Source organism: Colossoma macropomum, unplaced genomic scaffold (genome assembly GCF_904425465.1).
Source record: "Colossoma macropomum unplaced genomic scaffold, Colossoma_macropomum, whole genome shotgun sequence".
NCBI classification, from domain to species: Eukaryota; Metazoa; Chordata; class Actinopteri; order Characiformes; family Serrasalmidae; genus Colossoma; species Colossoma macropomum.
In genome coordinates this window covers 23,311,415-23,433,310 of record NW_023494789.1, presented here as the reverse complement: position 1 = coordinate 23,433,310, position 121,896 = coordinate 23,311,415, and the positions used below count along the sequence as shown (strand labels likewise).

At 39.5% G+C, this 121,896-nt stretch overlaps 5 protein-coding genes across 9 annotated transcripts in view; 3 read left to right on the top strand and 2 right to left on the bottom strand.

Annotated features, from left to right (window-relative positions):
* Positions 1-696: 696 nt before the first annotated feature.
* On the top strand, positions 697-12,631 carry LOC118808141 (TBC1 domain family member 24-like). 4 transcript variants are annotated; one of them, XM_036570603.1, is made up of 8 exons: positions 697-726; positions 1,246-1,652; positions 3,912-4,938; positions 7,663-7,815; positions 8,501-8,564; positions 9,516-9,611; positions 10,190-10,394; positions 11,961-12,631. In XM_036570603.1, exons 2-8 carry the CDS (start codon positions 1,280-1,282, stop codon positions 11,996-11,998), a joined length of 1,956 nt encoding a protein of 651 aa, XP_036426496.1. In that variant the 5' UTR covers positions 697-726; positions 1,246-1,279; the 3' UTR covers positions 11,999-12,631. The 4 variants fall into 4 exon arrangements, with proteins under 4 accessions (XP_036426496.1, XP_036426494.1, XP_036426497.1 ...); XM_036570601.1 differs by having other exon boundaries at positions 710-776; XM_036570602.1 differs by lacking the exon at positions 697-726 and adding an exon at positions 728-776 and having other exon boundaries at positions 1,251-1,652.
* A 1,112-nt stretch (positions 12,632-13,743) lies between these two features.
* Positions 13,744-27,255, top strand: cfap52 (cilia and flagella associated protein 52). Its single transcript, XM_036569563.1, has 14 exons — positions 13,744-13,923; positions 15,283-15,482; positions 16,542-16,678; positions 18,029-18,157; positions 18,592-18,691; positions 20,022-20,138; positions 20,226-20,326; positions 20,449-20,619; positions 20,776-20,924; positions 21,814-21,959; positions 23,097-23,248; positions 23,483-23,585; positions 25,375-25,486; positions 26,747-27,255. The coding sequence occupies exons 1-14, from the start codon at positions 13,863-13,865 to the stop codon at positions 26,920-26,922; spliced, it is 1,854 nt and encodes a 617-aa protein (XP_036425456.1). The 5' UTR covers positions 13,744-13,862; the 3' UTR covers positions 26,923-27,255.
* Positions 27,256-27,990: 735 nt separating this feature from the next.
* Positions 27,991-88,720, top strand: usp43a (ubiquitin specific peptidase 43a). 2 transcript variants are annotated; one of them, XM_036570599.1, is made up of 16 exons: positions 31,138-31,323; positions 31,479-31,684; positions 31,826-32,032; positions 45,587-45,675; positions 48,892-48,984; positions 50,765-50,900; positions 53,328-53,472; positions 57,678-57,840; positions 58,880-58,991; positions 61,504-61,607; positions 67,060-67,137; positions 67,626-67,755; positions 78,161-78,488; positions 83,201-83,359; positions 85,670-85,828; positions 87,314-88,720. In XM_036570599.1, the coding sequence occupies exons 2-16, from the start codon at positions 31,556-31,558 to the stop codon at positions 88,468-88,470; spliced, it is 3,189 nt and encodes a 1,062-aa protein (XP_036426492.1). In that variant the 5' UTR covers positions 31,138-31,323; positions 31,479-31,555; the 3' UTR covers positions 88,471-88,720. The 2 variants fall into 2 exon arrangements, with proteins under 2 accessions (XP_036426491.1, XP_036426492.1); XM_036570598.1 differs by lacking the exons at positions 31,138-31,323; positions 31,479-31,684 and adding an exon at positions 27,991-29,062.
* On the bottom strand, positions 69,916-77,396 carry LOC118808140. The gene is made up of 5 exons (XM_036570600.1): positions 77,181-77,396; positions 75,434-75,509; positions 72,465-72,791; positions 71,130-71,453; positions 69,916-70,652 (listed from the first exon to the last, which is right to left on the bottom strand). Exons 2-5 carry the CDS (start codon positions 75,501-75,503, stop codon positions 70,249-70,251), a joined length of 1,125 nt encoding a protein of 374 aa, XP_036426493.1. The 5' UTR covers positions 75,504-75,509; positions 77,181-77,396; the 3' UTR covers positions 69,916-70,248.
* Positions 88,721-117,611: 28,891 nt separating the features above from the next.
* Positions 117,612-121,896, bottom strand: part of mchr1a (melanin-concentrating hormone receptor 1a) — a 7,220-nt gene continuing 2,935 nt past the window's right edge. Inside the window, exon 2 of the mRNA XM_036569471.1 lies at positions 117,612-118,609. Within this exon, the coding sequence (XP_036425364.1) occupies positions 117,612-118,609 (998 nt within the window). The remainder of the gene's footprint in view (positions 118,610-121,896) is intronic.

The following is a 121,896-nucleotide window of genomic DNA, read 5'->3' as shown; positions in this document are numbered from 1 at the left end:
TGGTTCTTCAGATTGATGGAGAATGTGTTGGTTCTATGTAGCTCCAAAAATGGTTTCTTATTGGTAATGATGTCAAGCTTGTAACAATAGAAGGATCCTTTTGGTTCTATATAGAACCCTTTTCGAATAAGTTCTATATAGAACCATATACTACACATTCTCCATCAATCTAAATAATCATTTCACCAAGCAAAGAACCATTTAAGCATGCACATGGTTCTTTGAGTGTTTATGGTTCTATATAGAACCACTGTCTTTACTATAGAACCCCTAAAGAACCATTGTTTTTAAGAGTGCAGTGTTCAGGGTTTAAATTTTGTGCATGATCATGAAAAGTACAACTTACAAGTAACTTTATATGCCAAAGTATGTTTTGGTTAATGTTTGTTTCAGTGTATAATGAAACAGTTGGTAGGATTGTATTGAATTAATACTGTAGATATGAAAGTATCTTTCATATTCATATTTTCAAACATACTGTCTGCTAAAATGCACTGTATAATCTCTCAGGTGGGGATTTTCCCTGCACAAGTGCAGTAGGCAAGTCACTCTTTGTGTTTCTTCTATAAACATAGGTAACGATCTTTGGTGTTTAATAGGAAAGATTGGAATTTTCCAGGAGGCACTACAACCTGTTACGCAGGTCATCTGCATAAATCATCTGACCGCTGTAGTCTCATATAGGCGGCGTTAAACTCTGGTTCAAACCAGATGCTACCAGCCCAGGTGATACTTTCTAACGCTTTCAGAGCTCTTCTGAACTCTTCCTCGCTCTTGTAAGCTTTTTAAAACATTTTAAAGTCTTCTAAATTCTTCTGAACTCTTTATAACTCTTCTAAAGTTTTCTAAACCTTCTGAATTTTTTTAACATCTTTTAAACACTTCAGAACTCTTCTAAATTCTGCAGGTCTCTTCTGAAGTTTTCTACTGTTTTCTGAACTCTTCTAAATTCTTCTGCACTCTTCTCTACTCTTTCTAACTCTTCCAAAGTCTTCTGAAGTCTTCTAAACTCTTGATAACTCCTATAATGTCTTCTAAACTCATATGAACTTTGTAAAAGTTTGCTAAACTCTTCTAAGCTACTCAAAATTCTTCTAAACTTTTCTGAATTCTACACTCTTCAGTACTCTTCTAAAGTCTTCTGAACCTTTTTCAAGTCTTCTAAACTTTTCAGAATTCTTCTAAATTCTTGATAAATTTTCTTCTAAAGCTTAATCTCTTCTAAAGTCTTCTGATATTTTCTAGATTAGTTTAAACTCTAAGTGGGCGAACCACAGCCATGCTTCAGGTTTCTCAAAGTGCTGAGTTCACCTGTTTTGGTCCAATGGAGTTGGAGAGAGTGAGCACTGCAGATGCAGAAGCCCCTTCGCTGGCCAGCTGTGGAAGGCTTCGCTCCTGTTCACTTTACGCTCCCGAGGGTTCAGGAGTGATCAACACAGACAGAAACTTTAGAAGACCACGGTCCAGATCCTTCTACACGTTAGAGCCTGAAGACAGCAGTAAGGACAAGGCCAGCAGGTCCAGTGCCGATAGGCAGGGCTTGTTTCAAATGGACACTGGGAAGAAAGATGGTGGTGAAATCGTCCACACCAAACTGCCACCGAAAAAATCAACAGCAACCAAACATAAGCATCTCAAAAAAGACCATGCAGGTGAGAATCAATGCTTTTTCTGCTTCCCTTTCGAAGCCTGTATGACTGATATTTAGTGATTACGCAATGCAAAGCAACGAACAACGCTATTGTTATTCGGCGGTATATTATTCTTCTTATGGGTACATAACATTTTGTTCGCTAACTTGAGACTGTTCTAACTCCAGAATGTTTGGTCTGAGCAGGAAAGATGTGCTTGTCTACAGAATTTTGGTCCAACGTATAAATTTCGTACAATCATCATTAAATAACAAATTATTTCCCTATATGAATGAATAGGGTGCAAAAGTTTGTGCACCCAACTTATGTCATGTTGACTAGTCCATTAACGACATCCTATTAACCATGTGGGGACCCATAGCAACCACCTGGGATATCATAGCAACCTAACAACATCCTAGCAACAACCTAGGGTATTACAACAACCACTTATCAGCAGATTTGCAAACACCTAAAATGCCATAGTGATACTTTAACAACACTCGAGCAACCTCCTAAAATACCATAGCAACCAATTTGCAGCCCCCTAAAATATCATAATAACTGTTTGGCAACACCCTAGCAACCTCCTGAGATGCCATAGCAGCCACTTATCAACACCTTTGTAACCACCTAAAATACCATAGTAACCGTTCGGCAACACCATAACAACCACCTAGCAACACTCTAGCAACTACCTAGGATACCATAGCAACCACTTATCACCACCTTTGCAACCACTGAAAATACCATAGTAACCCTTTATCAACACCATAGCAACCACCTAGCAACACCCCAGCAACTACCTAGGATACCATAACAACCACTTATCAACACCTTTGCAGGCACCTAAAATGCCATAGTAACCGGTCGGCAACACTATAGCAACCACCTAGCAACGCATTCTAGCAGCCACTTAACAACACCTTTGCAACCACCTAAAATACCATAGTAACGGGTCGGCAACACCATAGCAACCATCTAGCAACAACCTTGCAACCACCTAAGATACCATAGCAACCACTTATCAACATCTTTGCAAACACCTAAAATACCATAGTAATCGTTTGGCAGCACCCTAGCAACTGAAGAACATGCAGAGTGATTGAGCAGCTTAACCAATTCCCAGGTGGTTGCTAGGGTGTTGCCAAATAGTGTGCGGTTGCTAGAGTGTTTTTGAACAGTACTGTGGTATTTTAGGTGGTTGCAAAAGTGTTGATTAGTGGTTGTTATGGTATCCAAGTTAGCTGATGAGGTGTTGCTAGGGCATTGCTAGATGGTTGCTATAGTATTCCAGGTGGTTGCTAGGGTGTTGCTAGGTGGTTGCTATAGTATCCCAGGTGGTTGCTAGGGTGCTGTGTAGGTGGTGCTACAGTTCCCAACATGATAAATAGAGTGTTACTAATGGACTTCTGTCTTTGTAATATACGCTGATTGCTGATGTATTGCTTTGCAATGCACAAACACTAAAAATGGCAACCTGAAGTAATTTCATTTACAGTATATGGCACACACTCTTCTCCACAGAGACAGTTCAATCATGTTTCAGAGGAAGGCAAATGTAAATTTAGGATTCTTACCACAGCAGGTCATCAAGCTAACAACCTACCACTTTCAAGGCAGTGGTGTTATTCACTGCTGGATAAAAAGTGAAAAATTATAATTAGTTATAATTAGATGATCTCTTTAAGAGCTCCTCCATGTAGCACCATCTGTGTTTTCACAATGATGAAAAACTTGTGTTTAAGTGCTGTGTGTTTATTGTGTTTGATACAAAGAAAGCTGCAGTTCTCTGTTTTATCTCGGCACAGCTGTCTTTGTGAGGAGGCATGAACTGTTTTTTTTACAGCAGGAGGTTTTCACCCCTCCCCTTTCACCCTCATTTCTCACTAGCAGCTCGACAATATTTCACACAAAGAGAGACAACAGATTCCTAGTTCATAAGATAACAGAATTAGAGAGAAACAATCATTTAATTGGTTGTAATAGTAAAAATATCTGAGTTGATTTCCATTCTGCCCATGGGATGGCCACTAGGGGGCTTTGCAGAAAGAGTTAAACAGTTAAAAAATGTAGGAACCTTTGGTATATGTGGCAGATTCTATTGAGACTATGTGGCTGTGTATTTGTACTATATTGTATTTATTTGTATTTTAATGGCATTCTGTATTCTCCATCTACATAAGCACAAATTTCACCAAGACACATTATGGCAATGTTCAAAGCTGTAACTACATTATTAGTAGTACAGTTCATTTATCAGGGTTGTTCCTGTCTTAGGGAGCAAAGGCAGCTTGAAAAGTATTCCAATGCTGACCATCTCGGAGCCGGACAGCTGGGAGATCAGCTCTTCCTCTGGGATGAAGTATGGCCAGTATGTGGACTGGGAGAAGATTGACCCCGAGTCCGCCATCCGTTACCAGAAAATCATCTCCAGTGACCATGCCAAGCTGAAAGAGATGGGTCGCTCTGGATTCTGGACCATGCCGCATACACTTCGGGCCAAAGCATACCGCCACATCATCAACTGCATCGAACATCGGGCCAGCACGGTGGACACGGATACCTACCGGGATCTTTCTGGACAGCTGTTTGAAGAACAGAGGACGAGCACGCATCCTTTCCCAAAGTTCATGGAAGACGGGGAGATTCCACGCTACTGTCTGAACAAAGCAGGCCTGAACTCGGTGAAGAAGATCCTGCTGTGCGTCAGCCAGAACTTCCCTGAGATTACATTTTGCCCAATCTTGCCGGCTCTGGTGTCCCTCTTGCTTCACTACAGCGAAGATGAGGCCCAGTGCTTCCATAGCATCTGCTCTCTGGTGTCCTACATGGACCCGGAAAAGCGCTACATCGACCAGACCTTCATCACCACCCATGCTTCCTGCATGACGTTTGGGGACTTGGCCAACAAATACTGCAGAGGCATCCGCAAGCTAATCGCCAGCTCCCACCAGAGCCTCTTTGAGTTCTACTCCGACTGGATCATGTGGATCTTCGCCGATCTGCCCTTCAGCTACGCCATCAGAGTGCTGGACGTCTACTTGATTGAGGGATACAAAGTCCTGTACCGGGTTGCGCTGGCGCTCCTCTGCCTCTACAAGGTCTCTGTGAGCTCCCGGGTGGCCCATGTGGACGACTTCAGGCAGGACATGAAAAGGTTTGTGCAAAACGTATCCCGGCACAGCAGCATGGAGGCCCTTCTTCAGAGAGCCTTCAGCATCCAGCTGCCCACTCGCAGAGAGCTCAACTACCTCTACAATGCCAACAAGCAGGCACTGATTCAAAGGGGGATCCAGAACCAGAGGTGAGGAACCTTATCCAATTGGTTTGAAGTCACTGTAAAGTTTATCACTGTGCTTCCAAAATTGGTGGATCAAATTAGGGTTAGATACACTCTTAAAAAAGATGGTTCTTCAAGGGTTCTTTAGTAAAGACAATGGTTCTATATACAACCATGAACAATCAAAGAACCATTTTCATGGTTAAATGTTCTTCAGATTGACGAAGAATGTGTTGTATGTGATTCTGTATAGCACCTTTTTGAAAATGGTTGTATGTAGCACCTAAAAGGGTTCTTCTACTGTTAAAATGTTAAGCTTATATACAATACACTCTTAAACAGGATGGTTTTCTAAGAGGTTCTTTAGTAAAGAAAAAAAGACTCTTTATAGAACCATGAACACACAAAGAACTCTTTGTCAGATTAGAGTTTTTTTGTATGGTGAAATGATCCCAGAAAGGGTTCTGCTATAGTTATGATGTCAAGCTAACAATAGAATAACCCTTTTTGGTGCTATATAGAAGCATATACAAGACATTCTTCATCAATCTGAAGAACCGTTTCACTTCAATCATGCAAAGTGCTCTTTGAGTGTTCATTTTCTTGAAGATCTAAGTGTGTAGAGGAACCTTTTTGGTGTTTTATAGACCCTTTTCAAAAAGGTTCCAAATAGAAACATTGTCTTTACTACAGAACCCTTGAAGAACCATCTGTTTTTAGAGTGTACCTCACTGAAGGGCACAACAACACCATCATCAGTCATTATGAAACAGTGTTGAACATTATTCAGACTCATTGGCACAGTAAAGTTCTCTGGTAGCTCTTTCTACAGCAGATGTTGTAGCCACATTACTGAGCATTGGAAGACAGTAGCCAGGTTTCCTCTCAGCTGTCTAGTTAAATTGAAATGAATAACTAAAGGGTTGCAAAACAAAAAAATATGCTAAATAATGCTGAATTTCCACCAGCTCTCTACAAGAGAATAAAACCCTCTACGTCATACTCGTAAAACCCTTCTGAGAAATCTGGAACGTGTTTAAAGTCTTGAATGTCCTCACTGTTTTGTTTCATTTTATGGCTGTTTTCACATCGTAAGAGCACAGAGACAGAGCGTACTGCCAAGTATAATGACCCGAAATCTGCAGCAGGCACCTTTTGTCTGCTTACCGCCTAATATTGCCATTGTTTTTTTCTTTGATGAGATAAAGGTACATTTTAACTGGCCCATATTTTTCATTAGACTTGTATTTTTCCACTTACTTGTGGTTTTATGTGCCAAAAACAGTCACAGTTAATTTGTACATGACCAATTCCCAGCCTCTCTTTACCCCTTTACAATTAAACAGGCTGCTTTTGTCACTATCTTTAAGACTCATACATGTAAATAAGCTCTGAGTTCTGATTGGCTGTGTATTGCGTCTCAGTCAAAAAATTTAACTCCACTGTGTACTTCTACATAGATGGAATGACAATAAAAGCCTCTTGACTTGCTGTAGTGAATCAGAGGATGTGTCGTCACTGTCATAACAAAACCCAATATCTCCATTTTTGACATTTTTCATTTTTTTGACAACATATGAAAATACCAGTTTCCCTTTACGTTATGTGAAAATGTCATAATAAACAGGCCAACAGAAATGGAATAAAATATCTTTGCATTGACTTCCATTAAAAGTTAAGGTGGGTTTACAAGAGGTCTCCTGTAAAGTGAACATTTTCGAGATGTGAGGTTTCAGTCTGACAGTGACAAAGTGTAAATCTAATACTGTTTATGACATCACAAAAACAATTTATTCAAATCAGGCTGTTTTTGCAACTTTGGATGCATATATGGACTCTATGTTCTGGGGAGTGAATGGGATATTTTTAAACTTTAACAATATTAACATACCATGTCAAACTCTTAATTTTTTTTAAAAAAGTGGAAAATTTGGTTTTCCATGATGTGGAAATTTCTGTATTTGTAAACTGCCTTCTGTCATGTTTTGTGGCTACAACATTTACAGTATTTATTCAGCAAATGAGTTTCCCGCATACTTTATCACATCAGCAAACTCTTATGCAACATTTGCAGTTCGATATTTGCCACTTTCATCAAGTCTTTTTTATTCAAAGTGAAAATGCACATAAAAATATATTCATAAAAATTAGACATATTGAATAAATAAAAATATGTATAATATGTGTATTCAATATGTCAAAATGTGCATAAAAATATATTGATAAATATAAATTTGATATGTTGAAAAAATAAAAATATTTATGAAATATTTATTCAATGTGTCAAAATGTGCGTAAAGTGTATGTGCAAAAAATAAAATAAATAAATAAATAAAAATATGTATAAAATTGTTATTCATTACGTAAACATATACATAAAAATATCCATGCCAACATACATTCATAAAAAAAGACATATTAGATGTAATATTTATTCAGTATGTCGAAATGTGCATAGAATATATGTGCAAAAAATCATAAATAAAAATTTGACACATTGAATAAATAAAATATTAATAAAAATATGTATTTCATACATCAAAATGTGCATTAAAAACATGTGTGGAAAAATATATTCATCAAATAAAAATCTGACATATTGAATGAATAAAACTATTTTTCAAACATGTATTAAATATGTCAAAATATGCATAAAAATACATGGATGAAAACCTGTCAGGTAAAGAAGCTGGTGGGGAAGAAGTTCAGTCTGATTGTTCTTGCATTTTTTCATTTGTTTTTTTGCAGCTCGTACCAGAGTGTGGAGCTGGGGGGATTCTGCTCCAGCGTTGTGTCTGAGACAGAGATGCGGGTGGTTTGGGCCTGGATCCCAGAACGCTTTGCTCTCTTCAGCCCCGTACGGCTCTTCAGCACCACTGACCATGGCAGGAGTCTGACCTCGTACGACCTCATACTCCAACATTCACACTTATCCCGTTTACCCAGAGCAGCTCACAGTCAGCAGATATAAAATAGAAAGAGAAACTCCTCCATAACTCAGTGTGTGAGATGTAAACAGAGTGATTCAGAGTGGTTTGGTGTGAAATGGTTCAGATTTCTTTACAGTGGTGCTGATAGAACCAGGGGTCGCCCTGACTACAACACAAATACAGCCATTTTATCTACTATCCAAAACCACCAGTGAACCTACACCTGTCTTTTGAGTTTTATATGGAATGTTCATCAAGGTGAAATAGTGGAAAATCTGAAATAATAAGTTTTGTTTGGGGACTATTTTGCCTCAGCATTTATCCCTTCACCATGAATGGATTTTAAGGCCAAAATCTTCTCAAAACTATAATAAAAGAATGTCTCAGACATCAAGCAGTGTATTCATAACCATTTCATGTAAAAACCTTCTGTAAGGGAGCTTTTAGAGGTGGATGTCTGGTTCCTATCACAACCACTGTGAACAATTCTGATTCGGTAAGTTTCTCTAGAACAGAGCGTTTCAGACCAAACCACTCTGAACGACTCTGTTCACATCTTAACTATTTAATAATGCAGGAATTTTGAAAAATTGGTGGGGTTCCCCTGTAAGGATGCTGAAGAAGTCTGCCTCACTCAGTGCGTGTTTTGTCTATAGGTTTTATTCCCGGGTGGAGGGCCATGAGCCGACAGTGCTGCTGCTAAAAACAGTGGATGAAGAGGCAAGTATCACTTTAGCTTTGTACTGATTACAAATCAGAGGTTCTGTGACTCAAGGAAGGCCAGCTATTCAACATTTTGTCTCTGCTCCAGCTTCTAGCTCACCTAAGCCAGGTACGGCCCTTGATTGTTTGACTCTGGAATGTTGGAAGCTGAAATAGAACAGATAACTTGCCGTTCCCCAAGATCTGCATTAGGAACCGTTGTTATTAAAGGGCCTATATCCTACATTTTTCTTGCATTTTATTTTTTCCCCCTGAGGTCCACTTATAGTATTTGTGTAGTTTTATATCCCAAAAACAAGCAGAATCCATTTCATTTTCCAACCTTTCTTTATCTCTTATAATAAACTTTTTTGGTTACTTTAAGGCTGATATATATAAATGAGCTCTGTTCTGATTGGCTGTGCCTCATTCAAAAAGCAGTCTAGACTGAAACACTCTTTATAAGCTCTGTGTGAGTGAGCAGTGCAAAACTGCTGATAGCTGAGTAGGCAGATATAAGTGTTTTGGTTGTGACATCACAAAACAATACATTCCATTCCATATATGGACTGAAGGAACAAGAGTAATAAGTATGTTTTGAAACATTAGCACTGTTTATATTCTACACCCTTAAAAATGGTTCTTCAATGGTTCTTTAGTAAAGAAAATGGTTCTACATAGAGCCATGAACACTCAAAGAACCATTTGCATGCTTAAATGGTTCTCTGGATGGTAAAATGGTTCTTCAGATTGATAGAAAATGTTGTAGTTGGTTCTATAGAGCACCAAAAAGAGTTCTGCTTTTGTTACAAGCTTGACATCATCACAACAGCAGAACCCTTTTTGGTGCTACATAGAACCAACACATTCTCCATTAGTGTGAAGAACCATTTCACCATGCAGAGAACCAAGCCTGGAGTCTAAGATGAGACTTTGAAGGTGAAATCTGTGATTGTGTTCTCTGTTTAGGTCTGTGGAGCTTTCTTATCTTCAGACTGGACTCTGAGGAACCATGATGGAGAGAAGCTCCAGTTCTTCGGCACTGAGGAGTGCTTTGTTTTCACTGTACGTAATAAAACCTCCAGCCTGAAACTGACTGCATAATGAAGAAGAGCAGAACATTCCTGTACAATTACTTTACCATACATCTACACTAGCGCTCAAAAGATTGGGGTCAGCGATTTCAATCTTTCTAAACTATTGTTTTTAAAGAAGTGTGTATAAAATGATTCTATGATGAAACTACTTTCTTACAAGGTTCAGTCAGTTTGTATGAAGCTGCATAAATGAGGATGTTTTGCAAGATAAATGAGCTGTAAGTGATTTCATCATAATTGATAAATCTATACAGCATTGAGAATGAACTGATAAACAAACTGACACCCACAGTGACTCATATTTGAAAACCCATAACCAAATCTCACTAATTACACAGATATTCAGAGTGTATTTGACAGCAAATTCCAATAAACAGAAAAATATACATGAATACATTATATATAAAATTTGAGATTTCATGCAGATTTCATGGTTTTATTGAATCATTAAAGAATCGTAATCAAACAGAAATTCATAGCTAGATATTTTGGCCTATTGAGTAGAGAAGCAAACTTTAGGTCATATTTATTTATATAATATTTCAGCTGAGGCCGGGGATGGAGCGCTATCAGAGAACCGTGCTTCACATCTCTGGGATGACAGGAACCTCATCTTCCTCCTCCTGCAGCTCCGCCCACCCTGCCGGGACCAATCAGGATCCAAAGTACCTGTCCGTACCATTCTGCTCACCTGAGCCTCACCTGCCCAAAGCCAGGTTCATGGCTGGAGGTGATGAGATGCTTTTTATCGGTGAGCTGGTTCATTCAGATGTTTCTAACTCAAATACAGTTTTAAGTGAAATAGTGATGATTGAACAAAACATCTAAAATATCTTTTAGTGTCTAGTTTATTGAATAAAATAACAACAATTGGCCCTTTTCACAAGAAATGGAAAGGTGTAAACGCTGGGTAAAACTAGTTCCGCTACTTTCTTGCGGACAGTTTCTAACCTCAGAAATACAGGCATTCGTATCGCTTCAGCTCACGCAGAAAGGTGTGTCACTTTATCTTTGTCATAGTCGCCAAGACTGACATTCGAGGATGTGTCCAGAACTGTTGGAGAACGAAACACACAACAATGTGGGAGTCCAGGCTAAATAAATGATATAAATGCTTTGTGGAAAAATTCATTCACAGCTATTAGAGTAGAATAACGTCAGCTAATGTCTACAGAGTGATAAATCGATGAATATATTTAAATATATTTTAGATTATCCACGTTAGATTATCTAACATATATGTTAGATTATCCACGTTAGCTAGAGATGTTGAAACAGCTTGCTAACAATAAACTAGTTGACAAAAAGCTAAACACACATACACTCCAGCAGGAATCTACTCCATGTTGAGCACGCTGAGAAAATGAAAACTGTTCCACTGAAAGCAGCTGCAGCAGCAACTTTAAAGGACAAACTGCACATGAACGTTAGTCAGCAGCGCTGAAATGCTGACACAGAGGTTCTGTTACTCCGTATGACAAAGTTTATTCCTTTGTTAACTGCACAAAATCATTTTCCTGTGCTTATCGTCAGCTGACAAACCACTGAAACTGAGATAAGGCTGTTTTTGCTGGATTGAGCTGTACACACTCTACTCATCATCATTGTTATTGTCGGTGCTCTAGTGGAAGCAGTGTTACCCTGTAACAACGACTTCCAGCAGAAAAAATGCGGAAATGTGAAAAGAGGCAATTCTTATTTCACTTTTCAATGATATTCTATCATAAATATCCCAATTTTTATTGCATAATTCACCTTTATATTATGAAGTATGTGATGTTATGATACACGGTCAGTCAAAAGGAGTTGCTCACATGCTCGTGTGTTGTTTAGTGATGTTAATCACCTGTATGTGATGCATTTGTCCTGTGTGTTAAAGGAGCAAAACCAACAAATGAATCTCTTTTTCTTTCCCTCTCCTCTCTCTACTTCTTCCTTTTTCTCTTTTCTCTCTCTCTCTCCCTCTTCTCTCCTCTATTCTCTCTCTCCTTCTCTTTCTCCCTTTCTGTTACTCTCCTCTCTCTCCCTTTTCCTTTTGCTGTTTTCTCACTCTGTCCCCCTCTTTTGTCTCTTTCTCTCTCCTCTCTTTCCTTCTTCCTCTCTCTTTCTCTTCCCCCTCTTTGCTCTCTTTCTTTTTTTCTCTCCCTCTTCCTTTCTCTTTTTTCTCTCTCTGTCTCCCTCCTCTCTTTCTGTCTGTCCTTCTCTCTCTGTCTCCCTCATCTCTTTTTCTCTGCCCTCTTTCTTTCTGTCTTACTTTCTCTCCTGTCCCTCTCTCTCCCTCTCTCTCTCTCTCTCTCTCTCTCTCTCTCTCTCTCAGGTGGAGATGGGGAGTCATGCTCTCTCTCTGTTTGCTGACCTCTCTGTTGGTCAGTCTGAACGCTGTGATACGTTTGAGAGTCCAGTGTTGTGTCGGGGCAAATTCAGGATCCAGAGTCTGGAAGTTTGGGGCATCCAGCACACGCTGGCCCTACCTCACTCCCCGCCACATGCCCCACCCCACACCCCCCACATGCCCCACCCCACACCCCGCCACAGGCCTAGAGCCAAAACCCACAGAGGTGAACAAGGCCGAACGCACAGCTGACGTCACTTTATAGCCCTTTATTGTGACTTATAATTTATTCTGAACACGGTTTATGACGTCTGAAGGTGAATGTGTAACTACATAAACAGTCTGATTAGTATTTCCGTCACTTATTACTGCACAGAGGAATGAAAATAGTTCACCTTTTTTGTTCCAGTTATTTCTGTTCCAGGTGCTTCTGTTTCTTTATCACAAAAAATAGACTGAAAAAGCATTTTCCTTCACTCATTCAGCCCCTCATTTCACATGAAATGCTTTAGTTTTCATTTTTACCAGCCAAACTACAACCAGCAGTCAAAAAGGATATCAAATAACACAACTAGCTTAAAATAAATGTTGCTGTTGTTTGTTTGTGTGCTTTCCGAAGGTGTCCAGTGTCATTTTGAGTACGTTTTTTTATACACTTTGTATTTCATAAACAATAAATGAAGAAAAAATAACACTCGTTTGTTGTTCTTCTTTTCATTATCAGTATCTACGCTAGCAGTGAAAAGTTTGGATTTGCTGTTCAAAAGTGTGGAATCAAAGTTTTCAACAATGTAAAAACAAGTATGGTTGCTTATAAATGTATAAAATGATTTGTCACAGGTTTCAGACAGTCTAAAGCTGAAAATAAACATGAGTAAATAATAAATGCATCCAGTGATAAACAGAGCTGTCGATGTTTCTAAAATGACTGAGAAAGCTGTAGAACAGAATTAAAATATATTAAAATTAATATGCAGACTTCAGCACATTTTAAGAGCGTATATCTCAAGGCAGATAAATTGACAAAAAATTCTGTATACATAGACAGTTTTATTTAGCTGTCTTTTGTAGAATTCTTCATGTTCAAATTGACCTGATGTGTATATAACCATCTGAAAAGTTAAACCATATATTTTTCTCCATAAATGTTATCTTTAGATCAATTAATATCAGTTTAATCAATATTTAGTGTAATCAAGTTGTCCACCCCTTACAGATCATTGTTTATTAAAATAATTCACTCATTTTTTCAACATTTTTGACATTTTTTTCTGTCATGTTGATTATTACCAGCAAAACATCTCTTCTGTTGCGGCTAAAAATGGACCCTTTCAATTCAAATCACACTAAATGAGCCATAAAAAAAAATTATGCTCCAAAAATTCTTAAAAAATATTTTCCGGTATTTTTAAACTTTTAAACTGGTCAGTTTGACCCGGGACATAACAAGAAGGTTAAACGCCTAGAAAAAATTGGTGAATATTTTTCAATATTTAAGTCTTCATTGTATAAATTATTATTTTATATAAAAACAACGTTATTAATATGGCAGTTGATCCAAACTTTTGAACGATTGTGTAATTATAGTTATTTTGTTGTTTTTGCGGGTTATATATCTGTTTTATTTACTTTTATTTATAAACAAGTAAAGAAAAGTTCTCGCTCGTTCTCGCTTTCCACCAATCAGAGCGCAGAATCAGAGGGCGTCACCGAGGCGTGTGTGCTGTGGTCTCCTAGCAACGGCCCCAAACAGAGCGGCGCGGTTGCTTGGTTACGTAGAGCCGCAGAGCGCTCCGCTCAGAGACGGTATTATTGTTAGCTAGAACTGTTTATTATTGTTTTTTTGAGATATTTATTCGCCGCAGTTTGTACAGTACTGTGAGTGAGATGGCTGGAGACTCGCAAGAGGTGCCAAAGCTGCAGCTGGAAGCTGTTATTGGCTTTAATGGTAAGACGATGGAGCTCAAACTCCTTTAAAACTATTACAAACTGAATTTATGCTAACGGCGCTTCGCCAGCTGACTTACTTTAATCAGAAAATTCACTCATGCGTGTAAACAGATTTCATTAATTGAAATGTACTTTCATTATTCATTCATTTTTGTCCATTTTACGTAAACTAGTTACCTAAAGACAACACAATTCATTTATTTAATGTTAACATACAGCCACGATCCTTCCAGAGGTGGATAGTAACCAGTTAACCTGACTAAGCTGCTTTTTAAACTGTTGGATTTTTTTTTACCTCTTTAAGTAATTTTAAGTGATAATTCTTTTGCTTCTACTAAAGTAATCAGTGATTACAACACTACCTTTTCATCAGTTCCATTTCAGTCATTAACATTTAGTTCCTAATTCTCTTTTTGGGGGGTTTAATTTAAATCTGTTGGTTCATCTCCTGTTCTGCTTTATTGTTGACTACACACTTAAACTATGGTTCTTCAAGGGTTCTTTAGTAAATAAAATAGTTCTAAATAGAACCTTTTTAAAAAAGTGTCTTTATATAGCACCAAAAAGGCTTCTGCTACACTCTTAAAAATGATTCTTCAAGGGTTGTTTAGAAAAGAAAATGATTCTATATAGAACAATGAACAGTCAAACAACCCTTTGCATGATTAAAAGGTTCTTTGCATCATGAAATGGTTCTTTAGATCGTTCGTTTTTTTACAACCTTTTTGAAAAAGGTTCTATATAGCATCAAAAAGTGTTCTTCTATTGCTACAGTGTCAAGCTTGTAATAATAGAAGAACCCTTTTTGGTGCTATATAGAACCATCTTCAGCATGTTCTCCATCAATGTGAACAGCATTTATCAGCAGAGGAACTGAAGATCATTATTCTCTATTATTTCTTTCTGGATGTGTTTGGTGTAAAATGAAGCATTAAAATAAAAGGAGTGAACTCTAAAATAGATGGTTCTTCAAGGGTTCTTTGGTAGGAAAATGCTACTATATAGAACCATAAACACTCAAAGTACCCTTTGCATGCCTAAATGACTCTGCATGGTGAAATGCTTCTTCAGATTAATGGAGAATGTGGTGGTTCTATATATCACCAAAAAGGGTTCTTCTGTTGTTGATGCTAAGCTTGTATCAATAGAAGTCATAGTTCTAAACAGAACCTTCACTAAAGAACCCTTGAAAAACCATCTTTTTTAAGAGTGTACTCCCTTAAGTTACAACAGTTCCAGGACAATGTGCTTGTATTGCTCAGTGTTTTGGGAATAGTTCTTGATAACAGGTCATTATTAGAACCTCAGCTGTGAGTAGATCCAATATGTTCCAATATGTTTCTTCTTCTGCGCTCAGGTCACGTGTTATCAGGCCTCCAAGCTCATCCCGACAGAGAACACCTGATTTATCCTCTGGGCTGCACGCTGATCATCAAGAACCTGAAAAGTGGGAAGCAGGGGTTCCTTCACGGCCACACCAACAACATCTCCTGCCTGACCGTGTCCAAGAGTGGACGCTACATCGCATCCGGACAGGTCACCTTTATGGGCTTCAAGGTGAGAGCTCTGATGCTGAACTGACATCACATACTGTGACCATATTACTGCACTGAAAAACACATGCTTTTTATTTACATCCAAATGTGTCAGTCAGTTACACATCAATAATATTTATCACACAGTTTTTTAAAGTGGATAAACTGTTAGAGAGTAATTTAATTATTAAGAATAATTTGTCTTTATGTAACATATTTTATTCAGGTCCAACCAGTTTACATTTTAAATCAAGTAAATCAAAGCATCATTGTTTTTGGTGTAGGGGTGCAAATCCCTGACAACAATTAGATTCCGTCAGTTCTTTGTGAAATCTTAAAATTCTCCAGGATTCAGTTTCATTTGATTAATTTTGGTAAAATTACAAGTACACAAATCTGATTGGAGGAATTATTTACACAGTATTGGAATATAGACAATAAAAACCATACAGTAATGTTTAATTTTGGGTTTTCCATTTAAAAATAGTCCAAGAATTTTTCTATTTAGAGGTCATATTCTGTTGAGTATTATTATCGATTTGAACATTACAAAATTGCTCCAACTGAATCACCACCTTCAAACTGATGCATAAACATGCATTTTTACACCCTGTAAAGTTTAATAAATGTCTTTGAAAAGGTCTGAAAATAAAGAGAATAAGTACAGAGAATATACACAGTAGCATAGTAGTAGCTACAAGCAACATAAAGCAAAATAGATTATATAATAAACAGAATATTAGAATTAGAATATAAGAATGTATTTAATTTGCATATTCATTTCATTGTGGTTGCAGAATTATTCAAAATAGCTATTGAATAATAAACCTTCATTAAACAGTTCAGTTAATAATGCTAATGTTTTTAATATGAATGCAAGCAAGTAGCCTCTAGTTAGAATTATAAATATGATATCATTGTAATTGTTATCTACTAGTTAACGTTCACTGTCAGCAACATTAACATGTTTAGTCTATTCCTCTAAGATTAATAACTGAATAATAAGTTTAAAGGTTAAGATGATTGCTTTAGTGTTTAGACGCTGTGAATGTTTTTAAAGATGGCATTTTCTGCTCCCCAGGCTGATGTGATAATCTGGGATTATGCCAAAAGGGAAATCTACGCCCGGCTCACGCTCCATAAGGCCAAAGTGGAGGCGCTGGCCTTCTCCCCAAATGAAAAGTACCTGGTGACTCTGGGTGGACAGGACGATGGCAGGTACAGTTTCACTGGATGTTTATTTCATCTTCAAACCACAATCTGAATTATAGACCAACAGCACTGGCACAATCTTGGTTATGGTTATGTTATGCCTGTGAAATGTCTGTTATGTGCATTATGTGTTATGTCTACTATGCAAATACTGTATTATGTCTGTGTTATGTTTATGTTGTCTAATGCTGGTGCTGTGTTATGCCTATGCTATGCTATGTCTACGCTGTGTTATGTCTGTATTATATCTATGATGTATTATGCCATTTCTATCTGTGTTATGTCTAAGTTATGCCAGTGCTGTGGCATAGCTTAAACATAACTCAGATATAACTTGGGCATAACACAGACATAGCACAGCATTTTCCAGTGCTGTGTTACATCTGTGTCACACTATGTCTATGCTGTGTTATGTCTATGCTGGGTAATGTCTGTGCTGTGTTATTTCCATGCTATTCTATGTCTATGCTGTCATGTCTGCCCTGTGTTATATCTGTTTAATGTCTGTGTTATGTGTGTGCTGTGCTATGTCTATGTTGTGTTATATCTGTGCTGTGGTATATCTGTGTTAGTTCTATGCTGTGTTATATCTGTGCTGTGTTATATCTGTGCTATGTCTATGCTGTGTTACATCTGTGCTGTGTTACATCTGTGCTATGTCTGTACTGTGTTATATCTATATTAGGTCTGTGCTGTGTTATGTCTGTGCTGTGTTATATATGTATTAGGTCTATGTTGCGTTATGTCTCTGCTGTATCATCTGTATTAGGTGTATGCTGTGTCATGTCTGTCCTGCGTAATATCTGTGCTGTGCAATGTCTTTGCTGTGTAATGTCTGTGCTGTGCAATGTCTTTGCTGTGTAATGTCTGTGCTGTGTTATATCTGTGTAATGTCTGTGCTGTGTAATGTCAGTGCTGCATAATGTCTGTGCTGTGTAATGTCTGTGCTGTGTAATGTCAGTGCTGCGTAATGTCTGTGCTGTGTTATATCTGTGTAATGTCTGTGCTGTGTAATGTCAGTGCCTCATAATGTCTGTGCTGCGTAATGTCTGTGCTGTGTAATGTCAGTGCTGCGTAATGTCTGTGCTGTGTAATGTCAGTGCTGTGTAATGTCTGTGCTGTGTAATGTCAGTGCTGTGTAATGTCTGTTCTGTGTAATGTCAGTGCTGTGTAATGTCTGTGCTGTGTAATGTCTGTGTTGTGTAATGTCCGTGCTATGTAATGTCAGTGCTGTGTAATGTCTGTTCTGTGTAATGTCAGTGCTGTGTAATGTCTGTGCTGTGTAATGTCTGTGCTGTGTTATATCTGTGTAATGTCTGGCCGTTGCCCTTTGAATCACTGCTGGTGTGTTTTCAGTATCGTACTGTGGAATGTGGAGAAGAAGGAAGCTATCTGTGGAAGCCCTGCATCTGCCCACAGCGCTGGACACTGCCTGACCGTGGGTTACTCCAGCCACAACGACGACATCTTCATATCAGCTGGAAAGTAAGGCTTGGATTAATGACTACTTAGTTGTATTAACCCTTAAACTGCAGGTTCATTATGTTTTGTATTAATCTAAAGGCTTTTTAGAAAGAAACTATTATGAATTATTTAGTAATTAAACTATGAAACTATTGTGTGAGTTTTGTTGCTGTGAGAGTGAAGAATTGAAATGTGGACACACGTACAGACTTTGGAGTCCGTTAATGCGCATTAGTGATATTCAGGGTTGGGTTGTGAATTAAAGTCACAGTTAGGAATCAGAAATCAGAAAAAACACTGATCAGTTTTTGGTATTGTGTGATAATTTGGGCTGTTTCTAAGTAGATCTGAGGGAAATACTTTCAGTCAAAGCTAAAGCATTGTGAAGAGTGAGAAAGCTGTAGTGTAAGTGTTGTAAATGAGGTGTAATTTTGTTCTCCTGTTGTTCCCTGCAGTAGGACACTCCGAGTGTGGGAGCTGGACCTTCCCAACAGGAAAATCCGCCCCACCGAGTGTCAGACTGGACAGCTAAAGCGTATCATTAAGTGCATCGAGGTAAGAGTTATATTCACACGTCATTCAGCAAATACTTATCCTAATAAAATATGTCCTCTTTTATTTACCCACTCAAATATGGTATAGACCAAGGCCCAATCCCATTTCTTATTTTTACCCCTACCCCTGTTTTCAAGAGTCACCTTGCCTCTTGGAACTGAGTTTCAAGCGATGATAGTTGAAATCTGTCCTATGAAATGGGACAACCCTCAAATAAAAAAGAGCATTACTTGAATGTATTACTATAGAATGTAACTGCTGCACCATTTAAGGTAGAATGGGAAATTTAGCTAGCTAGCTACCGAGACATCACATACTACTAATGACTTTTTATGCTTGTTATGAAGAAAAGGACCACAATACACTGAAACGACGAAGATAATACAATGATTACTGTAAATTTTTGAACAGAGAAAATACTAACATTTGTGGGTTTCTTTGGTCTCTTGCGCATTCTGAAAAATCTCAGTTTGGAGGCCATGTAGCCCTAACACTTCACCCTACCCCTCTATCTCAACAAGAATCAGGACACCCTACCCCTAGACGTGAACTCCTAAATGGAGGGGTAGGGCTGAGTGGTAGGGGCGAGAGGTGAAATGGGATTGGGCCAAAAGTTTTGAATCTACACTTTCCACACAATTTCCCAACTTGGTTCAATGAACTACATGTCAAAAATAATTACTATGGAATTATTGCATGCTTTTATTACCAGAGATGATGAATGATACTTTCTTGATAGGGCTGTAATCAAGATCCCTTTTGTCTAGTCCAAGACAAGTCCAAGTGCAAAACCATGACTAGCTGGGACCAAGCCAAGACCAAGTCCAAATGAGAGAAAACCCAAATAACCTCTTTAAGACCAATTCAAAACACAAACGATTATTCGAACATCACTAAGTAAATAGTTAATAATTCAAAAGGCACACTCTTAAAAAAGATGATTCTTCAAGAGTTCTTTGGTGTTCTTAACTAACTAGGCAGAGCAGTGCTGCAGAGCAGTGCTGCAGCAGATCTGTAAACCTGAAAACTCAACCAGTTTCCCAAGAGTTTGGTGTAAAGAGTGACTGTTCTTCATTTCTCACACTGAAGACAGAAGAGGAGATGAGTAAGATCTCAGTTAATGTGAGGAAGAGCGCATCACCAAACTAGAACAGAGACTTTACAGAAGAACAACAATCGATAAACCAAACATTTTGCTGCCATTGAAGCATCAGCATCGCAATGGTGAGTGAGTTAGCGGCCAACATGGGACACCCCAACTGCCTGGGGGTATTCCGCACACTGGTTACAGTGCATACAGTGCAGTAAGGCGGTGCATTTGTTGTTGTAGATTCCAGAGGATGACAGTTTCTTCTACTGCGGCACCACCAGTGGAGATATAATGAAAGTGAACCTAAAGAGCCGACTGCTGAGCAGCTGTGGGCCGGTCAAGCAGAAATTCAGTAAGGTGGGTCTGTGCGGCCAGTGGCTTTCACTCTGAACCCTGACAGCTGCTGAGAGTGTGTGTAACGTCTGTGCGTGTGTGTGTGTGCAGGGTGTGAATGCTCTGAAGATGCTGAAGACGGGGGATCTGTTGGTGGGCTCTGGAGATGGAGCTTTCAGTCTGTGCTCCTCAAATAACTTCAAAATCATCAAGTAAGTCAGAGAGATTTGATCTTATTGCTTAAAACAGAGTTTAGCGTAAATGCATTGTCAGTAGTTTAGAAATGTAATTTGGTTCAGAATGAGTGTATAAATGCTGATGTGTTGTGTTTGAGACGAGTGGAGCTGGAGGGCGGCGTGTCGTCCGTGGCTCTGCGAGGTGAAGGTCAGCAGGTGTTTGTGGGCACCGACGCTGCTCAAATCTACTGCTTTGGATACACCGATTTCAAACCTGAACTGATCTCCACCAACCACAGCAGTGCAGTCTGGGATACAGCCTTTCCTCAGTAAGACAGACAGACAGACGAGAGAAACGACTAACAAAATCCTGGAGCTGTAAAAATCTTGAGATTTCATCAACACCACTAGAGGGAGACATAAGCAGTCTAAGTTTGTTTCTCTCTCTCTTTCTCTCTGTATATGTCTCTTTCTCTCTGTCTCAGTGGTAGTTCGGAGCTTTTTGCCACCTGCTCCCAGGATGATATCCGGGTTTGGCACACCGATTCCTGTAAGGAGCTCCTGCGGATTAAAGTGCCCAACATGACCTGTAACGCTCTGGGCCTCACTCGGGACGGCCACAGCATCTACAGTGGTGCGCATTACAGGATTAAAACATTGAATAGAAGTAAAGTTAACATGAAAGAAAATGTTAGATACAGACCATATATGCAGACCAACTACAAAAACAGCCTGTTTGAATGGTTTGAAACTCTTTTTGTGTTGTCATAAAGACCAACTCATTTAAAAGTGCACTGTGTAAGATTAAGTGGCATCTAGTGGTGAGTTTGCAGATTGCAACCAGCTGTGTCCCTCTCCCTCACCCCTCCCTTTCCAAGTGAATAGTAGAACCTACGGTGGCCGTCAGGTTTTCTGCCGTTGCCTGTCCCGATTTTGTTTTGCTTCTTCATGTTTTTGGTGAAGATTCATCCTCCCTCACTTTTTCTTGTGCTAAATACTAAGTCTGATCCGCCATTTGTGGAAATTTGGGTTCTCAAACTGCTCACATCACAAAATGGTCAGCCAGCACCGGCAGCAACCACTGATTCTTCTTCTTTCTACATCTTCCAACAGGAGCTACAGTGCCACCTTGAACATGACGGCCTTTGTGGGAAGAGGAACCTATTTAGATATGAAGCGCTCATTCTAAGCTAATGAAAACACAACGCTTTTCACTAATGAAAACATGGTTTTATTACTAAATTCCATTTCTGCTAATAGATCCCCCTAAATCTTACACACTGCACCTTTAAATATATATACCTAACAGAGTTTATCCTCTGTTCATCTGTATAATTTAGTGATGTTTAATGCTACATGTATATTGGCCTTCGATCCAATGACAGCTGGGATAGGCTCCAGCACCCTCCGTGACCCAGAAGGATAAGCGGTTTAGAAGATGTGTGTGTGTGTGTGTGTGTGTGTGTGTGTGTGTGTGTGTGTGTGTGTGTATTCATAATAAAATGTATGTTTTTGTGCCGTAGCGTGGAATGATGGGAAAATCCGTGTGTTTACTCCTGAGAGCGGCCGCCTGAAGCTGATCATCCACAATGCCCACAGCATGGGAGTGACCGCTATTGTGAGCAGTGGAGACAGTAAACGGCTCATCAGTGGAGGAGGAGAGGGACAGGTCAGTCACAGCAGTCAGGGTGCTGCTCAGGGAATCAGCTATTTTCTAAGGTGTCTCAGTGTAAGAATAGGCCCAGTGCACTGTAACTTTGGCTGTATTTGAAATAGCATGCTGTGTACTGTATACAGACCACTGCACTAGTATATAGTGAATACTGCATGCTCCTGTTCATCATTATAATAAAATTTATAATAAAATAAATAACGAGAATAATAAATGTAAAACAACAACTAAAACATCCTGTAGTGAATTCCAGCCCACTGGTTCACCACAGCTGAAAGTGAATTTTCCCAGTTTAGTAAATGCTCTCGGCGCCTGAAGGCTGATCCAGTCACTGAAAAATACACATAACATCCTCACAATAAATATGATTAGTGAAAAGTGGCTCAAACACTGACACATTTATTTTAGACCACAAAGTAGCTCAGCAAACAACAGTACAATAAGCTGAATATATACATTTTATTGTCATCTCCAGTATGTTTTAGATTAGATCTGTGAATAAAATAAAAACTATACAAATAATAAAATAAGTGAATAAAAGTTTGGATAGATGAACTGCTGTGAATGTATGGGGGGATATAGAGTTTTCTCATTGTTTATTTTGAGGGTCTTAGTTCACACACAGTTAAGCAATGATTACATTATTCCATCAGTCAACCTTTATTTTCACTTGGAAATACATTGAGGGGCATTTACAGCACAAAGGGGCTGAAAAAGAATTAAAGTGTGATTTAATCAGTTTAAACTAAAATCAACAAAACTACACGAACAAATTACCAGTAAAATCAAAGAAGATAAATGGGAAACGCAAGAGTTAATGAAGAAGAGGAACGATAAAATAAAAAAAAACATATAGAAGTTAAAAGCAATTAATACATTTAATACATAATAATACATTAAAATAAAAAATAAGAAATAAGGAAAACAGTAATACAACTGAGATCAGAGAAGAAAATTAAGATTTTATTCAGTCAAATAAAATGAAATGATTGGAAAAAATAATAAAATCAAATAAAAAGAAGAAAGGGAAAAAATAAACTCAACAACAAACTTATTGCAGTATTGTATATGATACTGTGTGTGTGTGTGTGCGTGCGTGCGTGCGTGCGTGCGTGTGTGTGTGTGTGTGTGCAGGTGCGTGTGTGGGAGATCCTGCAGGACTCTTACAAGCTGGTGGCCACTATGAAGGAGCACAAAGCTTCAGTGAACGCTATTAAGATCAAAAGTAATGATCAGGAGTGCGTGACGGCCAGCTCAGATGGGGCCTGCATCATCTGGGACCTGCTGTGAGTTTTTAGAGCAATTTATTTCTTTTTTAATACTGTTGTTAGGAGCACATAACATTCTCTTGTGGCGCACTGCTGGAAATATGTCACATTAACAGCCACAAGAGGGCACCATCATCCAGTTTACAGTGCCTGTTAAGGCTTAATGTCTGTATCTGCCTCACTTTGTTTTCTTCTTTGCTCACTGTGTCTGCTCCTCTCTTTCTTTCTCTCCTTCTTTCTCTCTCTCTATAGTCGGTTTGTGAGGAATCAGATGGTTCTAGCTAACACACTGTTCCGGAGAGTCTGCTATCATCCTGAAGAATATCAGATCATCACCAGCGGAACGGACAGGAAGGTACTGACCGCGTGACTGTGACCGTGTGTAACAGTGATCTTTCCCGCCGTCCTGCTGTTCTTCACCACAGAGCCCATCTGTTACTGCTATAGCACTTCTCTCTCTCTATTCTATCTCTCTCACACTCTTATTCTGCTCTCTCTCTCTATCTATCTCACTTGCTCTCTGTCCCCTTGTTGCGACATCACTCATCAGCACTCAAACCTTTCAGGTTTTTAAACCACATTTGGACCAAAGGAGCTTCAATATAAGCTTTTAACAACAGTTTGGAAAAGAAAACTGTCAAATCACTATTTAACACCTGCTCTTCATACCGAGGAAGGTACTCTGATGAAGATGAGGCTGAGTGTTAAAGATAAAAATAAACAGAGCATTTTTACTGACTTCACTGAAAAGTAACAGTAATACAGTGGAACAGTTTTGCAGTAAGAAGCTGAGGTGTGGACTCGAGTCACGAATTTGATGACTTGAGACTCGACTCGACAAAAGTGAGAAAGACTTACAATTCGATTTTGACTCAAACACCAGTAACTTGGAATCTGACTCGGACTTGAGCCTTGAGCAGCATCAATAAGCCCTCAGAGCTTAAACTCTTATTGGAGAAACTCATTAGGCGAACTGACCATTTTTCTCATAGTAGCAAAACAAAAGAAACACAGCTCTCCCTGTTTATCTATCTATAATACAAGCTTCTGCAGTTAAAACAAGCGCAACATTCAACACAACACTGAGGTTGACTTTTTCTTCGCCAGCTTTATATTCAAATTTCCTGTTCCACCTTAAATAGTGCAGAGTTAGGCACCAGAATGTAACCGCTACGCCATTTAAGGTGGAACGGAAACATTTAAATAAGAAGAACAACATAATATACAGCCACACGCTACTTACGTTCTGTTAATAAAAGACTGTATTACTGTTACCATCATTTTTGGTGTTCAGTGTGGAAATGGCCTTAAATCAGCTGAAGAATGCAGACTGACTTGACTCGACTTAAGACTCACCTGTACTGACTCGGGACTTGAATCAAGCCTTGACTGTCTTGACCTGGGACTCAAGCATCAAGAATTGAGACTTACTTGTTACTTGCGGCTTAGTGATTTGTTCCCACCTCTGGTCAATGGCATTGTGGGAAATGTATCCCTGTAGTGGCACTGGTTGATACTTAAGGACCTTTGGCCCTGTTTACATACAGTATTGTGCAAAAGTCACAGGTAGGTGATAGGAACCAGGCGTCGCCATGACTACAACACAAATATAGACATTTTATTTACTGTACAAAACCACCAGTGAACCTACATGTGTTTTCTGAGTTTTATATGGAATGTTGATGATGGGAAAATCTGAAATAATAAGTTTTCTTTGGGGACTGTTTTGCCTCACAGCTCCCTGCATATTATGTATCCCTCCACCATGAATGGATTTTAAGTTCTGAAAACTATCGTAAAACAGTGTCTCAGACAACTGTGCAAAAGTCCCAGCCAAGAAAGCTACTATCTGCGCTGTGTTTTTTTTTTGTCAGTAGAATAGAGGAACACAAAGTCACCTGATTTAATTTAATGAAGTATTTATCAGATATGCTAGGTATTGGATGGTAACTGGACGTCCTCCAGGAGAAACAAGTGGGAAATGGTTACACTAACACACATACAGAACAATCACATTGTATTGTTTGTTTGCTTGTATTTATTATAATGTTTTTTTAAGAAATGCTTAATGTGCAGATAAACAGCTTTATATATCATTGTCCCAGACGTAGAGTTCTGTATTTGAACTTTGAATTTCTGCCCAGATTGGTTACTGGGAGGTGTATGATGGTTCGGCCATCAGAGAGCTGGAGGGCTCGCTGACTGGAGCCATCAATGGCATGGACATCAGCCAGGAGGGTGGTCACTTTGTCACCGGTGAGTGAAAAAAAGGAGATTTCATGTTAAGAAGCCTGTAAGAGCCGAGCCTGAACGTGTGTATTTATATCAGTAAATAGTGACTGTATTTCATCTGATTCAGCACAGACTTTTCAGTTCAGCTGGAAAACAGTGTTTGTGAAGGGCTAGTTATCTGATATCAAACCTGATAAAGTCACTAAATCATGTTAAAAGTTTTATTCCATTAAATCTATATAAGTAAAATGTGAAATGAACTTGTGTTTGATGTTTATCAGTGCTGTTCTGCTACTTTTTTCTTGAGTCATTTTTGGGTAGGCTTGTGAAAACAGTCACATTTTCCAAATGTGCTTCGTCCCACAGTATCATAACATCAAGTTACAGCCTAGTGTTGACCAAAGTCCAGTCGTCATTACACCAAAACCAACGCTTCTGCCTTATAGTGAAAGAAAACAATAGCTAGACTGTGTAGACTAGAGGTCTGCAGTCTCCAGGGACCCACTACGATATCTTATGGCGTGGGACTAATTTTCAGTGTTGTGCATGGAAGTGGGCAGGAAACCACCCCACTGCAGGGGGGGAGCGGGACGAAGCATGCATTAAGAGAAGTTGTGCAAATTAATGGCTAGCCTAAATATAATAGAACATTCACTAACACACACACACATCTATATATATATATATATATATATATATATATATACACGATTTAAAATAATAACAGTAAAACAGTTCAAATGAATGAAGTCTTTCTAAAGAGCTGTGAAGCAGCCAATCATGTGAACAACACGCAGATTCTTATAGCTCACAGAGACGGAGCCTTCAGTCCAACAGCCATAGCTGCCCAGCAAAACACCAAAAATAACTGCTCTATGGTTTAATTCCTGCTTTGTGTTTACTGGGAATGAACAGTGCTTGGTGATGTTACTCACAGTGAGCCTGATGACCATGACTGCTGTGTCATTTCAGCAGAGGATAATGTGTTTGTAAATAGACTGTCAGATATTGGATGTCAGTTCTCCTTGATGGAGCTGTGCGGGCGGGAGTGGGACAAAACATTTTTATAATTTTGTCTTTACTTTGAAAACTTCATGCAGGGAAGTAGGGCTGGACGATATGGCAAAAATATCACTATATCACATCACAATTCACGATACATGTCACGATATTTTGACACACAGACACAGTGGAGCCGTATTTAATGAAAATTATTTTTGTTCAACATTTCAACTGTATTTGCGGGTTTCCAATGTTTCTTACGTTCCTTTTTCTCTTTCTCAGGTGGAGATGAGAAGCTGATTAAGGTGTGGCATTATTTTGATGGTGATGTCACTCACGTGGGCGTCGGCCACAGCGGCAGTATCAGCAGCGTTCGGATCTGTCCCAATAACAGATTCATCATCAGCACCAGTACCGACGGAGCCATCCTGAGATGGAGATACCCTCACTCCTCATAACTCACTCCAGACCACTCACGCTGCTGCTGCAGCACCCCACTGAGGCAGGACACTCCCACTAACACGCTCGGCCCTGCATTAAAGTGTCTTTCTGAACACAGAATTATTCTTATAGTTATTGTTATTATTTTGGAATAAAATCTTTACTTATCCAGCTAACTTTAAGCTCGATCTAACCCTGTCCCAAGACTGGATCACTTTTGGACAACTATGGCAACTTACTGCATGCCTAACCTGTTTCATGGCCAGTTAAAAGGCAGTTCCACCAATTCAAAATTCCTGCATAACTTAGTGTGTGAGATGTAAACAGCACCCTGCATATTATGTATCCCTCCACCATGAATAGATTTTAAGGCCAAAATCTCCTTAAAACTATGGTAAAACAATGCTTCAGTCATCAGGCAGTGTATTCATAACAATTTCACGTAATAACTTTCTGTGAGGGAGCTTTTAGAGGTGGACATCTGGTTCCTATCACCACCACTGAGAACAATTCTGAGTCGGTATGTTACTCTATAACGGAGCATTTCACACCAAACCACTATGAATGAGTCTGTTTACATCTTTACCATTTAAGTATGTAGAAATTTTGACAATCTGGTGGCATTCCCCTTTATCAGCAGCTACACGAAACCAAACCGTCCACTCTGCTCATCTTCATTGTAAAAAAGTCTTTAGACAGATGAGTCTCCTGTGCTGTTCAATAACAAATAAAGTGGAATTATCAGATGTTTCTATTAACGTTGTTGTGTCTTTTATTATAAGTACTATATATTATTATAACTGTGTTCACAGTTTTTGATAGTATTTTTAAAATGTAGGCTCTTTTTTCTCTTATCAGATGTCTGAAAAAATAAATGCTGTGACGTATTGTGTACTGTGAAAATGTATTTAAGTATCGCGTTATTATATTGTCGCCATATCGCCCACCTCTCTGTACAGCGGGAGTTCAGTTGTGCGCTCTGGCCTCGTGCGTCAGCTGTTGTTTGTGTTGGAGATCAGGTGAGAGATGTAAACTCACCTGAGCAGGTAAATATCGCCTGTTCTCCAGCAGGGGGCGCCTGGGTAACACTGACCAGCAGCCAACAGAACCGAAAGTGGTCTGAGAGAAAACAGGCCAGTCCAGTGTGCGGAGGGAGTTCAGAGGAGTAGCAGGTGTTCTCACACAGTTCCACCACAAACTGGGACATTTAGGGAGTTAGAGGGGGTTTAAGAGAGCGTGAGGTCACGAGAGAGGGACAGCAGCGCGCGCGAGACCGAGAGAAGAAGGAAAAACGGAGAGAGAGAGAGAGAGAGAGAGAGCTGTAATGCTAAATTCGTTCACACAGGATCACAGACGGCTCGGATGAGGAAGACAGCGCTGCGGTGAACTTCACCTGCGCGGCGCGTTGTTGTGTGAGTCACGTGGATGTTTGATTGGCACCTGGCCGCCCCTGGCAGTGCCCGCTGCGGCGGTGAAGGTGAGAGGTCAAGGTGAGTCCGAACTCTTTTGAAAATGGTGAACATGGAGGCGAATGAGAGTCCAGGAGCTGGGAAGAGCTCCAAACGCGCCAAGCGCAAAACCAAGCGCAACAAGGAGAACAAGCGCAGAGCGCGCAGACTCTTCAGGGGCAAGTCTTTCAAATCCGTCAGCAGGTTCATGAGCAGAGTGTTCAGAAGTCTGGGGGGCTTCGGGACGCAGTTCGGAGACGGGCAGAAAAAGCAGGAGGAGGGAGGAGAAGAAGAAGAGGAGGAGGAGGAGGATGAGGACGATGGAGGGTTTGGAGAAAGCGCAAGGCGCGCACTGGGACGCGCAAATGAAAACGCGCTGAAACGGAGCAGCACGCGGTCCTGCCCCCCCGCGCTGAGCTGGGGGGGTGGCGAGAAGCCCCCCGGGGTGCAGGGGCTGAGGAATCATGGGAATACGTGCTTCATGAACGCTGTGGTGCAGTGCCTCAGCAACACGGACCTGCTGGCAGAACACCTGGGCCTGGGTCAGTACAAGAGCGAGCTGAGGGAGTGGCCAGGCAGCGGGGTCGCGAGGAGGGACGCGGGACAGCGGGGTCCGCGGGGTCAGGGGGAGGTCACGGAACAGCTGGCCCTGCTGGTCAGAGCGCTGTGGACTCACCAATACACACCGCAACTATCAGTGGACTTCAAGGTGAGTAAAGACTACAGCACATATATCACTCCATAAATCCTCTATGAATTATCCAGTGAATTATTCAGTATCTACTATGAATTATTTAGTGTCCACTATGAATTATTCAATATCGAATATGTATTATTTAGTATCTACTACAAGTTATTCAGTACCTACTATGAATTATGCGATATCTACTATGAATTATTCAGTCTCTACTATGAATTATTCAGTCTCTACTATCAATGAATTAGTATCTACTATAAGTTACTCAGTAACTACTAAGGATCATTCAGTATCTGCTATGAATTATTCAGTACTGAATATGAGTTCTGTTATGAAATATGGTGCTGTAAGTAAACTGTGGGCTGGAACCTATGCAGCAGTTTCTCGTAAAGCTCATAAACACACCTTTGACCAGGTGGCATTTCCGTGTTTGGTGTGAGTGTGCAGGTGGGCGGAGCCTGAGCCACAGGTGAGCAGAGCTGCTTCAGGAGGCGTGCTGAGGCTCTGAAAACAATTTCACTTATTCACACTTAGAGAATCAACAACAACATGGAATTTGAGCTCAGAGAGAGTTTATATTTACAACATAATGACTGTAGAAGGACTGCAGAGGAAGCGTCGACAACACAGGACCCTTACATTAGAAACTCAGAGAGATAGAGAGAGAGAGAGAGTGAGAGGACAAAAGAAAGGGAGACAGAGAAAAAAGAGAGGAGGAGAGAGGGAGAAGTGAGAGAGAGAGAAAGAGAGACACGGAGAGAAAAAAGAGGGAGAGAGAAAAAGCGGTAGAGAGAGAAAGAAGTGAGAGAGGAGGGAGGAAGGGAGAGGGAAAAAAGAGAGAAGAGAGAGGGGAAGAGAAAGAGGGGTGAGATAATGAAAAAAGAGAGGTAGAGAGAGAGAAAGAAAAAGAAAAGAGAGCAAGGGAAAAAGAGGAGGGGAGAGAAGAAGAGAGAGTGGAGAAAGAGAGAAGTAAGAGAGACATTGAGAGAGAGAGAGAGAGAGAGAGAGGGGTGTAGTATTGTTATCTGTGTGTCTGTCGTTTGCTCTCGTAACAGTGTTTTTGTTTTGCTGTAATAAATAAATCTAAGTGTCTGAGTTTCAGTGTCTGTAGTTTTTATCGGTTGTTTATCAGACGTGCCGCCTCAGCGCTCCTGTAAACATGTCTGAGATTTACACCGTATTGTGGAGCTGAAAGGAAGCTCAGTGTGTGTGTGTGTGTGTGTGTGTGTTAGTTTGGCTGACACACACTCCACCTTGAACACACACTGAGCTCTGCTCTCTCACTGAGCTTTAGATTAATCAGTAGCTCATTAAAGCGATAGTTCAGATAGTTACCCAAATGTAATCAAGCTAAAGAGAAATGAAAACTTGTACCCCACCAATTACCATCACGCTAACTGCATACCTGGAGAGAAAGGAGGAGTGCAGACACAGGGAGAGCTGCTTTATCAGTGAGAGAGAGAGAGAGAGAGAGAGAGAGAGAGAGAGAGAGAGAGATGATGTGTGTTCTTCCCACCAGCATCATCTGGTCCACCGCTGGAAACGGGACAAGAGAGACAGCAGACAAATGAACCTGCTCTCTCTCCCAAACTCCCTCTCTCTCTCTGTCATCTGTCTGTCTTTATTTCTCGTTTCAGTCTTTCTCTCTTTCTCTTCACTTTTTCTCTCTCTCGTCTCCCTCTTTCTCTCTTTCCACGCTTTCTTTCCTTCACTCTGTCGCTTTTCACTTTCTCTCTTTTCAGTCTCTCTCACTAACCATCTCCATTCTTTCTCTCTTTCTCCATCTTTCCGTCACTCTCTCTGTCTGTCTGTCTGTCTTTATTTCTCTTTTCAATCTTTCTCTCTTGCTCTCTCTCTCTTCACTCTCTTCACTCTTTCTCTCTTTTTTATCTCTTTTTTTCACTCTCTTCACTCTTTCTCTCTTTTTTATATCTTTTTTTCACTCTCTTTGTTTCTCTGTCTCTACCCCTCTCTTTCTTCATTCTTTCTCTCTCCTCCTTTTTTCTCTCTTTTCACTCTTTCCCCCTTCACTCTGTCTCTCTTCTCTCTCTCTCTCTCTCTCTCTCTCTCTCTCTCTCTCTCGCTCTCTCTCTCGCTGCCTCTCCAGGGTAAAAACACGAAAGGCGCCCTCTAGAGCCAGTGTTTGGTTTGTTCGTTCTAGGGTACTATAGAAACATGGCGGCAGCAGCTCTCTGTTGAAGAGGAGCTGCTACCTATGTAGATATGAAGGACTCAGTCTAAGCTAACGGAAACGCAATGATTCGTAGTTACAGGTAATTAAACACTACTAAACACATTGTTTTGTTTACTTTATTCCATTTCTGATAATAGATCAGCGTAAATCTTACACACTGCACCTTGAATAACCACCAAAACTCCTCTTCTGTGTGGAACACCGATTTGTTTCATGTGTTTCTGATTCAGACAGATTGGCCTGAGTAGCGTTAGCGTGTTACAGTGGGTTGCTGGGTGGTTCTTCAGTGTAGGTGTGGATCTTCAGTGTGGATGTGGATCTTCAGTGTAAGTGTGGATCTTCAGTGTGAATGTGGATCTTCAGTGTGGATGTGGATCTTCAGTGTAGATGTGGATCTTCAGTGTAGGTGTGGATCTTCAGTGTGGATGTGGATCTTCAGTGTAAGTGTGGATCTTCAGTGTGGATGTGGATCTTCGGTGTAAGTGCGGATCTTCAGTGTAGCTGTTGATCTTCAGTGTAGATGCGGATCTTCAGTGTAGGTATGGATCTGTTAGTGATGCTCTGTCTGGTCTCATCTGTAGGGCATTGTGTCCAAGCACAGCTCCCAGTTCAGAGGGAACTCCCAGCATGATGCTCTGGAGTTCCTCCTGTGGCTGCTGGACCGAGTTCATGAGGACACCAACCCAGACACCTCCAACACCTCCAACAACACCAACAACATCAACAACACCAATAACTCCATCGCGAACGGCTCCAGCAACAGCAGCAAGGCAAAAGAAACCAGCAAGGTAAAACATCACTGTCAATCATCTTTATATCTTTTAAGGCTGATGCAAAAAAGTGGCTATTTTTTCTGTTTAATCAAGTGAATTCTCTGTTATTGCATGTATTTGATATGTAAAGAGCGTAATCAGACAAAGCTTTAAACTCACTGATTTTAGTTTAGTTCGTAACAAATTACATTTTCAAACAACACATGAATAGGAATGTAATTCAGACATCAGCTGTGCTTTTCTATCATCTAATCAAACAAATCAATAACAAGCACTGACCAATCCAAAATCACAGCGCATCCAGTAATAGAGGAAGCCTTGTGCATCTTTTATACAGTGATAGGGAAAACTCTGGTTCTACACTGTGACTTGTTTTATTCTGGCCAATGTGAATGCAGGCCCCATAACTCCTCTAGCAGCAGAGTTTTGGGAACCATCGTCAAGTTCTCAGAATGGATCACGAGCAACACTTTGTTCTTGGTGTTTTGCACTGATGGTTTTGCTACCTCAATGGGTCCTCATGCTCCTTCACAGGCTGAAGGACCTTGGTCAATAAAAAAATATAAATAAAATCATTTATTGTTGACTTTGCAAAAGGCTTGAATGTTTAAACCCCAAAACCACAACTTTTATTACAAAAATGATCACAGCAGAACTCAGAACAGAACAGTGTGTGTGTCCTTCTGAAAAGACAAAAGTGCTTTTGTTTGTGTCCTCATTCTATTCACAGAATCTCTCCTGGAGCGAGAGAGAAATAGAGAGTCTTTTTGTCTCATATGGTCTCTCATACTAAAGCAGTTTTTAGAAACTTTAAAAGGTTTAACAATTAATGTAAGTCAGTGGATATATATATATATATATATATATATATATATATATTATATATATATATATATATATTGTGATGGCCAGTGACATCATAGGGGTGGGGGTGTGAGGGGTCATTCACAATAGAGCCCATTCACAGCCCTTCCTCCCCAACTCACCTGGTCTTTCCTTACTTTTCCTCTGTCTTTCCTCCCTAACCACCTTATATATATATATATATATATATATATATATATATATATATGACATAATTTGAAAATGCCTGTTGACCATTACATTGTGTGTAAACTTCATAATGAAGAAACGTCTGCAATGACTTCGAAAAAAGTCTGGTTCCATTGAATTACATTAAAAGTAAAGTATGTAGTTACTGTCTGAACAAAAATTTGTATCTCCAAACTGGTAACTTCACAGAAGAAGGAAAAGAAGGAAAGTTAATGGAAAAATGATTTATTTCAGGGCATTTTGGAGGACTTCTGTTGGTTCATTCATTCAGCTGCTGATTTCAAATTAGGTCAAAAAATAAAAAAGTCACACATGGAGAGTTTTGTATCCAGTTTGGATTTATATATGGAATTATATATCAAAAGTCACAATGTTGATTTTGTGAAACTGTAATTACGGTATAAATAGTTCTTCCACTTACGTTGCTATATTCAATGCATTTTTAAACATAATTCTGATGAAAATACCTAAATTATCTAGTCAAATTGAATTGTGCTGAAATTTGTTTCTAAAGAACTGTAATCAAGTAGTTGTAAGGTCACAGATTATCACTCCTAAAATGAGTAACTAGTCTAAAATAGATGCAATTCCGGGTGGATCCATCACTGTGCAGGTTTACGGCTCTGTTAGACCAGTTATCGTCAGAGCTGTGAGTGGAAGTGAGAGTGCAGGTCACGCTGGAATTAAAGTGCAGGATGTTTGTGAAGTCGTCACTGGTCTGGAGGAGACACATAGTAACACTTACATTGCTAAGAAACCTGTTTTTCTGGAAAACTGCATTCACACACATTCATACACTCAGTTGCTGAACTGCACAGATGGGTTTTGTGTAGTAATGATGTAACATGAAGCCTTACCCAGATAAAGAAGGCAACACTGCGTTTCAGCTTCATCACACTGATACTGCTGATAGCACTGCTAATGCTGGGGTTGGGCGACATCTACCTGACCGGCATAGGATGATGTCTACTGGGAAATATCGGATGGATGATGACATTGTGGGGGGGGGTCATTCACAATAGAGCCCATTCATAGCCCATCCTCCCCTACATACCTGGTCTTTCCACTGTGTGTCACTTATGGCTGTGTTCAGTTATGGCTAAAATATCTGTTTGGGGAACAGAAGTGTCCTTTGTTATCATTTTTAGCAAAGTCAAAGGAAGTGTGCTTATTTTTAAGTTGTTGTTTTGTCTAATTAAACGTTTCTGAGGTGTACTTGGACAGTGTGCCATTTACAGCTGTCTGTACAGCCAAATAAAATTGAAATTACAGCATGAACAGCGATGTTACGAGCAGAAATTATGCAGAGATTCAGCAGACATGAGACTGTGGCTTCATAATGACTCAGTGAAAAAGCCCAGTTGTTACTATTGAAATGTGTGTATGTGTATATTCAATGCAACCAGATGATAAACTGCCAGTTGAACATCACTATTTGCTCGTAACAGACTAACTTTTTTACACATTGTATACTCTAGAAAACTCGATATATTCTGCCCTCACTAGCAGGCTGGACTTGTAGCAGAAAGCTAGCCGGCTAACAGGCCAGTGCTACAACAATTGAACAAATAAAATATCAAATAAATAAATGCTTTAAATACAACATTATTTAAAATCTGAGACGTACAAAGTAAAGATTGTTACATGACTGTGAGATAAAAATATGTGTATTTAAACTAGATCTGAGATTAAATTCCAATATAGCACTGAGCTAACCCCGCTAGCTTGATGCTAACATAGCATAGGGTGAACATACAAGGAGCATTTTCATAGTTTAAAAACAAATTTCTACATTAGACTGTCTAAAGACAACAGTTTAAATGAAATGACTTTAGTAGTGTGAGTATTCGGTGTAACTTTAGGCTGTAAACAGGATCCTCTGATACTCTGGATGAGCAGAGAGGGGTGGTGGGGGCGTGGTGGAGGCGTGGCTCAACATTGTGATGCCCGTCGGCCATCAACGATGGACAATGGCATCGTCTGTCAGCCGAACCATAGGTAATGCAGACAGACTGAATTACTGCCAAACCAATGGGAGAACTCTTGTCAACATTATGTTATGAAGAAATCCTATGGTGACTTTCCAAGCTTTGTTTTTATTTTTTTCTACTTTTTTTCTGTTTGATTTGTCCTTAAATCTCTGTATGTTAAAGTATGGTTGTAGGGTATGTTTAAGTATGGCCATTTTCTGCAGTTACACACAATATGGGACTGCAAACAAATGTGCATTCCTGAGATCCTGCTGGTGTGGGTATCCTCCCTTTCTATGATGCCCACAAAAATGATTTGAGTGCTAAGAGCTCCCCCTTGTGAGGAACAATCAGGTCTAGGTACATTATTTCTTAAAACAAATACCCTTTACATTTTTATCGAAGCATATACATACCACCGCACCTATACCACTTGACAGCAGGTGAGCCGGTGTGAAACCTAATTGTTCTGTATAGAACAATAGCCTTTTCTAAATAACCTTTAAAGAAAGTGATACCACCTTATAACACCCAAGCAATCATTTTCAGTACCACAACAGCCACATAGCATCCACCAGACATACCATAGCAACCACATATGCCATCAATATAACAGGAAGGTTTCACATTCTTGGTACCATTACCATTTTTTGTAAAATCTTAGATTATTACACTTAGAACATTTGGTGACGACATCATTGGCACGCAGAAGTGGGTAAGACGAATACTGTCTGTCTGAACTTCCATACAGGTCCCTGATGCAGGGATCACTCCAAAGCTGCTTTATTCCCATCACTGTGGTTTAGCGTCGGCCTTTCTGCCCTCTGTGCAGACGATCAGAGGGGAGGATCAGTCCAGACTGCTTATCCGGGGTAATTTGGCTCGTGTGTGAAGGTGCCCGGTGGATCAGTATTAATGCTGAAGGAGTTTGTATGTGAAGCTCTGCTGGCTGCTGACTCCTCAGGATGTTCTCTCGCTCTCTGTGTGAAAGACTTTGCAGCTTTTCATTCACAGCAGGTTTTCTTCTATTATGGGATTTTCTCAGCGATGCTGCAGATGGCCATAACAGCGCTAGCTCAGTCACGGATACACCACCATCAAAAGTTTGGGGACACCTAGATTTTCAAGCTGTTTTTAATCCAAACGATCATTTCTTTAACTGTTTAAGATGTAAACAGAGTTGTTTAGAGTGGTTTGGTGTGAAATGCTCCAATCTAGAGAAACTAACAGAGTCAGAATTGTTCACAGTGGTGGTGATAGGAACCAGACGTCCGCCTCTAAAAGCTCCCTCACAGAAAGTTATTACATGAAATGATTATGAATACAATGTCTGATGTCTGAGACACTGTTTTATGATAGTTTTGGGAAAATTTTTGCCTTTAAAATCCATTCATGGTGGAGGGATACATAACATGCAGGGTGTTATGAGGCAAAATAGTCCCCAAAGAAAACGTATTATTTCAGATTTTCCCATCATCAACATTCCATATAAAACTCAAAAGACATGGCGACCCCTGGTTCCTATCACCACCACTGTAAAGACATCTGAACCATTTCACACCAAACCACTCTGAATCACTCTGTTTATATCTCACACAGTGAGTTATGAAGGAATTTTGAAAAACCGGTGGAGTTTCCCTCATTATTTTCACTGTGAACTCAGTGAACTCTGAGGACGTTTTTGGACTGTAGGATTTTTGTGCAGGTTCCTCTTGAATGGCGCTGACCAGCACAGCGCACAATCCGATTAGCGCACTGATGACATTTCTGAAATGTTTTACATTCCACAGAACCAGAGAGAGAGAGACAGACAGAAAGAGAAAGAGAGAGAGACGGTGGGTGTAGAAGACAGACAGAATGAACAGGTCTTTTCTGACCTTTCTGTACGACACTGCCAGGAAATCACTGTGCTGGAAATGTGTGCTCCAGCAGCGCTGCTCTCAGACAGATTGCTTTTCTGCCGTAAATGTTCGTCATGTTTGGTTTACCGTCTGATTGAGAGATCCATCTTCTTCCAGCCGAGCTGGATTTGTGCAGAAAATAAGAGACGTTAAACCTCTGCTTTTTGAAATATTTCTTGACACATGTCTCCTGTCTGTTATTCACCTAACTGTGTTTATATCCAGGCCGCTGTGGACAGATCCTGTGTTTAATGGTGGTTTTGCTATCAGTGTTTGCACAGTTCACCTTTTGCTCAGTGTAAGAGGAGCACCTGTATAAGGTATTTAGATTAGACGTACAGTTTTTGCATAGAAATTGATCAAAGTCTGATTTTTCCTGGAAGAATTAATGGCATAAAGGCATTCACTTTGTACACCTATTGATACAAGAGCATTAGCAATACCCTAGCAACCACCTGGAACACCTTAGCAACCACCTAGCAACCTTGAGAAATACCATAGTAACAGCCTAACAATACCCTACACTCTTAAAAGCAATCTTCAAGGGTTCTTTAGTAAAGACAGTGGTTCTTTATAGGACCATGAACATTCAAAGAATCATTTGCATGCTTAAATGGTTCTTTGCATGGTGAAATGATTCTTCAGATTGATGGAGAATGTGTTGGTTTTAAGAATGGTTCTATATAGCAGCACTGTTACAATGTCAAGCTTTGAATAGTTGAAGATCCCTTTTTGGTGCTATGTAGAACCATTTTCAAAAAGGTTCTATATGGAACCATATACAACACATTCTCCATCAATCTGACAAACCTTTTCGCCATGCAAAGAATCCTGTCTCTCTCAGAAAGGTCAGAAAAGACCTGTTCATTCTGTCTGTCTTCTACACCTGCCCGTCTCTCTCTCTCTCTCTCTCTCTCTCTCTCTCTCTCTCTCATACTCTCTCTCTCTCTGCTAGTTTTCCTGGTCTCCATAGAAACCAAAACAAATCAAATTGCTCTACTTATGAATTATCAGTGGTGGAGTTTCTTTAGCTAGTTCATTAACAGTGTCAGGGACTAAGCTGGTGAAATGCAGGGAAAAATACAACAAAGAGTGGGAAAAAGAGAGAGGATTAAAACTGTATATATACATATATATAGCCAAGTCACTTCTTTTGTGCTTGTTTCCGTAGACTTGGTTGCTTGTATCTCCCAAGATCTGGCAACACTGATAGACAGTGGTTGTTGTTTTTGTTGATGCTGTTGCTACTGTAAATGTGTAGTTGCATTTATTAGAATAATTGTTTCCAGGGACAGTGGTCTTCGTAGTGTAACAAGTGGCTAGAAGCGTCTACCCTCCTCATATGTCATGTCCTCCCACTTTACCCCCTCCCTGTGTTTCATGTTGGGTTAGCGCTGGGATGGACATTTCACTGGACTTGAATGGACTTGATCTTTTAGTCTTGTGTTTTGTATGACTTGTATTGTTAATTGTTACCGCACTATTTTTGTTATGTATGCTATGTCCACTGGACCCCAGGAAGAATAGTGGCTCTCACAATAGCAGCTAATGGGGATCCTAAAAATAAACAAATAAACAAATAAACAAATATTTCACTGTTGTCAGAACAAAACCCCTTCATCTCCAAAATGATTACTTTACAGGAGAACGAAAAAACATACTTTACTTTTAATGCAATGTCAATGAAACCAGACTTTTTTCTAGGTGATTCTGGGTCATTTCTTTTGGTTCATTCATCATGAAATTTACACACTATGTAAACAGCAACAAAAATGAACATATAAGGTTTTGTTCAGCCAGTAGCGATATACATATATGCATACATACAGATATATTTATTTGTATACAGCTAGTTTGCTAGCTGATCATTTGAAACAATAGCCTAAGGCAACTTGCATGCTAAAATACATGTTCTCAATCTTCTTAAAACAGTAGAACCGGACATTTCTTGAATTGACTGTGTGCATTTCCATTTACAGGGACATTCTGTCCATGTCTAAGTATCCAGTGCTCTGTCTCACTCTCTACTGCTTACTGAAGCACTCTGGTTATCCGGTGTGATGACCTTCTCGCCTCCTGCGCAGTAACATTACCCAGCGAATAATGTCAGACTGCAGCATCATGAAGATCTAGCGCTATTTAGCAAAGCTAAAAAGATAGTTAGCTAGATCATCATATGAAACAGCAGCCTGAGGCGACAGAGCCAGCTACTTTAGTGATCTTCAGATTCTCTCAGTGTACTGAAAACTGGACGTTTGAAGAATGCGTGTGGTCAGGCTGCTTTGTGTTTTTCTGCTGGCTAACTCGGTAAAGGTTCCATTACAATAGGGCACCTGCACGTCTCTTACTTCACTGAACGGCTCATTATTCTCCAAATCTCCCCCAAACAAAGAGCTGAAGTCTCACATTCCAGCAGTATCTGTCAGACTCGTTCAGCAGGGCAGAGGGACATTCAGTCCCATAGAGAAGAGCTCTCTCTCTTTCTCTCTCTCTCTCTCCAAACAGTGCCACAGGCCAGAGCTTTCTAAGCACAGTGCTGAGATTCAGACGAGATGAATAATTAAACACCCAACACTACCCATGATAGAGAGAGAGAGAGAGAGAGAGAGAGAGAGAATAAACACAGTGAACAGACAAACACAGAAACTGAAAGAGAGTCTGATGAAAAGTGAGAGAGTGTAAGAGACAGAGAGAGAGAGACGTCCAGTGACAGAGAGGTGTAGTGAAAGAGAGAGACAAAGAGAAAGAGAAACAAAGAAAGCGAGAAACAGAGACAGTGAGAGAGAGACTTATAGTGAAAGAGAGAGAGAGACTTATAGTGAAAGAAAGAGAGACTTATAGTGAAAGAAAGAGAGAGAATTACAGTGAGAAAGACTTAGTGAAAGAGAGAGAGACATACTGAAAGGGAGAGAAAGAATTACAGTGAGAGACTTTTAGTGAAAGAGAGAGAGAGAATTACAGTGAGAGAGACTTTTAGTGAAAGAGAGAGAGAGAATTACAGTGAGAGAGACTTTTAGTGAAAGAGAGAGGGGCTTATAGTGAAAGTGAGAGAGACTTATAGTGAAAGAGAGAGAGAGACAGTGAAAGAGAGAGAGACTTATAGTGAAAGTGAGAGGCTTTTAGTGAGAGAGAGAGACAGTGAAAGAGAGAGAGACTAAGAAAGAGAAAGGGAGACTTACAGTGAGAGAGAGAGACAGCAAGAAAGAGACTTATAGTAAGAGAGATACAGTGAAAGGAAGAGAGAATTATAGTGAAAGAGAGAGAAAGACTTATAGTGAAAGAGAGAGAGACTTATGGTGAGAGAGAGATACAGTGAAAGAGAGAGAGAATTATAGTGAAAGAAAGAGAAAGGAAGACTTACAATGACAGAGAGAGAGAGAGAGAGAGAGAGAGAGAGAGAGAGAGAGTGTTTTCCCCCTGACCTGGCCGTGCCCCGGTGGTTTCAGAGAGTAAGCTGGTGTTGAATGGGCTGAATTACTGGCCGCTGTGAGGCTGAAAGAATCGCAGTGAGTCAGCAGTGCTTTACTGCAGGGCTAGCATTTCATCCCTCCGCTCCAGTCCTCCGTTTACATCCCTCCACCCCCCCTCCTCCCTCTCTGTGTCTCAGTCCTGCTGACCTGCAGTCTCTCCCTCTGGCTGTAGGGGGCACTATATGACCCGGTCTGAGAGAGAGAGGACTGGAACGATCGCTCTCGTCCAGCCGACTGTCTGTTTGCTCTGTGGTGGATTTTGTGTTTATTTGTATTTATGTGTGTGTTTGTGTCCAAAGGACACCGAAGAGCTTTGAATGCAGCGCTGTTACTTTAGCAGAACTTACTCTCTGATGCTGCTGTCAGGTGTTCAGCAGGAGGAGCTCGTTCACCTGGTGGGGCTCATCTGCTTCATGTTGGATGTAAACACCTCTGTTCTGAGCTGCGGCTCTGAGTGCCTTTTGACCTGGTTCTCCAGAAGGTGATTTTTACAGTGTGCAGAAAGCTCAACTCTGTTCCAACACAGATTTAGAGATCTATTTATTTTCTCTCTCTCTGTCTCTAGCGCTTTCCTGTCTCTCTCTCTTTCTCCCTCGCACTGTTTTTTCTGTCTCACTGTCAACATCTCTCCCCCTTTCTCTTTCTCTTCTCTCCCTCTTTGCAATTCAGTTCACCAAATTACATGACAGTTTTGCCAAAACGTGTAACATACATCAGTCTATTGAATAGTTGCACACAAACACACACACACACAATTCACTAAGATAAGCAGTATCCCACTTCTGAAACCAGTGTAGCATGTGCATAAGATGAAGAAGCACAAGGGGCAACCATGCTTCTGCTGCAAGAAGTGTGTATTGAACACACGAGCAGAAAGGGGCACATAGAGAACCCCAAACTTGCGGGGGAAGTCACCTCTAGCTACACACCATTGGTGACCCCCCTCCACACACAAAGCCCACAGCCCCTGACACTAAATAACACACATACTTTGTATACACAACAACTTAAACAAAATAAGTAGTCCCCTTTTAGGAGGACACGTGCATACCATGAGTCTTTGCATGTGGCGTTTTAATAATCTGATTTAATTGTAGAAAATCAGCTTGTGTCAGTAACTGGTTCAGCATATTTACACTTAATAATCTGATAACTGCAGAAAATCAGATTGTGTCAGTAACTAGTTCAGTGTGTTTTTATGCTCTTGAGTAATCAGATAATGAGGAAATTGCGAGTCAGGCAGTATTCGGATTTCTGCTTTACAACCATCCGATAAACTCACAGAATAAGACGTGACGTAAACGTAATGTAAAACAAACTTCATGAGGTGGCTTTTGCTAAAAAAATATGAACATACTTCATCTAGAAAATGAAGAATACTTAAATCCATCATTTCATGAAGCATGCGGTCAGTTTCAGCATCGATTCAAAAGTGTTGTGTAGTGTCTCATGTGGATGCAGTGTTAAGCGCTGCTTGCGTGTTTCCGGAGACGCGCTCTGTTTTTGCACATGCGCACACTGAGAAATCAGAAAGAAATCAGAGTTTACATACACTGAGAAATCTGATTACTGAGCTAAAATCCAGCTCCCTTTATCAGATTTCTGAATAGGATTTCTAGACCTTACTCTGCTCTAAGAAATCAGAGTGTGCTGTTTACACGACCATTTGAATAATCAGGTAACTGCAGAAATCCTATTATGATTGGATTATTGAGTGCATATAAACACACTTACTGTTGGGTACTGCACCTTATATTTTGTTGTATTCCTGTTCAATGACAACTAAAGCATTCTATTCTATTCTATTCTATTCTATTCTATTCTTTTAAAAAAAAAAAACATTGACCAAATCTCACTGATCATATAGGTTATTTACATTACAAGAATTACTAGAAATACATAATTATAGTTTGTTATTTAAAAACATTTCCTTTTTTTACCATGTCACAACTTTTCATTGGGCCTCATTTACCAACCGTTCTTAAGAAGAAATTTCTTCTTAAAACCTACTTACACAGTTTTCGTGAAGATTCTGACATTCACCAGTGTTTTCTTATTTAGGATTTGTTTTTAGGTAAGAACAGAATCTACACACACTCAAGAGCACAAAGGTGAGAACAGTTCTGTGCTTTAAGAACACATCATGAATCTGACGTAGACCTTTTCTTAGGACCTTTCTCAAAATACTTTAAATTGTGAATAAACCATCAGTTTACATTTGAATGTAGATGGACACACGAATCCACCAGCTCCACATGGTGAGAGAGAAATAACGTGTATCTCAGCTCTTCTTCACTGCCTCATAACTCCAAATGTGAGTCACATACAATCTCGAGATAAGATGAAATGGAAAGTGTGACTCTACAGATTCAAGAAATGTTTGAACTGTATTTCTGCTCTGTTTCTATGTCTGTTTCTGTATCACGAAGATACAGACTCCAGAGGGTTTATGTGTAGTTTTTATTTCATTTGTTTCATTTAATTTCAATCTAATTAAATGATATATATAAACATATATAAATGTATATATATATGTATAAATGTATATATATATATGATATATATATATATATATATATATATATATATATATATATATATATATATCTTCCTCCCCAGTGTGTCGAGTAAATGTACAAAAGTGCTTAATTGAATTTACACTACTTACATATATGCATAATTTCCATGTTAATAAATATATCACATGAACACAGTAATCTGAAATATTGATGTGGGAATGATGGACACATTAGAACAGCACTTTTTAAATGTGCATGATCTCCAAAAGTAACAAATTCATGTTTTTAGAACAGAACCGAGCGGGAATCTCCAGACACGGCAGAGCGCCCCGGAGTACAAACTTTAAAAGTTTAAACTAAGAAAACAAGGCCAATATAGACAAACTGCCAAACTCTAAACCACGAACTAAAACTCTAAACCCCAAGCAGGGCTGCAGAGCTGCTGGCGCTGGTGAATATTTTATGACTCGGCTGTTTTTGTGTCAGACTCTTTGCTCTGCAAGGTTTTTTTTTTTATGAATGGAGGACTGAAACCTTTTTAGGGAATAGTAGCTGTCTATATTTGGCTCTGTTGGAAACGGATAGTAGTTGTTGTCTTAAATGCACCTTCTGGAAGAACTTTTGTTCGTTATTGTCACGCAAGGCCGTGACTTCACCTCTTCTTCTTCATCAGCCCTTTTCTCTTACTTCTCCTGATCTTCAAGATAAAAAAACAGCTTCAGTTTTAAAAACTTTCATGTTATTTTGCTCCACAGATTCAGTCAGGCATTAACTCAGGGCCCATATTTTAATCTTTCCCTGAAATCCACATGTATGAAACTGATATATGTAAATGTAAAATGTAAAGATTGGATGTCCTGTCTTGTAAGTATTTCAGACTACAGTGCTCCTTATAAGTTCAGTGTCAATGGGAGGGGCTGAACCCCTGTAGGCTGGGTGGATGAATTTATGTCATTGCAGCGTTTTTTGTGATATCAGAACATCAGGTCATGCAAAGTGGGCTGTTTTTGCAGCTTAGTTTCTATATTTGGACTGTATGGAGTGAGGAGTGAATGATACGATGTGACTTTTGTTTTTAAAAATGAAATGACGTTATAGTGTTCCAGTTTTCCTTGATATGGGCTCTTTGATGACTGTTCTAAAAACATTTATTACAGTTCCACATTTGGCACTCTGGGACTGTTTACAGTGCTATTCATATTAGGATCATGTATAATTATGCTGCTTTCTGTAAGAGTCTTTCACTTGCATTTTTCTGCATTGCTACAGTCACTAGCATATGGATTGTTAACGTACTCAGGACTCAACTGGTTTACACTACAAATACTCCTAAAGACTTGAGGAGAACAGAATGAAATATTTAAAAATACTTTTGTATGATACTAAAACTGAGTGTCATATTCAACATTTATCAGTGTTTGAATGAAAAACAAGATAGAAAACTACTATACAGACTGGCTGTAAACTGTCTGGGTGTGACCTAATATTCTAATGAGGATCCATGATTGACAGCCCTTAGTCCAGCACTTCCAACCTGCTACACACTGTTAGAAATAAAGGTTCTGTGCAGGTATATTTTTGTTTATCAAGGTACAAACAGTGTAAATGTTCCCTCAAGGGTACAACAGTGGTTTTAAGGTTCAACAGTGCACCTTAAATATTTTTTCAAGGTGAAAAGTACATATTTGTACCTTTTAATAATCTAAAAATTTAGAACAGAACAATAATATAAAAAGCCTGGAGACGAGACGGGGTGTGTGGAGTCAGTGCAGCTTAGGAAATATCATTTCAATGGATTATGGTACAATTATGTTTTCTGACTAAAGGTACTGAGATGTACCCTTGAGGGTTCCACCCTAGTGACCTTTATTTCTAAGAGTGCAGCACTGAAGCAGAGCTAAACACAATGGCTGGAAATTAGTGAATTGAGTGAAACAGGCTCTACATACACACTCACTGTGTCCACTCCCTAAAAACATCGTCCAGCTTTTATATGGAGAACCTTAAAAAAGGTTCTTATATACTTTACTGCTGGATCTGCATCCAGGGAATACTGGAGTGGCCAGTTGGCTGAATAGATGAACAGACTAACTAACAAACAAATACGGCAGAGACAGAGACAGACAGGTGAGCTCAGCTATGCTTCCTATGTGAGCTTTTACTTGGTGGTCAGCTTTCTCTTAGTAAGTTTCTCTGTCTCAAACACAGAGAGAACAAACACAGTTTAGTGGGCAGGGAAAATAAGATCAGCGCTGTGATTGGTGTGGATGTTACCCAAGTTTAGGGCTGCCCAGTTTACGCCAAAGGGGAGAAATTTGGTGAAACTGTCTGCCATTTATTGGACACTGGAGCGTTTTGTACTTTACGTTTATGTTTTGTACATACATATTATGGCCCATATAAGCAAGATTAGCCTACTTAGACAGAAAAGACAGTTTTTAAAACGTTACGCCTTCTCTCTTATACTGACTGTTTATTGTTTTGTATTAATTGTTGATCTTAAGTGTTGTAGTATATTGTACTTGTATCTTAAGTGTTTAGTATATTGTACCGTCTTGTTTTATTGCACTGTATGTAGTCTGTCTTGGTCTCTTTAAATGCAGACCCTGAGCTGTATTAGTGTATGTGTCTAATCTGACCTGTGTGTGTCTTGCAGGGTCCCGTAGAGTCTACGTCCGGTCCAGACCTGCAGCAGGCCAGAACCAGACACAGTTTCGTCCAGGAACACTTCCAGGCCCAGTACAGGTCAGAGGCTTTCACACACAACACCCTCCGCCTGTAACACATTAGTTCACAGTGAGGAGAAGTGGTGTTGAGACACTATTGTTTATGTTATTTAATAGACTTTCAGTGAATATAACCAATTATATATTTATCAAATTTGGCCTAACTTAAGGTGCAGCACTAAAACACATGCAATTTGAAACATGAAACTCCACAGTCAATAATAAAAATGACTTTTCATTGTTATTTCTTTTTGTCCACCATATATTTTACAGAGGAGTGAATAGTAAATGAAATGTGTAACTGAAAATACATTATACATAAAGGAATGTTTGGCAAAAAAAATCTAATTTACCCATTTTTCCATTTGCCCTAAAAAAGTCTATCGGACATGTTTGGTGCTTTTTTAGTTTTGCTCTGGAGCTAGTCTATTGTTGCTAACATACACTAGATTTTTCAATTTTGGCACAGTATCAACAATTGCGTCATGGGCCTGATCTGGCCCGCAGGCCTTGTGTTTGACACATGGACTTCATAGGATGCAGTACATAGTGAAGATAGCTCTGGCTGCGCACTGGAATATTTGACTGCAGTTCATGTTGCTCACATACTGCATACAACTTAGTACTCTTGAGCAAAATCAGTACATACAGCAGTATGCAGCAGGCTGTTTGAACACAGCCTGGAATCATGTTAGCTAGCCAGCTAATTGCTGTTGTCTGAACTGTGCCTTGAAATGGTCCCGCAGCTAACGTTTCATATCACACTAACACAAGCTACCTAGCTTTAGCGACAGTATCTCCCTGGGTGACGCTCACTGTAAGGTTGAAGTCACATTTCTGAACCAGCTGCTTTGGGACAGTGACTGTTGTACATGTAAAACTGAACTGAAGTGAATTACAGTAGGTTTGCTTTAGCTGCATGTTCTTCTCTGTTTGTGGTTTGAGTAATTCCTCCTGGATCGCTCGGTTCAGGCCACTAAAGCTCCTTCCACTGCACTCACTGAGACATGAACCATGCAGAACAGCATTCAGTTTTATAACAGCTGCATTTATCTGTCCTTAAAAGCCTCGGCGGACAGCCGCACAGCCGGGCCATTCTCATGACCAAGGCCTGTTGCGCAACATCTTGTTTATCTCTTGAAGATCTAAATTGATTGCTGTTTGTTGCTGTTTTTCTGTTACCGTAATGCAGCGCTGGGCTTTAGCATTAGAAAGCAAAGGATTTGCTGATAAGAGTCTGGTACACCGTGTTGTTGGAGCTGATTTTACTCTGAATAACTGGAGCTAGATGGGTGACAGATTAAAGAAAAAAGCCTAATAAGTGAATGGAGGAACATAAAGGAGTGCTGATGCTTTCAGACAGTTGTAGAGCAGATTTTTAATTAAGCGATTAAAATCATACTATGATAATTTGATGTTTCCGATTTTTACATTTTTACATAAATTGAAAATGCCAGTTACTGTTTCCATCATTTCGATTACAGTAAAATATCTCCTCTTCTTGTAATAAACACTAATGTGGTGCAGACTGAAAGTTTAGAATCTGAACTGTCCACAGTGTCTCCGCTTGTTTCGGTGAGCTGTGAGTCACAAATAATTATACTGATGGATTTATAACAGAAGCTGAAACTGAGAAAATCACTCCTGATTCATTCCTCACTCTTTGGTTCTCTCCACCTTTTCTTTCTTCCATCTCTATCTTTCCTCGTTTGTTCCTTTTTTATCACTTTTTCTTTTCTTGTTCTTTTCATTCCTCAACTAAAATATTTAAACAAAAAAGGCTTTATTACTCTCCGCCTGTGTAAATATTAAAGCGTTCACATCAGCACCTCCAATCTCCCTCTCTCTCTCTCTCTCTCTCTCACCTGGGTTGCAGGTGTGTCAGTGGTTTTGAACTAAATGCATTTTCACTGTTCTACTGTTCAATAATGAAGAACAGCTTCAGAGAGAGAGAGTGAGAGACAGAGACAGAGAGAGAGAGAGAGAGAGAGAGAGAGAGAGAGAGAGAGAGAGAGAGAGAAGAAATAGAGAAAGAGAAAGAAAAGAGAGAGGGGCAAGATAAAGAAAAGAAAAAAACAGAAAAAAGATAAAGAGACAGAAGAAGAGAGGAAATAAATAAAGATGGAGAGAGACAGAGAAAGAAATGTAGAGAGAGAAACAGACAGAGAGAGAAAGAGAGAGAGAGAGGTGGGAAGATAAGGAAAAGAAAGAAAAAGATAGGAGAGAGACATAGAAGGAGAGAGGAAATAGAGAGAGATGAGAGGGAGAGAGGGAGAGACAGAGAAAAGGAGAGAGGAAAGAGAATAGAAAATGAGCTGTAATGAGTGAGGAAATAGACAAAGAAAAAGAAAGTGCAAGAGGGGGAGATAAAGAAAAGAAAGAAACAGAAGAAAGAAAAAGAGGAGAGAAAATCAAGAGAGGAAATCGAGAGAAAAACAGAGACAGAAACAGAGAGAGAGGAGAGAGACAGAGAAAGAGAGAGAGAGATAGAGGAGATAGAGAGAGAAGGATAAAGACAGAGAGAGAGAGAGAGAGAGAGAGAGAGAGAGAGAGAGCGAGAGAGCGAGCTGGTTAAGGTAGAGTGGTTTCTACATGGCTGGCTGGTCATATTTTTATGGAAGAACCAGAATATAAAATCACATTTACATAATCTCACAATTTATTCAGAATGATACAAATACACCACAGCTTCTAATGCAGCAGCGCAGAGTCAGTTTTTAGATATCTAAGGTAAAAACACTGTTACTGACCATCGCTGAGAACTGATGGAGGTGGAGAACTTTAGTGATTCAGTGCTAGAAAAACATGTTTATAAGTGTTTAAGTATGTTTATATATTTAAATTGCAATTTTAATGAGATACATTTATTTAGATTACTACCGGTTTGGAAAAATACATGGTACAGATTATATTGATATTAAGATTCAGAATCTACTATCAGTTATTCAGTATCTACTATGAATTATTTAGTATCTACTATGAATTAATCAGTATCTGCTTTGTATTATTCAATATCTACTGTGAATTATTCAGTGTTGTCTATGAATTGTTCAGTTTTTTCTATGAATTATTCAGTAATTTCTATGAATTATTCAGTATCTACTAGAAATTATTCAGTATCCACTATTTTTCTCTGAATTACTCCTTATTTGAATATGTTAATGAGATTGGTGTGTAACGTGTTGTGATTGTCAGTTTTAGTGTGTAATCTTGTTGTTGTTGTTGTTGTTTTTAGATCGTCACTGACCTGTCCTCACTGCCTTAAACAGAGCAACACCTTCGACCCCTTTCTCTGTATTTCCCTTCCCATACCGCTCCGACAGACACGGTAAGTATGAGTGTGTGTGTGTGTGTGTGTGTGTGTGTGTGTGGGTGGTGTGTGTGTGTGTGTGTGTGTGTGCGTGTGTGTGCATGGGTGTGTGTGTTGAACAGCTATGGACACAGTTCAGGCTTTAAATCAGCTTGGCTACGACTGTTGTTTTCACCACAGTAATGTGTAAAAATCAGAGAACACCCTTCATTTATTTAGCTTCCAGTCAGAATAGCCATCAAGCACAAGTTATTGATTTTTCAGGAGATATTCGTGAGGATATTAGATATTAGATAATCCACTTGCATAAAAATGGAGAAAGATCAATGTGAAAATGCAAGACTTACCAAAACTGGAGTTCAATAACTGATTTAAAACTATGGAAAAATGGGACTCCTAACAACCACCTGGAAGACCAGGTAGACACCAACACTGCCCCCATCAGATAAACAGCGCTTAAAGTTTTCATCTTTGAGAGAGAGGAGAAAATCAAGCTGCTTCAGATCTGGAAACATCCACAGGTGTTTCCGTCCATCCTTCCACTGTGAGAAGACAACTCAGCGCTATGGGTCTGAAAGGATGTGTAGCTGTCAAGAAGCCTCACTGAGAAAATCACAGAGTGTGTTTGGGATTACTGATCGTGAGATGCAGAAAACGCAAAACCAACTTCAGAAGAGGACCTATTATGCTTTTCTGGTTTTCTCTTTTCTTTTGTGTGTTGTATCTTTTTGTGCATGTAAACATTCTGCAAAGTCACAAAGCTCAAAGTTCCCTCAAGAGGGAGAAACTCTCTCCCACAGAAACCACTTTTCTCAGCTGACTGAAACACCTCATTGGAATTCCAGCCCTTTTCCTTTGTTACAAGATGATGCAATCTCGTAACACAGTCCTTACTGCCTGCCTAAAGGCGACCTCAGCACGCCTCACACAGTGCATAGCAGCTACTGGAGGAGGAAGAGTGTGTTCAGTGTTGTAGCCGTTTGGAGAAGACACTGACCGGACTTTCAGAATCAACTCTGGATCAAACTGATATGGCAGAACCGACGCTCCTGGAGAAACAGCCACAGCAGAGTTAACAGCTGCTCAGGAGAGAAGGGTTTCTCTGCAGACTGCAGGACAGGGGCGGAACATGGGGGGGGCGGAACCGCTTTGGAGGCTGACTGATCAGAACAGAGTGAGCGAGCTGACCAATCAGAGCACACTGGGCTTAAAGACGCAGGAGCTCTAACAGAGCGTTTCAGACAGAGCGGAATAAAGATGTACGGTATGAGAAAAAGAACGTGTTTCTGGAACACTGAAGCTGAAAATCTATTCTAGACCCCAAAATAAAACTATGAACATTGAAAATGAGCATAATTAAGACTGAACTTTGGAGGTGTGTCTGCAGATTTCTTTGAGAAACTGAAAGTGAGAATGGAAGCTGTAATAAAGGTAAAGAGTGACAGCTGATGTTAGATTTAGTTGTTGAGGCTTCTGGGTAAATGTATAACTGTTTTGACTGTGAATAAAAACAATTTTGTCCATTATCAGTAGATAACAGTGTGTCAGAAACCACATAAGTCTATTACTTAACACAATCTGAAGCACTTACACATGCAGTTAGCACCATGCTAACTGGTCGGGTATATGCTTCCATTACTTGTTTGCTACATTAGCCTCGTAGCTCTAGTGCTAAAACTAAAGAAGGAAACTTCAGACTCCAAACATGTCTCGGCTGATTGTCTGTGTTTGGTGTAAACTGGAGGGATTTGATGTATTATCACATTAATTGTACTGAAGTGTCATGTTCTGTGTTCAGGGCAGTGAATGTAACCCTGGTGTTCAACAGTAAGTCCCAGCGGTTTGTTCGGGTAGGTCTGGCCGTTCCTCTGCTTGGATCAGTACGCGCGCTCCGAGCACTGCTTGCTCAGGAAGGAAACATCAACACGGAGCAGGTAACTGTAGCTCCTTCTCACCACAAACGTGTGAAGAGTAAGGTTTACACTATGTTTATTTTGCTTATGTTGCAAATGAGACGATTGTTGCTGCTGTGAATAATTGATCAGAAAATGGTTTGAGGGAATAAAATCCTGAGATTTCAAGCTTTCGATCAGTGTATTGCATCACCGCATTGCTGGATGATTTGATGCATAAAAATTCTGTTTTAAAACGGAAGTGATGGTACAGTGATCTAGAAAAGGTTAACCCAGAACCGCAGACACACAAAGTAAATACAGACCATACAAACAGATTATTTTTGGGTGAAATGATGTAGCATGTTATGGCCGGAAACATACTCAACCCAAGTACGGGAACATAAATGACAGCTCTCAGCCAACACAGTGCAAACGCTTGGTCCTTCTGTACAAACCCACCGCGCACTCTCACATTACTGTGGCGGTTAAAACACCCAGTACTGAAGGGGGCGCTAGAGGACAAATCAGAGAGGGATCTACTGTTATTCCAGCCTTGACAGCTAAATGTGCACAGTAGAGGAGAGTGAGCTGCTTTACCTCTTCTGCTGGAATGAAAAGGCCATAAGGGATCATATTTTTTGATCATGTAAGATGTCTTTGTGTGAGATTCAGCTGCTCGTCTGTTAAGGCAGGTGAAAAACCGCACTGGCGGTATGACACCACTTGGACAGGCTTGGCTGTCGTTATAGCACCCCCTGCTGCAACACTCAGAATACAGCTCGTGCATGTATTGTGTTATAAAATGCATCGTGACACATTTTTAAACACAACTACACGCAAAACCTGTGTGCATAGCTCGAAGCATCTGCATTCACAGCCTTGGGTGAAGTATGTTTTGGGCCTATCACAACTGACATTGTAGTTTAGTGTATAAACATGACAACCTTTTTTCGTGACATTAGTTTTTTGTTTTTTACTTTCCCTGCACACACTCTCTCTTCAGCCAGAATTTAATGTCAGAAAAAAATCACCTGACACAGATGTTATGTCAGCTCAACATCCAAACATGGGTAGTAACTAGTTACCTTTAGTCAAGTACATGTACTGCAGTAAAATTCTGATGGATTTGTACTCCTGATGAAAGGGGTCAGGCCAGGAGAGCTGCTAGGCACGGCTCCAAAAACTCTTATTCCCAGAAGCCCTAGCGCTAACGCTGCATAAAAACTTGCACAAACTGCAGCTCAGCATTATACCTTTGTAGAGGGGTAACCAGTTTGGTACTTTAGCTCAGAAGACAGAAATAAGAAGAAAGTATAAAGAAAAAGCACTGAAGCAACAGAAAAGAAAAAAAGAAACGAAGAAGAATTTAAAGGGGAAAAGGTTGAATAGAGATCCAAAAGAAACGATAACATCAAGGGAGTTTGGTGAGCTGGACTGTGGAAAGTTCAGGTCTCACACTTGGTTCTGTATTAGAGTCTTATAAGAACGAGCTGTGCACTTTTCACATTCTAAACTTGTTTTTATAAGACTGATGTAGAACCAAGTTTGAGAGCTGCTGGACGCAGCCCTCCTGGCATTGTGGCCTGACCCCTTACACCTGAGTATTTTCAAATCACAATACTTTTACTTCTACTCAACTTTATTAGTGAGTAAAATGTACTTAGTCACGTTAGCCAATCATATTTACTTACTAATTACTTTTTTGTGTTTGATTTCATTCTGTTTTGCTGGTGACACCATATGTCCTACTGATTGGTCACATCTCTGACTTTAGAGCTTTAGAATTTTATTCTAGACCAGAACAGAGTGGAACAGTCTTCAGTTAATGTGCTGAGAGACTGCAGTTCTATGAGTAACTCAGTACACTCTTGAAAAGATGGTTCTTCAATGGTTCTTTATTAAAGAAATGGTTCTATAAAGAACAATGGACACTCAAAGAACCCTATGAATCATGAAAGGGTTCTTCAGAATGTGCTGTAGATGGTTCTATATAGAATCTTTTTGAAAAGGGTTCTATTTAGCAGCCAAAAGGGCCCTGTTATTGTTACACTCGTAACAGTGACAAATGGCGCCTACTAGAATAAGCTTTTATAAATTATTGTATAAGTTTATGTAAACTGACATGTTGAGCTTATATAGTCTGATTAACACTGACCTACAGCAACGTGTTACTGTAAAGTGTGCTGCCCCCTAGCATTACCACCATGGCCCACGCCAGTCAGCAGTTATTTTTTATTTCATTGAGTTATTTATTTTTTAATGGCAACTTATCATTAAAATATGTAGACAGCAAAAGCAATATTATTGTTGTGATGACTGCCAGCAACCCCCTAGAAGTTGAACAGAGGTCAGACCAAGAGATGGGACGGAGGAACCGGGTGGAGAAGGGGTGTGAAAACTTTGTCACGTGAAGCAAAAGGTTCAAATTGCATTTTACAGGTAATCTGTAATTTATCTCTCTTTTAGGTGATTTTGGTGGAACTGTACTCTGACGGCTTCCAGCGTTCGTTCTCTGATGATGACGACTTGACCAGCATCTCTGACAGTGATGTCATCTACGCCTTTCAGGCCCCTCCCCCATTCTCCAAAGGCAGCTCTTCACGATACTCAGGTAACCAGGACTGTTCCTACATCACCATGATAACACCAGAGTGGGGCAAAATGATCACATTGAATTATCAGTCTACTCAGGCTTTAGCAGAGCTCAGTAACACTGAGATTAACAACTAATCACATTGATTTATCAGTCTACTCAGAGCTCAGCACCATCTACAGCACATTCTTCATCAATCGGAAGAACCTTTTCATCATGCAAAGAACCCTTTAGTCATGCAAAGGGTTTTTTTTATAGTTTTCATGGTTCTAAATGTTACCATTTATTATACTAAAGAATCCTCGAGGAACCACTTTTTGTTGGTAACACCTCATCAAAAAACTTCAGTCCTGCTCTGAATTCAATAAAAGAATATTTAAAATGCACAAATATCATCACTGCGGGAGAAGACACAGTGCAGAATGAGCCATGACGCATTCGCAGTTTCTAAATCAGACTGCAGTTACGCACCTTTAGAATATTTCTTGTGGGAGAGAACTTAATTAATTAACGCCGTCACCTCTTCATCACCAAACTTTTATGTTCTCTTTTGTTTGATCTTGTTTAAAAGTCAGCAAGCGCGTCTGAGTGCAGTTTGCGGTCGTCTGTGCAGCCTGAGTAAATCAAACGTGAATTTCAGACGCTGTGAGCGCATATTGCGGTCGTGTCCAGACACATTTTGTACTGCGTCTGCACTCGTACGAACGTCTGGCTCACAAAGTGAAGTTAGTAATGTAGTTCGTTCAAGGTAACCAGACGGCACAATGTTTTCAATATGATTTTATTTTTACATTTTACACTGTAAACAAATGCAGCTGGACTTCCACAACAGGCAAACAGGCCATCTCTCTCTCTATCTCTCTCTCTCTCTCTGTAGCTCTGTCTGTCTCTCTGTATCTCTCCATCTCTCTTTCTGACTACAGAAGGTGAGTTAATTATGCATAAAGTGCTCAGAGCGGTTATGAAATATTAAAGCAGTTGATGGATCCTGATCTATGACAGTGAAAGATCTTTATTATGGCACTTAAGCTTTTCACAGTAAAAATACTGACCCGACATTAAGTGGCTGGACATGCTGGTTTTAGTCAGGTGGCTCAAGAGTTTTGAGAACACTTTTTAAAAATACTTTTATTAAGCATATAAGTGCAGTCATTATAAATGTGCTTTTACACCAGCTGTACTGAACTGAGCACTTGGTAAACGTCCAGCGTTTCCTCTGAAATGAAGGGTGTTAATAGTGAGTTTGTGCTGCAGTAAGCACCTCTACTCTTCTGGAAAGGCTTCTAGATGTTCGAACATTGCTGTGAGGATTTGATTGAGCATTAGTGAGGTCAGGTAGAGATGTTGGATGGTCAGTTCTGGATCATGCCAACTCATCCCAAAGATACTGGATGGTCTACAGCCCAGTCCTTGGGGGCTTTATACCCCTCTAGCCCTCAAACACTCAAAGAACCCTTTGCATGAATAAGGTGTTCGTTGCATCGTAAGATGGTTCTTCAGGTTGATGGAGAATGTGCAGGAGATGGTTCTAAATGGAACCTTTTTGAAAAGGATCCTGAATAGCACTAAAAAGGGTTCTTCTGTTATTTTGATGTCAAGCTTGTAACAATTGAAGAACCCTTTTTGGTACCGTACAGAACCATTTTCAAAAAGGTTCTATATAAAACCATCTACGGCAAATTCTAGATCAATCTGAAGAATGCTTTCACGATGCAAAGAACCTTCTATTCGTGCAAAGGGTTCTTTGAGTGTTCATAGTTCTATATAGAATTTCATTTTCTTTGGTCTTTCAGATCGATGGAGGATGTGTTGATTCTAAATAGCACCAAAAAGGGTTCTGCTATTGTTTTGACGTCAAGCTTGCAACAGTCAAAGAACCCTTTTTGGTGATATATTGAATCATTTTCAAAAAAGGTTCTATATAGGACCATATGCAACACATTCTTCATCAATCTGAAGAACGATTTCACCATGCAGAGAGCCATTTAAACATAGAATAGATCTACACAGAACTCATGGTTCTAATTAGAACTATTGCCTCTACTAAAGAACACTTCAAGAGAACCTTCTTTGTGTAGTGTATACATTAACCTCTGACTTCAGACACAGACTCTGTTGTCTCTGTTGATCGACTGTGTTTGGGTTAAAGATGGGCAGAACTCTGTAACTTTGGGTTTTGGGTGAACTGTCTCTTTAATGCGACTCTGGGTGTCGTAGTCGTTCTGGGCAGCAGTTGTGGCTCCCTGTGTGACAGGTGACCTCTGTCTGAAACCTGCAGCCTCCACCCATCTGCGGCCCAGTAGCATGCCTGACTTGTGGGGATCATTGTGTGTGTGTGTGTGTGTGTGTGAGAGAGAGAGAGAGAGAGAGAGAGAGAGAGAGAGAGAGAGAGTAAGAGAGTAGAATGGAAAGTTTCCAGATTTTATGTGCTTGTTTTCCTGTACTCCTGGGGACTGTTAGCCCAGTCCACAGTTCTGTGGAATTGTGGGGGTTATTGTTTCTGAGTGTTTTTCTGTGTGTGTGTGTATGTTGTGAGAGAGAAAGAGAGAAAGTCGAGAGAGAGAGGGAGAGAGAGAGAGAGAGAGAGAGAGAGAGAGAGAGAGGACAGACTACAGAAATAGAACTGCAGGTATGTGAGTGGAATCGGAAGTTTCAAGTTACCTGCATTGTGTGTTTTGTTTTACTACACTCCTGGGGCACAGGCAACAAAGGGTGACCTTAGGACTTGTGGGAGTAAGTGTGTGTGTGTGTGTGTGTGTGTGTGTGTGTGTGTGGGTGTGGGTGTGTGTGTGTGTGGAAGAAAGAGATAAAGAGAAAAAGAAAGAGGGGAATGTCTAGAGAGAGTAAAATAGGAATAGTTTCCAGTGACCTGTATTATTTATGTTTGTTTTACTACACTCCTGGGGACTTCCGTCTGTAGCACATTGCTTTGGACAGGAGCAAACACACACACACACATGCACTTAAAACCCACACTCTGGTCCACAGGTCCCTGGTTGTTGACTGCGCTAACAGACTGTCCACAGGAGTGTAGTTAAACGAACACAATCTCACACACACACCTTGACTCTGATACCTAGATCATATCACCACAGTGTCCAGAGTGTCAGTGAGAGGAAGACGTTCCCGCCATGTGTTGTCTTTGACGCAGGGGTGTGTGTGTGTGTGTGTGTGTGTGTGTGTGTGTCTGTTGCTGTGTCGGTTATTAATGTCTCAGCAGGACCAAACGGCCACCTTCAACTGGATTCTGAGATGATCACTCAGTAACGGTTGCCAAGGAAACACACTGCCCCTGTCTGTCCTGCGTGCACACACACACACACACACACACACACACACACACACACACACACACACAGAGTCTGGAGTTTTAGAGCATTGTTCTTTTGTTTTAATTGTGTTTTTGTGTGTGTATTTGCAGGACCTGCCTTGTGTTTCCCACAGGCCTGGAGGGATTATTTTTTTAATAATATTTAATATTTGTTATTGTATATTCAGACTAATTATGACATTGGTTATATATTCAGTTGTTCTAATAAGGCATCAAATAAATGAACGCTGTTAAAGGGAAATTCCACTGATTTCTCAAAATTCCTTTGTAATTAAACGGTTAAGATGTAAACAGAGTCGTTGAGAGTGGTTTGGTGTAAAATGCTCTGTTAAAGTTAAAGTTAAAATTCATTCATGGTGGAGGGATACATAATACACAGGGTGCTGTGAAGCAAAATAGTCCCCCAAGAAACATGAGTAGGTTCACTGGTGGTTTTGGATAGTAAATAAAATGTCTATATTTGTGTTGTAGTCATGGTGACCCCTGGTTCCTATCACCACCACTGTAAAGAAATCTGAACCATTTCACACCAAACCACTCTGAATCACTCTGTTTACATCTCATGCACTGAGTTAAGCAGGAATTTTGAAAAATCAGTGGAATTCTCCTTTAAAAGTATATACAGGGTTTTCAAACAGTCATGTTAATCAGAAAATACTTTTTAAAAAAGGCCTTTTAAATGATGTTTATTGTAATCAGTTGTTTGTTTATAAAGCACTGAAGGAACTGTTGGGTTTCTCTTGTACAGTCAGTACAGATTTTAGAGATTAATGTAGGAGTAATAAGTAATGACAGTAACTCCGTCACAGTTTCAGAGTAAGTAATTAGTCATTTGCAATGAATTACTTTTTTGAGTAACTAGTTTTTTTCCTATGCCCTTCTTCTCTTCCAGGGTTCCATCACTCTCTCCCCTCCTCCCCGTACATCACCGGGCCCGAAGGTCAAAGGTCACTGGCTTCTTGCACTTCATCGTCTGAGTTTCTGAACCAAAGTGGATCCTCCAAAATCATCCTGCTCATCTGTAACACAGCGGGAAGCGGACAGCAGGCAGCCAGGTCAGTATTTACCGTTTTATTACCTGTATGTTCAGTTTCATTAGTAACAACACAGAGAATCTGATCTGAGGCGACACTCAGGATGCAGAATACAGGGGACACCTAACTAACCTTGAACCCCCTGAAAATAAAAAAAAAAATCAAAACTATGGCATGTCCCTGAAAATATGCTATAATTATATACAGTTTATGCAAAATATTAACTTATTATGACATCATGTTGTCTGTAGAGAAAAATAGACAGACTCAGTGAAGCTCATTGTTTATCTGCTTCACCCACAATCAGCTTCTGTCTTTGGTGTTCTTAACTAACTAGTTGGTCCTTCATAGCCTAGAAACTGTAACCATTTACAAAGGGATACTGCTACTGAGTGCTGATTGGTTAGCATTGCTGCTACTGAGTGGTTAGCATCAATGCTACTGAGTGCTGATTGGCTAGCATTGCTGCTACTGAGTGCTGATTGGTTAGCATTGCTTCTACTGGGTGCTGATTGTTAGCATCAATGCTACTGAGTGCTGATTGGCTAGCATTGCTGCTACTGAGTGCTTATTGGCTAGCATGGCTGCTGCTGAGTGCTGATTGGTTAGCATCAATGCTACTGAGTGCTGATTGGCTAGAATTGCTGCTACTGAGTGCTGATTGGCTAGCATTGCTGCTACTGAGTGCTGATTGGTTAGCATTACTGCTCCATAACTTTTTACAAAAGCTTAATAGGAACCAATTAATTTTGGGCTTGCTCAGGACCGCCTTCTATCACCTGTAGAAGAGATTACTGAGTGGCACTAGAATGTGCTTGTGTCCTTATTTTTGTAGCGTGGAAGGGATCACATGACAGCTTTCTTATAAAACACCTGAAAACATTCACATAAACACAGGAAGACTGTACAGATTGATCAGATTATAGATGTTTATATTTGGGATTAAAGTAGGATTACTGTTTTAAGAGGGAGTGAATTGAACATAAAACATGAATTGGATTTGATACTATGCTTTAAAATCTCTCTCTCTCTCTCTCTCTCCCTCTCTCCTCTCTCTCAGGTTTGGGCCTCCGTTCCTTGTGGTTGAGGAGCGGAGCGTGTCGTGGGCGGAGCTTCGGCAGACCATTCTTAGCAAACTTTATAACCTGATGCTTAACAGCACACAAGCGCAGGTAATGCACACCCGCACACAGTCACGCACGTCTCTTCAAGGCTTTTCAGCTATTAAATTAGTTTCTTGTTTACATTATACATTCGTAAAGCAGCACTATGTAATATTTTGTGTTAAAACTGAAAGAAGCAGCTTTACTGAGCATTGATAAAAGAACACACTAAAATATGGCGAGTATGTGCTGCTGCAAGCCCCCCTGTAAAGCCTGAAATAATCATTTAAAAGTCAGAGGCGTCGGGTTGGGAGTTTTTCACACTACATTGTACGTCTTTACGTATTAACATCACACACAGCCTCAAAAAGAAGATCCGGCTCAATGTTTAGATTCCAAATGATCTCAAAATCAACAGTATACTGATGAAGATGTGATGACAACAGTAGATAATTCACTCACATCCTGAGACTGAGTTCTCTTTGAATTCTCTCTCGACTCACTCACAAAAGTCAGATTCATCTGCTTGTGGGGGTCCGAAGCACAACCCGTGATACGAAGTGTTCTTCTGCACATTGCGTGCAATTACTTATTTCCACCAGTGAGGTCTCCAAATCCCCAAATCCTACATAGTGTTGCTTTAATTTAAAGAACTGTAAGCTATTGGACACCAGAGGGTAATACAGAGTTATTAGCCTACACAGAAAATGCTGCAAGGTATTGCAAGCATAGCTAATAAACATTAACTAATTAAACATCTTCATATTCAGTTATCACTGCTACATGTTATTGTAAGTAGCCTTTTAGGCCAATTTTTAACAGCTACCTTTAAACGATAAATACATGTAAAAATGTCCCATTTGTACCAGAAGTGGTCTTTGTTTATTTTTTGCTGTGCATGTTTGTGTGTGAAAATATTTTTTGAAGAAATCCTTTAAAATTCAAATAACATTTTTTGCCTGAACTGCCAACCCCTTTTCCTGGCCAGCCTGGGTGCAGCGCCCCTGCTGTTCCAGACCTGGCATGGCTGTAAAGCCCATTTCTTTGAGCTGAATCTTTAAAAACGCAGAATAAATGAATCATTAGTGCAGAATAGAGCACCGCTGCTGGAGAAAGCGGAGCCGATCTTTCACTGTAAGCCTCCAGAACGCGGCTGACTCCTCAAACAAAAGGTTGTCGTTCTCATCTGCTGGTTAAATTTTTATATTAGCTGTTTAATTTATTTCTCTTTATGCTCCACTGCCATTCCATTTTCTCTAGCGACATCTTAAATTGTTCCTTCAGCTGCCTGATTCTGCACAATGAGCTGAACTTCCAGTCTCCAGCAGAAAAAGGGATTCTTGTGTGAATGTGCTGCCTTTAGAGAACCGTCTGCATTTGAGATAAAAACAATGAGCCTCAGAACAGAGGCAGCACTTAATGAAGCTCAATCCAGCATCTGATGGCTTGATAAATGCTCTCTTTTATATTACACAACAACTAAACTGTGTATATATAGCTACACTCTTAAAAAAGAAGGTCCTTTAGTAAAGACAGTGGTTCTGTTTAGAACCACAGGTTATATATAGAAGCATTTGCATGACTAAATGGTTCTCTGTATGGGGAAATCGTTCTTCAGATTGATGGAGAATGTGTTGTTTTTGAAAATGGTTCTATATAGCACCAAAAAAAGGGTTCTGCTTTTGTGACAATGTCAAGGTTGTAACATAAGAAGAACTCTTTTTGGTGCTATATAGAACCATTTTCGAAAAGGTTCTATATAAAACTATATACAACACATTCTCCATCAATCTGAAGAACGATTTCACCATGTAAAGAACCATTTAAGCATGCAAATGGTTCTTTGAGTGTTCATAATTCTAAACAGAACCACTGTCTTTAGTGAAGAACCTTTGAAGAACCATCTTTTTTAAGGGAGCAGGAGTGATTCCTTTTGCTGGGTAAATGCAAAAAATTCCAGTCTTACACACTTTATAAAGATGGTTCTTCAGGGGTTATTTACTAAATAATGGTTCTAAATAGAACCATGAGCCCTCAAAGAGCCCTTTGTATGATTAAAGCGTTCTTTGCATCATTAAATAGTTCTTCTGATTGATGAGAAGTATGTTAATACGGTTCTATATATAATCTTTCTGTTTCTATTCAGGTTCTATATAGCACCAAAAAGGGATCTTCTATTGTTACAGGCTTGACATCATTACAATAGAAGAACCCTTTTTGTGCTATATAGAACCCTCCTCAAAAAAATGCTATATTTAATTGTCTAAGACACATTCTACATCACTCTGAAGAACCAGTTAATGATGGAAAGAACTCTTTAATCATTCAAAGGGTTCTATGAGTGTTCATGGTTCTATATAGAACCATTTTCTTTACTAAAGAACACTTTAAAAGGTCTTTTTTTAAGTGTGTATATTGATGTTAACGTTGTGTAAAACCTACATGGTGTTATCACATGATGTAACAGGCTCTTCCAAGAGTTATTACTCACAAAATACAATAAAAGATGTGTAATATTCTCATCTCTCTTATCTTGATTTATTGTGTGTGTGTGTGTGTGTGTGTGTGTGTGCTCTTTCAGAATGCGGGTGTGTTATTCCGGATCCGTGTGGTGGGCGGATCCGCGTCCTGCAGTTATCTCTCTCCTCAGGACAGCCGGCCTTTATTACATCCAGCAGTGGACAGGTGAGTGGAGCTCATCGCCTTAAACTGCAGGCCTATTATTTAGTTGCAATTATTCTGTGTAGGTTAATGTGACGAAAACAATTATCATAATTTAAGTAAAACACCTATTTCCCAAGCTGCCTTTGTCTTTTACAGTGGACCCAAAGTTTTATTACACACTTCTATAACCTAAGACAGGGGTCAGGAACATGTGGCTCCAGAACTGCTTGCAGCTCTTTCGCTGCCCTGTTGTGGCTCCACTGCAGAATTATATTAAAAATAATTCTCCTTTGCAGTAAAATAAAGCTCTGCTGATCGCTCTAACACAGTTTTAACAGTAAATGGTCTTAAACGCTGGAGTGCAGAACTGCTAATTCAGTATTTAACCCTGAAGATCAGTGCAGACTGTTGGTCACCATAGCAACGCAGACAACAATCTTACCTAGCTAATAGCTAAAGAAAGAGATTTTGAAACGACTTGTTAGCATTTATAATCAGTCCAGCTGGTTTCCTAAATGTTTAATCTGCAACGAGAAACTGTCAAACGCTAAAAAGTTGCGAAGCTGAAGTCAGTTTCTCATTCGGTAGCTGCTTCTTCGAATTTTCCCGTTCCACCTTAAATGGTGCAGCAGTTTCATTCTGGCGCCTCATGCACCATTTAAGGTGGAACGGGACAATTCGAACAAGAAGCTGGAGAACGAGAAGCTGATTCATAAAAAAATGAATGTTGAGATATTTTACAAGAAACTGTTCTACTTTTGTGAAAAAGTTTCCTGCCAGAAATGTAAGAAATGCAGCTATAGCTGAGCTAAAGCTTAAAACAGAGCAAAGTAAGTCTGTTTTTTGTTTATATTATATTTTTAGCCTATACTAGTACATTAGCATATAATGAGACATATTTACAGCCCAGATGGTAGAACAGTCATAAAATGTTGTGACGCCCAAAGTGGTTTCATTTTTGTTGAAAGGACAAAACAACTCTTCTTAACGTTTGGGTTACGGCCCCTGCCCTAAGAATAGCTCAGCCAGTCTGCTTGAAGTCCCTGTAGTTACTGAATAATAAGCCTTAGTGTGTAATAAATCTGTAATTTTAAGGGGTTCAACTTTGTTAATGTGCTTTTAAGACTTTTATATGTAAACAAGCTCTGTTCTGATTGGCTGTTCTGTATTGTGTAGTGAACTGTATTGACATTGCTAGGTTGTTGCTAAGTGGTTGCTATGGTGTTCAGTGTAGTTGCTTGAGTGTAGCTGGGCGGTTGTTATGTTATTCCAGGTTGTTGCTAAGGTGTTTTGGGCAATTGTTTTGTTGTTGTGTAATCTTAGGTGGTTGCTAGGAGGGGTTATGGGGTACTGTTAGGCAGTAACTATGGTATTTCCCATGATTGCTAGGGTATTGCTAGGTGGTTACTTTGGTGTTGCAGGTGGTTGCCAGAGTCATAGTCATAGTCATAGTACTAGAATCTACTCTGAATTATTTAGTACGTACTACTGACTTGCTTTGGTGTCCCAGGTGGTTGCTAGGATCAGTCTCTGTAGTAAATCATTCAGTATCTACTATAAATTAGTGGGTATCTCCAACGAATTATTCAGTAACTACTTTGAAACTAATGTGTAAGTTCTGAGTGAGGAATCAAAGCATAGACCTTTAGATTTTGAGGGATTAATCAAGCCTGAACTTTTGATCTGAACCAAATAGAACTAGAAATATAATCCAAATGAATGTTTGCTTTATTTGCTTTATTGACATGACAAAATTGCTATTGTTACTGCTGCATTTCAGATGATTTCCAGAAGTCTATCATACTTCCTTTTGGCCACACTGGACTGAATCGTTACTGTACACATTAACTGTAGAAGTAAAAGAGCCAGTCTGACTGGCACCATATGCAAAAAAGAACCTGTCCTTCTCCAACTTTGTGGTTTTTCAATTCAGTAAAAGAAAACAACTTTGGCTTGTATGTGAAGCACACTGCCCTCCCCCGAGTGGACGGCTGAGTTCATAGCTGTAGCTCTGTTTGTCCAAGCAATGATTTCATGTGCCTGTTTGCTGTGAAAGCATCTGAGTGTGCTGACAAAGCTTTTTGGATTTCTGCCACATTCAGCATTATTATTCCAGCACTGTCACTGCAGCTCAGTTATTACTGTGTACAGAGGCCTGTTACTGTGTAATTAGGGGTTACCTCAATGTAATTATGAACAGCTTAGTGGCTGCTTGTTTGTCACAGTCACTATGCATTTTGGCATAAATACTGTTTGCCTGTCTGAGCTAAGAAAATGAGCTCCGTGCTGGGGCCCAGGATTTGAATGAGCTCTGTGCTGGGGCCCATAGTTTGAATAAGGTCTGTGATGGGGCCCAGTGTTTGAATGAGCTCTGTGCTGGGGCTCAAAGTGTGCATGAGCTCTGTGCTGGGGCCTAGTGTTTGAGCTCTGTGCTGGGGCCCAGTGTGGAAATGAGCTCTGTGCTAGGGCCTAGTGCTTTAGTGAGCTCCGCGCTAGGGCCTAGTGCGGGTATGAGCGCTATGCTAGGGCCTGGTGCTTCACTGACCTCCGTGCAAAGGCCCAGTGTAAAAATGAGCTCCGTGCTGGGGACCATTGTGGGATTGAGCTCCGTGCTGGGGCCCAGTGTATGAGTGAACTCTGTACTAGGTCTCAGAGCTTCAATGAGCTCCATGCTAGGCTTAGTGTGGAAGGGAGCTCTGTGCTGTGTCCCAGTGTGGAAATTAGCTCAGTGCTGGGGTCCAGTGTGGAAATGATCTCCATGCTGGGCCTAGGGTGGAAATGAGGTCCGTACTGGGGCCCAGTGTGGAAATGAGCTCTATGCTGGGGCCCACTGTGGAAATGGGCTCTGTACTGGGACCCAGTGTGGAAATGAGCTCTGTGCTGGGGACTCAGTGTGGAAATAAGGTTCGTGCTGGGGCCCTGTGTAGAAATGAGGTCCGTGCTGGGGCCCAGCATGAGGTCTAAGCTGGGGCCCACTGTGGAAATGAGCTCTGTACTGGGCCCAGTGTAGAAACGAGCTCTGTGCTGGGGCTCAGTGTAGAAATGAGCTCTGTGCTGGGGCCTAGTGCTTCACTGAGCTTCGTGCTAGGGCTCAGTGTAGAAATGAGCTCCGTTCTGGGGCCTAGTGTGGAGATGAGTTTCGTGCTGGGTTCCAGTGTGGAAATGACCTCCGTGCTGGGGCCCAATGTGGAGATGAGCTCTGTGTTGGGGCCCAGTGTGAAAATCAGCTCCGTACTGGGGCTCAGTGTGAAAATGAGCTCTGCACTTAGACCCAGTTTTTAAATATGAAGGTAACTGGGTTTCTGCTGAACATAATCAAATGCTTTCTTAGGCATGTGATTTGTTTCAGCTGTTTTCCATAGTTTTGTCTCTCTAGACGTCCAAATATCTTCAGCTTTCATTCCTCTCATTAGTCACGGGGGGCTTTTTCTTGCTTTGCAACTAAAACTGTGCGTGTATGTGGACCCTGTTGTGTACTGAAGTCTCAAATGCAGAATTCTTGTCTGTCTCTGATCACAGCCATACCAAACTACCAATGATAACGGTATAGGCACCAAAGCTGTAATTATTATTTCTAAAATAAATACTGTCTTTAGATTTGAAACTGCACAAGGTGGGAGAGATGGACTTTGTGAGGCAGCGGCTCATTCAGCCTTTTCTTTCTCTGTTGGCAGCAGTTCTGTAAATGTGAGCTGTTTCAGGAATAATCTTCTGGTCTCAGCAAGTTGCAGCAGTGAACAATCAATTAGTTATGACTTTTCAGTGTATTTTGAGTTTAAAAATACTTTCATTTTAAACCATTTCAAAACTTTTCTGCACTGGTTAGGTACCACAGTACACCGTCAGATGCAGTGGTGTTAGAAACCATAGTATCTAATCATTGCACAGATACCACAGTACATTACAGAATTGACTTCAAAGCATTATTATTTGTCTATAAATCACTAAATGGTTTAGGACCTACACATATCATCTCCTGAGAACTATAAATAGCAAAACTGACATGTGGAACACGTCTCTTTCATACATGAAAATTACAGCCACTTCAGATTTATTTCAAATGTACAATATCAAAATTCTATCAGATTTATATATGTGTTTTTTGGAACAGATCAAATTCAGATAGAACCTTATAATCCTAAGAACTCACTTTCTGCTTGGAGTTATAAGGTTCTATCTGACAAAACATGAAAAGAAGGAACAATTTTCAAAGAACACCAACAGTTTATACTCATAATTTATTTTAAAACATAAAATTAGTGTAACAAACTGTCTACATGTATCAGAAAGTCAAATTTAATGACATTTTATCATATTTTATCATTTATTTATTTTTTATGACTTTTTCTATTTCTGTAAAAATCCTGCTTTTATCTATTACTTATTAATAATGTTGTTGTATTTATTACTGCTCTATTATATTGCATTTTGTCTTATCATATTGCACATTATCTTCTTTTTTTTAATGACTTTTGTTTTAATTTAACTTTAATATTTTCTCTTAATCAGTTATCTTTCATATTTATCATTTTATGTATACAGCCCCTCTTGAGCCCTGTGTGTGAAATGTGCTGTATAAATAAACTTTGCCTGTTGCTCATTAAAAGTTTGGGGGGCATCTAATTTTATCTAATCATAACATTCTTTATATAAATCAGCCTGTTTTAGTCCATTTATGACATCCTAACACATTTAGACTAGTGTGCCTGGACTTTAAGCCTAATCAGGTTTAATTAGGGGAAGTGAGTCTCACATGTATAAATATTTGTGCCAGTATTAATGACAGTGCTACACTGTGAATAGAGCCATAGACCACGCTGACTTTACTGCCTTGCACTCAAACCTTTCAAGTGTTTGAACCAGCTAAGGACCCAAAGGGCTTCAGTATGAGCTTTTAACAACAGTTTAGGAAATAAAACTGTCAAATCATTATTTAAAACCTGCTCTTTATAACAAGGAAGACACTTTAATGAACATGAGGCTGATAAATAAACACAAAACATCATCACAGAGCTGATTAATGACAAACTAAACCTGTACCGGAGGTTTTTGTTCTTAACTGTAAAATAACAGCGAAAAAATTCAAATTTCAGAGATCACTGTATGACATGGGAGGTTTATCTCTGATCAGAGGGAGACATCTTGTGGACAGCTGGAGAACACACACTTTAAGTTTGAGTGGAGATTTGATGTTTGAAGAGTTTATATATATGATAATGTGGTTTCTAATACTGTATGACACACAGTATCTATAAACATAGATTGAAGTGGCTCCAGTTTTGCTGACGTTCCTGTTTTTAGCTGTGCTAATGTACTTTGGTCCATGTTTATAGGTAACAGTGAGTCAAACAGTGTCAGATACCACATAATCAAGTCTGTTAGAGATACTGAACAGCACCACATGCTTTAAGCACTACCAGCAGTGCATCTCCAGAGAATAAGAAGACTGAATTGCTGTGATTTCTTCCTCCAGAGCGTTAAAGCTGTGTGGTCCCGGAGGCCCCCCGCACATGAAACTTGTCATCGAGTGGGAAACAAAACTCAAAGAATGGTGAGGTGTAGTGAGAGCTTTTTATGAAAGTTTTTTTTATATCTGACACCTTTGTTTTTTTATTTCTGGAGTTTAGATTAGGGTTAGATTTGGGTTATGTTTAGGAATACAGAATATATACAGATTTAGGAACATATATATTGACCTGGAAAAAAAGTCCATCCAAGGTTCCATTGACTTACATTAAAAGTAAAGTAAGTTTTTTCCTTCTCCGGTAAAGTTATCATTTTGGAGATACAAGTTTTTCTTCTGACAAAAGCGATATATATATGTACTTACATTTATGTTCAATACATAGGACGCATATTATTTTTACATATAGGTACATTCATTCATGTAACACATATAGGGCAAATAATTACTACATACATTCACATATTCACATATCTAATATGTGTGAGTCCATATCTTTACATGGTATAAAACCAAGCCCTGTGTGTGTGTGTGTGTGTGTGTGTGTGTGTGTGTGTGTGTGTGTGTCTGTGCAGTTTGTTTGGCAGTATTCAGGAGGAGTGTGTGAAGGATGCTGAAAGTGTTCGTGAGCAGCAGCAGAATCACCTGCAGCAGCACAGCTGCACACTGGACGACTGTTTTCAGCTTTACACCAAAGAGGAGCAGGTACACGCACTGCTGTCGTTTCACCTGTTTAGTACTCAAAGTAAAATACTCATCCTCAGGCAGGCCTGAGCCCAGTGACGGTTAATCGAGTGAAAGTGGTAACAGCAGCCCAGTGACGATATAGACTCATTTACTGCCAGTGTAATGAAAATACACTGTCAAAAGTTTATGTGAAATTCTCGAAGGGTCAGCTTTTCACAAGTAGAACTGTAGATGTTAAAAGTTGACCCTGAAAATAGTTGATACTTTACAGATGTGTTTTTCATTTTCACCTATTGTTACGTCTCAGCGTTCGGCCTAGCGCCCTGCTGGGTACTTTAGTTAGGTGAACTGACAAAGCCTTTTTAAAAGTGAAGGATTAGGTCATGAGGATGACCACAGGGATAAGGAGTGATGTTTCACGTTAACAACACTGTATTAAAGCTTTCACAGTATGTACACTTTAAAAAAATATTGGAATTTGTTCAAATGGAACTGGACATTGTTAAAATGGGACAAAATAAATTTAGGTGGCCATCAATATATTTCTTTTGGTAGGAGGAAACACTGCAGTAGGCGTGCAGTAGTTTTCACTGTGAGACCTGTGAAGAGCACTCCAATGTGGCCTAAAGGTTAAAACCCTTTAGGGTCTACGGTCATTTTCTGGATTTGTTCAGATCTTCTTAAATTCTCCTTTAAAGGCTCTTCATTAATATGATACTCATATGTTTCATATCAAAATGCTCCGTTATCTTCATCACTACTTTCCAAAACCACTGCAGCAACTTCAGCAGCTGTAAACTCTCTGCAGCCATTTCACATGTGTCTCTGATGTGGACTGAATGAAGAATGAAGGGTTTCCGGCGTGATGGTCAGTCCTTAGTGATTTCCTGAGTGTCCATTTGTCAGTTTCACACAGAATGTAGATGGACACACGAATCCACCAGTTCCACATGGTGAGAGGCAGATGACGTGTATCTCAGCTCCTCTTCACAGCCTCATAACTCCGAATGTGAGTCACGTACGATCTTGTGATAAGATAGAATAGAAAGGGCGACTCTACAGATTCAGGAAATGTTTGAACTGTTTCTGTGCTGGATTATCACAAAGATACACAAACACATATAGAAACATCGAATTTGATGGGTGAGTTTGTAGACCCCAGAGGGCCACATGCACGGTCATGCGCATTTGCCGATTAAGTCAGCCATAGAGTACAAGTTATTCATTCTTGAGGAGGTATTTGTGAGGACATTAGTTATAAGATTGTATAAGGAAGGACAAAGATAAAACTGGAGTTCAAAAACTGATTAAAGGCTACAGAGAAAATGTGACTCCAAACAACCACCTGGAAGACCTGGTAGACACTAAACCTGCCCCAATCAGATAAACAGAACGAGAGGAAAAAATCAAGCTGCTTCAGACAGGTGTTTCTGTCCATCCTTCCACTGTGAGAAGACAACTCAGCACTATGGGTCTGAAAGGATGTGTAGCTGTCAAGAAGCCTCACTGAGAAATCTTTATATATATATGCACATTTTTAGCAAAAACTACCATTTTACCATTTTGAGCAATTTCCTCTGAATTTGAGCTCTTACTGTTATTCTGACTCAAATGTTCCCCAAATCTAAAATTAGCTGTTATTGATTCCGGTCTAAATGCAGACTTTATCAGAAACTGCCACGCTGTCTCTGACACCTGCAGTAGTGGGTTTGTGGATTTGCACTCCAGCGTTCATACCACTGCTTTCTATTCACACCTCTAATGTGGTTTAAGAAGTTAATAAATGTCAGCACATTTTCTTAAAGGGGCCACAGCACTGACAGCAGGACGACCAAGTTGATTTGACAAGGTTTTGCAAACATTCAGATGAGAAAGTATTTATCCTTGTAATTTTTTCTAAAACTTAGAAATAATATATTACTAATACATAAATAAGTAAATTGGTTTAAAAAAAATATTTGTATAGACCTATCCATACGTTACCATTTAGCTCAAAGCGTTTTACAGAGAAAGAAACAAATTCAAACACAGCATTTGAGAACAACTACAAATAAAGAATCAAACAAGGACAAATAAAAGCTTACAATAAACATTTATTTTAAAAAATGGGAGTAATAATATGTAAATTGATGTTCAGCAAAATAGTTTTAAAAAGCAAAACTGAAGGTCTGTTTTAAACTTCTTTAAACTTGAGATGTCCAAATGTATTCAGTGAGTGAATGCAGCAATTTTAAGGTCACCTATTGCTACTACAGGTGTTCACTTTGTATAATCTCCATAGAAAAACATTGACCAATAGAATGGGACGCTCTGGAGCCCAGTGGACTAGAGGTGTTGAGTGATGGAGCTCCCTCCAATACCTTTGGGATGAGTTAGAGTGATCCAGAACTGATCACCTGACCTCTACTAATGCCCTTGATTTTTGAAGAAATGCTGCTGTCTGCAAACTTTTGATCACAAACGTCATAAAAATTGAATTACAGAAGTCTCTGTGAAGTGATTGTGAAAATCTCAAGTATTGTGATGGTTGTTGTTTTTGCCATATTCGCCATCCTCAGTACAAAACTGGATGGCACACAATTTTTGGGAAGAGCAGCAAGAACAGCCATCTATCCTCGTCAGGTGAATCATGGTCTCTTCTTCTTTGATGAATTTGCTGTTGAGAATGACACACCTGAAGGGCGCCCAGCTCAAGTCGATGTTGGTGACGGTCAGTTTGCTAGACATTTTCAACAGTTTGTCCTCTCTCTCTGTGATCTCCAGTGTGGTGCTCTTTGTCCAGTTGGTGTTGGTGCTGTCAAACCAGTGAATTGCTCCTGCTGGATAGCCACCACTAGCGTTGCAGTAAAGGTCAGCAGGGCCACCATCTAAAATCTTTACTGGCCATGTGCTGATGGATGGCGGGTTGTATTTGGCTAAACAGAGAAAAAACACAAATTTTAAATTGGCCCCATTGTTTGTGCCAAAGTGTTGCTGTAGGATATAGACAGAATAGCATACACTGCTAACTGCTAAGCACTTTAATGGAACAAGGTTAAAGACTGGCCTGCATTATTTTGACCAAAATTATTTACCGTTATGTGAATGCTTTGATTGATCATAACCCGTTTTTAACCCAAGACATCTGTGATATCAGTATTACAAACAATTAAAAAAAAGACATATGCAGTCCTTGTTAAAATGCAGTGTTTTTAGAGTTCAACATGAAAAAGAATGTGGATATTTTTTATTTCGCAAATCACAAAAGGATTCAGTTGTCAAGTCAAACAAAAACAGAAAGTGACTCTGAGCTTGAATGCTGAACAGAGGGCATTTTCCACTCAGCCCTCAACCCTTACTGATGTGTCCCAAATAAACGAGATGAAATAAAGACCAACAAGGCCAACTCTCACCTGTAACGCTGATCCTGAATGTTTCTTCTATAATGCCACGATTGGTTACAACAGTGTAATCATACAGGCCTTCATCAGAGACAGCAGTGTTACTGAGCAGTAAAGATGGATCATTTATAGAAAGAAGTTTAAATCGATCATCTCCGTAAACTGTATTATTCTTAAACCATAACAGTGGTTCTGTTTCTCCTCTCTTAGTTACAGACACTGCAGAAATAATAATTTTCTGATCTGCTCCAAAATTTGTCTTGATAGGGCAGGAGATCTTCGTGGTCTGCCCAACGACTCCAACTGCAGGCTGGCATTCCATACTAATCAGCGCTGCTGAATGAGAAGAAAACATGTTAAACAGAACTGCACCAAGAGTAAAATTCTAAGAATGATGAGCAAGCAAACTGATCAGACCAGTCTGAGACTGGTCTGGATATGGCCTAATAAATTTATGAGCAATGCAGGACTATACGCAGTGCAGGAGTATACGCAATGCAGGAAAATATGCAATGCAGGACTTTACATGCAGGCCTTAACACAATGCAGGACTATATGTGCTGGACTATACACAGTGCAGGACTACACTCAATGCAGGACTATACACAGTGCAGGACTATACGCAATGCAGGACTATACATAGTGCAAGACTATACCCAATGCAGGAATATACACAATGCAGGCTTATACACAGTGCAGGGCTATACACAGTGCAGGGCTATACACAGTGCAGGACTATACACAGTGCAGGGCTAAACACAGTGTAGGACTATACACAGTGCAGGGCTATATGCAGTGCAGGACTATACCCAATGCAGGAAAATACACAATGCAGGCTTACACACAGTGCAACACTATATGCAGTGCAGGACTATACACAGTGCAGGGCTATACACAGTGCAGGACTATACACAGTGCAGGGCTAAACGCAGTGCAGGACTATACCCAATGCAGGAATATACACAATACAGGCTTACACAAAGTGCAAAACTATACGCAGTGCAGGACTGTACACAGTGCAGGGCTATACGCAGTGCAGGACTATACATGATGCAGGACTATACATAGTGCAGGTCTGTACGCAGTGCAGGACTATACGCAGTGCAGGGCTATGCACAATGCAGAACTGTATGCAATGCAGTGTTGTTAGAGTTCAACATGAAAAAGAATGTGGATATTTTTTATTTTGCAAATCACAAAAGGATTCAGTTGTCAAGTCAAACAAAAACAGAAAGTGACTCTGAGCATGAATGCTGAACAGAGGGCATTTTCCACTCAGCCCTCAACCCTTACTGATGTGTCCCAAATAAACGAGATGAAATAAAGACCAACAAGGCCAACTCTCACCTGTAACGCTGATCCTGAATGTTCCGTCTTCTATAATGCCACGATTGGTTACAATAGTGTAATCATACAGGCCTTCATCAGAGACAGCAGTGTTACTGAGCAGGAAAGATGGATCATTTTTAGACAGAAGTTTAAATCGATCATCTCCGTAAACTGTATTATCTTTAAACCAGAACAGTGGTTCTGTTTCTCCTCTCTTAGTTACAGACACTGCAGAAATAATAATTTTCTGATCTGCTCCAAAATTCGTCTTGAAAGAGCAGGAGATCTTCGTGGTCCGCCCAACGACTCCAACTGCAGGCTGGCATTCCATACTGATCTGCGCTGCTGAATGAGAAGAAAACATGTTAAACAGAACTGCACCAAGAGTAAAATTCTAAGAATGATGAGCAAGCAAACTGATCAGACCAGTCTGAGACTGGTCTGGATATGGCCTAATAAATTTATGAGCAATGCAGGACTATACTCAGTGCAGGAGTATACGCATTGCAGGACAATATGCAATGCAGGACTATACATGCAGGCCTATACGCAATGCAGGACTATATGTGCTGGACTATACACAGTTCAGGACTACACGTAATGCAGGACTATACACAGTGCAGGGCTATACACAGTGCAGGGCTATACACAGTACAGGACTATACACAGTACAGGGCTATATGCAGTGCAGGACTATACACGATGCAGGACTAAACACGATGCAGGACTATACCCAATGCAGGACTATACACAGTGCAGAACTAAACACAGTGCAAGACTATACCCAATGCAGGAATATACACAATGCAGGCTAACACACAGTGCAAGACTATATGCAGTGCAGGACTATACACAGTGCAGGGCTATACACAGTGCAGGGCTATACACAGTGCAGGACTATACACAGTGCAGGGCTAAACGCAGTGCAGGACTATACGCAGTGCAGGCTTACACACAGTGCAAGACTATACGCAGTGCAGGACTATACACAGTGCAGGACTATACGCAGTGCAGGGCTATACACAGTGCAGGACTATACACAGTGCAGGGCCAAACGCAATGCAGGACTATACGCAATGCAGGAATATACACAATGCAGGCTTACACACAGTGTAAGACTATATGCAGTGCAGGACTATACACAGTGCAGGGCTATACACAGTGCAGGGCCAAACGCAGTGCAGGACTATACGCAATGCAGGAATATACACAATGCAGGCTTACACACAGTGCAAGACTATACGCAGTGCAGGACTATACACAGTTCAGGACTACACGTAATGCAGGACTATACACAGTGCAGGGCTATACACAGTGCAGGGCTATACACAGTACAGGACTATACACAGTACAGGGCTATATGCAGTGCAGGACTATACACGATGCAGGACTAAACACGATGCAGGACTATACCCAATGCAGGACTATACACAGTGCAGGACTAAACACAGTGCAAGACTATACCCAATGCAGGAATATACACAATACAGGCTTACACACAGTGCAAGACTATATGCAGTGCAGGACTATACACAGTGCAGGGCTATACACAGTGCAGGACTATACACAGTGCAGGGCTAAACGCAGTGCAGGACTATACGCAATGCAGGCTTACACACAGTGCAAGACTATACGCAGTGCAGGACTATACACAGTGCAGGACTATACACAGTGCAGGACTAAACACGAAGCAGGACTATACATAATGCAGGACTATACACAGTGCAGGACTATACACAGTGCAGGTCTATACGCAATGCAGAACTATACACAATGCAGAACTATACATAGTGCAGGACTATATGCAGTGCAGGGCTATACACAATGCAGAACTATACATAGTGCAGGGCTATACACAGTGCAGGGCTATACACAGTGCAGGGCCAAACGCAGTGCAGGACTATACGCAATGCAGGAATATACACAATGCAGGCTTACACACAGTGCAAGACTATACGCAGTGCAGGACTATACACATTTCAGGACTACACGTAATGCAGGACTATACACAGTGCAGGGCTATACACAGTGCAGGGCTATACACAGTACAGGACTATACACAGTACAGGGCTATATGCAGTGCAGGACTATACACGATGCAGGACTAAACACGATGCAGGACTATACCCAATGCAGGACTATACACAGTGCAGGACTAAACACAGTGCAAGACTATACCCAATGCAGGAATATACACAAGACAGGCTTACACACAGTGCAAGACTATATGCAGTGCAGGACTATACACAGTGCAGGGCTATACACAGTGCAGGACTATACACAGTGCAGGGCTAAACGCAGTGCAGGACTATACGCAATGCAGGCTTACACACAGTGCAAGACTATACACAGTGCAGGACTATACACAGTGCAGGGCTATACGCAGTGCAGGACTATACACAGTGCAGGACTATACACAGTGCAGGGCCAAACGCAGTGCAGGACTATACGCAATGCAGGCTTACACACAGTGCAAGACTATACGCAGTGCAGGGCTATACACAGTGCAGGACTATACACAGTGCAGGACTATACATAGTGCAGGACTATACACAGTGCAGAACTATACACAGTGCAGGTCTATACGCAATGCAGAACTATACATAGTGCAGGACTATACATAGTGCAGGACTATATGCAGTGCAGGGCTATACACAGTGCAGAACTGTATGCAATACAAAACTATACACAATGCAGGACTGTACATGATTCAGCACTATATACAATGCAGGACTTAACGCAACACAGGACTATACGCTGTGCAGAGCTATCTACCACAATCAAATTCCAGTTGTGATATTATTTACCGTAACACACAACCTCAGGTGTTTTATTACATAAGTAACATCACAGCCTGTCATATGTTTTCACATATAACAACACAGGCAGAACACTTATTAACCAATTAGATTCAATAGTTGGAACTAAATATTGTATAAAATGACTGAAGAAGTCAAGTGAGTGCAGAATAACATTTTGCTTCTTACATTTTGCTGATGTTCCAAAACATACAGATGTAAATATTACATAGAGGATCAGCAGAATCACTGAAGCCATGTTTCCCTAAGAGAGAAGTTAAGCACAGGTCATTAGAGTAATGTAGGGTTGAGGAAGATGTCAAAATAACACAATGCTTACTAAGGTATATCACTTTACAATTGAATTACATTTTCGCAATATGTAATACGTATTGAAATATTACCTTGAGTTTGATGAAGGTTTGATAAAGAGCAGACCCACTGGGTCAGCAAAAACACTAAGGTCACATTTACATAATGCTAGAGTACAATTATTATTTTTTATTTAGTGCTTTACACACTGTGCTTTACACATTTACGTTAAGCAGAGCTCAGACTCTCTCTGCTTCATCTGGATTTGAAAAAAATCTTGAAGAACTGCACTGCTTATTTCAAGAAATAATGCAGATAATTTTCCTTTTTTGCTCCAATGGAAAAAAGACAATTTTACTTGACAAATTTACTTAAAATGACAAAAATAAATCTAGTAATAAGTTAAATAATCTTACAATATTCTTACATCAGAATCAAAATGAAACAGATATTCTCATTTAAGATTTTGCCAATGGTATAATGTGAAGTGCAAAATAAAAATCAAGGGAAAGAGATGAAAAACACAGCTTGATCATTGTCTTGCATTAAATTTCAGAATTAATTTCCACCAATGACATGTTTTTCATGGCCTTTTACATAAGAAATGGATCCATAAAGAACAGCATGTGGAAATAATGTGCAGATAGAAACAGCAGCAAAGAACAGAACCTGCTTCGTTTATGATTATTCATCCTATAGTACTGTGTACAGTCAGAGAACACCCCTCATTTAATTCATTTCCAGTCAAAACTTCTATTAAGTACAAGTTATTCATTTTTCAGACTCAAAAAACATTCAGCGTATGGTGAATTTTCGCGTTGGTGAAGATTTTTAAAAGAACTTCGGATGACATAAAAAATACATAAATAAATAACCATATGGATCCTCAACCAAATCAGGCCTCACTTCTCACTTAAAGCCCAGATAACCAAATTGAAGCTCTTATTTTGGACACTTTCAAAGAAGAAACGGTTTATTGGAGAAGACCATTACGCTTAGAAGAGTTGAAGTGGTCGGTCCATTGTTCTGAGAACACCAGCAGCTCTTTTGTTTAACTCCTTAAAAATGCTAAGTCTCAAAATTTTTTTTACACACTTTTATAACCTGGCGTGCCTGGGTTTGATTCTCTAGCTGGGTGACCAGGGTCCTCTCTTTGTGAATCTTTGCATATTTTCCTCATGTTGGTTTCCTCTGGGTGCTCAAGTTTCCTTCCACAATCCAAGACATGATAAATTGGTAAAACATAGGTGTGAGTGTGTGTGTAAATGTATATGTCTGTGTGTATACATGTCCAGGGTTTTTCCTGCTTTCATTTTCACATTTTCATTATGTACTAGGAGATTAGTTGAAGTAGTTTATGTAAAAGTGGGTTATTTCCTTTTTTCAGAACTGCACCACTGTATTTCACAAACTATTTTACAGACTGTGCACAAACTGCGAGTTAATGAAAGTGTGCGTTAGCAATGTCTGCAGATTTGTGGCTGGTATGGCCGAATCAAAAACACAAATAAAGTCTAGGCATAAATTAAGAGGAAATAAATGAATAAATAAATAAATAACCCAAAAAAGAAAAAAAGAATTTACCCATAAGTGACTAAAAGCATGTTAAAATGTCAGTACTTACTGATGCACACTTGAACACACTTGAGCGAAGAGAGCCAGCACAGAGGTCACTGTTACACAGTTTCCGTTTGACTGAGCGCAGTTTTAATGTCAGTCTACGAAAGGAAAAAGTCTAACCACACTTCTGCTCTGCACACTCAGTGGTCTTCCTGCTTTAACATGTCTGGCTCAATACATAATGCATTTAAAGCCACTGGATTAAATGATGATGGTTGGGGCTATTTTAGGCATTCTTGGGCTCTAGGCTTACTCCAGATCAGTGGGACCCAAACTTTTTACAATCTTATACTAGGATTGGGTGATGTTTATCTAACTGGCATATGTCGATGTTAGTGTTAAGGCCCATTCACAAGTATAATTTTTTAGACCAAAAAAAAGGGTCTGAAGCATTTTTCTGTCTAAACCAGGGTTCGCAACCCAAATGTTAAGAAGAGCCACAACAAAATTCAAGCCATCTTGGGAGCCACAACATTTTATGTCCGTTTTACCATCTTGGCTATAAATATGTCTCAGTATGTGCTAATATGCTAATATAGAATAACAAAATGCAGTATAAACAAAAGCACAGACTTACTTTGCTCTGCTTTAAGCTTTAGCTCAGCTATAGCCACTTTTCTCACATCTTCCTGTTCTAATTTTTCTGTTCCACCTTAAATGGTGCAGCAGAAACATCTCTTGCCTGAGGCACCATTTAAGGTGGAACAGAAAAATTTGAACGAGACACTGGCAAACGAGAAGCTTCACGATTTTTTTAGTGTTTGACAGTTTCTCATTGCAGATTAAACGTATCAGGAAACCAGCTGGAGTGATTATAAACACAGATAAGTCCATTCATCTCTAAATTATCGATTGTTCGTCTTAAATCTTTCTCTGTGCTGTTTTGTTAGACGCTAGCTAGGCCAGTTTGTTGTCTCAATCCCTTAAAGCCAACTGTGTTAATAAGCTATGTGTGTGTGTGTGTGTGTGTGTGTATGTGTGCAGTTGGCTCCAGACGATGCGTGGAGGTGTCCTCACTGTAAGCAGCTGCAGCAGGGCATGCTGAAGCTGAGCCTCTGGACTCTGCCGGACATTCTCATTCTGCACCTGAAGCGATTCCGCCAGGTGGCTGACCGTAGGAACAAGCTCTCCACGTTGGTCAGATTCCCCATGAGTGGGCTGGACATGGCGCCCCATGTGGCGAAACGCAGTCACAGTGTGCGAAACCTCACCTCCTGGCCCCCGACATGGACACACGGAGACTTGGACTTTCTGTATGACCTCTATGCTGTGTGTAACCACCACGGAGGGATGCACGGTGGACACTACACAGGTATACATGCCTTAAAAGTAGTGATCTGGTCATCAGTGGCCAGCGCTAAGTGCAGGTGTAAATGAGGTTAGAGATACAAGCTGATCTGATCATTCAAACCACCTTCGGAGGTGGTCAGGGACGCATATGACCACATACCATTCAGAGTTTGAACGCTTAAACATCTCAATGCATCCTTGACAGCAATGAAGGACGGGTTTAATCAGCTGCGTCTTTACAGCAGAGACAAAAGCGGTTGTGTAGCTTCATTTTTCGCTTCCGCTACTATTTATTTACAAGTTGTATTAATTAACTTTCGTAAAATACAGAAAACATGGAGATACTCTTTCTGTTATTCTGCTTCGAAACCGAAGCTCAGTTTCGAAGCTCAGTTCACCTTCTATTAGACAGTCTAACTCAGAGCTCACTTTTAAGAAACATCTGGAAAGCAGAGGAGGGTAAAGTTCAGCAATCTCGCTGTTGGGCTTTAATTAAATTTAGGGCACAATATTCCTTCAAAGGGGGGGAAATGGGAAGGGTAGGTTGAATAGGAAATTTAGCTAGCTAGCTACTGAGACATTACCATACTGTTAGCGATAATACTATAATAGAGAAAATTCTCACATTTGTGGGTTACTTTGGTCACTTGTGCAGCCATCTTGCCAGTTTTTCTTTTTTTTTTTATAACACTCTGTTATCTATCTCAACAACAATCAGGACACCCTACCCCTGGATGTGAAGATGCAAAACGGTGGGCTAAGTGCTAAGTGGTGAAGGCAAGGGTTGAAATAGGATTGGGCCTAAGTCTCTTCCATTTAAATTATGATTAATATTATATTATTATTATTACTATTCAAGACACATGGTGATGGCAGGTATGAACAGCTGTATGTCTCTCTGACCACTTATAATCAGATCACTTGAAACAGAAGTGTGATTGGCTGATTCCTTTGTTACTTCGTAATTCGCGTTAGGTCTTCTCTTCAGCTCCTGAAGTCCTCGCCAATAGGAAAGCTCACTTAGCTGTGTCAACCTAGATACCACAGAGAAAAATAATTCCTGATTGGCCAATTTTATTCCATTTGTTTCCGTCCTAAACATTATAACCAATCAAGAGTAGTACTGTAATAGTTGCAGAGTTTAAAACCGTCAGAACATATCAGAGATTAAAAAAAAAAATCTAATTGATTAGCCAAGACATGTTTTGTGTCTCAAATTTGCTTCTTTAGTTTTAGTACTGCAGCCATGTTAGCATGGCGCTAACTGGACTGGTAGCAGATACCTCCAAGCATGATTTTTGTCCGTGCTTTTGTGCACTGTATAGACAACAGTGAATTATACAGTGTTAGAAACTACGTAATGAAATCTATATGAGATTACTGAACAGCTCCACACGTTTGAGGTGAGCGTGAGATGATTTAGGCATGTGGTTGGCGCCACGCTAATTGGCGGGGTGTAAGCTTCCATTACCTACATTAGCCTTGTAGCTCCAGCGCTAAAACTAAACTTTTCCTCTTGATCATCTTGATCCTAAATTGAGCTCAGCTGGTCCTGCCTAGAATTTTTATACCTGACACAGAGCATGCTAGGATGTTAAGTGCTTAACCAGATCATGCAGCACACCTGTGTGGAAGCATCTGCACTCGTTGTGTTTCTCCACTCATTTATTTAGGTTGTCACTCATCTGTTTTATAGCTTTGTTAATTTCTGAACAGTTTGCTTTAGAAAATAATGTTTCTTAATTAGTTTTTAGAGTTAAGAGTTTTTAAAACAAAGTTTGGCTCGTAATTGTGCTAAAGCATCTGTACAAAAACTGAACATTACCTTCTAATTAGAGACTCACGACTAAATTTGTCAGAATGAGCGTTAATGGTTTGCACACCCACAGAGGACACAGAGCTCAGAAGAAGCTCCAGCTTTGTAAACAGTGGCGATTTGTGTAGCTGATGCAGTGTGAATGCTTAATGAGCAGGTGAGATGGCCATTTGTTCGGAGACACTGTGGGCAGTGTGGGGCGTACATTATCTTTTAACAGTTTTGTTTGTAGAAACTTGAACTTAACAAAAGGACAGGAAATAAACTCCTTGTTTACTGGGTTGTAAACACGTCTCTAACAGACGGAGCTCAGTGAACAGATTTCTCCATCAAGCTGTTCAGAGGTTTAGTCAAACCAAGAAACACTTTGCTGTAAATTTGTTAAACCTTCTGTAGTCGGGCTCTAATTAGAAGACTGAAGTGTGTTAGGATGAGCGTGCACACTGGTGCATATGTAAGTAATCTATACGTCTGAACAGTGAGAGGAAACTTGTATTCAGTTTTGGGTTTGTACTGATACCCACTTCAAATTTACACATATACTGAGCCAGATTCATAAAACAAACATAAATTTACTGTGGCGTTAAGAGCACGTTGCGTAGCAGTAACATGACGAGGATTATAAATTAACCCCTCCTGTGTGTGAAGAGTAGGTTTAGTGCAACAAGTTTTAGACTTTAATCCTGTTTCTCAATTTACAATGGATTTTACACAGGAATTCAATGTATACATTGCATAAAATTCTACATTTTATTAGTGAAAATTTGTTTAAAAACTGAAATTTTACATTTTTAATTTGCGTTCGAAGCCGTTGTAAAATCCACAATATACTCACACCTATGACCACCTAACAGCAACTGAATTGTATATTACTACACCACAATAAAACCCTTGTGCTGTTGGAATAATGGAATAATCTTTGACTCTCATGCTGCTCACAGGAACTACAGAGTATATTGATGAAGTAAGAACCCATTTTTGTTCAAGAGAGCTTATTTTCTTAACTAGAACTAGGCTGCTCAGCTAGCCAACAGGCTAAATGGCAGAAGTAGCATCAAACCCAGGCTGAATCCCAGCTTTGTATTCCCTAAGTAGTGCGCTAGCTATGGAAGTTTAGAAGTTGTAGCCTCTACAGCCAAATAATGCATAATTTATGGAGTATGGATGTGACTGAGTCCCAAATGACAATTTTTTAGCTATATTTTGCACTGTTGTGCTGCAGGATCCCGTATTTAAATTCCTACGTAGTGCACAATGTAGGGAGCAGGGAGCCATTTTAGATTCAGCCCCAGCACAAGGGGGGCGCCGCTGGATTGGTGCTAAGTAAGACTTGCTGTGGTAATCTGGTGACCAAAAAGTACTTATAATGCAAATGTTTTTTCACTAAACAGTGCTGTGTTATCATATGTTCATTGTTATATGACAAAAATTTTAAAAGATTATGAAATGACCGCAGTATACAGCGACAGGCCAAATGTTCTCCTTATTCAGCGGTGCATGGTTGCTTGGCAATGATACTATAATCTAAAGAAACTAAATTTCTTGGTGGAATACTTCTTTATGTCGATTATTATTGATAATAACTTAAATTATTTCCTGAAAAATAGTTTATTTTATCATATTTTATGTTGGCAGCTGTTTTATAAAAGCCGCATGAGGCTCCATAAAACTGAAGCGGGGCAAAATACCCTCCAGTCCTTGCGCAAAGCTTGAGAAAAGCTGCGGTGGTGAAACTGCTCAGAAGAGTCTGAAAACAATAGGAATTTCCACAGTCCCCACAGTATACAGTATAGAGTCACTCAGCAAACCCGGAAAAAGTCCCTAGTCCCACTCCACAACTATGGTGCATCACGCAGGCTGCTGGCCCAGGAAGCCTCGATGGCTGAAAATGTCCTCAGCCATAGAGGGGTAGTGTTTTCCTGCAGCCGAACACCACCAGTCCAGGCAGCCTCATAGCTGCAGTGCAGCATCATCCACACGGCTGGCCCAGGCAGCCACGTAGCTGTGATGTAGGCTTGCTTAGGCAGTGAGCTAGAGCACTCAAGCAGCCAGCCCAGGCCACATCAAAGCTGCAACGCAGCATCACCTAAATGGCCCACCCAAAAAGCCTCCAAGCTACAGGTGGAAAATTGCTCTCAGTGGATATGATGGCAAACTTCTCAGCCATCTGGAAAACATCAAAACATACACACAAAAAACACAAAACAAACAAAAACTGATGCATACTTACAACTGAGCACACACACACACGGGCACACACACACACCGTCCAAAATGTACCACAGCTGTGGAAAAAGATTTGAAAACAAATCATCTTATGAATGTGTATTGATCCTAGAGCTGAATAGCTGGCAACCAAAGAAAACACAGGCACACAGAGTAGGACAAGGACAGAGGAGTGTGGCTCACTCAGTGGTAATGCTGACCATTCTAAACCTGAAGGAGGACAAACATGCATCTCAAAAAGAGATCTCTGTAAACAGACACTGATAGCTATTCATGAAAAGACTCATTTCACAAGGACAGTAAGAGCATTCGCAAGAGGTATGAGTTTATATATGATTTGTTAGATGTAGAGATTATTTTATAATTAATTTGTTGTGGTTTTTTACACTCTCTTTCGGACATTTATGTTTGTGTGCATTTTAAATCAGTTTCAGCTTCTGGTGGGTTTTAAGTTACACTCTGCAGGGTACAAGAGATGCAGCCGCTGTGTGTTAAATGTGTTCTTGAGAAAAAGTCTGTGAGGAAAAAGTCCACGTCAGATTCATGACATGTTCTTAAAGCGCAGAACTGTTCTCACCTTTGTGCTCTTGAGTGTGTGTAGATTCTGTTCTTACCTAAGAACAAATCCCAAATAAGAAATGTATATGGAACTGTGTGTGTGTGTGTGTGTGTGTGTGTGTGTTTGTGTGTAGCGTACTGTAGGAACTCAGTGGACGGTCAGTGGTACAGTTATGATGACAGCAGTGTGGATCTGGTTCCGGAGGAGGAGCTCTGTACGAAGGGAGCGTACATCCTGTTCTACCAGCGCAGGAACGCCATCCCGCCATGGTCCGCTAACAGCTCTGTCAGGGGTAAGAGCGAAACACAACACAGTTTTACATACAGTCATATCTCACAATAGCAATAATCAACAATAATCAGGGGGCTCCTGGGTAGCGCCACCCTCTAAGCTAGGGCTTCTCAACCTTTTCCACCTCAAGGCCCACCTGTTTATCATCCCACAGAAAAACAAAAACACAGCTATTTATATGATGCTTCAGTGAATATGAAATATTAACAGATTAGGCCAACATAAACATATTTATACCAGAAATAAGAAAAAATCATGGCAAATTAAGTAGATATTTTTACAACACTTTGGAGATGGGTCTAGTGTGTCTTTAGAGGCAAGAGGTAAAAAAAATTGACAAAGCTGCCTTTGTGCACCATTGTGGCAAGGTTTGTGTTAATACTGAAAACAGTATTCATTTTTTAATGTTATTCAATGTTATTATGTTGCTATTTTTCCATTGATTTTTATAACATCACCTGCCCTTTACGGCTCTCTGCCCCCTAGTATTAGTTTAAGGGCCACCAAAGGGTCCTTTGCAGCCCACTTGTGGTCCACAGCCCAGTGGTTGAGAAACTGTGCTTGGCCAATGGTCAGGCAATAAAAATTTTCGATCAAAAAATTCGATCCCTTTTGCAGGAGTCCAAGAGAACGTAATTGTCCCTCACCTCTCTCTGTTTTACTGGGAGGGTAGGATGATCCTCACTCTCCCCCATCTCTCAGAACTATGCTAGCCAATGCAGGCCTTTGTTAGCTACCGTAAAAAAAAAAAAGCACTGCACAAACATACAAGTTATGTACCGCTATGTTGCTGTATTATGTAGTTTCACTGCTGCTGTGTTGTATGCTATTATATTCAGTACAGTGCAGGTGGTGTGAGTTTATACCTAGAACATGCTGTTCAGTCTATTTTTGTCTGTCCCTACATGGTCACATCTGTCACACTTGTCACTTGTCATGTAAAGATTGGGCCTAACCTCGGCATCAGTAAAGCCTGTATAAGCGTGACAGCCGATGTTCAGCAGGCCGGCTAAATGTCTGGCACCTGTGCGCAAGAAATAACGATCGATACCCCAGACACAAGCCCACTCCCCTGGTTTGAGGAGGATTTGGATTCTGCAAATTACAGCGCACCACACAATCCCCGTGCTACCGTGGTTGGCCGACAGCTGCCGTGACAATCGAACCCTGCAGAATGAGACTCAACCAGGACTGTGTTTCCCAAAAGCGTTATTGAGGAAGCACCGTGGCGAACATGGAGAGAGAAATAATAACAATTATATATTGTTTTTCAGTAAAGAGGTCAAGAGACAAGAAAACAATGTAATAGAGGCTTTGTTTTTCATTTTGGTGCATATTCTGCATCACGTGTAATATCATGTGTGCATTGAACTACACATTTTTCCATTGTAGTGTCTGCTTTTCACAAATTCCCCAACTCTGGCAGAAGTTAGCTAGTAAGCTAGCATGCTATCTAAGTTAGCTGTCTAGCTGAAGAGCTGGTGATATCTCATATTAATAAATTGTTTCAGAGAACCAATCCACAAATCCATTATTTAAATATTACAAAATTGTATAATCTTGGATATATCACTCTTTCAGTGTTTGTTAGCTAGCTAACTAGCTAACTAACTAACATAGTTGGGAGTTTAGCTAACCTCATTCTTAAACTTAACCATTTTATTTTGAAGCAATATTTATAGCAGCTAACATGCACTGCAAAAAAATGATATCTTGACAAGTGAAATTTAATATCTAAGGAATATGTCCAATATTTCTCATTTTCAGATTGCTGTCAGTATATTGGAAGATTATTTTTAGATTTTTTTACTTGTTTAAGCAGCTTTATCTCACTATGCTGGCAGATAACCTTATGTATTTTAAGAAACGTGCTAGAAACAAGCAAAATTATCTGCCAATTAAAGTTTCAATTACTTAAAAATGTCTAAAATAAGTTGAATAATCTTAGAATAGACTTAAAGCAATTTGAAAATGAAGAAGTAGACATTCTTGCTGCAATATTTTTAGCAGTGTGGTTGGCGAAGTAACTAACTATAACCTTAACTGTTTTACCTAACGTTAATGTAATCTCAGACACGTCACGAAACAGCTCTGACATCACAATATTACACTATATTACATTAATCACATTACAGCATTACAGCAACACAACAGACACTTTAACCACTACTAAAGGTGCACTGCTATTAAATGCACATCGCTAAACACTACAGTATTCACCCATTAACTTTATCAGTTAATTCTAAAATTGATTAGGATGTTTAATTCATGTTAATGTTTGAATATTTCCATTTCTGTATTGTGATTGCAGGTTCGACCAGTTCATCTGTGTCAGATCACTGGCTCATCCGTCTGAATGGAGACAGTAAGAGAGGCAGTATGGTGTCCCGTGCGTCCACCGCTCTTCCCTCCATCCCTGACCCACCTGACTCACCTGTCTTCCAGGATGAAGCTCAGAAGGATGATCAGGGTAAGCTGCCCTTTCCCAAAACCTCAGGGATTTTCTGCTTTCAGAAAAGAGGGAGACAGAGCTAAGAATCCTTTATTTAAAATGTAGTGTAGGCTTGACAGTTATCTTTTAATTGAGCTTTTTATGTAGTTTTTATCTAGTCATCAACCAGAGCATGTCAGCAGTGTGGAGCGGGAGCAGAGCGACGTAATTTTGCACGAAGCACGGAGCGGCTTTTCAGAAAGTCGGAGCGTCAGTGTCCTCTCCTGCTCCAAAACAGCTCTGGTATCACTCCGTCCAGTGAGCACGACGCTCCTTTTATTCCATACTGACTGCCTCTGTGTGACACAAGTGATGCAGCAGTGACTTCACAGCTCACAAACAACAGCAGTTCATACACAGCGTCTGTGCTGAGCTGTTCAGCAGAACTACATACTGAAAACTCACACTGATCGCAACACAGATCTACAGACATCAAACACAGTCAGTCTCATGTCATCCATTTTGCTGCCAGAATGTTAAAGAAGGTGGTTTTCAAAGCACGTTTGTTTACCCTCAGCAGATTTCTGGCTTGTGATTGGGCCGTCGCTTCCAGGCTAAACCTTACAAAAAAAGCTTGTGTAGCACAGAATGTTTAACCAGTTTTTCGTTCATTAATTTCCATAATTTATATAATTTATGAAATAAAGAATATGAATAAAGTGTATAATATCTTGCCCATACATTCAAGACATAAAATATCTCAAGAATGTATCAGGTGGAGTGGGTGCAGAGCGGAGCAATTTCACTGATGTGAACGAGGAGTGAAAAATAGAAAATCCAGAGCGGAGCTGATTACAGCAAGTAGAGAAAATGTCTGCTGTTCTGCTCCACTCACACACTGGTCATCAACATAAAGTTGCCTGTAGTGAACTATTAAACAGCAGTGTGGCCCTGCAAATGCAATTACAGTGAAAATCCCTTGTAGTTTACATGCACACTGCAAAAAATGATATCTTGTCAAGTATAATTATCTTAAATATAATCAATAAATCTAATATTTCTCCTGTTGAGATTGTTGTAAGCTTAATTTAAGATTATTTACCATATTTCTAGACTTTTTGTACTTATTTAAAGTCATTTAAATATAATATTGCCAGATTATATTGCTTGTGTTAAGAAATGTGCTTGAAACCAGCAAAGTTATCTGCCAGTATATTAGATACATCATAGATTTAAGATCATTTCACTTGACAAGATGCCATTTTTTGCAGTAAACAGCAAAAACAACTATTCGCAAATATATCAGCTTCATAGCTACTGTAAACATTTTCCTTAATTTTAGCAGCTGATGTATCTCTGAATTTACTGTTAACAGAAAGGTATCATTTTTCACATTTACAGTTTATTGCTGTTGCTTTACAGAATGATTTCAGCATTTTCATTATTATAGTTACACAGTACAGAGAAAATGATGTAGAACTTTGATGCAGAAATGTTTTACCGTGTAGGGTCTCTGTCTTTCAGTCTCATTAGGAGGTTTTGAGAGGAGGCCGTTTATCAGAGGGCTGCAGGGACGCAGTGTAAGCATGAGAAGCCCCGCCAAACCAAAAGAGAACACGAGTAAGTTGTTTCCACTCAGATGGTCCTTCGGCTCCAAAGATAAACGCAAACCTGCCCCTGCCCCTACCGCCCCAGATGGTTCTACTGCCCCAGGTGCCCCTTCTGGCCAAGACACTCCTACTGCCCCAACTGCCTCTACTACCCCGACTGCCTCTGCTGCCCCGACTGCCTCGAACGCTCCAGCCCAGCTAGTGGAGTACCTGGAGTCTGGTAGGAGACCTCGGATCACCATTGACCCCATTGCTGCTTTGGTGAACTCATCCTCCAAGAAGGAACCCCTAAGGTACCAAAAAGCTCCAGAAGGTCAAAAAGCTCCAGAGGGCCAAAAAACCCCAGAGGGTCAAAAAGGTCCCAACGACTCCCCACGGGTGGCTGAGGGACAGCAACGGCCAGAGTCCAAAACCGTGACAGGACAGAGAACTGGGCAGAAAGAGGATGGTACCCTGAGCCGAAGGAGCACCAGGAGGTCCAAACAGGATCAAGCAAAATCCGAAAACCCCCAGAACCAGAGGAGCTCCAGCATGGGCATCCCAGGTGCAGGAGGGTCCCTCCTGAGGAAAAGCAGGACAACAACAGGAGACACGCTGCTGCTGGAAGAGTTGGAAAGCAGAAGAGGTGACGCCAGGCCTCAGGATGGCATCATGGCCTTCCTGAAGGGCGGCTTCCTGAAGAGAGACCCACAACGAGGATCTGGCCAGGATGAACTGGTAGAGGATGGCGGGCCTGGTGAAAGAAGCACTTCCCGACTTTCCCTGCCTTCCAGGAGTTATGGCACGGCTTCAAGTGGGATGACCAATGGCTTCAGGACACAACTGGGAGACGAGGTGGCCAACGGCCGACCAGTTGATATCAAACGTTCACAAAGCTCCTCCAGCATCCCTCGCAGGACCGGAGGGAACCTGCAGAGGGCAATGTCTCTGCAGAGGAATGGCATGCCTGGGGTCCCGAGGAACTCCACTGGAGAGAAGAACCCACATGGAACTCTGCAGAGAACACAAAACCGATACAGCAGCAGCTCCACACTGGGCAGGAGGAGAGCCGTGCCTGAGTCCAGCTTCTAGGACAGGAACCAAACACAGGGACACCAAACAGAATCAAAAGTTTTACAGGAGGTTGCTAGTTCAAATCCCAGCGATGCCTTGTTGACGGCCTTGTTTCTTTCTTCCACTGTTGTTAACTGCAGTGCTGGGCACTTTCTAGCATTGCATCTCCTTGGAGATGTATTAGATGACGCGAGACTTGAACTAAAGGTACGTTTCTCAGACTACAACCCTGATTAGTGGGCGAAGGACAGGTCTTCCTGCACCAGGATTTGGAACCAGTGCTGTAGCTAATGTGAGCAACTTTGGGGAAAATCTAATATGAAAATCCTCAGCAGAGCACACACGACATCACTACCCAAAAAATAAACATCTAAAAACCTCCAAAGAACCAGCAGCATTCCAGAAGAGCGGAGGCACAGCTGTGTTTCCCTCCGTTTTGGCCCAATTACCAGAAAACTCGAAGGTGTTCAGAATTTTTGTGTTTTTTTTAGCTTCATGCCCAGAGGGCATAAATAATAGAGTAAGCTTTCAATTTATGTAAATCAAGGCAGTTAAAAATGGAGATGGTAGAGTTTTTATAGAGCTGAGAAAACAAAGTGTTGCTATTGCAGGTAGCTGGAATCGCAGTGCTGTATTACACACCTGCAGTAGTGCTGAACAACTGACAACAGAGTTATAACAATAGAGTGAATATCTCTCTATTTATTGGTGCAGTTCTTATCAAGTGCCTCTCAGTAACTGAGACGGAGCTGTGCTGGGTAGCAATGGACTACATGTAATCTGGATTATGACAATCAAGTACTTTTAATCAGAGAAGAACACTTTTAAAAATAGACGTAATCAGATTACTATTACTTTTTGTAAGATTTACACTGCAAAAAATGATATATTAACAAATCATCTTAAATATAGTCTAAATATCTAATATTTCTCATTTTGAGATGGTTGCATGAATATTATACAATTATAAACTTCTTTCTAGATGTTTTTACTTGTTTAATGTAATTTTATCAAGTACATTTATCTCAATATATTGGCAGATATTTTATCAAAATTATCTGCCACTATAGTGAAATAATTTTGCTTAATAACATTACTCAAAACAAGTAAGAAACGTCTAGACATAAGTTAAATAATCTTATTAGAAGTTTACAACGAGTTTTACAAAAATGAGTATTATTAGATATATTGACTAGATTGAAGACAATTTTACTTGCCAATAAACCATTTTTGCAGTGTATTAAATTCTTTAATTAATTAGACAATCTCTATAATCATCTGTTAATTCTTAATATACTGAGCGTTGCCATATAAACTGCCTAGTAACTAGGTTACTGTGACTTATGATGCAAAATTGGGACAGACAAGATCTGCATTTGACTACTGGATTTATTAAAGGAGGAGCAGGAGGAAAACAGAGGATCAGAAGTAGTTCTGAAGTAATCAGTTCTTTAAATGATATAAAAATTACATTGCATTTTTATTAATGTAATTTGCAATTAGTCCTGGCTTACATTCCATCCATCAAATTGCTCCATAACTCAGTGTGTGAGATGTAATCAGAGTGATTCAGAGTGGTTTGGTGTGAAATGGTTCAGATGTCTTTACAGTGGTGGTGATGGGAACCAGGGGTCGCCATGACTACAACACAAATATAGACATTTTATTTACTATCCAACACCTGTAGTGAACCTACACGTGTCTTCTGAGTTTTATATGGAATGTTGATGATGGGGAAAAAAATGGAAAATCTGAAATAATAAGTTTTCTTTGGGGACTATTTTGCCTCACCACACCCTGCATATTGTGTATCTTCTCAAAACTATAGTAAAACAGTGTCTCAGTCATCAGGCAGTGTATTCATAACCATTTCACATAATCACTTTCTGTGAAGGAGCTTTTAGAGGTGGATGTCTGGTTCCTATCACCACCACTGTGAACAATTCTGACTGGGTAAGTTTCTCTAGAACGGAACGTTTCACACCAAACCACTCTGAATGACTTTGTTTACATCTTAACTGCTTAATTATGCAAATCTTTTTGCAAGATCAGTGGAATTCCTCATGAAGTAATCTACCCAAAGCTGTTTATTATTAATACATTAGTGATATTCACAGCTTTAGTTCTGAAATGTTTATATGTTTACAAATAAGTTCATTAATTTGGAAGTTAGATCTTGAGATGTGAGTGGTGTATGAAGAGTTTGCACTGTCTAATAGCTGCTAGATCCTCACAGCGTTTCAGTTTGGGTTCTCTTGAACTTCCTCGCACTGATCGAGCAGTAAAACAGGAGTGTTAGGATCAGGCAGATGATGAAGTCAAAGCCTTGGAAACTCTAGATATGCAGAATCTGAGCTGTTTTGACCAGAGACTCCTGTGTGAAGCCATGTGAGAGGAAGTGCTCACAATTTAAAGAAGCAATAAACACTGAACCCTCTCTGATATATGCTAGAATATAAGCCATGTAATCAATACTCTAATCAATCACTTACTTTAGCTATGAATGCAATAATGATGTAGAAAGAGACTCCAAGATGTGAAGATTTCCAGATGATCTGTAGTTCAATGATGTTACTTTTTTCCTTTTAATGTCCTTTTAGTTAGCATTATGCAAATCATGTCATGCTAGCTGGCCTCTGTTCATTGTTAGCCAGATTAGCATGTTTGGATCTGCTAAACCTCGAGCTTTACTGTTTGATTCCCTGTTTATTTGATTAGTATTTCAACCACTCCACATACACTCTGAAAAAAGATGGTTCTTCAAGGGCTTGTTAGTAAAGAAAATGGTTCTATATAGAACCATGAACATTTAAAGAACCATTTGCATGCTTAAATGGTTCTCCACATGGTAAAATGGTTCTTCCGATTGGTAGAGACTGTGTTATTTTTTAAAAGAGGTCTATATATTGGTCTATATAGCACCAGAAAGGGTTATCCTATTACAACGTCAAACTGGTAACAGTTTTTTTTTTTTAAAAAGTTCTGTATAGAATTATAATCTCTATCAATCTGAAGAACGCTTCCACCATGTAAAGAACCCTTTAATAATGCAAATGGTTCTTTGAGTGTTCATGGTTCTATATAGAACCATTTTTTTTACTAACGAGCCCTTGAAGAGCCATCTTATTTAAGTGTGTACAGCAGGCACTTTAGTCTCCATCTGTTTTAATGCTTTGGGTTAATTTTATTTATTGTTATTGTAATTTTTCCTGATGCAATCACCTTGATAAATGTAAATGGATTATTTTACACTGACTCGCTCTCACCAAAAATGTTTTTTTGCTCTTTATGGAACTGTTAGATCGAAGACTAGAGCCTGACCGATGAGAAGATTTTGTGGTCGATATTGATTCCACTTTTTGGAGCTCAAAAATTCCACTAACCAATAAAATTGGCTGTTATAATTTTATATTTTAGGTTTTATATATGATTGTATGACAATCTGGCATCATACACACTCAAAAAAGGCGGTTCTTCAAGGGTTCTTTAGTAAAAACGGTTGTTCTATATGAAACCATGCTTAAATGGTTCTTTGCATGGTGAAATGGTTCTTGATTGATGGAGAATGTGCTATAGATGGTTTTACCAGTTCAGCCTAAAGTTATTCATGTTGGGCTGTCCAGTGGCATGACTAGTGTAATTTAACCTCTTTAATTGGGACCTAATTACCATAATTAATTATTGCTGCATATCGATAAAAGCACAATATAATCGGCTAACCACCTTATCGGTCCGGCTCTCCGTTTTCATACAAACTGAGAAGCCACTCTGAGCCGAGATGAAGGTGATGTTTTTACTGTAATGTGAATAGTTTGAAAACTGGTTAATGTGGCTGTGATTGACACAGACACTGATGATAACTTTTGAAATGATGCTGTTATGCAGGATTTGCTGTGAGTTGCATGTAGATCACAGATTTAATGAAGTCTATTAGATGTAACCCCACATCAGATATTATATTTATAGTTAAACACATGAAGCACAGATACATTTTCTTTTTAAAAATAGTCCTAAAGCTGCCAGGATGAGTTTTATTCAGAACAGTATTTGTAGCTCAGCCAGCTCCATCAGGAAACATGTGTCTGGGGAACTAAAGGGCATTTTTTTTTTTAGATAATTTTTTGCTTTTGTGCATTAAATCACAAGTACCTTTATCAATGTTTACTAAACAAAGCACTTCTATTTATGGGTACATATGAAGGAATTATTTTCAGTTTGTTTTCTTGGAATTGGTTCTTTTATATACAACTTTTATATGCATTTTTTAATCGTCTTTGTAAATAAACAAAAAAAGAATTATAGAAAAATTAATATTGTATTCATAATCTATATACTGAGGCCAAAATATACGTATATTTTAGAGGTGGGCGATATGGAAAAAATAAAATATCATGATACTTAAAGAAATTTTCACGATACACAGTATGTCACAATATTTATTTTTTCAGACATTTGATCAGAGAAATAGAGTCAGTAGTGCTACATTTGAAAAAATGCTATCAAAAACTGTGAAAAACTGTTATTCAATATTTCAATTCCATTGAAAAACAAACTATAAAAATATAAAAAAATAAAAATAGAGAACTAAAATAATGTGCTTGCATAAATATGCACACCCTTAAACTAATACTTTGACTTTATGACAGCATTCAGTCTTTTTGGGTAGGAGTCTATCAGCATGGCACATCTTGACTTGGCAATCTTTGCCCACTCTTCCTTGTAAAAGCGCTCCAAATCTGTCAGATTGTGAGGGCATCTCTTCAGGTCTACCCACAGATTTTCAGTGGGATTCAGGTCTGGGCTCTGGCTGGGCCAAAACTTTGATCTTCTTCTGGCGATGCCATTCTTTTGTTGATTTGAAGGTATGCTTTGGGTCATTGTTGTGCTGAAAGGTGAAATTCCTCTTCATCTTCAGCTTTTTAGCAGAGGCCTGAAGGTTTTGTGCCAAAATTGACTGATATTTGGAACTGTTCATAAATACCTCCACCTTGATTAAAGCCCCAGTTCCAGCTGCAGAAAAACAACCCCAAAGCATAATGCAGCCTCCACCATGCTTCACTGTGGGTATGGTGTTCTTTTGGTGATGTGCATTGTTGGCTTTGCGACAAACGTACCTTTTGGAATGATGGCCAAAAAGTTCAACCTTGGTCTCATCAGACCATAACATGTTTTCCCACATCCTTTGGCAGACTTGATGTAGGTTTTGGCAAAACATAGCCAGGCTTGGATGTTTTTCTTTGTTAGAAAAGGCTTCCGTCTTGCCACCCTACCCCACAGCCCAGACATATGAAGAATATGGGAGATTGGTGTCACATGCACTACACAACCATTACTTGCCAGAAATTCCTGCAGCTCCTTTAGCGTTGCTGTAGGCCTCTTGGCAGCCTCCCGGACCAATTTTCTTCTTGTCTTTTCATCAATTTTTGAGGGACGTCCAGTTCTTGGTAATGTCACTGTTGTGCCAAATTTAATCCACTTCTTAATGACCATCTTCATTGTGTTGCATGGTATATCAATGCCTTGAAAATGTTTTTGTACCCATCACCTTAAATGATGGCAGCTGTGTACTGACTACTATTTAGCATGAGTTTAAATGTGATTGGCTAATTCTGAACACAACCGCATCCCCAATTATAAGAGGGTGTTTACACTTATGCAACCACATTATTTTAGTTTTGTTATTTTTATTTTCCCCCTCTATTTAATTTTAGTTTGCTTTTCAATGGAATTGTACAGATTATGGGTCATTTTGAAATTGGAAATAAATCTGAAATGATTAATTTATTGCCAGAACAGGATTAATAAAAACATTTGAGCTGCCACACCATGGTTCACATTCTGCTGATGATTATATAGAATAGAAGTTGGTAAAGACCTACAGTGTCTGCTAAACATAAACTGTTTTATTTTTGTAAGCCTCTATTAAAGAAACATTGTTACCCACAACAGACTCTGCATCTTTGCCTTTAAAGTCTTGTTTTTAGTAAACATAAGCACACCACCATTTCTGAACATTTGGTGGCAATGAGCAACATCCTGCTTGCCACCCACGCCGAGCACATTACTTTGTATCAGGAAAAAAAATTATAAATTCAAACATAAACATAATAAGACAGTATTTAATTACCCTGCCGGAAATTCCAGCCAACACCAGCCTTGTATTGGTAGCTGGTTTCAGGAGCTCTAAGGAGGTTATATGAATCTGAACCTTAAACACCTGCAGTTCTGTGCAATTCATTAGTCGCAGGGAACACAGAGTAAAATATTAAAAATGTTTATATGATACAAAACTTGTTCTATTAAACATCCAGCAAGGCTTGAATGAAAAATACAAGATATAATATGATAAAAACCACCGATCAGACCTATCTGAGAACTGTGTGGGTGTGGCTAATGAGCAGTTTGATTGACAGCTCTCTGGCCAACACTCCTAGCCTGCTTCGCCCCTCATACAGAAGTAAAATTATTGTCCAGCTTTTATGTGACGCTAACTGGACAAAAAAAAAAGCACGGACGAACAGATGTGCAGATGGACGGATAACATGCAAATGAAGGAATGGATGAACAAACAATGTTGGTGTTGATAAACGAGTGAACGGGCGACAGGCAGCTACAGACAGGTGGGCTAGCTTGCTAGCTTTTGGTTATGCTGGGTTAGCTTTAGCTGACTCTGAAACTTTTCTGTGTGGGCGGGGCAAGCATTTACCAAAATTAGGACGGCCCAGGTTATATCAAGTGTGTTGGTGTGTGTTGTGCTGGTGCGAGTGCATCAGACACAGCAGTTCTGCTGGAGTTTTAAAACACTTTGTCCACCCACTGTCCACTCTATTAGACACTCCTACCTTATTGGTCCACCTTGTAGATGCAAAGTCAGAGACGACAGCTCATCTGCTGCTGCACAGTTTGTGTTGGTCATCCTCTAGTCCTTCATCAGTGGTCACAGGGTGCTGCCCACAGGGGTGTTTTTGGTTCTCAGTCCAGCAGCGACACTGAGGTATTTGAAAACTCCAGCAGCACTGCTGTGTCTGATCCACTTGCACCAGCACAACACACACTAACACACCACTACCATGTCAGTGTCACCGCAGTGCCGAGAATGACCCACCACCCAAATAATACCTGCTCTGTGGGGGTCCTGTGGGGGTCCTGTAACTGTAGTCTGTAACTGTAGAACTACAAAGTAACCTATATCGTCAGTGAAGCTGATAAACTAGACAGTGCAGATAGAAGGTAGGTGTATCTAATAAAGTGCTCACTAAGCATATGTTTCTTGCTTGTTTTCTGACACTGAATAATGCATAACTTGTACATAAATGCCATCAGTGATGTTTACATTTTATAACTGAACAAGCGACTTGTGACTATACATGGCTGCTTATCTGCTTATGGCTAGAAACAGTCCTGTAGTTTGTGTTACTGTGGATAAAACCGTCCACATCAGTCTCTGGTTTATTAACGCGGCTTTAAAACTGTTTGTGCATTTTTGATGCAGATGTGTTGACAATGTAGAGCATTTTGCTCACTAATGGATTCATTTAGCTGTTTAAGACCCAATTAAACACATAAATCACAAACTGTGTTTTTCTAAAACCTGTAATGGCTGTGCATTATGTTTGTCCTGTAATTCTGTGATGAAACAGCTGCAGTGTTCATATGAGCGAGTGCTGCTTTTGTGTAACTTGTTATTATTCTAATTTGTTGACAAGCAGGTAAGAGCTGCACAGTGTAGAATGAAGTGGGTGCCTTTTCAGCTTCTGCTGACCATTATGTACCTACTAACAAAAAGAAAAGCAAAGAAGACTTTGGTAAGAGCAAAAAAGAAGGATGACCTATGACACAAAAATAGACCATAGTAGTGGGCAAATGTAGCCCGCTGGCCACTTTATCATAAACCCCTGTAGGTGTTTCTAATCAAGTGGCCAGTTAGATGACGTACAAGGTCGGTGTTTCTAATAAATTGGCCAATGAGTGGAAGCACAAGGTGGGTGTTTCTAATAAAGTGGCCAGTTAGTGGAAGCACAAGATGGGTGTTTCCAATAAAGTGGCCAGTGAGTTGAAGCACAAGGTAGGTGTTTCTAATAATGTGGCCAGTTAGTGGAAGTACAAGGTAGGGTGTTTCCAATAAAGTGGCCAGTTAGTGGAAGTACAAGATGGGTGTTTCCAATAAAGTGGCCAGTTAGTGGAAGTACAGGATGGGTGTTTCCAATAAAGTGGCCAGTGAGTTGAAGCACAAGGTAGGTGTTTCCAATAAAGTGACCAGTGAGTTGAAGCACAAGGTAGGTGTTTCTAATAAATAATGTCCAGTGAGTGGAAGTACAAAGGGGTGTTTCTAATAAAGTAGCCAGTGAGCAGAAGCACAAGGTAGGTGTTTCTAATAAAGTGGCCAGTGAGTGGAAACAGAAGGTAGGTGTTTCTAATGAAGTGGCAAGTGAATGGAAGTCACCTTAAACAAAACTCTCCAAATGGAAACTGAAGGAATATGATTGAAGAAGCAGGAAAACAACTCAGAAACGAGGGGAAATAGACTAATCTTCATATTCGCTGTGGCATCATCTTACAGAGACTTCAGTTAAACAGGCCATCTTATCCAGCCATGGTGCAGTTGCTGTCCTCATCCATTTTAATCAGAAAAGCCTTTCCATTCTGTTCCACCACAGACAGCCTTGAGTGTTTTTTTAACACATGCCAGCAGTGAAAATTGGGTGGAAATTGCCAGAGAGATGTTCGTTTCTCATTAACACTTAGCATTAAAACCAGTTTAGGCAGACAAGTCCTGGCACTCTCTGACATTAAAACTGGCCTCTTTACTGAAGCATGGAATACATTTTTCTCTTTAGGTTTTTGGCAGCCTGCACACGGCTGGGAGATGAAGCGGTTCACATTTGACATTTGCTTTCAAATGTTATGTCTTCCACTAGAATTGTTAATACAGTAAAAACCCTAAAACAGCTGTATGAGGATGGTAGGGTTAAGCGGCTCTGGACCTCATTTAAAAGAACAGAAATCCTTTAGCTAGAGATGGAGCAGATGTGCTTCACACAGCAGCCACTCTAATGGGTCTCTATTCAACACTAACCTTGAGCTCCCGTCACCTTTCAAAGGCACTGTAGAATTGAACTTATATAAACTTCATTGTGGTGTTGTCAGACTGTCTGCTGCCAGACTGGAGTATGAGATTTGATGTGTCTTGAGTTTCTGATCCACATTAATAATAATAATGAAAGAGCACGTTTCATGCTGGTGGCATCTCAGAGTGCTTTACAGACAGGTGATAAAGCTTAACAGCAATAAAAGAAAGTATGAGTACGAATTTAAAATTATATAAGACAATAACACAGATTAGATTAAAAAAAATAAACACCAAAGAGACATAGAGTTTTAATGAAGCGCTAAGTTAAAAAAAAGTGAGCTCTGAGCTTGACTGTCTAATAAAAGGTAAACTGATCTCCACAGTACAGAAGCAGAATAACAGAAAGAGTCTCTCCACGTTTTCTGTATTTCGCAGAAGGTCAGTATCTGCAGATCTAAGATCATGTGTTGGAACATAAACAGACAGACATTCTGTGATGTAAGCGGTGCTTTCAGGTCTTTTAGAGCCTTAAAAACTATCATGACAGCTACAGGTAGCCAGTGCAGTTCTTTCAGAACAGGAGTGACATGATCTTTCTGTTCTGTTTTAGGATGCTGCTGCATTTTGTACGAGTTGTAGAGGATGGATTGTTTTCTTAGGAGCTCTGTGAGTAGAGCAATACAGGAATCAACTCTGCCAAACTTTATTGATATTTCTCACAAAAAAAGCTTAAATGCAGATAAAACAGAGCTCAGAGTCTAAGATCATACCCAGGTTTGGTATTGACCTACTGCAGGTTTGGTTTTGGTGAGTTTTAGTACCAAGTATCAGTATTTCAGTTTTTTGTGATTCAGTTGTAGTTTTTTTCCCAACGTCCACTGAGAAATATCTGACACACAGCTGGTCAGCGTGAGTCTTGATTATTGGAAGGAATCGAAAAAAGTATAATTATGTGTCATCGGTACAGCTATGAAAATTGATATGTGAATGTTTCCTAATGACATCACCTAGAGGTAATATGTACAAAGAGAAAAACAATGGCTCTAAAATTGCACCTTGTGGGACTCCACAAAAAAATGTTTTGATTTCACAGTGAAAGCATGAACTGTGTATTAAGTAAATATGATTTGAACCATTCTAAAGCTGTGCCTGAGAGGCCTACCCACAATTCAAGACCATAGATCCCCCTGAATTGTACACACTGAAATTTTATAGGGGAATTCCACCATTTTTAAATGGTTTAGAAAATTTGTAATGGTTAAGATGTAAACAGAGTCATTCAGTGTGGTTTGGTGTGAAACGCTCCACTCTAGAGAAACTTACAGAGTCAGAAATGTTCTCAGTGGTGGTGATAGGAACCAGAACACACCTCTAAAATCTCCCTCACAGACAGTTATTACATGAACTGGTTGTGAATACACTGCCTGATGACTGACACATGTTTTATTATAGTTTTGAGAAGATTTTGGCCTTAAACTCCAGTCATGGTGGAAGGATACATAATATGCAGGGTGCTGTGAGGCAAAACAGTCCCCAAAGAAAACTTATTATTTCAGATTTTCCAAATTTTTTTCGAAATCACGAAAATCAGAAGGCACATGGTGGTTTTGGATAGTAAATAAAATGTCTATATTTGTGTTGTAGTCATGGTGACCACTGGTTCCTATCACCACCACTGTAAAGAAACCTGAGTCTCTACAATCAATCATTTCACACAGCAAATTTTGAATAATTGGGGGAATTCCACTTTGAGTGAAATATAGTGAATATATCTAATATTTCTTAAAATAATACTATAATTGTCCTTTTTACTCACTATAAGTAACTGAATTTGCCTAGTGAAATTATCAATTCTTAGCTTTTTTACTGGCAAATTTTACTTCTGTAAATAATATAGATAATTTTATCTTACACTGCAATAAATACAAAAGGATGAAAAGATAAACTTCCAAGATAGTTAAAAAAAAGTGTAGAAATCAGGCATATAATATTAGGTCAGATATATTGATTAGAGCTGAGAATTTTTCAGAATATTGTTTTGCAATAGTTTCTGCTTTAGTTCACTGCAGTAATAGTAGTTTGCTGCAGGATACTATACAAGTATTATAGACTCCTATAAGACATAACTAATTATTCAATTATTGTATAAATCTTACAAGTCAGTTTCTGACAGTATTATTGAAGATCCTTATTGTAATGGGACAGGTTTGAATTACACATGAAGGAAAAACAGAATAAATCATAAACAGATACAGCTTTCTCTGTTTTATTATTGCCTCAAATATGAAAATCTGTTATGAAGTGCGGAATTTGTTACCAGCCGACCGCCAATCAGCACCAGCACACTCACACACACAGAGCGAATGAACAAAACACAGACTTAAAAACACATTATTTGTTTACAAAACAATATCAGTGTGAATCAGCCTTGAAGCACAAAGCCAGTGCTGAATGATGGGTGCATTATTAGTTTATTACATTACCAATATTGTTAGTATTACCTGTTTCTTAATATTATACTGATGTATTTCTTTTAATATACACTTATAGACATAGAGTTTTCTGAGCTGGTAAAGAGACTCGTCTGTTTTTACACAGCTCAGTTCTGAAGGACAGATATGCGCAGGACCGGCTCTGTTTAAGCTCTGATTTTGTCATTTACATTACTTTTTTTTTTTGAAAATAGATGTTCAAATTATTCATCATTGCTATACTCTCTCTCTCCCTCTCTCTCTCTCTCTGTCTCTCTCTCTCTCTCCTCACTGACGGTCATGGTGTTGTTTGGTTCACAGAGTCAGCTCAGTTATAATAACAAGAATTCCCCCCACAGACAACCTAATCTCTCTATTCACTCATTCTTTCTTTATTTTTGTTCATTCTTCCAAAAAGGTCTCCATAGCAAAGAACATATGAGAAGACAGAACGCTGCTGCAGAAACCTGAGCACACTCCGCTCTCTCTGTCTCTGATGTTTATATAAGAGGATTATATACAGGGTGTCTGAGGATCTGTAAAAGACTTCGTTTGTCTGAAATTACAACTCGATTTCCAAAAAAGTTGGGATGTTGCGCAAAATGTAAATGAAAACAAAATTCAATGATGTGCAAATCATTTAATCCCCATATTCCATTGAAAATAGTACAAAGACAACAAATCAAATGTTGAAACTGAGACATTTTATTGTTTTTTGAAAAATATATGCCCATTTTGAATTTGATGCCAACAACACATTCCAAAAAAGTTGGGACGGGGGCATGTTTACCACAGTGTTTCATCACCTCTTCTTTTAACAACACTCTGTAAGCATTTGGGAACTGAGGAGACCAACTGCTGTAGTTTTGAAATGTTTTCCCATTTTTGCTTAACATAGGATTTCAGCTGCTCAACAGTTTGGGGTCTTCTTTGTTGTATTTTTCATTTCATAATACGCTAAATGTTTTCAGTAGTGACAGTTCTGGACTGCAGGCGGCCAGTTTAGTGCCCAGACTCTTTTAATACAGAGCCATGTTGTTGTAATACATGCAGAATGTGGTTTGGCATTGTCTTGCTGGAATAAGCCAGGTCTTCCCTGAAAAAGACGTCGCCTGGATGGCAGCATATGTTGCCAAAATATGTATATATCGTTCAGCATTAATGGTGTCTTCACAGATGTGACAGTCACCCATGCCATGTGCACTAATGCACCCCTATACCATCATGAATACTGGCTTTTGAACCGTGCACTGATAACAAGCTGAGTGGTCTTTAGCCCAGAGGACACAGTGTCCATGATTTCCAAAAAAGAAATTCAAATGTTGATTCGTCAGACCACAGGACACTTTTCCACTTCACTTCAGTCCAATTTAAATGAGCTTGGGCCCAGAGAAGGTGGCAGCATTCATGGATCCTGTTCACATATGCTTTCTTCTTTGTGTTTTAGTTAGCACTCTGTTTTAATTAGCGTTTGTGGATGCAGCGCTGAACTGTTTTCACAGACAGTGTTTTTCAGAAGTGTTCCTGAGCCCATACAGTGATTTCCACTACAGAATCATGTCTGTTTTTAATGCAGTGCCCAAAGATCATGGCCAGCCAATATTGGTTTTCAGCCTGGTCCCTTGCATACAGAGATTTCTCCAGATTATCTGAATCTTTTAACGTTATTATGCACTGTAGATGATGAAAAGAAAAAGTTCTTTGGTATTTTATGTTGAGAAATGATATTCTTGAATTGTTGCACTATTTGATCGTACAGTCTTTCACAGAGTGGTGAACCCCTCCTCATCTTTATTGCTGAAAGACTCAGCCTCTCTGGGATGCTTTTTTTTATTCCCAATCATGTTACTGACTTCCCAATTAACGACCAGGTGTTTTTTTTAAGCATTACACAACTTTACCAGCCTTTTGTTGCCCCTCTCCCAACTTTTTTGGAATGTGTTGCTGGCATCAAATTCAAAATGGGCAAATATTTAAAAAAAAATCCACTTTTTTGGAAATGGGGTTGTACATTGATTAAAAGGCCATAAACTGTCTTAAATTGCAATTTATATGACATTTCCCTGCATAAACTAACATTACCAGTGTTAAACTACTATTAAACTAACAAACTATTACCTCCATTGAAACTAATGTTGTACTAACATTAAACTATCATTATATGCATTAAAAGTAACATTAAACTAACATTATCTGCATTAAGTTATAATCTTAATGTATACATATATTACTATAAAATATGATTAATAAATTCTTATTATACATATATATGGAACCAGACATTTTCCCAAGCCATTATGGGCTGTTTTTTTTGGACCATTCTTCGTGAAATTTATACACACTGGAAAGGGCAACAGGCATTTTCAAATTATGCCAAAAATGGAGATAGCAGCGATATTTACATATGTTGACCTTAAGTTAATTACATTAAAATCTACAGCTCCAGATTCTCTGAATTTGCTCCAATAGAAGTTATCCAGGTTAAAATAAAGTTAGACAAGTGTAGGAAAGAAAAGCAAAAAGACGGAGGAGTGCGTATAGATAGCTCCAGTCTTGGAGTAATTACTCAGAAAGAGTCATCTCAGTACTCATTACTTTACTTCTGCATTACTGGGTACCAAATTATCTCAGTATATTGGCATAAGCAAATTTCTCAAAACATGCAAAAATGCCAATATAGTGAGACAATTTGACTCTATAAAACTACTAAAATTAAAAAGTAACTAGGTCCAGAAGTAACTTAAGGAAGATTATAATATTCTTACAGCAATCTCAAAATGAAGCAAATTAGATGTAACAACTAGATTGATGAGTTCTCCTGCCAAGATATCTGCAGTGTAGTAAAAATGTGCATCCAGGAGGACCCAGTCTAGCCCAGAGACCCAGAAACACCAAGTCCGCTAGATGGCTGGTGAGCGCTTTGTAGATAAACAGAATCTAGTGTGTTTCCCACTGCACTGCCGGAGTGGAGCGGCCTGCTGTTTGATACAGTGTGCAATGATGAGGACTGTAGGGGTCTCTGGCGATAGATCTCAGAGCTGAGTGAAAGACTGAGCCTAAGCGCTTGAGGCTATTGGCAGACACATGCCTATAACGTAATCAATAATTGATAATAGAGTACTCTCAACAATCCTTTCTCTAGTGTGTGCTGGAAAACTGCATTAAGCTGAGCTTCTGTTTTAATTTGCTAACTAGTTTACTGATTTTAGATTTAAAGGTACATTTTTCACCCATTATAAACCTTACCTGCATATTAAAACGTTACCTATGTTCAGAGCTGATCCTGACCTCACTGGGGCTCTAAGCAAAACTCTACAAAATGATAAATAATGCTATTATTAATTTAATCAGCTTCATAAGGCTCAATCAAACTGGCTCCTTTTATACATTTTCTAATATAAAATGCTATTTATACTCTGGCTCAGCTGAACACTTGATGGTTATTATTTACTGAGAGATGTGCAGTCATATTGCCCAGTATGTCCAGCTAATCAACATTTTAAATACATTTTTTAATCAATAGTCAATGTCACTCTATAGCTTTTCATTCTACATTAGTCATTGTTATAACTAAACCTGACTGAGAGTCTAGATCATCACTGTCCTGTTTTAAAATGATGCTCCTATGAGGTGTGCGTCATCACACCCAGGGTGTAAAATGCCCCCTGGTTCGGGGGGTTCGATGTTGGCTGGCTGCTACTTTACTCACCAACGGCAGCAAAATGTTTGTTTTAACAATTGTTCTTCTGTAAAGTCTCTGTTCTATTTTGGTGATGCGCTCTCCCTCACAGTAACTGAGATCTTACTATCTCCTCTTCTGTCTTCAGTGTGAGAAATGAAGAACAGTCACTCTTTACACCAAACTCTTGGGAAACTCGGCGAGTTTTCAGGTTTACAGATCTGCTGCAGCACATTGTAAAGTTTTTCAGAAGAATCTGGGCAGAGTTACCGTTTCTAGACTATGAAGGACCAACTGGGTGAGCCAGTCTGCTACAGCGCCACCCTGAGGCAGAGCAGTGCTGCAGTTCTAGTTAGTGAAGAACACTGAAGACAGAAGCTGATTGTGGATAAGGCAGATAAACAAAGAGCTTCACTGAATCTTTATTTGAGCATCTGTTTTTCTTTAACAGACAGCAAAATTTTGTAATAAGATTATTTTCATAATCTTGATTTTGAGACATACAGGGTGTCCAAGAGGTTAATTAGGGGACCACAGAGGACCCCCTGTATTTCGTACCTTCATCATGTCTATTTACTGTCTGAACTGGACTGCACCTCACAGAGGCTGCTGCTGCAAAGCATGAGTGTCATTACACACACACGTTTTCACGCAACGTTTTCTGAGCTGCAGTTTGTAAACACTGTTGTCTGTTGAAGTTGTAATCAAACGTAATAAATAGCTGTATTTCACTTTCACTTTTCTATCAGGCACAAAGTCACACAACACAGCCCTGAAAGACAGATTAGAGAGAGACATGCTGTCCAGCCAGCACAGCAGCTTTTATCTGTTAAACTTTACTATTGTTCGCTGACATCAAACTTGGAGAGGAGAGAACGCAAGTTCATATGATTGCTGTTCAGTTTTTCATGACCAGGTGGATAGTTCCCCTTAATCTTCTCATCAGAGTCATAGGTAATAAGCAGCTTTAAAATGAGGGGGAGGTGGGACCCTTGCATAATTTGCAGGGCCCCAGCAACATGCATGGTGAATGTTTAAGGCCAACCAACTCTCCTATTACACCTTTAAAAAGATGGTTCTTCCAGGGTTCTTTAGTAAATGGTATGGTTCTATTCAGAGCAATGAGTTCTATATAGACCCATGTCATGCTTAAATCATTCCTTGCATGGTGGAGAGGTTTGTCAGATTGATGGAGACTTTGTTGTATATGGTTCTATGCAGAACCTTTTTTTAAAAAGCTTCTATATAGCAGCAGCTATTGTTATGAAACTTGTAACAATAGCAGAACCTTTTTTTGGTGCTATATAGAACACACTCTGCAGAATCAATTGACCATGCAGAGAAGCATTTTAGCATAGGACTCTAAACCTTCTAGCAGCAACGAAATGACATATTGTATCGAAAAAAGGTGGTTCTTTAGGAAAGACAGTGGTTCTATTTAGAACCACTGTCAGTAATTTAAGTGGAAACTACATAATACTGAACATTTAAAAAGACATTTTGTCAAGGGTTCTTAAAAAAAAAACAGTGGTTCTATATGGAACCATGAACACTCAAAGAACCATTTGCATGCTTAAATGGTTCTCTGCATGGTGAAAAGTTTAATCAAAAAGGGTTCTGCTATTGTCAAGCTTTTAACAATGGTGCTATATAGAACCATTTTTAAAAATGTTCTGCATAGAACCATATATAACACATTCTCCATAAACCAGAAGAATCATTTCATCATGCAGAGAACAATTTAATCATTCATATGATTCTACATAGAACGCATGGTTCTAAATAAAATCATTCCCTTTTTAAGGAACCCTAGAAGAACCAACTTTTTAAAGAGTGTACATTTAAAAGTCTTGAAGTATTACATTTAATTTGGAAGACCTGCACTGATGCAGTGATGCATTGAAATTTCTGACCCAAATAGATACATCAGTTCCACATGAAGGAAATATGTGACACTAGTACAGTTACTGTCTTCATGTCTGGCAGTGACTGTGCTGCTGTGATGTGTTTTATTCATGTGAGATGATGAACATGGCTGAGTAAAGTGAATCCAGTGCAGCTCTGTTTTCCATGTACAGACAGACTGAGAGACTGTAGTGCTCGCAATGTTTCCCCACAGCGTGTTCTCATTCTCCCCACCATTACTGCCCACCTGAGTGGGAGAAATCCACAGAAATGCCCCCAGCACTTTGTCCAGAAAGTTTCTGCTGAGGGACCTCCATGAATGAGGAGTGGAATGATAACATTATGGGATTCTGCAGCTGCTCCACTGAGCTGAAACTGTACAGTTCATTTGCATGGAGGGGGATTCAATTCAGCATATGGGGTGCTGAGAGTGCTCGATTTCATGGTTCTTCTCCTCAGTGGTCCATAAATCACTGATCTGTTTCAGAACACAACTGCAAAAATGTTTTAGCACCTGAAATCATCCTAAATCTAATCAATATGTCTATCGTTTCTCATTATTTGATTGCTGTAAGAATAGTATATGATTATTCAGCCTGTTTCTAAAGGTTTTGACCTGTTTTATCTGAAATGATTTTGTCCCATTGGGCAGATTATTGTGCTTTTTGAAGCATTAGTCATATTAATTTCTTAGGACTTGAATACTGTGTTTAAATATTATTTTTATATTAATATCTGTGTTATTTCCCAGAATGTTACATTATTTAATTCTTATCTAATTATTTCTCAAAAATAAGCAAAATATCTAAATGATTTCTGGAAATAGCAAGTTATCTGCATTATTTCTTGAAATAAGCAAAATATCAGTTTATTTCTTGAAATAAGAAGTTAAAATAAGCAAAATATCTGATTTTTTTTTTAAATGTATATCAAATGCATTATTCTTGAAAAAAAGCAAAAAAGTTTCAAGTTCATTTGAAATACACAAAATATACACAAAATATTGAGAAAGGAGGGACCTATGTAAGGAGAAAAAAAATCCTCTCTGCTATGTTCAAATATATTTATATTAAACAATGTCAAATTATTTCCTAAAATATGGAAAAATATATAAATCATTTTTTTGAAATAAGCAAAATTTCTGCATTATTTCTCAAAAAGAAAGTAATATTATCTGCATGATTTCTTGAAATAAGCAAAATATTTGCATTGTCTCTTAAAATGTGAAAAATTATCTTCATTACTTCATTACTTCTTGAAGTAAGCAATATATCTGCATTATTTAAAAAAATTACTTTTAAAGCAAAATGTCCCTAAAATTCTTAAAATATGCAAAACGTATGTATAATTTCTTAAAATATAATAAAAATAAGTAAAATATCTGCATTATTTCTTAAAATGTCACATTATCTTTATTATTTCTTAAAGTAAGCAAAATCTGCTTTATTTTTTAAATAAGAAAAAACAATTCTTTCTTGAAATAAAAAAATTAAAAATCTAAAAAATAAATAGATTTTTTCTTGAAAAAAGCAAAATGTCATAATAATTCTTACAATATGCAAAATTATCTGCATAATTTCTTGAAATAAAAGTTAGCTCCTGATTTCTTGAAAATGAATATGCATAATTTCTTAAAATATCTGCATTATTCCTGGATAATATTATCTGGATGATTTCTTGAGATTTGCAAAATATCTGGAATATTTTTTTAAAAAAATATGACATTATGTGCATTATTTTTTGACCAAAAAGTCACATATTTCTTAAAATATGCAAAATTATCTGCATTATTTTTTCAAATAGAAGTTAGCTCCTGATTACTTGAAATGAAGGTAAAATATAAAAGTAAGCAAAATTATCTGACAGTTAACAACATGAACTCAGTAAAAACAAGTAAAACTGTCTAAAAAAATAAACCGATTTAACGCTTGTATTTTTGAGTCAATCTCATCATGAGACATATTACACATATTGGCATTTAAATTTTTCATTATAACGTACTTGCAGTGAGATGGTGGTGCACTGAATTTGCATGATTTAAATGTCAGCCTGTCATACATGAATAATATATTACATCCACACAATCGCTGTCTTTCATTACACTTGCACTTTGATAATAATCATGTTCATCAATAAACATGTTCCATATTTTATTCATGGCTCATTTAACTCGAAGCAGCTCAGTTTTGTGAGGGTTTAATTATAATGATGAAGACGAGTGCGGCCGTGTTCCTCCGCAGGCAGGCCAGCTGTGCTGATGCCGTATGTGAACGTGCTCACGTCTGAAGGCACATCTGCTCCTCCTCTGAGTCACTCCTGCAGAAAGGTAACCTGTCTGGACAGCGCGCTGTCACCTGGAGGCCGAGGACACCTGGAGCACAGCGCAGTACAAACTCTCTCGCAGGATCCCTTTGTTTCCATGAGACCAGCTGTTGCCATGGCAAAGAAAAATATATGTTGCATTGTTGTATGTCCAGGCATCACAGTGGCCAGCTCATTATACTAAGACCCATGTACTCAGGTACAGTTGAGAAGGGTTTGTACTTTCCAGAATACTTAGTAGAGTAATTTACTTCTCCCTCATTTTCAGTTTAGTCCTTAATATAAAACAGGAGACTTAACACTAGTGAAATCATCTGTCCATGCAGCAAGATCATTTTACTCAACGAGAAATCTTAAAATAAGTTCTAATCTACTAATAATAGTTTTTAGGGGTTCATTGACATAGAGTACTACGATGACTGGGAGTGTTGGTGCTGTTGTCCTTTCACTGTAATACTAACACTGTTAGAGCTTGACCTGCTTGAGTCTCTGTTTCACTCTCTTAACACTGTATACTGTAATCAGTCTGTCTTAACAGAACTAACTGCCTGTGTGTTTCTCTGCCGAGTAGAACAGCTGCCCATCCTGTGTGGTCTGATGCTGTTGCTTCATCTGCCCTGATCGGGTAGCCACTTCTTGCTATCCTGGACCATTCTGACCACCATGGAGCTTCCTCCTGTACAACGCTGTCCAAACCTAACCTGCATGAACTGACCCTCCTGATGATGCTGCTGCATTTTCTTTAATCATAGACATTGCTTCTCCTGCTTTTCCTTTCTTTCCGTATCTATTAATGGTCAAATCTCATTCTCTGCTGTTATTATTTCCTATCCAGTGTGGATCAGAGGAGGATGGGTTCCCTTTTTGAGTCTTGGCTCTCAAAGTTTCTTCCTCTTGCTCTTAGGGAGTGTTTCCTTGCTCTGTCGCCATTGGCTTACTCACTGGGGGCTTGGACCCGGATTTTTCTGTAAAGCTGCTTTGTGACAACACCTATTGTAAAAAGTGCTATATAAATAAATTTAACTTGACTTGACTTGGACTAATAAGTAGCTCTGATAAGAGTTCAAAGTTTTGAAATAAGCATAAATGCTGCTTTTTGATCAACACACTGAATATTAGCAAACTGTCCTGGCTGAGGAAGAAGAAAATAAATCAGTAATTTAAGTGGAAACTACACAATACTGAACACTTAAAAAGACATTTTGTCAAGGGTTCTTTAGTAAAAACAGTGGTTCTATATGGAACCATGAACACTCAAGGAACCATTTGCATGCTTAAATGGTTCTCTGCATGGTGAACTCATTCTTCAGATTGATGAAGGATGTGTTGTCTATGCTTCTGTGTAGATCTTTTTCAAAAAGTGTTCTACGTATCACTACAAAGAATTCCTCTGTTGTCACAATGTCAAGCTTGTAACAGTAGTAGAACCTTTTTGGTGGTATATAGAACCACACACAACGCATTCTCCATTAATCTGAAGAATCATTTCACCATGCAGAGAACCATTTAATCATACAAACAATTCTTTGAGTGTTCATGGCTCTGTATAGAACCATTGTCTTTACTACAGAACCCCTGAAGAACCATCTTTTTAAAAGTGTAGCCAAGTCAGGTACAGGAGCATGACAAAAATGACTGAAAGACTGAAAGACAAGCACAATTGGAATTGAATATTTTTTTAATATGCCTTTTGTGTAATTCCTAAATCAAAAGCAACTGAACTTGAGTTTGTGTCACTGAATCGTGAAACAAGGTTTTTAGTGAAAGAGAGAATGGTGCAGATTGGTACTCTATCTAATGTCGTTTGTTTTACAGTAAATTACTCAATTTTAAGATTTCCTGGCTAATTGAAGCATACAATAAAGACAAATTTGTGATTAATCTAAGAATAAACCATGAATTCAAAGATAGAAACAAATGAATAACTTTTAAAACAAGACAATTAATCTTATATTTTGTGGATGTAAGATTTTAAACCTTGGTAAACACAGAATTTCCAGTGTTATTCAGATTTTTCCATTCCACCTTAAACAGTGCAGGTGTTGCATTCCAGGGCCTCGCCCAGGCCATTTTAGGTTTTTTAGGTGAGCCCCTGTAAGGGTGAGGAACTGAGTGAACACAAGTGTCACAGAACTTACCCAGTAATTATTGCAGTCTGATGCACTTTGCTTTTTAAATAAGTAATGGCGAACAAAGATGCAAATCTGTAAATACTTCAAAATGCTTAATATTTCAAAACTGCTTCATCTGTGATGCACTACTGCTAAAACAACTTCATCACTTTACTTTGCTAGCTTGCTACAACCAACAACCCAGAACAACCAACGTATATTGTGCTTTGGATGATGTTATGGTGGTCAACCAGCACAACCATGCTGGGGTGACCAGCATAAACCAGCACCAGACTAGACCAGACTATCTGTCGCAAGGACATCTAAGAACAAGGCGCTACACCAAAGTTTACAGCCAGACAAAGTAATTATCCACAAAATATAGGGACATTATGTTCAAACATTGCATAAGCACACTAAGCTAGCCTAGGGGAGAATTCCCTGTTCGTGGCTGAAGCAGGTAAACAGTGATTTTCTCTGAATCCGTATTCGAGTGTCTATTTTTCCTGAACACACAGCATAACATCATAATAAGTTTATTTTTCGGACCCCAGAATTTTGAGACATTTATGGGGTCCAAGGGGTTAATTAGAGGGTCCTGGACCCTGTATTTCGCACATTGGTTTTAAAAGCTAATGCAGTGTAACAGCTCTGTTGTAATGAGAGTGTGTGGTGGTTAACAGCTCAGCTGAGAGAGAGAAACAGAAAAAGCCCAGCCAGGCCTGTTTATCCTCCCATCTGCTCTTTGTGAAGGTATGATGAGCTACACTTTTCTCATATATATGTGAATTCCATACTGTTCAGTAAATGGGGAGCGTCTATATCATCACACCAGCAGAGTAAAACACAGGCAGGCCATGATCTGCTGAGAGAAAGTGCTTTTTACTGAACACACCAGCAGAAAGGCCACCACCACTACCCACACACTCCACCCTGACAGTGACCCCCGTCCTGTGTGCTCTTTATACTGGTGCAGAAAATAAATGCCCCCTTACATTAAGCTGATGTGTTGGTGTCACTTCAGTCATCATTCAGCTCAACACAGAGTACACACAGGAAACTGGAACTGACCCTCTTTTTGTTTCATAGATAAAAACACTGGATATTTGAATGAGGTATTAACCGCCAAACTGGAAATTTCCCTGGTTTTCATTTCAGAAAATCTGATCTCCGTATGTTATACATAACTGCTGATACAACTTCATTACTTAACTGCGCTTGCTAGTTAGCATGCTAAAAGCCTACTACTAGCATTTTGTATGCTTGTTATGAAGAAAAGGACTATAATACATTGACACAAAACTAAGATAATACAATGGTTATCGTAATTTTTATCGTAAAGTTTCTTTAGTCTCTTGCGCAGCCATCTTGCCGTTTTCTTTTTTTCTCAAGGTCTAAACACTCTGTTTGGATTGTGTCTCTGAAAAACCATCGTTTAGAGGGTCATGTAGCCCTAACACTCCACCCTACCTCAACAAAAAGGCTGGACCAGATGTATGAGAGTAGGTTTGGGGAGGGGCAGCATATTAACCTTACCTTAGAAGTTAATAAGTGTTAATAAAATGAAATGTTTTTATGCTGCTACTTTTGATTGTTTTCTGTTTGTTCGTTTGTTTTAAAGGTACACTATATGGACAATTTTACACTTACAGGATTACACTTACAGGAGCTTTTATGAATCCCATTTTAAATCCATAGGCATTAATATGGAGTTCGTCACCCTTTGCAGCTGTAACAGCCTCCACTCTTCTGGGAAGCTTTCTACAAGATTTTGGAGTGTGTCTGTAGGAGTTTTTGCCCATTCATCCAGAAGAGCTTTTGTGAGATCAGACACTGATGTTGGCCTAGGCCAACCCCTGAAAAACAACCCCATATCATTATCCCTCCTCCTGGCATTCGCCAAACCCAGACTAGTACATCAGACTGCCAGATAGAGAAGCGTGATTCATCACTCCACACAATGCGTTTCCACAGCTCCAGTAGCGGCGTGCTTTACACACTCCATCCGACGCTTGGTATTGCACTTGGTGATGTAAGGCTTGCATGCAGCTGCTCAGCCATGGAAACCCATACCATGAAGCTCCTGGCGCTCAGTTTTTGTGCTGATGTTAATGCCACAGTAGATTTCTAACTCAGTTATTGATTCAGCAGAGCATTGGTGATTTTTATGCACTATGCACCTCAGCACTCATCACCCTGCTCTGTAACTTTACAAGGTCTGACATTTCATGACTGATTTGCTGTGGTTCCTAAACGTTTCCACTTTTCAATAAGACAAGGGAAGAAATTTTGCAAACTGACTTGGTGACATCCTATTACAGCACCACGCTTGAATTCAGTGACCTCTTTAGAACGACCCATTCTTTCACAAATGTGTGTAAAGACAGACTGCGTGGTTAGGTGCTTGATTTTATACAGCTGTGGCAATGAGCCTGAGTGAAACACCTGAATTCAGTCATTAAGACGTGTGTCCCAATACTTTTGTCCCTATAGTGTACTCGTGACTGTTGTTGCGGTCATTATATGTTACTTATACTGGTGGGTTTAGGACATACAACATCCTTTAAAAGTGGTTCTTTAGGGGTTCTTTAGTAAAGGCAATGATATGAACCATTTGAATGCATGAATCACAGAGAAAACCACCAAACCATACAAAAAACGTTAATGTTAGGTAAATGTTTCTGCTTACTACCTCCTTGTTTCCTGGGCAACAGCACCAAAGAGACATTTCCAGATCCAGACATCTTGCTTTGAAAAGTTGTTTTTTGGTGCCATCATGTAATTAGATTATATGGAGGTCTTTAATAATTAACCGTTTCATTAACTTTAATCCCAAAGTTTTGAATCCCAGAGTGATAATTAGCTCAGCTTGGTGCGAAGAGAGTTTGCTGAAGAGGCGAGGCTGACAGATCTTCTGGACTGGTGACAGCTGCTGGAGGAAAAAAAATGAAAATGGTTTAAATCTCTCCAGCTTAAGCCCCAGTTAGAAACCACAAATATAGCACCACAGCAGGCCCAGGGCTCCGAGGAACTCTGAGTGTGCCAACAGAGTGCACGGTAAATGTGAAAATTCCTCATTTCAGTGGTTGTATCTGTCATTATTTCTTTGAAACCTCTGTTATTGCTGGATAAAACTCAGGTTGGCAGGTGTAGCGGTTCCCCACTGTGGCTTTAACTGCTCGTTTGGATCACGGCTGCGCTATAAAACTCACATCAGGAACTGTGTGTGTGTGCTGACCAGAGATAAGCAGAAGAATCCCCCAACTTCAACATGATTTATCTCAATTAGAGAGCAGATAAAGCGTGGCCGCTCAGGGAGAGCTGATTAAGACTCTAACTGGAACAGCAGCTAATAAAACACTTTTCACAGTGCAGTCCTTTCGTAGTTTTACTATAACTGTCTTCTTATATCCTGCTGAAAAAAACAGCAAGGTCTAAGCTGGTCTAAGATGGTCTATTCTGGTTTATGCTGGTCTGGTGCTGGTTTAGTTGGTCACCCCAGCATGGTCATTCAGGTTGACCAGCATAACAGTGTCAAAACACAAGATATTGCTGTTGTCGGAAGAAAACCTTTTATCTTCATTTGATGTCCAACAACAGTGAAATGCTGGTTTTGCTAGTCTATGCTGTTTTTTCTAGCAGGGTAGTACTGAAATAATTCACATTATTACTAAAGCAAAAAGCTAAGAGAAGCCTTGATTCTCATAATTTTATAATGGGTGAGGGGTTAATTGTTCTTGTAGGTGCAACACATAAATCACTGTGCCTTTGATGTTTTTATAAAACAGCAAAAACATAAAATATAAATTTTTGAATAAAATATACAAAAGTTACAATGAATAATAATCACAATAAAGTGCTCTTCCACCATGATATGTAGTTCGTTTTAGACAACACTAGTGTTGCCAAGCAACAAGGAGCTATGAACTATGAAGTTTTTAAGTTTTTTTTATCATATAATATGAAAAAAAGCTCATAATACAGCAGTGTTTAGTGCAGAAGTAAATTATGCTCACCAAATTACCACCACAACCATAATCCTAGTATCCACTAATGTTAGCGCCTCTGTGTTGCATTAGCATCTAGCTAATGGTGCCACATATTAGTGTTTCCCACACTGGGTTTAATATTACTTATGGCAGATCTACAACAAAACAGCAGACAAGACCTTAAGTAACACATTATTCACTTTTTTTGCTTTGCAATTTTACAACAGACTGAACAACTGAATACTAATAGAGCAGCGGTTTAGCCCGTTAGCTATCTGTTTGCCTGTTTAGCCTGCTATATTTTATGCTAGTTGTTAATAAAAGAAGCTTTTAGCTTTTTAGTTTAAACAGAACTGGGTTCTTCTTCAACTATCAGTACACTTGGTGAGGCATGTGAGCAGAAAAACAGTCCATAGGTCTGCGATGAGTATTTTACAACTGTTTTGAGCTTGACTCAGATTTTAGCACATGAATTATCTGTTTCATAATGACACTTTTATTTCTGTAGCACATTTTAGACATTAAATTCAGTCCACAAAGACTTACAGTACATCTATAAATAAAAACAACATATAATGTGAGTCTAAATACAGCGTATTTGTTCATTCTCTCTCTGGGTGAGCAGGGTGGTCGTACATCTCCCGCGATCACTCAGCACAAGGCAGCCATTACTCGCGTCTTTTACACTACAAAAAAAACAATATCTTGGTAAGTGAAATCATTTTAAATTTCATCATGGGAATTTCACCAATTTTTCAACATTTCTGCATAGTTCAGTGTGTGAGATGTAAACAGAGTGATTCAGGGTGGTTTGGTGTGAAATGGTTCACATTTCTTTACAGTGGTGGTGATAGGAACCAGGGGTCGCCATGAATACAACACAAATATAGACATTTTATTTACTATCCAAAACCACCAGTGAACCTACACATGTCTTCTGAGTTTTATATGGAATGTTGATGATGGGAAAATCGTGGAAAATCTGAAATAATAAGTTTTCTTTTGGGACTATTTTGTTATGTATCCCTCCAATATGAATGGATTTTAAGGCGAAAACAATGTCTCAGTCATCAGGCAATGTATTCACAACCATTTCATGTAATGACTTTCTGTGAGGAAGCTTTTAGAGGTGGATGTCTGGTTCCTATCACCACCACTGTGAACAATTCTGACTCGCTTGGGTTTCTTTAGAACAGAGCGTTTCACACCAAACCACTCTGAATGACTCTCTTTACATTTAAGGTGCAGAAATTCAGAAAATCAGTGGAATTTAAATGTAGTTAATATGTTTAATATTTAATATTTCCAATTATGTGACTGCTGTAAGAATATAGACTATTTAACATTCTTATAGACATTTCATTTTGTGTAGAGAAGAATTACTTTTTTCAGACACTTTAGATCAAGTTAATTAAATCAAGTAAAATGGGAAATTAATGAAAAAATCTTATAAAAACTTACAACAATCATTTTTTGCATTGTAGGTGACACAATAGAAGAGTTCAGTTAGTGTTATTCTCCAAGCATCATGTTTTTTATCCCGCTCCCAAAAAAAGGTAAAAAAAACATGGATTATTTACAGAATTTACAGTACACTTATGCTGAACAATGTTCAAACTGTAGCTTTCATCTGCATCACAGTTTGCATTATAAATAAATATGTGCAGAAAACATCAGTAGTCACGAGCCTAGTACTAAGCTTAATGTCACAGTTCACCACTGGCAATGACGGCATATATTTACACATACATATATATTTACACACACACACACACACACACACACACACACACACACACACACACACATATATAATATATATATATATATATATATATATATATATATATATATATATATGCTGCACATTCAGTGTTAGATATATTACCTGCTACGAATATTGATGTTTTTCTGCATATAATCATTTCACATACCTTTGCCCTTTGACCTATCCTGAACACGCTGCTCTTTCTGCCTCTTCTAATTCACATCATGAGTCTGAAGATGAAGAGGTCAAACTGAAGAGCAGTGTAAAGGAGGATGTGAGCTCGAGGTCTCTATACAAAGATGCTTTGTTTATGCAATAGATCGCTGCTGTCGGAAGAAAACCTTGTATCTCCATTTTTGGCATTTTTCAGTTTTTGACATAATTTGAACATGCCTGTGCCCCTTTACATTTTGTACAAATTTCATGATGAATGGATCAAAAGAAATGGCCAAAAATGACTTGGAAAAAAGTCTGGTTCCATTGACTAAAATTGAAAGTAAAGAAGGTTTTTTCCTTCTCCTGTAAAGTTATCATTTTGCAGCGAGATCTTCCTCAATAAGCTTATAGATCTTCCTCAATAAGCTTAAACCCAGCCCAGATCTAACAGCCCTTATGATGTTAATTAGTGCTCAGCTACTGCATGTTCACACTACAGAGCTGGGAGGCCATCAGACCTGAACCACTGTCATAAGTGCTCCTAGATCAGACACACATATGGTATGCTGCCATGGTGACCGTAATGAGAACAGTCAGAACTGAATGCATTTCCACACTTCATTACGCTTGCCCATATCCCTGTGGTCATCGTCCAGAGTGGGCGGCAGGTCAACAGTGGCTTTGCAGGAATAATACACATGCTTATTGTCTGAACTTTGATTATTTACCTGAGTCACAATGTAGCTTATGAGTAATGGAAGTCTGTTACCCAATATCTTTTATCTTGTTTAAGCAGAATTCTGCCAATTTTTCAAAATTTCCTGTATAATAAAACAGCTAAGATGTAAACAAAGTTATTCAGAGTGGTCTGGTATGAAACGCTCCTTCTTAGAGAAACTTACCGAGTCAGAATTGTTCACAGTCGTGGTGATGACCAGACGTCCACCTCTAAAAGCTCCCTCACAGAAAGTTATTGCATGAAATGGTTATGAGTACACTGTCTGAGACATTGTTTTGTAATAGTTTTGAGAGCATTTTGGCTTTAAAATCCATTCATGGTGGAAGGGTACATGCAGGGTGTTGTGAGGCAAAATAGTCCCCAAAGAAAACAGAGTGATTCCGAGTGGTTTGGTGTGAAATGGTTCAGATTGCTTTACAGTGGTGATGATAGGAACCAGGGGTCGCCATGACTACAACACTAATATAGTCATTTTATTTACTATCCAAAACCACCAGTGAACCTACACGTGTCTTCTGAGTTTTATACTGAATGTTGATGATGGGAAAATAGCAGAAAATCTAAAATACTCTGTTTTCTTTGGGGACTATTTTGCCTCACAACACCCTCCATGTACCCATCCACCATTAATGGATTTTAAGTAGAAAATCTTCTCAAAAAAGTTAGAAAATCTTCTCAAAACAATCATAAAACAGTGTCTCAGACATCAGGCAATGTATTCATAACCATTTCACGTAATAACTTTCTGTATGGAGCTTTTAGAGGTGGATGTCTGGTTCCTATCACCAACACTGTGAACAATTCTGACTGTAAGTTTTTCTAGAATGGAGCGTTTTACACCAAACCATTCTGCTGAATGACTTTGTTTACATGTTAACAATTTAATTATGCAGATATTTCGAAGCATCTGTGGAATTCCTCATAAAGACTTGTATAGTGTTTCCTCAGCTCACTGTCCAGAGTCATCTGAGTGAGAGTGCCTCCGTCCATCAGGAGCGAGATGCAGTGTCACGCTGCCGTCCGTCGTGCTGGGGTTGATTCGAAAACGCTTGTGGACTGGCTGGACGGCTACAATGAGCTGCCTCTTGAAGTTGTCACTGAGCAGGATGTAAAGGAAGGGGCTAATGCAGCTGTTTGCGTAGCCCATGCTAATGGCTATGTTGTAGGTATAGTAGAAGGCTGGGCTGGGCTGCCGGATGCCCAGGTGAACCAACTGTAAGATGTAGTATGGAGCCCAGCACGTGAAGAAAGCCGAGCAGATGGCCACAGCCATACGGGTCACCTTCTTGGTGCGCACCTGAAGGCTCCGGGGTGGCAGCGGAGCTACGTTGGTGGACATGTGCTGGAGGATCTTGAAGAAAACCAAGCAGATGATGGCCAACGGCAGGGCAAACACCAGCAGAAACTGGTAGAGAGTGAACCAGTAGATGTCAGTGGAGGGGTTTGGGAGAAGAAGGGCGCAACCAACGCGTCCACCGGGAAGTGGCATGAGTCCGGCATACAGGATTAGAGGTGTTACGGAGATGACCGAGAGTAGCCAGACTATTACAACAATCGCCACAGCCACCCGTGGTGTCCGAATGTGGTTAAAGCGGATTGGATGCACCGTGGCAATGTAGCGGTCCAGAGTCATCACCGTCAGGATGTAGGTGCTGACCGTCTGGCTGTTGGAGTCCAGGGCGGTGATGACTGTGCACAGGATGCTTCCAAAACACCAGGAGCCCTCTCCCAGCAGCTGGTGGATGAGAAAGGGCATCCCCAGGAGGAAGAGAAGGTCCACGATGGACAGACTGAAGATGAAGATATCTGGGACAGTCTGCTTGGCGCTGCACTTGGTCCTCTTCACGATGGTGTAGATGACGAGGCAGTTGCCAACAATGCCCAAGAAGCAGATGATGCCAAAGATGCTAGGCAAAATGATGATGTCATACTGAGCCGTGCTGTTATCTGCAGAAAAACACAAGTATTAGTCCAGCACAATATTGTTAGCATGGAATCTTTTGAGATTATTTTGCCTATTATAAATTGAAAAGGTTGACATTGTTGAGTTGAATGGGGTGATTAGCAGTAGTGGGTGGTGTACTGGTTTAAATTCTTTCTCAGGTTTGAGTTTTGTTTTAGCTGTTGTACTTGTACAGCAAAAATAAGTACAGATAACCCGACGTACAAACAGTGCAAACCTCACTAACGCTATCCTGTTTAGCTAAGTGTCTGAGTTAGGGATGTTTTAAACACGTTTCAAATTAAAATGGTAGGGCAGCAGACCCTCAGTTGCCTCCCGCTGTCTAGCCTGTTTTCCCTGAATTAGTCTGTTTTGTCTTCAACTCAGTGGACATAAAGGAACACTAGCCTAACATAAACACCAGAGCACTTCTGTTTCCCACGTAGTGGCTAAGGAGCTGCCTGACTCGCTCAGCTGCATCAGATGATCTCGAAACAAGCCGTAGAGCAGCTGGTACTGAAACGTGAACGACTGCAATATTTTTCAAATTCCAGTAGCGTCTGCCAGTCCAGAAATTCGACGAAGATGCAGTTGGTTTCTTGTTCAAATTTCCCGTTCCACCTTAAATGGTACAGCCAGTACATTCAGGTGCCTGTACATGTGTCAGAATGTAACTGTCACTCCATTTAAGGTGGAATGGAAAAGTTGCCAAATAAGTAGCCAACTAAATCATTTAGCAGCGTTTTTGCTGTGCTTGTGGGGCTAATGTTAGAAGACAATGCTGACAGGTTGTATATATCTGCATGTTATTCAGTTTTGTTTTTGGTATTTTGTACAATAACAATGTCTCATATTTACTTTGGATTTACAGAAAACCTAAACTATATTGTGATATATATTTGTGGCCATAACACCAGAGGCATAACTGTCTCACTTTCCATACCTGGGGTGGCCAGAAGGGTAGCCATGCTGCAATCCAGGACGGCACTGACCCCCCTGGCCACCCCAGGTGTGGAAAGTGAGACAGTCTGCCGTCATCAGTCAGCCATCTTTAATAAAGCGTCAGTTCTGCCATCAGGCTAGCTATGCTGCATTTTGTGAGTTCAGATCGTGCCTTCAACATGGTGGTGGTAGTATGAGGTATGACTGACTGAGAGAGGAGGGAGAACTCTGAGAACTTGGGCTGGAGTTCTGGGCAGCTTCTGCCTGTAGCTAATAGGCCAGACCCCCTCATAACTGTAGCTGGACTGATGTAGGACTGAGGAACAGGGGAGAGATGGGGTGGCAGTGGGGATTGCGAACACTTTGTCACGGGAACAGAAGGTGAGGATGTGAATTTATAGGGCGTTAGATTGGAACAAGGAGGGGTTTTAGCCATGCTCCTCCACCCAAACTTCAGTTATAACATAACTACATTTAATATTTTGTGTGTCCTGCTGTGATTAGGATTATGCTATTTAATTGCTTTTTAAGGTTGAATACATGTATGTGTGGACAGTAAAGCACTTTTCTAAGTCACTCTGCATAAGAGTGTCTGCTAAATGCTGTAAATGTGTTGTAGGTTAGCTTATACGCTGCTTTCTGGCTACCTTTCTAGTCATTAGACTCATGTATAAGCTGTAGTGCAGGCAGCCTAAATGAATAACTTCTCTGGCCCGTCTGTATAAAACATTTTTCTTAAAGTTAACATTGTGCACTGATGCATTTAATTTAATAGATTCAAATATGTAATAATACATAACAAAGGCTCATGGTGTGTGCACACCCTCTGAAAAAGGGACTTATTACATTGTTTTATGTTGTTGTCTGTTAGTTATTGTCATCCCTGTGAGTTTGGTGTTCTGTATGTGCCTTTCTTGCTGTGTGTTTAATAAAGAACATGTCATGCAGCAGAATCATAGCCTCCCCTGTGTTTCCATTTCTGCTGACATCACAGCGTGCTACATAACACAGCTCTGTCTTTCAGTTCACTTTTGGCAGCAATTATGTTGATGTAATGTTTAATTCATGTGGAAATAACTGACAGATTCAATTATGTACAGGAAAAAACAAGATGTCACTTTTTTATATCATTTTGTTGCTATTTCGTTTTTTTCCTAGCAGCGTGCCGACCCAATTAAATTTCTGGGTCTTACCAGGCCGCAAGATTCTAAAGGTTCTAGCTGAACTCCTGCATACCACCACTACAAGTGACTAGCACTATCAAAGACAAGGCGAACAGTATGCAGACTGGACGAAACCATCAAAAAGTCCAATTTTAGGCCTGTCTTCAATAAATTGGCAACTTTGAGCTGAATATCAGTGTGAAAAGCAGAAAAGCAGAACCACACTGCAGAAAATGGTCTCTTGTCAAGTGAAATGATCTGAAATCCAGTCGATATATCTAGTGTTTCCCATTTTGAGACGGTTGTGCACTTATTATAAGATTATCTAGCTTACTTCTAGACTTTTTTCTCTGTTTTAAGTAATTTTATTAAATAAATGATCTCACTATACTAAGATGATTTTTCTTGACAACATACCATTTTTTCAGTGTAGGGGCTCATTATATTAGGGTTCAGTCAGAAGAAACCGAAGCAAATTATGCAGACCAAAAAAGTGATACACATATTTTCGTAATTGTCTCCGATACAATTAAAAAATCTGACATTGTTGGGAATGAAGTAGTGACATGAAGTCGTTTAAGGGTGATAATTGTGGTACATCTGGATCTTTCATGTCATTCCATGTTAATATGTGGTGTCTATTATGTCTATAATGTATCCTTCATCTTCATTGTTTTTACAGTATTGGGTAACACTTTACATTAAGGATACATGATCTGCCATCCTCTCATCATCTTGTCCTTCTTCTTCATCATGTTGTGTAAGCAGCCCTTGTATTTGCCTGTTTCTATCTGTCAGGTCTTGAGTTTATTGTTTTTGATTTCTTATGTTACCTTGTCTGTTTCTACCCACCTAGTGACTGTTTAATAAAATTAAAAGCTTACACTGACATTGTTTTGCAACTAGTCATCATTTGTGACAGTTGCCATAGTTTTAATTCATCTTTCATGTTAATAATATGCCTCCTGTATTCAGTATCCAGTTTTAACTCCTGTATTGATACACAGAGCCTCATGAGGGAATGGTTTATCCTACAGTTACCACTGAACTCAGAAATGAGTTAATTATTGGAGTGTCTTCTCTTGGGGTCATAAGAATCCTTAATTTTATGCACATTTTTGTGCTTTCTCGCATCTAGTACACCTGATTGAACTCAACTGCTGATTTACAAGCTCCTGTTGTGCTGG

Bases quoted from the DNA above. Each gene is read 5' to 3' on its own strand.
- cfap52 (XM_036569563.1), top strand. From the start codon at position 13,863: ATGGCTGGAGACTCGCAAGAGGTGCCAAAGCTGCAGCTGGAAGCTGTT. The intron at 13,924-15,282 runs GTAAGACGATGG...TTCTGCGCTCAG, and splicing joins AGCTGTTATTGGCTTTAATG to GTCACGTGTTATCAGGCCTC. The intron at 23,249-23,482 runs GTGAGTTTTTAG...CTCTCTCTATAG, and splicing joins TGCATCATCTGGGACCTGCT to TCGGTTTGTGAGGAATCAGA.
- LOC118808141 (XM_036570604.1), top strand. From the start codon at position 1,280: ATGCTTCAGGTTTCTCAAAGTGCTGAGTTCACCTGTTTTGGTCCAATG. The intron at 1,653-3,911 runs GTGAGAATCAAT...TTCCTGTCTTAG, and splicing joins TCTCAAAAAAGACCATGCAG to GGAGCAAAGGCAGCTTGAAA. The intron at 7,816-8,500 runs GTACGACCTCAT...TTTTGTCTATAG, and splicing joins CATGGCAGGAGTCTGACCTC to GTTTTATTCCCGGGTGGAGG.
- usp43a (XM_036570598.1), top strand. From the start codon at position 28,418: ATGGTGAACATGGAGGCGAATGAGAGTCCAGGAGCTGGGAAGAGCTCC. The intron at 61,608-67,059 runs GTGAGTGGAGCT...TTCTTCCTCCAG, and splicing joins TTACATCCAGCAGTGGACAG to AGCGTTAAAGCTGTGTGGTC. The intron at 78,489-83,200 runs GTATACATGCCT...GTTTGTGTGTAG, and splicing joins GCACGGTGGACACTACACAG to CGTACTGTAGGAACTCAGTG.
- LOC118808140 (XM_036570600.1), bottom strand. From the start codon at position 75,503: ATGGCTTCAGTGATTCTGCTGATCCTCTATGTAATATTTACATCTGTA. The intron at 72,792-75,433 runs GTAAGAAGCAAA...CTTCTCATTCAG, and splicing joins TTTTGGAACATCAGCAAAAT to CAGCGCAGATCAGTATGGAA. The intron at 70,653-71,129 runs GTGAGAGTTGGC...TTCTCTGTTTAG, and splicing joins ATTCAGGATCAGCGTTACAG to CCAAATACAACCCGCCATCC.